This window comes from Salminus brasiliensis, chromosome 19 (genome assembly GCF_030463535.1).
Source record: "Salminus brasiliensis chromosome 19, fSalBra1.hap2, whole genome shotgun sequence".
Taxonomy (NCBI): Eukaryota; Metazoa; Chordata; class Actinopteri; order Characiformes; family Bryconidae; genus Salminus; species Salminus brasiliensis.
The window spans coordinates 4886027-5020468 of NC_132896.1; the positions used below are offsets into that span (position 1 = coordinate 4886027).

Consider the following 134442-nt stretch of genomic DNA (forward strand, 5'->3'; position numbering starts at 1 on the left):
TTGTTTGCTTCTAGGTTGTAACTTCTGACCAACGCATGACATTCATTACAGATGGCAGGAAGTGCTCAGCAGGCTGCTGTACTGTAATCAAACACCAGGTGGCGCTGTTGAAAAGCTGTTCAGGCTCTCTGCTCGGCTCACCAGCGCTTGACATTCAGTACACGACTAAAACCTCCTCTATAAAACACAGGGTCTAACTTTATTAGTAGGTTTGGATTATTAAAATCATTACAGTTATAATAATGCAAGTCTGCCCAATTGCAGGCCAATTAATACATTACAAAACTATTAAAATAATATAAAATTAAAATAAGAAAGCAGCTTAAACATCAGGTTTTGTAACTTAACTATTACATCAATATTTTAAAAATATTTTTAAAATATTTTTAAAATATTTAAAATGCATTATTGCAACAATAAAGCTGTTTTAAAGTGGTGTATCATTTAATTTGTAAAACAATATCCCAAAACATTATAAAAAAAAGTATTACGATAATAAAACAGCATTACAAATCTGTTTTTGTAGCTTAATTATTACTACAAGATTACAAAATGATCAATATTATAATTACGATTACAAAGCAGCAACAAAACATCAGGTTTTGTTACTTAGTTATTATTACAAAAATATTTTTTCATTATTGTCACGATAATAAAGCAGCTTTTAAAACTATTTGTCACTTAATTTTTAAAAGAATATTGCAAGAAATTATTTGAAACATTAGTACGATCATAAAGCAGCATTTACATGTTTTTGTAACTTAATCAATAAAACAATATTACAAAAAATATTTAAAATTCATTATTACAGAAGCAATTATTACGGTAATAAAGCAGCTTTTTATCATTAAATTATTAAAATAATGTTACAAAACTGATTAAACATTATCATTACGATAACAAAGCAGCTTTTAAAGCAGTATGTCATTTAATTATTAAAATTATATTACAAAATGTATAATAATGTTAATATGGTAAGCTTTTAACTTAATTATCACAATATTACATAAATAATTTTTTATATTATTTTATTTCTCTATTACAATATTAATCATCTTTTTTACTCAACACTTTATTTATTATTTTATTCACTACATTGCAGTAAAAAGCATCTTTCAGTATTTTTGTAATTACACTCGCTCCGCCACGCCCCTCAGGAGTCACCGCCACGCCCCCTCAGTCACGTGGAAAAGAGACACAAAAAACTGAAGCGAGAGCGCGCGCTGTCACAGTGTGTGTGTACAGCTGCGGAGCTGCAGGAGATGAGCAGGTAGGTCTCTGTTTCACTGGAGCTCAGCTCTGTCCATCACTGAGACTGAGCCTCAGCAGTGAGCTGGACTGGACCCAGGCTGGACTGGACTTACGGGTTTAGCTCAGTCCTGTAGCTCAGCATTAACTGTACCCTCTTCTGCTCATCTGCACGTGAGCTTTTCCTATTTGCATGCTTGTTTGGGCGCCTACTGCTACAGATTTGCATGGTGCTGTGAGTCTGTGCAGTGTACACCAACTGTACTGCCTGTGTGGTTCTTTGTCTGTTTGGTGCACTGTATGAGTGTGTGTGTGTGTGTGTGTGTGTGTAGAGAGAGAGAGAGAGAGCACTGCTGCTATAATATAAAAAAGTATAATAATGTAAAGTGGCATTCAGGGTGGTCTGGTGTGAAGTGCTACTTTTAGAGAAACATGCTGAGTCAGAGAATTGCTCATAGTGGTGTTGAATTTCTGACAGTCTGAGGAGCTGAGGAGCTTCTTTCCGCTGTTGTTTTCTATAGTTTAGAGAGGGTTTGTGGACTAGATCAGATTTTTAAAGCATGTGCCATCTTCACAGGTGCTGTGAGTGTAGAGGGCTGAGTAAATAAGGGGATAAGTAGAACAGTTATGTAGAGAAACGTCTTCATCAAAACGTCTTCCTTTGTTTTTGATTGCACGACTGAGCAAGCCCACCACTCCACACCAGTAAGAGTCCTTGGGAAAGACTCCTAACTCTACATTCCCCTACCTGTGTACCTGAATAAGAACATCACTCAGATGCCATAACTGTAAATAAGTGTCTGATCCAGGCATATTTGAATGGATCGGGTATCGGCTATTTTAATCCCAGTCCAGTTCTGAGTCTTTGTTTTAACCACGGTGTTCAGAGCGCCATCCGGTGTCCACAAGGCGCCATTAACAGACTTCACTGCCTTCACGACTTCACGGCTGTTTGTGTTCTCTGTCCTGAGACTAAGGTTAGGTCCAGACTCTCAGGCCAAATCCGAATGTGATGCGATGATACTTCGGTTTGTACAGACGCGACTCAGTCTGGACGTTCTGGACGCTCAAATCGGATTTTAAAGTGTGTTTGGCGCCACCTGTAACAGGTAGAGCCGGCAGAGCACCAGGATATATCACTGCCCAGCCGGCTGCAGCAGCAGCAGTGCGGACCTTCTCAGAAGGTAATTAAAGGAGTTGAGGTTCTGCAGTGTGGAGCTATTTTACAGTGGAACCTAAAAAAACAGACCATAATATCTGACCCTTTATATAAAACTCTCACTGAAATGCTCTGTTTTACCAGCGGGAGAACCGGACAACCGCTCGCCTTTCTCTGTTTATACACCAGAGAACCGAGTGGAGGCTAACGCTAATGCTAATACACACACACACACACACACACACACACATACACAGACACACACACCTATGCTATAGAAACCCCAATAACACACAGCACATTCACCCACTATAGACCAGTTATTACACACTAGTAGACCAACAACCACAGATACCGGTCCATCACAAGTACTTGAAGTGATTGGACTGCAGTGTTGTAAAGGAGCTGGGAGCTGATTGGTCAGGGAGGAGAGTCAGACTGGATTAGATAAGATAATTAAACACTATAAAACATCATTTTAAGAAAAGTCTCGACTAAACTACATCAGTCAGTCCAGAAAGTCTGATTATAGAAACTGATACTGAAAATAAAGGATTTTACTGATCTGATTAATCAGCAGCTCGTCTGATCTGAACTATGGGGCTGGATTATATAGTTATACACACACGAAGATCAGATCGGACCGGATCGGATCTGATGGGCTGATACTCTGCATTAAGAGACCTGAATCAGATTGTGTGGCAAAATGACCTAATCCGGACATGTCTAGTAAATATAGAGGGAAATTAAGCAATGTCTGCTCAGAAGAACCAGAGGAACTTTAGGCACCCGCAGTGCGGTACTTCAGACCACTTTGGGCTCGATTTGTTCCAGGATGGAAGCTTCTACACCCCAGTATGTTCTGGAAAGTCATGTGGGGAAACGTCTTCATCGAAGCGGCAATGAGGTGTGGAGGCAGAACATGGTGTGCCGGTGCTGATGGCTAAAAACAGTATCGCATACTGATGCTAGTGCCAGCCCGCCTCACCGGGCCATGAGTTCAAAGTGGCAGGCTAGTGTAAAGCTGTCTCTTGGTAAGGAGCGTGTGGGGCGGCCAGGCTGTCTCTGGAGATCATGCGCCCAGGCACACGGATAAAGCCGGGTCTATTCAGCCTTTTTATTGTGCTTTGTGTTCTGCACACAGGCGCTGTGCAGAGAAACTGGGGTGAAGCTGCGATGGTCTGTCACCCAGCGACTTAGGCCAGATGTTTTACTCACAGGACAACTTCCCTTTGAATTGGGGATTGAATTTGTGTACTCTGTCCTGAGACTAAGGTTAGGTCCGGACTTTCAGGCCAAATCCGATCCAAACCACATTTAAAGGTGGTTTGGAATGCGTTTACAATCCGATTTGTGCAGACGTGTCTCAGTCTGGACGTTCTGGACGTTCTGGACCCAATTAAAATGAAGGGATCGGTTCCATGGATCAGCCTAATTATCCAATACCCCATACATCTAATTCTGTTAATATTGGGACCGATATCCGATCCTAATATCGGATCGGTGCGTCTCTAGTTTTGAGTCGGTCAAGGCAGGCTACCCAAAAAGTCACGCATATCTACGCTGGCTAAACATGCCAACTCTTCACTAGCGTTAGCCTGATAGCCAACGAGGAGTGGGAACTCAATGCTGTCCATGTAACTCGGCCAATTTGCACTGCTCACATGCTCGGCGCAGATCAGGCACCGGGCGCGATCCGGGTAGCGAAGAGGGCGCCACGGGTTAGTTACTGATGCCTACGATGTTACCACAGCAATTTAATGGTAAAGGAATACTAGCAACCGCCCTAAGAGGAACACCACAAGTCTGAGGAGCTCAGAGAAGCGGCGGCCAAATGAAGTGGAAGACAGTGAAACATGCCTTCAGTGCGCCATGGCGACACGAACACGGCCTGCCACTGCTCATCAAATGCACACACCCCCAGCCAGGTTTCTCATTTAGAGAGGCTGCAGAGCATTATAATAGAGGCAGCCTGATTCCAGAGAGTCGCAGCGGTAGGGACAACATGACTGCTGCTTTTGCAGATGCTTAAAAACACCCTCGGGCCTCTCGTGTTTTAGCCCGCTGAGGTGCATGTGCACGGCCTGATCGACCGGTTCTCCGTCCCGCCTGTGTTTTTGTTTTTTCCATGAGGATCCTTTAATGAGCTCAGCGATTTGCTCCCTGCATGACCAACCACAGGAACGACTCATGCAGGCCCTCGAAAACCATGGCAGGAGTGGTTTTATGATCTGGTTTCTGCTTGCAGAGCTTCGAGGCTCCAGAGATGTCCTGTCCTCTGTCCCAGCTGAAGCTTTTAAACTATTCACACTAGCACAGGCCTCCACTATTCATTTTAAAGGGGGTTCAGCTGTTTCTCTGTAGCTGTTTTGAAGGTGGACCTGCTGGTAGCCTTTATGCATTGGTTTGGCACCAACTTTTGGTAGATGAAGGTTTCGTGATGGAGTCATGCACAATAAACCATGCTGATTTAGTCAACATAGCCTTTGTTCTAGGGGTGTAACGGTGCACAGAAGTCATGGCTCGCTTCACATCCACAGACTGGACATGGGCCACAATGTCTCCATTATCTATTTCCATTTCAGTTGATGGGGGCAATGTAACCGTTCCAATACAGAGGATAACACGTAAGTGCTGGAGCCTACGCTGGGTACTTCAGTTTTTTACATAATGAAAATGTATCGGAAAACCTCTAAGGATATGATAGAGACAGTTACTTCAATAGAGTAAAATTCTTTATTGAATACTTTTGATTTCAGAAGAAACCTGATCTAATGAGCAGGTGTCCCAATACTTTTGTCCGTTAAGTGTATAATATACTGCTCTTTTTTGCCAATTTTTTTAAACTGGAGGAGACAGTAAAATACACACGTCATGCCGTACTTATGGCACAATCATTCACTCCAGTGCTCAATTATTATGCATTTAATTTTCATTATTTGGCATTCTTCACATTACGGCCAGCAGACCGTAGCAGACCTGGACACAGAAGCTGCTCTGCTAGCAAGGTTAACTAAAGGTCAATGTCTAAGTAAATTTTGATGAACTGTGTAGTTTCAGTAGTTTTAAATCCAAAGTTGAAAACAGAGAGCGATAAAGAATAAAGAGAGAGGGAGAAAAAGCTGTGTCTGGGTCTCTGCCTACACACAGTGCAAGGCAATGAGACAGTCGGCAGAGTCAGGCCGAGCTTCCTTTGGGAGCTTAAATGGACATGATGCCACGTTTTCGCCCCTATAGTTGGTTTGCTCTGGTCCGAATCAGTTGCTGCCTTGATGAACTTGGAGCGTTTTCATCTTGGTCTGGTTCCTTTTCACGCATGGAAATATCCAAACACTTCAAAATGAGCCACAGCAAACCATGTGAGAACGTTCTCTCTGCTGATTGGTCAGACCTCTCTGGGGGGGGGCAAGAAGGTAAATACAGAAGTAGGGTTCTGGACTAGTGTGCAACATCTGGGCAGCCGAGCGGGTTAAGGCCTGACCGTGGGAGCCGCTGCTTTCCACACCAAACACACTCAGAGCTGAGCTCTGTGCAGTGGTAAACAGGGTGATGCGCTTCGGACCAAGACGAACTAGAGAAACGTGTCTGGACTGCCTCCTGTTGGCTGTGCTGACCAATGGACATGCAGCTCCGTCAGTCAACACCGTCAGTGTGCACCTGTAGGATGAGAACATGATGCTGTGGTCCTGGTCTGGGAACGGGGCTTTCCTGCGTTAAAGAGGCTGCTGACATTTCCCCGGGCTTCTACACACACACGCACACACACACACACTTCAGTGCACCTGCTTCGTACTGACATTTCCTCTGCTCCTCTCACGGGGCGCCGTCTTCCACCCAGCTGCCAGAAAATATGGGCCTGGCTGAACTGGGCGCAGGGTCGCCTCTCACTCAAGCGCCCCGGGTCACCAGCCTCAGCCTGCACTCTGCGCTGGGTTCAGACTGGTGTTTAGAAATATGGAATATGATGATAGTTTGGCTTGTTTGGCTTTTGCAATATGCTGATGTATACTGTCCAAATGTTTGTGGACCTTCTAATGAAGGCATTCAGCTACTTTAAGTTGCACCCATTACCAACACAGATGTGCAAATGCTCACTCACACACAGCTTGTCTAGTCGCTGTAGGGAAGTACTGCCAATAGAATAGGACTCTCTGAGGTAGATAAACATGATCCTGTTGGCTTCATGCCTAACGACAGGCGTGGGTTAGAGGGGTATAAAGCCCCCCAGCAGCATTGAGCTGTGGAGCAGTGGAAAAACTCTGGAATGATGGATGGTGCTATATTCAGTACTTTTGGGAGGAGTTGGGGAGTCGATGATGAGGTGGGGTGGTAATGATCATACAACATCCTGACCTCACTAATGCTTTTGTTGCTGAATAAAATCAAATCCTCACAGCAAACAAAATCTAGTAGAAAGTCTTCTTCCCTGGACAGTAGAGACAGTTACTCCAACAAAAGCTGGATAAAATCATTTTTTTTAATACCCTTGATTTCAGGAGAACTAAATAAGCAGAGGTGTCCCAATACTTTTGTCCATTAAATGTATCATATATTGATCTTTTTGGTCAATTTCTTTTAAACTGAAGGACCTTTTTGTGTGTTTTTGGAAGACTTGGATGTCGAGAAGCTACATTTCCATCTTCTAATCTTTGGAAGTGTGGAAAAATGCACTCGAAAGATGCACTCGAAAGAACGAAAGATGTAATAGCGGTAAAGGTGGACGCAGTAATCGCTCAAACATCTGATATTAGACTTAGTTCTTAAGACGTCTTCGAATAATTCCTATAAATTAATATTTTGGCTTAACTGGTCACATCCCTGGACCTGCTCCAACTCCCAATTGAGCTCAGGAAGGGCTACTTCATTAGCTGATTAGTTGAACAAGGAAAACAACTACATTGGCCAGGCAGGAGTCATCCAGGACCATGATTGGGAAGCACTGCTGTAGAGCAAGCGATGAGATGTTTTCCTGCATTTCCTTCCTGTGTAGAAGTCTAGTAGCTACCGAGTGCACATGCAGATCCATGAGGCCTCAATTATTTTATTTTCTTAGTGGTTTTGATGGAAATGATCTAACATTGGGTTCTGTCATCAGTTGAATAGCCTGAATGTTGCTTTGCTATCTTGGCGATCTTCATGCTGCTGTGGGTTTTTTGAGGAGCTGTGCCTGAGCCTATAATGAATGTTTATGGAAATGTTTTGCTGCTCATTGTTACTTTGTGCCGTTTCACTCACCCGCCAGTCGAGTGATCAGCACACATGGTGCGGCGCCCAGTAGCAGAGTCACGAGGCCTGGTCCGCGAGCTTGCAGCTGAAACCCTATCCTGCTGTCATCCGAACTGGGTTTTATATAGTTGACGTCGCGTAAAGGTGAGGAGCCGCCAAGGAACGTCCCCCCAGCATTTACGACGTGGTTTGTTGTGGTTCTGGGTGACTTTTGGAGTTGTGGCTGTTTTCTGTTGTGCTACTACTGCAATGCCCCGGATAGAAGTCACATTGTCTGTCTCCGGCTGTGCACGAGGCTTGCAGCCAGCTGGGCAACAATGCGGCCTTGTGCATGTGCAAGGCAGCGTCGTATCCGACCCTGCGTTACGCAACAGATCACCTTTCTCCGCTCTTTCCTGCAGGTGATCCCATCCGCCGGCTTCTGCCTCCTTAGGTTAACACCAAAATTGCAGAGGAAGCGGAGAGCATGCAAAAGTCTCTCATAAAACCCTCAGATCAAAAACATCAGATTTGAATGTAATTATTTAAGAAATGAGGTTTCCATGATTTGTTTTGTATACATTTTTTAATGCATTACATTCGCAAAGGTGTGACCTATATAAGTGCATACTAGACTATAAAAAAGCAACAAACCAAGCTTATTTGGTTGGTAAACAAATTATTTTTGGCTAAAAACATAAAGCACACTTTCTTGAATATTGTTATAATTGTTTAATTGCTTTTTTACAATTAATGGAAGCATTTCGTTAAGCAATTAAAGCAGCAGTATGGAGAATTGGTATTTCTTGCTCCTGGGCTCCCCCTATAGTTGGAAAATATAATTTGCCCTTTGAGCCACTCCTAATACCAGCTTCATAGCCCTGATTTCCCTGATTTTTCTCAGTCACTGCATGTTTTCGGAGACCGCAGAGAAATGCCTCAGCAAGTCGGCGTCCGGCTCGATCGCTGTGTGTGAACTGCTGAAAGACGCCATCCGAGAGCTCGCTCACTAAGTGATTACCGATACCTCACAAGCAGATTTGCTCAGTTTTCTTTCTTTATTATTCTTTATCTCTCACTGTTCAGTTTGCAGGGAAACGACTGAACATAGAAACCGCTTTTAAGAGAAATTCTGTCCTTTTCCATCAAATCCTCCCATCCAACATGCTAACGTTTACACACTAGTGACCTAGTGACGCCACATGACGCCACTTTTTCTTTTTCCGATACTAATGCCTATATTAACTAGCAACACCAAAGCAACCACCTAGCAAAAAAACGCTCATCCTGTTGAATGCATAACCTGCAGAGCCTAGTGGTACGATACAACACTGGCCCCTAGTGGTTGGGGTTTAAACATTTACATTTATGGCATTTAGCAGACGCTCTCATCCGTATTAAATATCCGTATTAAAGAGGCGGGCCAATGTAGTGTTAGGAGTCTCGCCCAAGGACTCTTATTGGTGTAGCGCAGCACAGTCACGGTCACCCAGACCGGGAATCAAACCCCAGTCTCCCACATGGTGAGGTAGCTCACTAGTAGGTAGTGGTGTTATCTGTTGCGCCACATCAACCACAAGCTGTAGTGAATACCTCAGAGGGGCGCTAACCAACACTAGGTGGAACAAACTAATCTGCGGGATTGCCTAGCCTGTAATTGGGGGAGGTTGTTGGGGGAGGTTGTTGCTCTCGTACCGAATCTTGATTTTTTTTTTTTTTTTTTTTTTTTTTTTTTTTGGTAATTTTTTCATTCTGTCAGCTGCTTCATGAACACACACACACACACACACACCAGACAGTTTGGTGCTGATTGGCACTGCTTAAGCTGCTTGGAAGGCGCTTGTCTTTTGATGTTTCCTGTGTTAAGCAGTGTTGACACGCTGCCTTTATTGCTGCCTTTACTGGCCTGACACCTCCTGCTGACGCAGCGCTCCCTATGTCCCACTACAGACCTGGATTCAGGTCGTTCCCAAAGCTATATATATATATATAAGAATTAGACCCAGTATATCCACAGACTGACCAGCACATTCATTAATGCAAGTATTAATGTCTTAGTTGTGTGAAAATTGCCAGATGTCATGGATTAAGACACTGTAAAGAATTACTTTAATGAACTTTATTGTTTTTCAATAATTGACTGCATGCTACAGATGCAGAAGACATGGATATGGATATATCTGCTGCATCTGTAGCATCCAGTCAGTTCTCCTGAACTTATAACCTGTAATTGACTCACCCACATACAAACCCTCAGTCTCACTCCATCAACACGTCTCCTCCTCTTTTTTTACCTTTTCTACTTACCTTTTACCCCTAAAGGTTTGTGTTGATCTTCTGAAAAGCATGAGAATGAGGAGACACTGCTTTCACTGGTGCTTTTGTGACACACTTGTCTTGTTCCTGTTATGCGTGTTTTGTGTGTGTGTGTGTGTCCTGAGTTGAGCTTTAGCATCACGGCTGATACGAGCAGGACAAGGCCATGTAATGACCGTTCACCTGGGTGATGCTGACATTTAACATGACAGACTCCTCCACATCAGTGGCACAGTGAAGGGCCTTCACAGGGGATTAAACAGCGGAGCAGACAGGGCAGATTGGGTTTCCCACACAGTGTCACTGCACTGGAGGGTTTTAGTGGTTAGAAGGCTCATTAATGATTACTCATACCCACTGCAGTAATGATTATACACAGAGCTGTTTGAGTTTCACCCTGGGGTTAATGGGCACGGTGTTCTCATGACTTAGTGGCAGCTTTGGGAGGTACTGTATGTTGGGCTCACTGTATTTCTGCAGTGGGGTAGGGGTCTGTAGGACATCCCGTTACTCAACATTGCTGATGAAACGTGTGTGGTGGGTGCAGGCAACCTAGAGGAAAACAAGGTCAGTCAACAACCAGGAAGTCATGAGTTTGAGTCCCAGGACTGAATAGGTACTTCTGGATGGGGCCTTTTTTCAATGCCCTTAACTCCCTATTGCTTAAGTAGCATAAACATGGAGTATGTGGAGTGAATTAGAAGAAATACTTGGAAAAGGCATTTTTTTTCCCAGTGCATTTCCAGTATAATTTGCTGACCGTTATGATGTGTTACCGTTCATGTCATTTCCTGTTGTCTTATTGTTTAAAAAATATAATAATTCATACAGTGGTTTGAAGGAACCTGAGATACATAAGGCTTCTTGAAGAAGGCTGGAAAGACTAAACCATGTAACCAATTAGGCTTAAATCTAGAAACTAAGAGTAGGTTAAAATAAAAATTAAAAAATACATGTATAAATAATAATAATAGTAATAATAATAATAATAACAATAGATACTTAATATTCATGCTAGGCTGCTGTTATGTGGGCACTAGGTGAAAAAAGTTTTGCTAGAGGGTTGCTATGATGTTGCTAGTGTTTACTCTGGTGTTGCTAGGTGGTTGCTATGGCATTCCAGCTTTTTACTATTGCTATTGGTGTTGGTAACCGGTGCTACATTTGTGCTATAGAGTTGCCAAGTAGTTGCTGTGGTGCTGAAATTATACTGTAATAATAATACTGTAATGTAACGAATTAGGCCTAAAATGAGAAACTAAGAGTAAGTTAAAGTGTAAAATTTAATAAATGAATAAATTAATAAATAAATGAATAAATAATTAATGTACATGCTAGGCTGTTGATATATGGGCACTAGGTGAGACTGTTTTCCTAGGGGGTTAATATGGTATAGCAGTTGGTTGCTATGCTGTTGCTAGTGTTTAGTATAGTGTTCCTAGGTGGTTGCTATGGTGTTGCTAGATTGTTACTATGGTAGTCCAGCTTTTTGCTGTTGCTACTGGTGTTGGTAACTGGTGCTAGATTTGTGTTTGAAGTAGTTGCTGTGGTGATGTAATTATACTGTAATAAAAAATACTCTAATGTAACCAATTAGGCTTAAAATTAGAAACTAGTAGCTAACTAATTACCATAAATATATTACAATACAAATACATGTATTAATAAATGAATAAATACGTGAATAAATAATGAATGTACATGCTATGCTGTTGTTATGTGGGCACTAGGTGAGGCTGTTTTGCTAGGGGGTTGATATGGTATACCAGTTGGTTGCTATGATGGTTGCTAGATATGGTTGCTATGGTGCTGCTAGACAGTTGCTAAGGTATTCCAGCTTTTTGCTGTGGTGATAATAACTGATGCTAGATTGGTGCTATAATGTTGCCAAGTAGTTGCTGTTGTACTGTAATTATTGGTGCAATAATATGAAATGGTATTAATAATAATAAATCTATGAAAAGTCTGAAAGGCCCAGGTGAGCAGGCATGTTTTCAGTCTGCTGTTGAAAAGGGTGAGAAAGTGGTGTGCTGATCTGACAGCTTCTGGGAGTTTAGTCTGACTGGCTGAAGGCGATCTCACCATGTTGTGTTGCTTTGTGGTTGCGGGCACTGTTAACTGGCCAGACTCTAGTGAGCTGAAGTGCCTGGTAGGTCTGTATTTATATATATATATATATATATATATATATATATATATATATATATATATATATATATATATAAATTACAGCATTTCAGCAGTGTGTTTAGGTCTGACCAGGAGCCAGTGAATGGACCTGAGAGCGAAGTGTCCATACCTCTTTGTCTTGGCAGTGTGGATATGATGGAGCCAGTATAGAGGCCATTGCAGTCGTATAGGCTGCTGGAGAATAATTATATAAATATGCATTATTTCTCATAAATGACTTACTGGCTGAAATATTCCAGTGTAGTGGAGTCCATAAAAGGCCTTAACCCATGCTATTCCAGCACTGGCTTTAAATACATCATGACATTTTATGGAATATCATAAATATTACTAAAACAACAAAAGACATCAAAACAAACCCTACTTTAAGTTGCACCCATTGCTGACACAGAGGTGCAAATGCACACACAAACACACAGCTTGTCGAGTCCCTGTAGAGAAATACTGTCAATAGAATAGGACTCTCTGGAGCAGATAAACTTTAACCTACTAGCAGCATGCTGCCTAATGCCAGGCCTGGGTGGGCTAGAGGGGTGTAAAGCCCCCCAGCATTGAGTTGTGGAGCAGTGGAAGAGCTGCATCATTTTCTGGAATGATGAATGATGCTCCATCCAATATTTTGGGATGAGTTGGGGAGTTGGGGGACGATGAGGTGGGGTGGTGATCATCCAACATCCTGACCTCACTAATGCTCTTGTCGCTGAATGCAGAAAGCAGAAAGCCTTCTTCCCTGGACAGTAGAGACAGTTACTCCAACAAAAGCAGGATACACTCTTTTTTAAGGTCCTTGATTTTCAGAAGAAACCGTGAATGAGCAGGTGTCCCAATACTTTTGTCCAAGTGCTGTACATCTGTCATTTTGCATATGATGCTGAAATTAGTGGCTAGAAAATTGCCGTCAGTTAAATTTGATTGGTTAAGAACCAGATGTTCACTTACTGTTCTAGGTCAGCTGTGGAGAGCGGCCTAAGCTGATGTAGTGACTGAACTGGTTAGATATTAAGCCTCAGTCCTGACACCGTTAAGCCTGAGTTAACCCCCATAATTAACTAGTAGTGCGTGCTCATCCAGCTTCATAGTCCTGCCCTAAACTGGGCCTGTGAGAACACACACTCTGTGTGGCAGTCTCCCAGACAGACAGGCTTTTCCTGTTAACTTCTCAGTCGCTCAGACTTGTTCACCCCAGTGCAAGAAATAAACACCACAAAGGGCTGTAACTCGACCTTCAATCCGTCATCTCGTTGACGGTGCAAATGAATGAAGCTGCCTCTCAAATTGTTGGCGTGCTTGCAGCAGAAGTGCACAGTGCTTCCTGCAGTAGTATGTAGGTTGGTGCATGAACAAGTGAAATGAATACCGGTTTCAGAGAGCCTGTGGTGTAATGTAGCATCTGTGGCCAGGGCTCTTCTAGAGCGCCCTTATCTGCTCTCGCTGAGAGCTCCTTCACGCATGGATCCTAGATGCTGCTAGGGCTGCACCGAGTCCCATTTGTTATTCATTATGGCAATGTGAGCTCTCCTACATTTGAATAGAATAATATACAGCACTCTGGGCTGGACCTTGAGACCCATTTTTAATTCACTGAGCAAACAACTCCTGGAAAAATAATCCGAAAAGCCCTGACCATCTTAAACTCTTTGTTGCCGCTGAAGGCCGGAGAGGGGGGAATTTACTTTTTATGGCATATCTTTGCAGAAAGATATGGCGTAATAAAAATAATCTGGATTTACTGCTGAATGGAGCGCAGTGGAAGCAATAATGGGACGCTGTAAGAGAACTCGAGGTATTTTCCAGTTTTGGAATTGAGGAGAAACACCCAGCTGGCCTTGTGTGGTGGAAAACATGACCCCATTATGGGAATGCTTTGTGAAGGGAATCCCTGGAAATGGAGGAGGGATATCTTAGGGGAGTTCTCGTGAACTATTGACCTTATCAGCTCCTCTGGAACGGATGAGGATGATGAGGATGGTGATGTGGTAATGATGATATGCAGAAACCATGTCCAGGGAGCTAGAGCTCAGTAATGTGCTTACACTGTCACTGTCCTGCATGTGGTGTATATTCATGAGCTTGAGTCAATAATCTTTTCAGAGACAGCAGCAGAAGCTTAGCCAACAGGCTCCGTTGTGCAGCAGGGGGCACCTGAAGTTGGAGCCGAGGGGCGTTTTCACACCTGCACTTTTTAATTCGGTTAAATGGGACTCTGGTTCGTTTTCACCGTTGGTGTAAGTCGTTTGGGCTGGGGCGAAAACAGTAATCGCACTCGGATGCAGACCAAAGCAACCTCACCATGACCCTTTGGAGCAGGTGGTCTCGGCCCAGTCCCAAACGAACTCCGGAGTGGTTCCTTCATGTGGTGAAAAGGCCATCTGACCTCGATCCCTCCCAACTTTCAGCTACCAGCTCCTTCAGCCAGGTGTTAACTTGGTATTGGTTACTACAGCTCTGAACAAAGGCCATATCTGCCGTGGCTCCATGTTAAACATGGCTTTGAGGTCAGCAGAAAAAAAGCACTGCGGCTGAACTTCCTCTGAAGAGGACATCGTCCTCTGAGGGAAGTGATGCAGAAGGTGAGGGGGACCATGTGAAACAGGTCGATTCCTTTAGGAGACGCACAAAACCAACCAAGCACTAAGGCTCGAGCAAACTATCAATACTTCATCTTGGACGTCTCTGACCTTTACAGTGAGATCTCAGAGTTCACAGGTCTACATTTTTACTTTTACCTGCTCGGAGCTATGAGGCTAATAATGTGGCTAATAAGCAAGGGAAGCTTACATGCAATCATATGGTCATTTGCAAAATTGGACCAAAGTCTAACTGTCAAACCCAATTTTAGATTGTGCCATTTACCCATCCCACCCTCCGCTACTACAGGTAATGCTCCCGACACCGGGAGGACTGACACATGCCTCCTCCGACAAACGCTCAACCAGCCAGCGCCTCTTTTCCAACTGTCGGCGATGCAGCATCACCGGGTAATTAACATGCTCGGAGGAATACGCTAGGTACCCAGCTCTGATGCATCAGCTAGAAGATGCCGGTCAGCATCACACTAAAGTCCACCCACCCAGAGAGAAAGCAAGGCCAATTGTGCTCTCTCGGGTTCCGGCTGCTGATGGCAAGCAGCATGACTCGGGATTGTTAACCCTTTGAATCCTTTGATGTTAGTTATTCAGCTGTTATCCCTAATGCAGAAACTATTGTGAATTATATGCCATTTATTATTCGTTTTAACATATCATATGGAGTCCCACAGGGTCCTGTTCTAGGGTCTATGATACTGATATACACGAATAACATGGGCGTACACGCAGGGTCTAATGGGTTAACCTCCGCCGTTTACTTTTGTGAATTGTTCTCATTGTCCTGACTCTCGTTTCTCTGATGTGCTGGACGCCGCCGAGTGCTGAGCTGTGTTGAGTTTCTGCTGGAATTGTGCTTTCAGTGCAGGAGGCTGCGTTAAGCCCCCGTCTCCTCGGCTAATCTGGAGAATACCGAACGCAGGTGCAGCATTTGAATGCAGGCTGTTCCACGGTGGTGAAATATAAGCCGCCCCAATAAAAGAGTTTTGCAGAAAACGACGGTTGGAGCTTTTCCCCAGACCGGAAAGCTATGAAATTAAGATGACTGAGGCGTGTTTAACTGTCGCTGCAAATGTTATTGTGGGCAGACGGGGTCCAAAAAAAAAAAAAACTGCACTGAGGACTGAGGATATCTTGGTCAGATAAGAGGGAGCTGTTTGTGGGAAGGGGCAGTCTTTGGTGGCCGGAGTCTCATTGTTGACGAGCAGGGTCATTCATTCTGCTGCCGGCTTTATTGGCTGAGCAGTTCAAGGTGTGTTTCTGGATTGATGAGTTTCAGTTTCTCAGCAGTCGTTAAGTGAAGGAGGCTGAAGGAGGAGGTGGCAGAACTCGTCAGGTTAGGTTCGAGTGGGAGCTGAAATGCAGGGCGTTTGTCTTTCCCACGGTGTGACACACCACAAAGTAACAGTCTGAAAGAAGCTGCCAGTAAATCTGTACTTTCCATGTAGGGGATGCTTCTTCTGAACACGTCCACACCCGCTTTTTGGCACTATCGGAGCAAACCTTGTATCTCCAACTTGGCAGAAGTCAAAGTAAAGCATTTCTATTGGTCCATTCATCAGGAAATTTGGACGCAATGTTATGAAAAAAGTAAATAAATAACAAAGATGGAAATGCAAGCTTTCTTTCTGACATAGACAAACGTCCAAAATATTCATAAATGCATATCATGCATCAGTAATGTACATATACACAGCCTGTGATAAAATAAGGGTCACCTTGCCTTTAGTGCTGCACATCTGTTATCTTGTGGTCTTGTTATTAAATATTAATATTGCTGAAGGCAGCAATATGCAAAAGATCCTCGATTACAGTGGCTGTGTCCCAAACTGCATACTAGCATACTAAGTAGCAGTCACAATATAAAGGATGCACCAATATGGGAATTGTGAGCAGTTGCTGATGTCCATCTTCTGCAGATGTTGATAGGTATAGATCTGTACATTTGGTATTTGTATTATTTGTGTTATTTATGGATTGCATAAAAATAGACTCAATATGTAGACTGAATTTAGTGAATAGTAGGATAGTAGGTAGGACCCAGTGTTTCCTGGCCGGTCACAGTTCAAGAAAATTCCAAGGGTGTTCCTCAGAGCAAGGGTCATAATATCTGACCCTTTATTTAAAACTCTCACTGAAACGCTCTGTTTTACCAGCGGGAGAACCGGACAACCACTCGCCTTTCTCTATTTATAAACCAGCACTGAAGAACCCGTTCAGAACCGAGTAGAGGCTAATGCTAATGCTAACACACACACACACACACACACACACACGCAACCCCAATCACACACACAGCACATTCACCCTCTATAAGCCAGTTATTACACACCAGAAGACCAACAACCACAGATATCAGTCCAGAGTGTGTACCACTACACACCTTACACGCACTCACACAGGAAGTGATCAGACTGCAGTGTTGTAAAGGAGCTGGGAGCTGATTGGTCAGGGAGGAGAGTCAGACTGGATTAGAAGATATTAAACACTATAAAACATCATTTTAAACTAAATCAATCAGTCCAGAAAGTCTGATTATAGAAACTGATACTGAAAATAAAGGATTTTACTGAACTGATTAATCAGCAGCTCATCTGATCTGAATTGTGGGGCTGGATTATATAGTTATACACACACGAAGATCAGATCGGATTGGACCCGGAGGGGGAAATGACCTGATCAGGACATTCCTAGAGTATACTCTGCACAGTATATGCAGCTTGCCGATGTATGAGAAACCTCCACTGGGTCTTTTCTATACAGATTTGACCTCTTTGTCAGACCAAACGCAGTATGACACAAAGCGTATGCCTCCCCCCATCTACTTGAATGTCAAGGGTGTGTTGACAGCACTGGGGGTTGAGCTGAATAATCCTGTGTCATTGTGTTATTAACGAAGGCATTAGTGTCTGTTAATGAACTGTGCCATGCTGTGCTCGTCTCTTAGTGCCATTGCACTGAAAGCTTTTTACTCTGGCCGTTCAGTGCGTGACTGTGCTGCTACTGTAGCCTTTGTTAAGGGAGGGGAAGCTTTAGCAGCTGTGAATGGAGCCTCGGTCTTGGCCAAGTGGAGCTAAATCCAGCAGTAGTGGCTGTATCTACAGCTCCACGCTCAGTGTTTTGCAGTTCAGGAGATGGAGATGATGGATCATGATCAGTCATAACATTAACGGCACCTTGTGCCACCACAGTGCGTCTGACCGACTCCACAAGACCTCTGAAGGTGTCCTGCTGTGGTATCTGGCACCAAAACGTTGGCAGCAGATCTTTTACGCCCTGTAAGTTCTGAGGTGGGACCTCCGTGAGCATCATGACCCTGTTTGTGGTTGTCTGGCTCCTTTCTTGGAGCACTTTTGCAGCAACTTTTTGCACATCCCAGCCACTGTAGATATATCAGTGTTTTTCACCGGTCACCGGTATTAATGTTATGGCTGATTATTAAGCGTCGTTAGGTTGGTTCTGACTCCTGACGGTGAGGGAAGGTGGTTCTTCAGGTTATACTAGGCTTCTGTTTAGATCTTCTTCATGGCTTAGAGGCTTCTTGTGTTCTCTGATTGCATCCATTCATCCTACTTCATCTTTATGTCCTTCTGTCCACTGTGAGAAGGATGTGGAAGGATGTGGAGCTGACCATAGTGGACAGAAGTCCAGACCCCAGTGTCATTGAATGTGTTTTGGATGACTTGGGAGCGTGTGCTGTTAGGCAGGATGACAAAGACTTGAAACTCTACCCTGGCCGGCCTAATTAATCTCCTACGCTGCTAAGAGGGAGTATGAGAGAGGGAGTATGAGAGAGGGAGGGAGAGGAATAGAGAGAGAGAGGGATAGAAAGTAAGCGGGAGTGAGAGAGAGGGATAGAGAAGGAGAGAAAGTGAGAGGGGAGAGAGAGGGAGCGAGAGTGTGAGAGCGTGGGATAGAGATGGAGAGAGGGAGAGGGATAGAGAGTGAGAGAGAGAGAGAGAAAGGGGGTGAAGAGAGAGCGGGAGATGGAGAGAGAGAGTAAGAGATAGAGAGTGAGTGAGAGAGAGATGGATAGAGAGGGATAGAGAGTGAGAGAGAGGGATAGAGAGTGAGTGAGAGTGAGAGAGGGATAGGAGGGGTAAGAGAGTGAGAGGGGAGAGAGAGATGGAGAAAGGGAGCAAGAGTGAAAGAGAATGAGTGAGAGAGAGTATGAGAGAGTATGAGAGAGGAAGCGTGATGGAAAGAGCGGAATAGAGATGGAGAGAGTGGAAGATGAGCGAGAGAGGGAGAGAAAGGAGGTGAAGAAAGCACGGGAGATGGAGAGAGGGATAGAGAAGCAGAGAGAGGGAGAAAGAGAGTGAGAGAGAGGGATAGAAATGGAGAGAGTAAAAGAGGAGCGAGAGAGGGAGTGAGAGTGAGAGACTGATAGAGAAGGAGAGAGAGTGAGAGGGGAGAGATATAGATAGAGAGGAAGTGAGAGTGAGAGAGGGATAGGAGAGGGGAGAGAGAGTTAAAGAAGAGATGGATAGAGAGTGAGAGAGGGATAGAGATGGAGAGGGAGTGAGAGAGAGGGACAGAGAAGGGTAGAGAGTGAGAGACATAGGGAGAGAGATGGCTAAAGAGGTAGCGAGAGTGAGAGAGAGGGATAGAGATGGAGAGAGAGAGAGAGAGAGAGTGAGGGATGACAGAGATAGAAAGAGATGGAGCTTGTGTGCCTAGAAGGTAAAGAGTTAAGGCTGGGAAAACAGCAGTGCATGATAGCCTTCAGGAGTGAGTTTGCTCAGACTGGCGTGATGCACATACGGCGCGTACGCTGCGTGCTACACTTTACATGAAGTGCCTCACTCTTTTCAGGCCATTAGTCTGAGCATGCCCTTGAAAAATCGGCCCGTGGGAAGGGCAGGAGTTTTTTTCACCCATTTCTCTGTAAACTCTGACTGTCCTGAAGAGTAATGTGATGTGAAGTCCCCATGGAGGCCAGTTCACAGTCGCTGCACAGCGGACCCCCATATAGTTCTTGATGTTCATTCATATTTACATCCTTCTGTTTTCACAGGTTGATGCCGACCATCACGCCTCATGCAGTAGTCCTGTAGTCATTCAGCAGCATGGCCTCAGACGCGAGTCACATGTTGGAGGCAGCCTTGGAGCAAATGGACGATATTATCGCAGGTCAGTGTGAGCATGTCCCGACTCTCATTCAGCAACATCTCTCAACACCGGCTTTCATGAGGGCTAAATAAATGTGCAGTATCAAAACTACTGAACGCTCCACCTAAACCTAAACCTAATCTTAATCATAATCCAAAATATTAGTCTAAACCTAACCTTAACCTCAACCTCAGAGCTAAACCTAACACTCTAACACTAATCTTAATCTCAACCTTAAAGCTAAACCTAACACTCACTCTAAGCCTAATCTTAACCTCAACCTTAAAGCTAAACCTAACACTTAATCTTAATCCCAGTCCTAAACCTGAAACCTAGCACTCTCTCCTAATCGATTCTTAACCTCATCCTGAAACCTAAACCTAACACTCACTCTAAACCAAATCTTAACTGCATCACAAAATCTGAACCTACAGTTCACTGTAGACTAATTAAGACTAATCTTAATTTTTAATCTTAAACCTAAACCTAGCGCTCACTCCAAATCTAACACTAATCTTAATCTTAAACCTAAACCTAGCACTTTCTCTGAACCTAATTGGATTCTCAATCCAAAATCTAAACCTAACATTCTAACCCTAGTCTTAAACTCACTCTAAAACTCATCTTAATCTCAACCATAAACCTAAACCTAGTACTCTCTCTAAACCTAATCTTAACTGCATCACAAAATCTAAACCTATAGCTCACTCTAAAACTCAACCCTAAACCTATTACTCAATCTAAACCTAATCTTAACCTCAGTCCAACATGGCAACCTAACACTAACTCTAAAACTAATCTTAACCTCAGTCTTAAACTCTCTCTAAACCTAATATTAATCTCAACCCGAAAATCTAAACCTAACACTCACTAAACCAAATCTTAACCTCAATTTTAAACCTAAAAAAAGCACTGTTTCCCAAATCTAATTCCCAAAATGTAAACTTAACACTCACTCTAAACCTAATCTTAACCTGATCCCAAAACCTAAACCTAACACTCACTTTAACTCTATTCTCAAGTCCATCTCAAACCTTAACCCTAATCTTACACTAAAACACTTACTGTAGCCTAACCCTTATTCTACGTCTAAGCCCACATCTAAACCTGACCGTAATTCTAAACCTGGTCCTAATCTTAACATTATTGCTAAGCAACCACCACATATTTCACCATGTAGTATGTATATAGCAGTTTAAACACATGAACTATTGGGTCATGATGCATTTCCTTACACTCGCTTCTGTGTCTCCGCAAAGACAACGAACCTCCCTTATAGTGTCCTTTGTAGTGCTCCAATGTAGGGTACAGTGATTAGGGCACAATCTACTTCCCCTATATGAATATTCTATGTAGTGCCCTTGAATTTGCAATGAGAGGAACAATAATTAGGGGACCATTTAGGGATCTATGTGTTGTGTTCCAATATAGGGCACAGTGATTAGGGGGGCATTGCTTTCCCCTATATTGATATTCTGTGTAGTGCCCTTAATTATCCAGAGTAGGGAAAGTGAATAAGGGACCCTTTTTATTCCCTTATAGTGTCCTTTATAGTGCTCCAACGTAGGGCACAGTGATAAGGGGACCATTCCTTTTCCCTAGACAACGAACCTCCCTTTATAAGAGTCGTAAAGTGTCTGCAACAGAAAACAGCCGATGCAGAATAGAAAAGGCCTGCAAATCAGAGTCAGTCAGTTAGAGCTCGAGGAACCCCCCAGTGGTTTATGGGAACCCCCGCACACTCCCCCAGGCCTTGCGGCTTCTTTGAGGAAAATATCCGATAAGAGAGTGTTCCTGTTTTGTGGAGCTTATCTCCCCTTCAGCGTACACTAATCACGCCCTCTCCTATTCGCACACAGGCGTGTGTAAAATGGGATACACACACCGCCAAGAAGTGTGTAATAAAAAGATTATCCTACTCCGAATAAAGCAGAAGCTTTAAAGCCTCAGTCTGTGTGTAGACCATCATTTCAGCACTCGTCCAGCTTCACCTACAGTGGGGGGCATCCAACACACTGTGCACCACCCCACCAGTGCATCCAGCAGACACAGAGGAGTGAGCCAGCGTTCACGTGAATTGCAAATGATGTTCTCTGTAGCGGTTCTACCCAGCGCCATGGGTTTCTAATGTAGGGTATAGGCAGGGGGGCACATTCCTGTTTCCAATAGTAATGTTCTATGTAGTGATTAGGGGACCATTTTCCCTTTATTGACAATCTGTGTAGTGCCCTTCATTGTCCAGAGTAAGGAAAGTGAATAAGGGACCCACTCTATTCCCTAATAGTGTTCTTTATAGTGCTTCAATGTAGGATACATTGATTAGGGCACAATCTATTTCCCCTATATGAATATTCTATGTAGTGCCCTTGAATTTCCACTGAAGGGAACAATGATCAGGGGACCAGTTTGGTTCTCTGTGTTGTGTTCCAATATAGGGCATAGTGATTAGAAGGCCATTTCTTTTCCCTATATTGATATTCTGTGTAGTGCCCTTAATTATTCAGTGTTGGGAAAGTGAATAAGGGACCCTTTTTATTCCCTAATAGTGTTCTTTATAGTGCTCCAACATAGGGCACAGTGATTAGGGGACAATCTATTTCCCCTATATTAATATTTAATGTAGTGCCCTTGAATTCCCAATGAAGGGGATTGAGATTAGGGGACCATTTTTGTTCTCTGTGTTGTGCTCCAATATAGGGCACAGTGATTAGGGCCCCCTTTGCTTTCCCCTGTATTGATATTCTGTGTAGTGCCCTTAATTATCAAGTGTAGGGAAAGTGAATAAGGGACCGTTTTATTCTCTAATAGTGTTCTTTATAGTGCTCCAATGTAGGGCACAGTGATTAGGGAGCTTTTCCCTATATTGATATTCTATGTAGTGCCCTTGTTTTTTGACTGTAGGGAGTAGTGAGTAGTGGAACATTTATGTTACCTATAATAGTGTTATTTATAGTGCTCCAATGTAGTGCACAATGATTAGGGGTCGATTTATTTTCCCTATAATAGTGTTCTATAGAATAACCTTGATTTTCAATGTAGGGAATAGTGGTTAGTGGATCATATCTGCTCCCTATAGTTGTACTCTATGTGGTGTCGTAGATTTTCCAGAAATTGCAATTAATTAATTGGTATTTAATGGTAATTAATTACCATTCAGTCCCTTGTGATTAAGGGAACAGTCCTGTTCTTTATAATAGTGTTCTATGTAGTGCCCTTGTTTTATAAATGTATGTACTAGTGATTAGGGGACCATTGCTGTTCCCTATAATAGTGTTTTATATAGTGACCTTGTTTTCCCGCTGGGGGAATGGTGATTACTGTCCATTTTAAACATAGCAAGAGTTTGTATTATTAGCAAAAGGAAGGAGGATGTGTAGTCCACCCAGCAGCAGATTAGCTGGCTGTTGGTCGCCTCTAACAGGGCAGGGCCGGACATGCGGGGGCTGTGTGTCCCCTCCAGCAAGCTCAGCAATTGCCAACACGATTGAACTAATAGAGAATGAATGCTTAATGCAGGTCAACAAATGAAGGCTGGGGGAGGTAGCAGAACACGTCCGTTACTGTTCAAGAGCAGGCAGCGGCCAGGACACGGTGTTAGATCCGTGGTAAATTATACCAGCACAATATTTACAAAATATTAATACTGTGCTTATGTTGCTATAGATTTATATACCTTTCAATATATGAAATAAATAGATATCATGGAATCTGTAAACTGTCACAATGAAGGAATGGCCATTAACACTCATTAGGAAGCAAATAACATTATTATTATTATTATTATTATTATTATTATTATTATAACATTGTTGTTGTTGTTTTTTCTTAATGAGTGTTAATGGCCATTTCTTCAACGTGACCGTTTACGGATTCTCTGATATATATGTTTTTTCATATATTGAAAGGTATATAAATCAATAGCACCATGTATTAATGTATTTGAATGTGTGTGTGTGTGTGTGTATTAATAATATTAACATTTCTCACCATTTTTTGTGCCATAACTCCATGTTCTGACCTCCATACAGCATATCTAAAATAGACTTTTTAAGGGTTTTTAACACATTACCGTTTATTAGCATAAACGGTATATCACAATACTACAAAGAACTGACCAATAATTATTTACTGGAGATTTATCCTCAACATTTAATACAAAATAATGAGAAACAAAGTTTGACATATCACACTGTCCTCCACTGGAAGTGACATCACATTTTTTATTTAACTGTATGCAGATGTAATAAATTTTCATATTTGTGTGTAACAGAGTTGATCAGAACAATAAATATATATATATATATATTTTTTTTATATTATATATTTTTTTTGCTGAAATAAAAACATATTGACAACCACGGTACGTGACGAGGCCATGCAAAGATTTATAGACCAACATAAACAGTTTATATTGGACACAATACTGCACTGGGGGTCAGTGGAGACGTCTCAGACTTGGACTGCACTGCTTCCAGGATCTAGTATGAGTTCAAACCTGTGCAGCAGAGTTTTGCATAAACTGCAGCCTGTTAAAAACCAGAGCTGGAAGTCCATGTAGCAGCACAGCCATAGTTAATTCTAGTTATGCTATAATAGCATGAATAATCATCTCAGCAGCAGAAATAGAGCGAAAAGGCAGAATCCCAGCAATGGTTAAAGATGGCAGCCTGGTCTTAGAAAGTGTGGGGACCCTTTTTAACACACCTACACAAGGTAGAGCTCCAGGACCCTGGGAGACGAAAAGTGTACCCACAAGTGTGTGTGTGTATATATATATATATATATATATGTGTGTGTATATATATATACAGTATTCAAATATGCAACATTCAGAAAGAGCATGTCATTAAGACAGGTCTGCACTATGTGTCCAAATGTTTGTGGACACCCCTTCTAATGAATGCATTCAGCGACTTGCACACATTGCTGATTAGGACTCTCTGGAGCAGATAAACATGGATCTAATAGCACAATGCCTAATGCCAGACATAAGCTAGAGGGGTATAAAGCCTGTTTTCTGGAATGATGGTGGTGCTACTTTTGGTATGAGTTGGGGATGTTGAGGTGGGGTGGTAAACATCCTGAACATCCTGAACTCAGTGACAACGCTCTTATCACTGATTGCAATAAAATCCCCACAGCATTGCTCCTCCAAAACCTAGTAGAAAGGCAGTCATTCCAACAAAAGCAGGATAAACTCTTTTTTTAATACCCTTAATTTCAGAAGAAACAGTGGATAAGCAGGTATCCCAATACTTTTGTCCATTTCTTGTATTTTGCAGCCCTAGTGTGTACAACTCTGTGTGTATGGCAGTCACAAACCCGAACTATACATTGAATTGAGTTACTTAACGCAAGGTCACACCACAGCTGCTCTCGAGACAAAAGGCGGCCTCTGTTTGGTGACTGTGGACTTGCTGTGGAATTCAGTGAATGTGGAAAGCACAGAACAGCAGAATGCAAATTCTGACCTATGACGATGATCATGCTGCATGTGAAGAGAAATGTCAACGCTTCTTATGATGTAGTTTTACTGCATGTAGGGTAGCTGGACATGCTTGTGCAGTGGTGAACTAGCGGATGACAAGTGCTGCATGTTTGAGCTCATTTCCCGTATTCTCATAGTAGGTGGGTTAACGCTACACCAGCTTCAACAGAGACACTGCAGAGTGTGGAGCCCATATCTGAATGGATGCAACAAAAGTGTTTGGGGATGACCCCAATATTTTTCAAAGGGCACCACCTGCTGGGGATGACTGGAACTGCCCAACAAAAGGGAAATGCTGCTATCTCAACGTGGAATTTGTACATGACCAGTACTGGTCCAGTCATGACTTCCGACACCAAACAGAGGCCGCCTTTTGTCTCGAGAGCAGCTGTGGTGTGACCTCGCGTTAAGTAACTCAGTTCAATGTATAGTTCGGGTTTGTGACTGCCATACACACACATTTGTACACACTAGAGCTGCAAAATAAATACACGAAATGGACAAAAGTATTGGGACACCGTCATCCGTTGTTTCTGATGAAATTAAGGGTATTAAAAAAGAGTTTATCCTGCTTTTGTTGGAGTGACTGTCTTTCTACTAGATCTTGGAGGAGCACTGCTGTGAGGTTTTGTGGGGTCTCAGTCTCTAGCTCTCCTGTATACTCTTAAAAATACAGGCACTGGGTTCTTTGAGTGGTGCTATAGAAGAACCACTTTTGGTTATGTTATATGAGTGTTATATGAATGTGATGAAGCTTTTAAAGGTCTGAAGAGCCTTGTGATATTTTAAGGTTTTTATGTCTTTTACAAACATGGTTCTTCCACAGCAGCTCTCAAGGACCTTTATTTTTAAGAGTGGGTTGGGGGGCAGGGCACAGATTAACACGCTGTTGATGAAATATGAGTTTTTAAGGTACGGGAAGCTCCTTTCTCACCTCATGTGCGTTAATTTTAATATTGACGCTGTCAGTCGATCATCTCCAAAATAGTAGGAGGAGTTTCAATGGAAGCCAATGTAAAATGATTGTATTCCTAGTCATTTTGGAGCGTTTCCATTGGTCTATTTATCATGCCAGATTCAAATTATACCAAAGAGTCAAAAGCTACTAAAGCAGAGATGAGCGTGAGATTGGTGTCATTTATGTGTGTGGCTTCCAGACCCTAATACAGTGTCTTTTGTGCAATGCTCGTTTGTGTCATTACACTAGACGACGGGCTAACGCTTTCTTCACTCTCTTCAGTCTCTGTGTTGGGGTTGCAGTGAATGGGCTTTGCCCTAAGGCAGTGCCTCTGTGTTAGTTGCTGTGCTCCCTGCCCTAGAAAGTAATGAGGTCAGTCCAACCTCTCGATACCCAGGACCTAATGTGCATTTGATGTGCTGGTTGGCTACTGAACGGTTAAATGCCTGCAGGCCGGTTGTGTTGTAGATCATATTTTCCGTGGCCTCACACTGACCTTGTGTTTTTATTTTGACTGCATGTCACTGCATAGCGTCTCGCCACTGATTGCTGCCCCTCGCAGCTATGTGTCAATACCCACTGTCTTCTGACATTTGTGACGGGGGTGTCAAAGAACAAACAACAACCTGGACTGAGTTTATTCATACACAATGCATGTCCAAAAGTTTGTGGACTCCCCTCATAGTGAATGCATTTAGCTACTTTAGCTAAGTGTGTCAGCACTCATTGTCATCCAACATCCTGACCTCATTAACGCTCTTGTCACTGAATGCAATCAAATTCTCACAGCAGTGCTTCTCCAAAATTCAGTAGAAAGCCTTCCTCCGTAGACAGTAGAGACAGTTACTCCAACAAAAGAAGGATACACTCTTTTTAATGCTCTTGATTTCAGAAGAAACATCAAATGAACAGGTGTCCCAATACTTTTGTCCATAAAGTGCGAAATCAGAGCATCAGTATCAGTTTTTTAAAGAAGGTTTTTGTACTAGATATTAGCACGACCCAGCTGGCGGCTAGTCCAACTGCGCTACCTCTGGGTTAGCACGGCCCACCTGCTGGGCTCATCCAACACCAGAACCGTGGCGTTAGCACCTTTGTGAGGGAGGGCTTAATGGAGTAGGGATCCACTGATTGGCTGCATATTTGCGTGACGTTTGTGCTGTAGAAATCATATTTGCGCCAACTTTGACCCGCAGGGTCTTTCTAATTTCCAGTATAGAAAATAGCAAAGGCTGTAGCTCATAGGTACAAGTAAAGGCATCACTGTTGGCGGAACAGCTGTGCTGGACTATGTTCATGACGAGTAATTATTATGAGCCATGATTTAGCAACACAGCAAATAGGAAAAGAGACCGGAACCGATCTAACAGGTCCGTACCAGCGCGAAATGGTACGAGGCCATAGACAGTGCATTGGCAGTACTACAGCTCAGCAGGTGAGGCTAGAAGGTGCTGCCCTATGATTGGAGGATCGTGGTCATGCTGCTAGCCATTGGCAGCCGAGGCCCCAAAGGGCACATTTGGCCTTGCTCTCTCCAGGGTGGATAGGGGGGTACATCTCTTTGTTGCAGAGCTGGTCGTCAACGGCGTCTGCGGGCTGGTGCGTCGGAGCCGGGTGTGGGGCGCTTCTCTCCAGGTGCTTTGGTTGCCCGCTGTTGGTGTTGGTGCAACTAGAAAATCAGCAGCTTGACTGCTCCACGTTGGAGAGAGTGTGTGTTGGTCCACCCTCACTGGTGTCAGGGGTATCTCTTGCGATGGGTGGGGCGTTACATGCATCCAAATTGTGGAGAAAATCGGTGAAAATCGGTTAAAATTGATCAAATATTGATCAAAAAGAAATAAATACACAGCCCTTAGGCTATTCTACAGCATATGCGAGCAAGTGGAGCTCAGCTGTATTGAGTAATTCGAGGGGATCCGGGTTTATATCAGAAATTAATAGCCTCCAGATGTGCTGGTGTTGCTCTAGCTGTGGAATTATTAGCTTTCGCTCTATAGTGTCCAGATGGAGGAGGTTGGAGCTGTGAGATGTGTTCAGTGAGGGGGATGAAACGTGGCCACATGTGGGGAAGGGTGATGGGTAATATGACATGACAGTGGCTGACAGCCCTTATCTCTCTGTCTTTGTCTCTCTCTCTGGTTTTGCAGTGTTGTGTGTATGTGTTGTATTGTTATTGATGTTACTGTCTTGTTTAATTGTACTGTGTACAGACTGCTGTTTGGTCACTCATGGGGATGCACCTGTAAAGGTGCTGTTGCTGATATTGTGTAATTTTAAGTACATGCTATTTTTCAGTGCTGATACACATCCCCTTTATGTATAAAATATAAAAATGTATTCATGTAATGTGATATATAAAGTCCCTTTGTTTCACACAGGAATCTTATTTATCCAAAACAACTTAACTTTCAGTTTAGGTCGAGGTAGAACAATTTATTTCATGTCATTTATGAGCATTTCTAAAGATCCATTCATTATTGTGTTCATTAGAGCATCTCCAAAGTTCTCCTCATGGAGTCTAGTATTATTTAGAGTTCTCCTCAGATCAACACCTGGTTTGGTGGTAAATCAGGTGAGCTGCTGCTGATGGAGTTGAACACATCCTCCACACTGTGCTGGCTGGATGGGGGGGGGGGGGGGGGGTAATGTTTTAATGGGATCTGGAGCTTCTACAGTAAAATCTTTCTTATTGCTGAGAGATGGTTTAGAATAATGTGAGTTGGGCCTAAAACCTCAGCACAGTACTGTATATATAAGCTCCCCCAGACAAACAATTAGTCACCTTGTGTGTTTAAGGTGGTCGTAACTTCAGCTCCTGCAGCTGGTGCTGCACGAGGATGTTCAGGCTGGATTCAGAGATTGTGAAGAGGTGGTACAGTGCAGGGGCCGTCTTGTTGGATGTGTAGACAATATGCAGAAATCAGCCCAAAGACCATAGTGTAAAGAAAGTAGCTGAATGGTAGCAGACGGTCATACGGGTCTACCAGCAGTGGCAGAAATCCCAGCCTACGGGAAGTTCTCCTCAGAATTGTGGCTGAAAGATGAAACTGACGGACATATATTTGTATTTTGAATGACACTAGACTTTGTGGCATGGACTGTATTAGGTTTATGTATTAGCACCACTGTTATGCCTTTGGGAGGCATTTACATTTGGGAGATGCTGCTAATAGCGAGCCATCGAGGCCAGGGGGGGATGACAACACCAGCAAGCGGTACAGAGCAACTGTTGCACTACAGTGGAGCAGATAACCTCTGTAACCTCTATAATGAACCCCTTCCATCACCTTATACAGTCCATACCACGCCGTCCTTTGTGTCATCCTAGCCAAGGGTGGTTAGTCCCACTATTTGGTAGGTGGTCATAATATTCAGATATGACCGTGTATATTTATATTATAGGATATGAGCATTTTATGATGAATGGCCAGTGATATAATGCAGTAAAATTATGCAAAAAATGTTTTTGCATAATCGCTTAACTAAGCATTATGTCACATTTCACAGTGTTAGATCAGCATAAGTCCTGCAGTGTTAAATGTAACACTCACAGTGTTGATTCATCACTGGCAACTTTGCAGTGTAGAGTTCAACAGCTGGAAAGGACTGAGGAGCCTGGAGCTCTTTTTCCTTCCAATAGCACATCATATTTCCATCCTCTGTGAAGCCGTCCAGAGTTCTCTTCCCTCTCCAGATCGAGAACTGGCGGGATTGGCGTTCAAGTCCCAGTGTCTTGACCCCTTCTCTCTCCCTCTCTGCCTCTCTCCAGGTTCCAAGGCCGTGGTGGAGTTCAGCAATGGCCTGTATGATCTTGGCTCTCCGGTGAGTGTAGGTCCTCTGCAGGTGCTGCAGCTGGCCGAGGAGCTGCGAGTGGCTCTGGAGCTGCAGGCTGGAGACGAGGGCCGAGAGACACTGCGCTCCCAGCTGCCCTGCTCCACCGCACAGACCCTGCTGGACTGGCTGGAGAGAGGAACGGTCAGTACGCTTCAGTCACACACAGCTCACCCTGAAGCCCTGGGAGCCTACAGACAGCACTAGTACAATGTATTAGACGAAAAAGCACAGCCGGCAGGCCTTCCTCAGCATGCTGCTAGTGCTGTCCGGCTCTTCTCCAGCCTGCATGCACCACCTGTTGTTGGGGTAGTGTTTGCAGGGGGTCTCTTTTGTAAGCCTTATGCTGTGTAATCTAATCTAATAAGCAGAATTGTGATTAGACCCTGACATATTTGAAAAACTAAAGAAGCACCTGACCGAAGTACTACTTAGGGAATAAAGCTAAAAAGGGGCCACACATGTATCCTCTTGTTGGGATGCCAGCCCACACCAGCACTCAAGCAAGTGTTGCTGATTTCTGGTAAAGGGGAATTCCACAAAAATTCAGATGCAACCAAAGTAATTCGGCCGTTTGATTGAAGTCCTCCATTCTAGAGAGGCTTACAGAAGCTCATCCATAATGGTTGGTGTGGCACAACAGATAACACCACTACCTGCTAGTGAGCTACCTCACCGAGTGGGAGACTGGGGTTTAATTCCCGGTCTGGGTGACTTTGCTGCGCTACACCAATAAGACCAAATAAGAACCAAGACTCCTCACACTACATTGGCCCACCTCTGTAATACGAGTAACCTTGTAAGTCACTCTGGATAAGAGCATCAGCTAAATGCCATAAATGTAAATGTCATCCAGCATAGCTACAGCAGTGTTAGCCCGGCCCAGCTTTTTGCCTTCGCAAGGTGAAATTTAAAAGCGAATATTAATGATTCTGTATGAAAAGCTGATGTTTAACAGCTGTACAGAACTGTGTTCAAGATTTTCTCTCGAATGTATCTTGTCTTTAATGCCAGGACCACGGCTGTAACTATCGGTTAGCGTAGTGCTAACTGCATGTCGAAGTCGTCACATGACGCTAGTTAGTTTCGACAGACTTGTTTAAGTGGATTCCAAAATTATTTGGCAATTTACATCTATAAAAAATGGCCTCCTAGGCTCGGTTTGAGACGAGGGTGATTTATCCATGCAGCTTACATGATGCTAACGGATGAATTAGAAAAATTTAGTCAAGTGTCAAGTCAGGTCAAGTGGGTTTATTGTCATTTCAACTACATACAGAGTACACAGTGAAACCAAACAGCGTTCCTCCAGGACCATGGTGCAACATAGACAGTGCATACAAAACACAAGTGCAACACAACACAGTACAGACAGAGAATAATAAATAATTGCCGGTAGTGTGCAAATTATGCAGTGTGTAATAAATATTGAGTCCAGTGAGGTAGTAAAGTTATTAGTGCAAAATGCTTTGTGCAAAAATGCTTCCCATTTTATCTGGGGTAAATGGTTGGAGAGAGAGAGAGAGAGAGTGAGAGAGAGAGAGAGAGAGAGAGAGAGAGAGAGAGAGAGTGCATGTAACAGAAAAGCCATCAGTTCAGAAGTTGAGTTGAGTTGAGAAGTCTGATGGCTTGGGGGAAGAAGCTATTGCAGAGTCTGGTCGTGTTGGACCAGATGCTGCGGTACCTTCTTCCTGATGGCAGGAGGGAGAACAGTCTGTGTGAAGGGTGGGTGGAGTCATCCACAATGCTGGTTGCTTTGCGTAAGTTAATTTAGTAAGTTAGCTAGCATCAGCTAGCTACATTAGCCAGGTACGGCGAAGCCTGCAGTGGAAAGGAGACCTTTGAGAGGGACCAAGACTGGTCGACGACAGATAGCACTTAATAGCTGTTTTATTTTTTCATGCAGGTGTTTTCCAGGCTAAAGACTCTCGGCCTACGCCACTTATTACGAGCACATACTAATAAGCCTGTGCAATATGAAATCGTTCGGTTTGATTGGCTAAACAGAGCCTTTACTTGATATTAGGGTTGCTTTGATGTCTATCTAACCACAGATCAGGTCCTGGTGAAAGACGGTTTGAGGGGATTGCACAAGCAGGACGACGTGTGTGTGTTTTATAACAGTGTTCTGAGGAGCAGAGCTGAGCCATTAGCTGCTCTGTAGTAGGTCTCGAGTGTAGACGCCTGACTCCAGGATCATGGGTCTTTTGTGCTCTGCCTTGCAGCCTGTTTTTTTGGCTTCACGTTTATGTGTGTGTGTGTGTGTGTGTGTGTGTGTGTGTGTATGTAAGTGTGTGTGAGTAGCCTGGCTGTGTTTAAAAGACTTTGGGTTCTCCTCAGAGACACTGATAGGGGCTGTGCTGAACTTCCTGCCTCCCTCTTTCTCCTCTTCTCTCTCTCTCTCTCTCTCTCTCTCTCTCTCTCTCTCTCTCTCTCTCTCTCTCTCTTACTCTCTCGCGCTCTCTCTCTCCCTCTCTCTCTCTCTCTCTCTCTCTCTCTCTCCCTCTCTTTGCACGCTCCCTCTTTTGACTCCATTCTCCATTTTCTCTCTCTCTCTCTCTCTCTCTCTCTCATTCTCTCTCCACTCCACGCTGTACTGGTCACTTGTGCCTGAGCCTGGACCATGCTGTCTTGAGGGTAAGTCAGTTAGCTGGGACAGTGGAGCCTACAGCTGAGGGTCTTTTGATGGAAGGGGGGTTTGTTTTGTTGTTTTTGTTTGTTTGTTTGTTTGTTTGTTTGGTATCTAGTTGTGAGTAAACAGTGTTTTGGAGACGTGTGTTGTTAAGCGGTCACTGGACATGTTTTTTTTTTAGAGAGCAGTGCTTGTGCATGACTGGCCTCGGCTGGCCACGTTCGTGTTTGTTGTTGATGACAGAGAGGCGCCGTAGAGAGGGGAGGGGGGTCAAAGTAAACAACCTGCTGGCGGGGAAATCGGGCCAATCAAAAGCCCCATTTGGGAGGAGAAAGTGAGTTGTGGGGATAGAGCCGCTCACAGACAGTGTGCATCCATGCATACGCAGTTTTCATCCCCTTCTTGGATCAAGCTCCTGGTGTAAAAGCTGTGGGATACAGTATTATTACATATACACTGTATGGACAAAAGTATTGGGACACTTGCTATAGCATTCATCGTTACTATTTTGTTGGAGTAACTGTTCTTTACTGTCCAGGGAGGAAGGCTTTTACTAGATTTTGGAGGAGGAGCATTGCTGTGAGGATTTGATTGCATTCAGTGACAAGAGCATTAGTGAGGTCAGGACGCTCACCTCATCATCCACAACTCATCCAAAAAGTACTGGATGGAGCTCCACCATCCATCATTCCAGAGAACACAGTTCTTCCGCTGCTCCACAGCTCAATGCTGCTGGGGGGGCTTTATACCCCTCTAGCCCACACCTGGCATTAGGCAGCATGGTGCCAATAGGTTCATGTTTATCTTCTCCAGAGGGTCCTATTCTGTTGGCAGCACTTTGTTACAGGGACTAGACAAGCTGTGTGTGCATGTGCACATCTGTATGTTTTATTAGTCAGTTACTATTAGAATATTCATATAAGATGTCAGCTCAAAACTGTGTGTGTCTGTGTGTGTGTTTGTGTGGGGGTGAGTTGGGGAGGTGTACAGCTGGAGAAGGCTGTGGGCAGGAGATAAGGCCGGACTGGTCAGTTTGCTTGGTAAGTGATATAGGAGTGTGTGTTGTAAACATTGTCTTGTGTGTTTACATCTGTGCGTATGTGTGTGTGTGTGTGCTCATTTATGCGTGTTTTATGTTTGTTTATGCGTTGTGCACTTCTGTGTGTGTGTGTGTGTGTGTGTGTGTGTGTGTGTGAGTGGTTATCCAGTAAAGGCAGCTGTGTGGATCTGAGGGCTTGTCAGGTGCAGCTCAGCTCTGTAAACTGGTATTAAGCTGCAGTCAGCACTGATGGCTTCGGACTCTCAGCCCCACCGCTACAGCCCCTAAGACCACCGAATAACTTCGGCCATAGCCCTCCAAGTCAGGGAGAATGGAAGGATATTTGCTGGGATGTTCCAATCCCTTAGACCGATGTGGCTGGATGAGAGAGAGCGAGAGAGAGAGAGAGGAGGCCAGAAAAAGAGCATTCCAGCATTACTCCAGCTGCAGCCTGCAGAAGAACGTGGCAGTGCTCCTCTTCTAATCCATGCACTGTCCCTCACACACACGAGGGGTGTAACACCTAATAAAAGAACCACTTTTGGTTCCACACAGAACCGTGTTTGTACAGAGATGTGTGATAGTGTGGGGAACCCTTTTAATTGTGTGATAGTTCTTTAGACCTTTAAATCACAATATGTCCAAATGTTTGTGGACACCCCTTCTAGTGAATGCATCCAGCTAGTTTAAGTTGCACCCATTGCTGGCACAGATGTGCAAATGCACGCAGCTTTTCTAGTCCCTGTAGAGAAGTACTGCCAATAGAATAGGACTCTCTGGACCAGATAAACATGAACCTATTGGTACCATGCTGCCTAATGCCAGGCGTGGGCTATATAGGGGTATAAAGCCCCCCAGCATTGAGCTGTGGAGCAGTGGAAGAACTGTGTTGTCTGGAATTATAGATGGTTCGTGCTTCATCCAGTACTTTGGGGATTGTTTGGGGAGCTGGGGATGAGGTGGGTTGACCTCATTAACGCTCTTGTCGCAATTAATGCAATTATTTCAAAATCTAGTAGAAAGCCTTCTCCTTTGGACAGTAGAGACAGTTACTCCAACAAAGGCAGGATCAACTCTTTATGAATATCCTTATGTTTAAAGGAAACAATTAATGAACAGGTGTCCCAATACTTTTGTCCATATAGTATAAACAAACACATTTAATTAAATTAAATTCAAGATGGAAAGGACGGATTCATGATCTGAAGCATACCATAAATCATCTGTCAAACATGGCGGAGGCACTGGTCCAGCATGGGCGTGTATAGCTGCCACTGGAACTGAGTCACTGGTGTTTAATGACCCAAACACACAGTGAAAGCAATCCAAAAGCTTCTTAAGCTGAATAAATTCACTGTTGTTAAACGGCAGAGCCAGTCACCTGACCTCAACCCAGCGAGGCCTGTCGAGGCCTGGTGAAGCATCCCATTGGAGGAACCCCAAACTGCATCAATAGACGAGCTTCGGTCTCTGTCTGAATGCCAGCGAGGTGGCACGACAAAAGAGGGGTCAGGAAGTATAGAGTACTGCTGTGTTTCTGCAGTGTGTGTATGTGTGTGGGATGTGTGTGTGTGTGTGTGTGTGTGTGTGTATGGGCAGGGTTTGAGGTTGTTACAGTGGGCGAGGGAGGGAATCTTCCCCAGGAAACAAAAGCTGCAGCCTAATTAGTTCCAGTCTGGAGTGTAACCGGCTGCTGGAGAAAGCAGAGAGTGTGACTTTAAACCTACGAGTGAATGTGTGAGTGAGAGAGAGAGAGAGAGAGAGAGAGCATGTGCGTCTCCCTCTTTTTCTGTCTGGCCAACAGCCACTGGTTTATTTCAGTTCAGACTTGCATTGTGACTTTAACTTAATTAGCACTGACCTCTGACAGAGAGAGAGAGAGAGAGAGAGAGAGAGAGAGAGGTGAGGGGAAAACCCAGTAAAGGAGAGATAGAGAGAAACAGAGAGCATTAAACTGTGTGAGAGAGGGGGGGGGCATAAAGGGGGAAACCCAGGAGCTCCCATATTCAATTTAAAGCTACGTTTAGTCCTAATAGAGAGGAATAGAGAGAGAGAGATAGGGAGGGGGGGATATCTGGAGATCAAGAGAAAGGTGGGGAGAGGTGTGTAGATTAAGAGAGAGGGGGAAAAAAACTGAGAGAGAGCGAGAGAGACAGAAACAGAGATAGAGAGTGAGAACAAGAGAGAGGGTGAGGAGGAAGAGACAGAGAGAGAGATTGGGAGAGAGAGAGAGATTGGGAGAGAGAGAGAGAGAGAGAGAGAGAGAGGGAGAGGAGGAGAAGAGGTATAGAGGTATAGAGGGAGAGAAAGACGGGGAATGATAGAGAGAGAGAGAGAAAGAGAGAGCAAGGCAGAGAGAGCAATACAGAGGCAAAAGAATGAGGGAAAAGAGAGAGAGTGTAAAATGCGAGAGAGGGATAGATGTGTGTGTGTGTGAGCTAGAGAGAGAGAGAAGTTGATCACAAAAATAGAGAGAGAGAGAGAGAGAGAGAGAAACAGAGAGCATAAAACTGTGAAGGGGGGGGGGCGGCAAAAACGGGGGAAACCCAGGAGCTCCCATATTCAATTTAAAGCTATGTTTAGTCTTGATAGAGAGATGGAGAGAGTGAGGGAGAGAGGGAACAGAGAGAGAGAGAGAGAGAGAGAGAGAGAGAGAGAGAGAGAACTGGAGAGCGAGAGACTGTGTAAAAGTACTTGTTAATAGGAGGGAGAGAGACACTGAAAGAGTATGAAGAGAGAGAGAGAGATTGTTTATGAGTGCGTAACAGAGAGCATGGGTTAACATGGTGTGTGGTGTGGCTACACACACACAGGCGGGTGGGTCTGGGGTAGACGGCCTCTCCGGCCGGGGCGTTTGTGCAGTTGCTGGCTGGAATGAAGAGAAGCAGCAGCAGAAGGCGGAGGTGGAGGAGGAGGAGGAGGAGGAGGGAACTCCAAAAAGCTCTGTAAAGCAGACAGCAGACAGCGTCCAGCACTCTGGAAACCGGCACTCAGACGCTTGCTCTCTCTCTCTCTCTCTCTCTCTCTCTTTCTCTCTGACGCTGTCGCTCTCTCTCACTCACTCATTCACATGGGCAGACATGGGCCTTCAGCATGGAGCAGGACATTGACTTTTACAAACATTTCCCTTGGCTGAAGAAGGTAAGAAGTGAGGCTTGAGCTCGCCCTGTCTGATGCTGCTGACTTTTCTCTGTAGACTTGGGGACGGACTACATGGAGGCTGTTGTGTCGTAGTGGGGCTGAGTGAAGCGACTGTGACATTGGACTGTACAGTAATGACGGTCAGATTACCGTACAACTACTGAATGAACACCTCTAGAGTTCACCTCAGTCTTACTCGGAGCGCAGCACCCAGTCGGGTTTCGGCGCTCGTGTTTGTAGTGTACACTCGTTTCCTGAAGTCATAGCCGGGCTGCAAACGGGTCTTGTGAAACAGCAACATCTGAAACCTAATTATAGTTCAGCACGCTGGGTTTAGGTGCTGCTCTGTTGTGGCCTGTGTCTCAGCGGTCTTGTGATTTTGCTCGAGCACAAGGAGCTGTTCTTCATGTTGTTTTCTCCTCTAGTGGTTTTTCTCCTTCGGGAATTGCATGTGTGGGAAAGCGACGATTTAAAAGGTTTATTGATGGTGTTGGAAGCGTTGCCTTAGCAGTGTCATCAAACCATAACGAGTACCTGCATTACTTATAGTACTTCAACCTACCTGCTACTGACTAACTATGCATATGAGTTCACACTGTTCAGTAGTACTGTTCAGTATTGGACTATGTGAACTGTTCAGTATTGGAATATTTCACTATTTGGACATAGTACTGTTCAGCACTTCACTATGTGTGGTGTTCAGTAGCACACTATGTGTGCTATTCAGTACTTCACTATGTATGGTGTTTAGTTCCACACTGTGTTCTGTTCAGTACTGTACTAAATGTACTGTTCAGCACTTCACTATGTAAGGTGTTCAGTGCCAAACTATGTTTTATACCATATAAACTGTTCAGTACTTCGCTATGTGTACGGTTCAGTACTGCACTGTGTATACTGTTCAGTACTATACTATATAAACTATACTGTATGAACTGTTCAGTACTTCACTGTGTGTGTGGTCCAGTATTACACTGTGTATACGGTTCATTACTATACTGTATGAACTGTTCAGTACTTCACTGTGTGGGGTTCAGTACTACACTGTGTATACGGTTCAGTACTATACTGTATGAACTGTTCAGTACTTCACTGTGTATAGTTTCAGTACTATACTGTATGAACTGTTCAGTACTTCACTGTGTATAGTTTCAGTACTATACTGTATGAACTGTTCAGTACTTCACTGTGTGTGGTTCAGTACTGCACTGTGTATAGTTTCAGTACTATACTGTATGAACTGTTCAGTACTTCACTGTGTGTGGTTCAGTACTACACTGTGTATACGGTTCAGTACAATACTGTATGAACTGTTCAGTACTTCACTGTGTATAGTTTTAGTGTTATACTGTATAAACTGTTCAGTACTTCACTGTGTGTGGTTCAGTACTACACTGTTTAGTTTCAGTGCTATACTGTATGAACTGTTCAGTACTTCACTGTGTGTGGTTCAGTACTACACTGTGTATACGGTTCAGTACAATACTGTATGAACTGTTCAGTACTATACTGCATGAACTGTTCAGTACTTCACTGTGTGTATGGTTCAGTACTTCACTGTGTATACGGTTCAGTACTATACTGTATGAACTGTTCAGTACTTCACTGTATAGTTTCAGTACTATACTGTATGAACTGTTCAGTACTTCACTGTATAGTTTCAGTACTATACTGTATGAACTGTTCAGTACTTCACTGTGTATAGTTTCAGTACTATACTGTATGAACTGTTCAGTACTTCACTGTGTGTAGTGTATGTTGTATGTCTATATGTTGCTACGTATGCTGGACTGCAGTACTGCACAATATACAGACCTGCCTGGTTTCCATTGCCTGGCTACAACAACACAGTCCAGCTCATGTGTCACTGGGTTGAATAGGATTGCAGCTGACATGCTGTAAGTTTGTCCATCCTCACCACAATGACGGTGGACGTTGGAAAAAACCTGCTGTGTGGGAATGCTAAAGCACCTGTTTCAGGGGCAGAGCGAGGCTAGAGGCTTTAAGAGTAACTGGGATATAGATGGATTACCTCGCACATGGCAGCAAGATGCGCTGTTACACCTAGATGGCTATTACAACACATAACCATTACGTTTGAGTGGGGAAAGCAACACTATTATTTATTGACTAACAGCCAACAATCTGCGAGAGCTCCAGCATGTGAGCAGTGAGTGGTGGAGCTAGTGCATGACTGTCATTACAGGGAGGGGTGCATTACAACATGTTGAGCTCTGTCATACATTCTTGGACAGTGGGATAATGATCATGTCCTCTGAGTTTCTGTCGAGAGCTCGAACTGTAAGTCAGGCTGTGTGATTTAGTGATTTAGGCTCTGCTGGTAAAGGGGAAATTCCTGAGCTCCTGCCTTAAACAGCATCTCTCTCGCTTAGCCTCTCTCTCTCTCTCTCTCTCTCTCTCAGTCTCTCTCTCAGTAGAGCAATAAACTACATTCTCTGTCTGCTCTTTCTCATTCCTCTGCTCTCTGGAGGTGGCTGTGCTGAGAGGTCAACAGGAAGTGCTCCCTCACGTCAGTAATTCTGTCAGTATTGCTGATGAAATGCTAAAATCAGCGTAGAACATGTGTGGAAACCTGATGCTGAAGTGTGATGGAATCTATTCTTTAAAGAAACACTTCCCAGATGGCAGTCAGGCATTGAATAGATGTCAATAAAGCATTGTTAACTTCATTTATTCAGCAGCCCAATCAGATGTTGTTTCATCATCACTTTTGCATCCTGAATCAATACTGACACAACATTGAAATGTTAATATAAAATCAACAGAAAGTTGTTCGATTTTGAATGCTGGTTCGAATCCCGGTCATGCTGCTTGTTGCAGAGAGAGCACTATTGGCCTTGCTCTCTCCTGAGTGGGTAGTGTCTCTACGCTCTCTACCCACATCGCTTCACTGCGGTGGTGGACGTCACTGGCGTCTGCTGGCTGGTGCGTTGGAGTGCTGGAACTTCCCTCCTTACCTACTGTTTGTTGCTCGGTGGTGTTGCATCGGCAGCAGTTTGATAAATGTGCACGCGTCGGAAGAGTCATGTGTTCTTATCAATGGTGTTAAGTCGCCGTGGAAATCGGCTTTCAGCGTGTATTTGCTGGGTGGGATGCCAAAAACAAATCTGAATACAGACTTACACAAACAAACAGCCAGAATTTAACAGCAATGCTTGTGAATTTTAGCATAAGGTAACTGAGCAATTTACATGCCATGATCTCTATGAACCCTAAAGCTATGAACTCTAAAGATACGACCCCTAAAGCCATGAACCCTAAAGCTATGAACCCCAAGACAATGAACCCCAAGACAATGAACCCCAAAGCTATGAACCCCAAAGCTATGAACCCCAAAGCTATGAACCCCAAAGCTATGAACCCCAAAGCCATGAACCCCAAAGCTATGACCCCTAGAGCCATGTTCCCTAAAGCCATGCTCCCTAAAGCCATGAACCCTAAAGCAATGACCTCTAAAGCTATGAACCCTAAAGCTATGACCCCTAGAGCCATGTTCCCTAAAGCCATGATCCTTAAAGCCATGATCCCTAAAGCTATGAACCCCAAAACAATGAACCCTAAAGCTATGATGCCTAAAGCCATGACCCCTAAAGCTATGAACCCTAAAGCAATGAACTCTAAAGCTACGACCCCTATAGCCATGATCCCCAAAACAATGAACCCCAAAACAATGAACCCCAAAACAATGAACCCTAAAGCCATGAACCCTAAAGCTATGAACCCTAAAGCCTTGATCCCCAAAACAATGAACCCTAAAGCCATGAACCCTAAAGCTTTGATCCGTAAAGCTTTGAACCTTAAAACCATGAACCCCTAAAGCTGTAAAGAGCAATGAAGTTTTAGGACCCTACAGTAATTTTCTGAGCATTTCTCCCTGTGTTTTTGCCGAAACCAAAATAGGGGTCTTCTTTCAGTCTTCTACTTCCTCTCAACACCCTGTGGACAGCTTTGTCCGAAATCTTTGACAGACCCAGGTTCAGCTGTAGCCTTTTCAAGAGATTATCTTCAAGACCAGCGCTAGCCCCACTAGCTTAGCACTGACTTAGTGGTTTCCCTGGATGTGGACTGCTGTGACATTCTCTGTGACGTTCCTCTGCAAGCTCCTGGGACAGCAGCAGTGTGGCAATCCCTCTGCAGCTGGAAAGAGGGGCCATTTACTGGCTTAGCTAAAGAACGTCACGATACGGATGTCAGGAGTGACTCGCTAAGTTCCTAATAAGTCCGGGTTAGAGCTGGTAAAACCCCCAGACAACTTCCAGACGTGTCAGAGTGATGTCAGAGAGGAAAGACCTTCTTCTGAGAAGGTTAACAGTCCTTAAGAGTCCTTTGATATGTTTATCTTAACCCTGGGACAAAGAGGCCTACAGTGCTGCATATACCCTGCTTCATTATCGTAAATACAGAACACCTCATACACCATATGTCCAAATATTTGTGGACACCCCTTCTAACGAATGCATTCAGCTACTTTACGTTGCACCTATTACTGACACAGATGTGCAAATGCACACACACAGCTTGTCTAGACCATTAAGAGAAGTACTGCCAATAGCATAGGACTCTCTGGAGCAGATAAGCATCAATCTATTGGCACCATGCTGTGGGCTAGAGGGGTATAAAGCCCCCCAGCTTTGAGCTGTGGAGCAGTGGAAGAACTGTGTTCCCTGGAATGATGGATGATGCTTCATCTAATACTTTTGGGATAAGCTCTGAGTTGGGGATGATGAGGTGGGGTGGTGATCATCCAGCACCCTGACCTCACTAATCCTCTTCAATCAAATCCTCACAGCAATGCTCCTCCAAAATCTGGTAGAAAGCCTTCTTCCCTGGACTGTAGAGACAGTAACTCCAACAAAAGCAGGATAAACTCCTTTTTAATACCCTTGATTCTGTAAGAAATAATGAGCAGGTGTCCCAATACTTTTGTCCACATATTCTTGACCTTTCTCGGCCATTCAGATCTCGTTAAATATGCCAGTGTGTGACGTCTTCATATGTCATTCAACACCTTTATGACGCTGAATAGCCGGCTTTGGCCCAATTGTAAGGATTTTTTTCTTCTGTTGTGTGTGTGTGTGTGTGTGTGTGCTCTTTGGCGTCGAGCCAGTGATTATTAGTAAGTGGACAAGCTGGTTAGCTCCTCCCCCTGACCGCCTCCTCTGTTAACACTCCTAATCTCTTTGTGTGTGTGTGTGTGTGTCCCGCAGGTTAACCTCCAGTCCTCGCCAAACAATGAGACGTACCAGGAGCGGTTGGAGAGATTAGAGGGGGATAAAGAGTCTCTGGTTCTGCAGGTGAGCTCCGCCCCTCTCTGCCCCTGGGCACTGCACACCTCCACACAATAGCTTCACAGGAGCAGAGCGAGGGGGGCAAGCAAGACATGAGCCAAGAGGTCAAACTAGGAGAGTGTGAGGTTTCAGAGAGATCTCTGTATCTGACCCTGCATCATAAAATATGAAATTTCACATACACACACACACACAGCTTGTCCAATGTAGAACATTATTGCCAATAGAAAGGGACTCTCTGGACCTACTGGCGCCATGCCTAATGCCAGCTGTGGGCTAGAGGGGTATAAAGCCCCCCAGCATTGAGCTGTGGAGCAGTGGAAGAACAGTGTTCATCTGGAATGATGGTTGGTGCTCCATCCAGTACTTTTGGGAGGAGTTGGGGAGGTGGGCATGAGGTGGGGTGGTGCTGACCTCACATCCTAACCTTACTAACACTCTTGTTGTTGAATACAATTAAATCCTCACAGCAATGCTCCTTCAAAATCTAGTTGAAAGCCTTCTTCCCCGGACAGTAGAGACAATAACTCCAACCAAAGCAGGATACACTCTTTTTTAATGTCCTTGCATTTAGAAGAAACAATGACTGAGCAGGTGTCCCAATACTTTTGTCCATATAGTGTAGCAATATGTATATACATCAAACACAAATACAGAAATGTGCAAGTGGGCAACGTAAAGGGCAGCGTGCAAAATGTGCAAAGGAGTGAAGTGTCACATAATGTGCAAAGCTTTATTGCAAAAATTATTTTATGTAATCATAATTGTATACATTAATTCAAAAACTTTATCAAAGTGATTGATTTAATTTGGCCAGATTTAGTGTACATATGTTTTTGAATGGATGCACTTAAGCATCTACCTTCAGAGTGATGCATCAGTGCGGTTTAGCACCTGTAATAGACACCTGACGCCTCAAAAGGCCAACAGGTACGCTGCAGGGCAGCTGCAGATTACACAGTGGTCAGATGTGTTGAGTTCGGAAGGACGGTGTTATTAGACGTGTGGGAGGGAGCAGCAGTCTTCTTCACCTCAGTGTGGCGATACCTATTATTAACTCATCCCAGACAAGTCCTTCTATTGCCTCTGTTTATTCCTCCTGTTTACTGTAAACTCACTCAGGATTGTTTATTTATGGTATTTAGAGGTGAGCATGAGACTTCTCTATTACCATCCTGGGTCCTCTAGGGCGTATACCCCTCAGTAAACCTCAGTACTCCTCAAAATACCTTAGTACACCTCACAATACCTCAGTACACATCAGTGCACCTCAAAATACCTCAGTACACCTCACTATACCTCAAAATACCTCAGTATATCTCACTATACCTCAAAATACCTCAGTATATCTCAACACACCTCAAAATACGTCTGTACACCTCACTACACCTCAAAATACCTCACTACACCTCAAAATACCTCAGTGCACCTCACGACACTTCAAAATACCTCAGTGCACCTCAAAATACCTCAGTACACCTCAAAATACCTCTGTACACCTCAGTACGCCTCAAAATACCTCCGTACGCCTCAAAATACCTCAGTACACCTCAAAATACCTCAGTGCACCTCATTACACCTCTAAATATCTCAGTACACCTCTAAATACATCAGTCCCCTTTTTTACACCTCAGTACACCTCAAAATACCTCAGTACACCTCAAAATACCTCAGTGCACCCCTAAATACCTCAGTACACCCCTAAATACCTCAGTACACCCCTAAATACCTCAGTATACCCCAGTACACCTCAAAATACCTCAGTGCACCCCTAAATACCTCAGTACACCCCTAAATACCTCAGTACACCCCTAAATACCTCAGTATACCCCAGTACACCTCTAAATACCTCAATACACCTCAGTACACAGTCCCCTTCTCTACACCTCAAACTACCTCAGTGCACCTCAAAATACCTCAGTACACCTCAAAATACATCGGTTCACCTCTAAATACCTCAATACACCTCAGTACACCTCTAAATACCTCAGCACACCTCTAAATACCTCAGTATACCCCAGTACACCTCTAAATACCTCAGTACACCTCTAAATACCTCAGCACACCTCAGTACACCTCTAAATACCTCAATACACCTTAGTACACCTCTAAATACTTCAGTACACCTCTAAATACCTCAGTACACCTCTAAATACCTAAGCACACCTCTAAATACCTCAGCACACCTCTAAATACCTCAAAACACCTCAGTATACCTCTAAATACCTCAGCACACCTCTAAATACCTCAAAACACCTCAGTATACCTCAAAATACCTCAGTACACCTCTAAATACCTCAGTACACCTCAGTACACCTCAAAATACCTCAGTACACCTCTAAATACCTCAGTACACCTCAGTACACCTCAGAATACCTCAGTACACCTCAGAATACCTCAGTACACCTCGGTACACCTCAGTACACCTCGGTACACCTCAAAATACCTCAGTACACCTCTAAATACCTCAATACACCTCGGTACACCTCAAAATACCTCAGTACACCTCAAAATACCTCAGTACACCTCAAAACACCATTCAGTAACACTTTACACATTTTACACAAACATTCAACATCTTCTTACATTTTGTGGAAATTCCACATCTGGTCACAGTGTAGAATTTGTGTTTATTTGTGTACAGATAGAAACACACTCACTGCTGGGATGCAGAAGTCTTCAGGTCACTTTGTGCAGTTTTGCTTTAGTGCTGCTCTATAGCGCCCCCTCTGAATGAGCAGGTTTACACATGGTGCCTGCAGTCACCCTTCTGCTACATTCCTCAAGCCACTCCGGCAGCTCGCACTGATTGGTGGAAGCCTTCAGGCTGCAGGCCACTGATAAACCAGATTGGCCCGGAGTCCCCCTCAGCTTTCTCTTCCTCTTTACCTGTCCCGCAGGGGGTGGGCCGTCCTTGTAAGACGAAACAATAGGTTAAACTCAGCAGAGGTTACGCAGCACTGCTGTGTGTGTGTGCAGGTGATAGTCTAACTGTTCCACTTCAGCACTGTCTTCCTTCTCCTGGCCTGTGACGACGGTTCAAGTTTGCTGCGGTAGTGAAACTAAGAGTGTGAGAGGTGAAGAGTGTTGCAATGAGTGTTAGTAGTGTGAGGGAGTGACAGAGAGACAGAGAGAGAGAGAGAGAGAACGAGGTAGAGTGAGGTCTGGAGTCTGCCTCAGTGAATACTCAGCAGTGTGTGGCGTTGGGTAAGTGTGAGACTGTGTATTCAGCTGTGTGTGAATCTAGGGGAATGTATCTGTGTGAGGTTTAGTGTGTGTTAGTGTGTGTACTTGGACTTGTGAGTGTGTGAAGTTTCAGTAATGTGTGGATCTAGTAGTGAAGCAAACACACGACCGGAACTCCGGACCTTTAAGGGTGAACAGTGTCATTTGAACCTGGTTTTAATGACCTGTTGAAAGTTGCGAGGTTTTAAGTGTGTGTGTGTGTGTGTGTGTGTGTGTGTGTGTGTGTGTGTGTGTTTGTGTGTGTGTGTGTTGGTGTGTGTTGGTGTGTGTGTGTTAATCTGCTGCTCTGCACTGTGTGGATGTAGGTGAGCGTTCTGACGGAGCAGGTGGAGGCGCAGGGAGAGAAGATCCGAGATCTGGAGGTTTCACTAGAGGAGCACCACCACAAGCTCATCTCCACTGAGGAAATGCTTCAGCAGGTACCAGCTCGCTTCCTCACTTCCTCGCTTCCACACTTCCTCGCTTCCTCACTTTCACACTTCCCTGCTTCCTCGCTTCCTCACTTCCTCACTTTCCTCACTTCCACGCTACCTCGCTTCCTCACTTCCACACTTCCTCGCTTCCTCACTTTCACACTTCCCTGCTTCCTCGCTTCCTCACTTCCTCACTTTCCTCACTTCCACGCTACCTCGCTTCCTCACTTCCACACTTCCTCGCTTCCTCACTTTCACACTTCCCTGCTTCCTCACTTCCTCGCTTCCTCACTTCCTCGCTTCCACACTTCCTCGCTTCCTCACTTTCACACTTCCCTGCTTCCTCGCTTCCTCACTTCCTCACTTTCCTCACTTCCACGCTACCTCGCTTCCTCACTTCCACACTTCCTCGCTTCCTCACTTTCACACTTCCCTGCTTCCTCACTTCCTCGCTTCCTCACTTTCCTCACTTCCACGCTACCTCGCTTCCTCACTTTCACACTTCCCTGCTTCCTCACTTCCTCGCTTCCACACTTCCTCGCTTCCTCACTTTCACACTTCCCTGCTTCCTCACTTCCTCGCTTCCACACTTCCTCGCTTCCTCACTTCCACACTTCCTCGCTTCCTCACTTCCCTGCTTCCTCACTTCCACACTTCCTCGCTTCCTCACTTTCACACTTCCCTGCTTCCTCGCTTCCTCACTTCCACACTTCCTCGCTTCCTCACTTTCACACTTCCCTGCTTCCTCACTTCCTCACTTCCACACTTCCTCGCTTTCTCACTTTCTCGCTTCCTCACTTCCACATTTCCTCACTTCCTTGCTTCCACACTTCCTCTCTTTCTCTCTTTCTTTATTTGTTCTTTTTCATTTTTTTTCTTTCTTTGCTTTTATCTTTCTTAGATTTTTACCTTTTTTTCAATATTTCTTTTTTTGATTATTCTTTTTTTAAAGTTTCTTTCTTTGCTTTTATCTTTCTTTGATATTTCTTTTTAAAGTTTCGTTCTTTGCTTTTATCTTGTTTCATTTTTTCTTTTCTTTCTTTCTTTCTTTTTTTCTTTCTACTATCCAAAGATCTACTATCACATATTTCCCACCACAACATGTAGCTGATCAGTCTAGACATGTTTAGTGTCCAAATGTAGCTTTTTTACTTTTGTACTGAAGCAGCAAGACTCACTTCCTAACCTCAGACAGACGTGCTTTCTGATGCTGTAGGACACGCTGATGTCTGTAAACATGCAGAGAAAATAACAGTGTCATGTTTATTGTTACTTCACTGAGCTACTTAGAGACGCAGGGGAAGGTTAGGGGTGCAGCACCTCCACTATCTGTGATATGTAGAACTGGGACTACGCTGGGGCAGCCATGGACTAAAGGTTAGAGAAGTGGGCCTGGGACCGGAAGGTCGTCTGTTTGATCCCCTGGACCAGCAGGAAGTGTGTGTGTGTGTGGGGGATTGTGCTTTCTCTTCCCTTAACGTTCACGGCTGAGGTGCCCTTGAGCAACCTCCCGTTGTTCCCTAGATCATGAGGTCACTGCCCACTGCTGTGGGTGTGTTCTCACTGCCTTTAGTGGGAGGTGTGATGTTTAATGGTGGTAAATGGTGCTTTCCTGTTCCTAAACCTGCCTGAATTTGACCCTGATCCTGTTGAATTCAGTGTTGCGGCGTTGACGCTGTGGTGAGCAGTCAGATTGCAGAAGTGCAGCATTTTGAGCTGACACCCCATGTTCTGCTGACTCTGGTTCACTGTGTGATGATGAAGAGGACGGGTTGAGCTGATTGATGTGTAAAGCTTGTCAGTTTTTCTCTTCTGTCCCCCATAACCCCCCCACTCCCCCACCCCCACAGTGGCAGCACACCGGACAGGCCTCTGCAGCAGTGTGTGTGTTTTCAGCCAGACGAGGAACGTTCCTCACAGTCAGCATTCGACGCTGGTGAATGAGTGGTGGCGGTGTGTGTGAGATTAGTTAAACTGGTGTGTTGGCGAGTGTGTGCCTGGTTTGTTTGGCTGTGTTGAGTCAGTCAGTAACACCCCCAAACACTGCCGTAACTCCACACTCCGGACTGTGTTGGTAATGTGTTTAGCGCGTCACTCTCGGGGAGGGAGGGGGGGGTCTTCTATCTTGTATTTGAGGAAAAGTGACCTTCAGTCATCTCCTGCTGACGTAACTGACCTCACTGCTTCTGGTTTTTAAACTCAGTCTGAATGTTGACTGAGTTCTTAATGATTAATGATTCAGTGAAACACCTTCAGAGTCAAAACCAGTCACCTCCGTTCAGCTCAGCTCCTTACTTTCTTTCTTTCTTTCTTTGTTTATTTATTTTTACTTCGTTTATTTTTTTCTGTTTATTTTTTTTTTTTACTTTATTTTTTATTTTTACTATTTACCTTTTTTCTTGCATTATTGCTTTTACTGTCTTTTTTTACTTTTTCAATTTTTAATAAATTAATTTATTCTTAATTAATTAATTAGTGTATTTATTTTTGCTTTCTTTTTTATTTTGACTCTCTTTTCATTGTTTATTTATTTTTACTTTCTTTTTTCTTTCTTTATTTTCTTTTTTTAGTTTGACTTTATTTGTTTATTTATTCCTTTATTCTTTATTTTTACTTTCTTTCTTTCTTTATTTTTATTTTATTTATGTATTTATTTATTTATTTATTTTTACTCTCTCTTTTTTCCTTTCCTTTGTTTTTGTATTCTCTCTGTCAGTATCTTTTTCTCCATTCTTTCTTTTTTCTTTCTTTCTTTCTCTCTCTCTCAGCTCTGAGGTCTGATGGCTCTTGTGTCTCAGAATTTCTTGAATTTCTCCAATTGAATATAAGCTGGATCACAAACAGCCTTGGCACAGTCTTGGCCCAGAGCCGAATGTGGGAAATGGTCATGCAGGATGGTTTACTCACTGAAAAAGAGTCTGCGTCGTTCTGAAGTTCTGACCATGCATGAGCTCGAGTGAGCTGTGAAACATCTCCATGTCTCAGACGGGGACATGCTCAGGGACGGGCACCACCACAGCGGATATTGTGTGTGTGGACGCTTTCTCCTGTAGGAAGCTGCTTTGGCAATAATCAGATGCCGATGGAATGTCAGGAATCAGGGAGGGAGGCAGGGAGAGGGGGGAGCAGAGGGACAGATAGGCAGATAGAGTCCTCATGGCTTCTTCTGCTTGTCTGGACATGTGTGATCCCAGTTTGGTGTTTCTGAGCAGGGTTTGACCCCAGATACACTTTCAGAAACAGGAGCTGTACTGTACTCTTCAGCTGCGCTCACTGGGTTCTTCAGTACTTTACTGCAGTTCTTCTCTTCAGTTCAGTTCTTCTCTTCGGTTTCTGGCAGCAGTCTGTCAACATTTTAACTCATAATCGCAACAATATGTACTGAAAAAATGGGAAATTCTGATTTAATATCTAAATATATATATATATGTGTGATATTATTACTATTATTAAAATATATTATAAAATATATATTATTATTAGTCATAACATTATACATATATATCATTAGTATAGTATAATAAAGATATTTTTAGAAAATTAAAACTTATTACACAAAGACAAATTACTTAATTTCTGCAAATTTAAGCTATAGTCTCAAAATAATGATTTACTGTATTAAAAATGACTTGAAATTAAACTAAAATTAATAATTAATTAAATAATTACTTAAATGTTAAAATAACCATGAATCCACTCTGCATTTATGTTTATGTTTATTAAATGAATTAAAATAATGCTGTATTGTCTAAGAATACAGATTTAGGTCACCGCCATGACTTAATTTCTAATGGTTTTCTCGAATTAATAACTAATAAATCAAATTTAAAAATTACAGATTTTCTTTAAAAAATAAACGTTAAATTGCAGTCGTCTGCTCTGAGGACGGACGGCTGCGTCCCAGAATTTGTTGACTTTCTCTAATTGAGTTATAGCTGGATCACAAACAGCAGATCTTCAGGTCTGATGGACCTTAATAGACGTTAATAACAGATTTGTACCCGACACAGTCTCCTATTTGTCATATTACAGTCTTAGACACACTGACCTCTCCAGCCGTGCTATCAGTGTATTGTTCTTTATTTATTTGTTTATTTATTTATTTATTATTTATTTATTCTTAGTTACCTTCTTTTTCTTTCCTTTATTTATTTTGACTTTTTTTATTTTCATTATTAATTTCCTTATTGCTTTATTTTGACTTTATTTATTTATTTATTTTGACTTTATTTATTGATTTCATCTTTCTTTCTTTCTTTATTTCTACTTTCTTTCTTTATATATTTTCACTTTTTTATTTATTTTCTTTATTTTTACCTTCTCTTTTTTTCTTTCCTTTTGTTTTTGTTTACTCTTCTCTCTGTCAGTATCTTTTCCTCTCATTCCTTCTCTCTCTCTTATTCTCTCTCTCTCTCTCTCTCTCTCTCTCTCTCTCTCTTATTCTCTCTCTCTCTGTCTCTCTCTCTCATTTTTTCTCTTTCTCTCATTCTCTCTCTCTCTCTCATTCTTTCTCTCTCTGCTTTCAGGTCTGATGGACTTTAATAGACTTTGATAACATCCAGTGTTTCCTCCTGCTCAAATTTGTACCCAACACAGTCTCCTATTTGTCAAATTACAGTCTTAGACACACTGACCTCTCCAGCAGTGCTGTTTTGGTGTAATGTGTAGAGCAGCAGTGACCGAGACTCAGTTGTGTAACTCTGCAATCATCAGTTCCTTAATTCTGGTTTCATGTTTTCCCCACACTGCGCTCGCTGCAGCCTGTATTTTCCTGTACTGTTTACGCCGCTCTGAATATATGCTTCCCACCATTCGCGATTCTGTGGAATTACTTTAATTATCTCTTACCTAACCCCTTAAACTCCAGGTGGCATTCGGTAGCTACTGGATAATACACATTAAGATGAATGGCTGAGTAACAGGCCCCCTGCAGTGTAGGAATTCAGAAATCCACTCTGCTGAACTTTGCGTTTGGGGCGTATCATGCGGTGCGGAGTGGTATGCCTGAGATTGTGTACACACAGCCTGTAGATCTGCGATAAGCTAAACTGTGATGCCCCCCTCGATAAGTTCAAAGCTGTTTCGCCCCCTCCCTCCTTTTGAAGTAACAGCCGGCTCTGGAGTGTAGAAGTGTTGAATAACGGATCACCAGCCGCTCGCTGTCGGGCCTCCGGTGTCGCGGGCGATTAGGCTGGATTTTGTTCTGCTGGTGTAGCTCTGATCTCACGCTCGTTGTGGACTTAGTCTTCGGTCAGCTTTTTTGTTGTGATTAAGAGTGACGGGGCTTCTGGTTACGCCTGTGGGGATTTTGCAGATTCATTTTTAGACGAGTTGAAGAAAGCAGAAGTGTCTTTTTTTTTTCCTTGGAATGGAAACTAGGGGTTGTGAAATATAAAAGCGGTGGCTGAGGGTTGACATATATGACAGGACGGCTGTTACCATGTATAGTAATGTATAGTATAGAGTGTGTGTATTAGTGTGTATTTGGGTGTAAGTTTAGGTTCTGTTATTTTTTATTTTATTTTATTTTATATAGAAACACTTCACCAAGATAGATTTTTACAGGAGCAAGATAGGCAGCGGTGCATGTAACAATGTAATTACCACTGTATCGCATAAATATGCTATCCCAAATATCCCTGACCAAAGAAAAAACTAAAAATAATACTAAGAAAAAAAATCTACAAGAAAATCATAATAAAAGGGGGGTCGCGAGTCCGAATCCCGAGCCATACCACTTTGTCATCAGCAGCCAGAGTCCCAGAGAGCACAACTGTCCGTTCTCTCTCCGGGAGGGTAGATGGCGCTCTCTCCATCTGTGACGCTGGCCGGGACAGGCGTCTGTTAGCTGGTGCAGCGAAGCTGGGGACCTGGCGCTTTTGATAAACAAATTTGATAAACAAATTTATCTATTAAAAAAGATGCTGACAGACATTTATTTATCTGAAGTTAGATCAGGTCCTATTTTTATTATTTATATATTTAGTATTTTTTATTTAACCACTGTTTATCCAAGACAACCTCACTGAGATCAAACATCTGTTCAAGCAGGGCTTGATTGGTGGGGCAAGGTCCGGTTGCTAGTTTCCAGCCAGTTGCTGTGGTGTTGCTACATGGTCACTAGGCTGAATCTAGTGGTTTTAGTAATGGTGATTGCTATAGCATGTCATGTGTTTGCTATATAGGGTTGCTGCTAAGTGGTTACTGCGGTGTTGCTAAGTGGTTACTGCGGTGTTGCTAAGTGGTTACTAGGTGGTTACTGTGGTATTGCTACATGGTCATTAGACTGAAACCAGTGTTTTTACTAATGGTGGTCGCTAAAGCATGCCCTGTGTTTGCTATATAGGGTTGCTGCATAGTTGCTAGGTGGTTGCTATGGTTTTGCTAAGTGGTTACTAGGTGGTTGCTGTGGTGTTGCTACATGGTCATTAGACTGAAACTAGTGTTTGTACTAATAGGTTTTACTAATGGTATTCCAAGTGGTTGCTACAGCATGCCATATGTTTGCTGTATAGGGTTGCTGCATGGGTGCTAGGTGGTTGCTATGGTGTTGCTAAGTGGTTACTAGGTGGCTGCTGTAGTGTTGCTAGGTAGTTGCTTTGGAGTTGCTTAGTGGTTACTAGGGGGTTGCTAGGTGGTTGGTATATAGTCGCAGATGGCTGCAGGGGATTGCCAGGTGGTTGTTGTGGTATTCTGTGTGGTTGGTTGGGTGTTACTACTGTATATAATGCACATAAGAAGGGAGCTTTTGCCTCCCATTCAGTTGCTACGCTGAAACTGTACACATGCCCCCCCAGACTGAACGGCCTGGAACTGGAATGGTGTGGATATCTCCAATAGACATGCAAAAGAAGAGCAGCCAGCAGTAAGACAACATCACAACAATAAGAGTGATTTAAGGAATAGATCCGCCTCCATTTCTGGAAGAAGGAACTTCCTCAAGGTTTTGTGTGTGTGTGTGTGTGTGTGTGTGTGTGTTTAGAAGGATGTAAGAGGTAAGATTCATGGCAGTTGAGAGTTCGTCCTCTCTCCTCAGCTGGAGTCTCACAGTGCTCTGAATTTAGCTTATAGGGAGAGGAATGCAGAGAAAGACCATGTCCCCCTAACTCTCTTCCTTTCTTTCTCACACACACACACACACACACACACACACACACACACATGCAACATGTTGGACAGACAGAGGAAGTAAAAATAGCGCTCTTTGCGTGCATATATTTAGCGGTGCTTGGCTGTGATCCAGGCAGTGGAGAAGTCATTGCCCAGTAGAGCAGCAGTAAACTCACTGCGCTGGCCAGCCGATACTGTATACAAGTGTGTGAGTGTGTGTGTCTGCGTGTGTATGTGTGTTTATGGGTGCTCACGCTTGTGTATTTGTGTGTGTGTATGTGTGTGTGTCTGTGTGTGTGTGTGTGTGTGTGTGTGGTGTAGGAGCTCCTGAGCCGCACTTCACTGGAGACGCAGAAGCTGGATCTGATGGATGAAGTTTCGTATCTGAAGCTGAAGCTGGTCAGTATGGAGGAGGAACACGGACACACAGACGGAGACGACAAGCAGCACAAAGCGGAGGTACTCCTCTACCACCCTGTTACACTCTACCCCTCTACCACCCTGTTACACTGTAACTCTATTCCTCTACCACCCTGTTACACTGTAACTCTACCACCCTGTTACACTGTAACTCTATTCCTCTACCACCCTGTTACACTGTAACTCTACCACCCTGTTACACTGTCACTCTACCACTCTACTCTTCTACCACCCTGTTACACTGTAACTCTACCACCCTGTTACACTGTAACTCTATTCCTCTACCACCCTGTTACACTGTAACTCTACCACCCTGTTACACTGTAACTCTATTCCTCTACCACCCTGTTACACTGTAACTCTACCACCCTGTTACACTGTCTCTCTACCCCTCTACCACCCTGTTACACTGTAACTCTACCACCCTGTTACACTGTAACTCTACCACCCTGTTACACTGTCACTCTACCACTCTACTCTTCTACCACCCTGTTACACTGTAACTCTACCACTCTACTCCTCTACCACCCTGTTACACTGTAACTCTACCACCCTGTTACACTGTAACTCTACCACTCTACTCTTCTACCACCCTGTTACACTGTAACTCTACTCCTCTACCACCCTGTTACACTGTAACTCTACCACCCTGTTACACTGTCACTCTACCACTCTACTCTTCTACCACCCTGTTACACTGTAACTCTACCCCTCTACCACCCTGTTACACTGTAACTCTACCACCCTGTTACACTGTCACTCTACCACTCTACTCTTCTACCACCCTGTTACACTGTAACTCTACCCCTCTACCACCCTGTTACACTGTCACTCTACCCCTCTACCACCCTGTTACACTGTCACTCTACCACTCTACTCCTCTACCACCCTGTTACACTGTAACTCTATTCCTCTACCACCCTGTTACACTGTAACTCTACTCCTCTACCACCCTGTTACACTGTAACTCTACCACGCTACTCCTCTACCACCCTGTTACACTGTAACACTACCACTCTACTCTACCACCCTGTTACACTGTCACTCTACCATTCTACTCCTCTACCACCCTGTTACACTGTAACTCTACCACCCTTTTACACTATCACTCTACCACTCTACTCCTCTACCACCCTGTTACACTGTAACACTACCACTCTACTCCTCTACCACCCTGTTACACTGTAACTCTACCACCCTTTTACACTGTCACTCTACCACTCTACTCCTCTACCACCCTGTTACACTGTAACTCTACCACTCTACTCCTCTACCACCCTGTTACACTGTCACTCTACCATTCTACTCCTCTACCACCCTGTTACACTGTAACTCTACCACGCTACTCCTCTACCACCCTGTTACACTGTCACTCTACCACTCTACTCCTCTACCACCCTGTTACACTGTCACTCTACCATTCTACCCCTCTACCACCCTGTTACACTGTAACTCTACCACGCTACTCCTCTACCACCCTGTTACACTGTAACACTACCACTCTACTCTACCACCCTGTTACACTGTCACTCTACCATTCTACTCCTCTACCACCCTGTTACACTGTAACTCTACCACCCTTTTACACTATCACTCTACCACTCTACTCCTCTACCACCCTGTTACACTGTAACTCTACCACCCTTTTACACTGTCACTCTACCACTCTACTCCTCTACCACCCTGTTACACTGTAACTCTACCACTCTACTCCTCTACCACCCTGTTACACTGTCACTCTACCATTCTACTCCTCTACCACCCTGTTACACTGTAACTCTACCACCCTTTTACACTGTCACTCTACCACTCTACTCCTCTACCACCCTGTTACACTGTCACTCTACCATTCTACTCCTCTACCACCCTGTTACAGTGTAACTCTACCACCCTGTTACACTGTAACTCTACCACTCTACTCCTCTACCACCCTGTTACACTGTCCCTCTACCACCCTGTTACACTGTAACTCTACCACCCTTTTACACTGTCACTCTACCACTCTACTCCTCTACCACCCTGTTACACTGTCACTCTACCATTCTACTCCTCTACCACCCTGTTACACTGTAACTCTACCATTCTACTCCTCTACCACCCTGTTACTCTGTAACTCTACCACTCTACCTTACTACCACCCTGTTCCCCTATCAATGTGCCTCTCTGAATGTAACACATTGTCCATGTTCCCCTCTGTCATTACAGCACCATATAACCATCAGTCTGTCCCTCCGTCCCTCTGTCCCTCCGTCCCTCTGTCACTCCGTCCCTCTGTCACTCTGTCCCTCTGTCACTCTGTCCCTCTGTAAGTTCAGGTTTTGTTTAGATGTCCATGGTTTTTCAGCATGTTGGTGTTTTTTTCATACTGTGTAATTCAGCCTCAGACTCGGCCACAAGGCACACACTCTCTCTCTCTTTTCTCCCACTCCATTTAAGGCCCGTCTGGCCTGGTTCATCAGCAGCTGTGGTTATTTACTGCCCTTTTTTCTTGTAGACCACTATTCCTCCATAACGCTGGTGCTGAATTGCTCTGTTTGTGAGTTTAAGGAGTTTGCTGCTCTGACGCCTTGAGAAAAGAAAAAATACGGTGTCCATTTGGTCCAGAGCAAGTTCTGTGATGGCATTCACAAGGAATGGGTTGAATCTTTGGGCCTGTGCAGCTTCCCCATGCCAACATCATTGGCGTTGCAGTTTAGTCTAAGACACAGCTTAATCCAGTGTTGACCCTAGATGCTTAAAATAAAGGTGCTACAAAGGGATCTTTGAGAGAGGACATGGAATAACCACTTTTGGGTTTCTTTAAGAACCCAATGCTTGTAATACAGACGTATATGAAATACAAAGGTTCTTTAACCTATTAAAATCATTTTTATGGACATTGGTCTTTATGGAACCAAAAGGGGTTCTTCCATGGCTTCCATCTGCCAGAGAACTATTTGTGGCACCTTTATTTTTCAGAGTGTTTCAGCTGTTTGCAATAAACCAATCAAAGGAGACCCATTTAGCTAAAAACAGCTAATATAACCAGCGCATTCTCCAAATTCAACATAAAATGCCACTTTTAATGACTGCAGTCTCAGAATTACTCAACCCCTTCATGGCCATCGTCTTTAGTACTTAGTAGAGCCCCCTTCTGCTGTTCTGACCTGCTGCAACCATGATGCATAGCCAGACACCAGCCTGGCAGCGTTCCTGAGGAACTTAGCCCATTCCTCATGGGCAGTGACCTCCAGTGGCCTCCAGTTCTTTGGTTTGCTGCTGCAACTCCCTTCTTCCTGTTCCTCTTTAGCTTTATCGCTAAACAGAAGCTTGGGATTCTGTTCAGTGGAGAACTGAAACTGAAACATGGTCCTATGGATCAGCGGTAGATCTGTATGGGGAATAATGAAGCATACAATGCCTACAGTGAAGTATGGCGGTGGATTGGTGATGCTTTCGGGATGCTGTGCTTCCTCTGGCACTGGAAACTTGCAGGAGATTGAGAGCAAGATGGATTCAACCAAGTTTCAAGAAATCCTAAGAGAATCCTCTGTAAGGAAACTAAAGCTTGGACATCATTGGACCTTCCAACATGCCAGTGAGCCCAAGCATACCTCCAAAAGATATGAACCCCATAGAACATCTTTGGTGAAGTTTGAGGAAGGTGGTTGCAGCAGCAAACCCAAGAATATTAGAATGGGAAAAAAACCCATGTGGAATGGCTGAAGGATCCTCAAGAAAGCTACCAGAAGCTGGTGTCTGGCTATGCAACATGCTCTCTGTGAGGAAGCTAAAGCTAAGGCATCACTGGACCTCCCAACAAACCAGTGCATACCTCTCAAGCAAGTCCCCCAAGGCTTGATTGCAAAAGAAGTCCTGGAAGATTCTGAAGTGGCCACTGGATAGTGAACTGGAGGCCACTGCGCATGAGAAATGGGCTAATTTCCACAGGAACGCTGCCAGAAGCTTGGGTCTGGCTATGCATCATATTTGCAGGAGGTCAGAACAGCAGAAGGGAGCTCTACTAAGTACTAAAGACGCTTGTCATGAAATAATGAATTCATTCTGAGACAGCAGTCATCATTAAAAGTTGTATTGTGAAAGTTGGTACATTGTACTAATAAACCAAAAAATGCAATGGGATTGAATCATTTCCTTTTCTACTGTAACTTACTTATTATTTTCATATTAATCTTTGTTGTAGTTACTGAATAATAAGTGTTAAGATTAACAGATCGATCAATCATAAACCTACATTTTGAAGAAGTTAATAAATAATAAGAAACACAGCGTACACGGCTTCAGAATGTGAGCGAGTCTACAGCTAATTGAAACATCACTAGGTCGAAATGACAGCGCTTGTCTGGAGCTTTGGAATTCTAGCCATCTACATTTCTGGCCTTTCCACCCCCACAGAGTCGCCTTCAGGGGTTCGACGGACTCCCGGTGCAGAGAGATCAAACAGTTTCTTAAAGAGCTTCAGAAGGGCTCCATAAAACTCCTCAAAGAAATGTCTGACCTCAGCTTAGGTGGCCACTAAATAAACATCTCCCACAAAGAGTGTGTTCTCTGCAGACCACTGCAGGCCAGTGCTTTGGTCACGACCCCACAACGGCCCTGTATCTGGAGAATTCCGGTCGTAAAGGAGTGCTAACTGTTAGAGCTGTGAAGCATTTATGATGTTTAATCTGCTCTTCTTCTTTACTAACATTAGTCCTCAGTGATGTTGTTGCTTGTATTGTGAAATAGAAAAACACAATCTAGCAAAACCATGGACACACTTTATGGACAAAAGTTTTGGGACACCTGCACATTCATTGTTTCTTCTGAAATGAAGGGTTTATCCTCCTTTTGTTGGAGTTACTGTCTCTACTGTCCAGGGAAGAAGGCTTTCTGCTAGATTTTGGAGGATAGCATAGCTGTGAGGATTTGATTGCATTCAACAACAAGAGTGATAGTGAGGTCAGGATGAGGATGATCACCACCCCACCATCATCCCCAACTCCCCAACTCATGCCAGAGGTACTTGATGGAGCACTAACTCTCATTCCAGAGAACACAGTTCTTCCACTGCTCCACAGCTCAATGCTGGGCTTTATACCCCTCTAGCCCATGCCTGACAGTGTATTTAGGTCTACTGTAGCCGTTGGTTGTTACTTTGGTTACTTTGCTGAAACCAGAAACAATAAAAACTTCTATCTGATGATGCATCCTGATGGTGGGAGGAGCTTTTGATACACTACAACTGCATTTAGTTAGATTCTGAGTGTTTTCTTAGCAGAATTATGCTAGTGTTACCGCTAGGACACCGACTTTCACATGCGTATTCATTAGTTTCTACATAAGCAGCTATGCTAGCAGTCAGAATTACATTTTTCTAGTAGTTGTATGACATATAGGTGTTATTCATCCTGGGTATTGTAGTGTGCGAGGAATAAAAAACACCAAAAGACAGTAAAATCATGACTTCTGCCAAACCAGTAAAGATTTGGGGTACAGCATGCATTTTAAAAGCTGATTCTAAGCTAGAATGCTTCTTTAAACTTGATTTTGCCTATACCACCTAACATGAACATGCATGTACATTCATGGTCTAGATGGACTTGCCCTTAGATTTGAGCTGTAGCCTTTGCATGGGTGTGGTAAGTGTTAATCATACTGGTTGTAAGCGGAAGTTTTCTGATAGTAAGGCCTCCATTTCCTGTCCAATTCATGAGCAGGCTGAGTTGCGGCTAATTGCACTAGCCACAGTTCAGCCCTACCACCCACTGTCATTAAATCACTACACGCTCCTCCAGAAATGATATTATATCATAAATAGTTGGCCTTACCCAGTTTTATTATAGCGGAGATAGGCCTCACACTAATAGGCCTCTGACCAAAGTACATGTAGCGTATATGGAAAAACCGCCTTCCACTCTGTGGCAGTGACTCAGACGCTGCGGTGTGCTTAAATAAACTGCATTTTTTAAAAATAAACACACATTCGCACATTTCACAAGTGCTACGGCTCTGAAAGGCCGATGTGGAGTGATAAGGGAGGCCGGAAATTGCTGGAGACACAAAAGCGTGTGTGACAGACAGAGCGGCGGATGAGAGATGATGCCACGCACAAACACTCAGCACTGATCCTCTCAGCTGCTTTAACCAGTGGGGACAGTGTGGATACACCATATGTCCAAAAGTTTGTGGACACCTCTTCTAATGAATGCATTTACTTAAGTTGCGGTTATAGCTTGTCTATTGTCTAGAGAGGTCCTGCCAATAGAATAGGGACTCTCTGGAGCAGACAAACATCAACCTAATGCCAGGAGTGGGCTAGAGGGGTATAAAGCCCCCCCAGCATTGAGCAGTGGAAGAACTGTGTTCTCTGGAATGATGGTTGGTGCTCCATCCAATACTTTTGGAATGAGTTGGGTAGTTGTGGGCGAGGTGGGGTGGTGATCGTCCAGAATCCTGACCTCACCGTGTTGAATGCAATAAAATCCTCACAGCAATGCTTCTCCAAAAACTAGCAGAAAACCGTCTTGCCTGTACAGTAGAGGCTCTGTTACTCCAATAAAATAGCCTGTAGTATCAGTGTGTAGGAGTAGCAGGTGGGATTCAGCCACTGGTGTTTTACTGGTGTATATGCTGTTAGCTTAGTGCTAACATGCTACTAGGATCTCAAAGTGAAAATCTGAGCATTTTTCTTTCTAACGATCACGTTAAGAATCTTGGCAAAAGTCCAGAAATGGCTTAGAAATGACTAGAAACAATTACCAACCGCTGATGTTATCCTTAGAGGTCAGGCGTTCTGGGCCATAAATCTGTACCATCTATAGAGCAGCCGTATACAATCTCGGCGCCGTGGTAACCGAACCCGCCTTGCATGTGTTACATTAACAAACACCATCCCCACACGCTGCAACAGCTGCAAGTGCCCCCCTCTTGGTACATACCACAGGCACACACACTTTCACCGCAGACATGTCTCCTAAGTAGTGTGGGACCTAAATATAGGTGTGGAACGTGGACCTTATCATCAGCCTTAACATCAACAGGACATATCGAATGAAACTTCCTCTGCTTGGGGGTCCAAACGTGTTCTCCCAGGGCCTTCGACACCGAGGCATCACTCAGTCACATGCTCTGTCCGGCATGTGAGACGTTAAGTGGGAAAACCAAACTGGGCATTAGCATCCTCGGCGCTAAGCTCGTATCTTCTGAAGTGTGTAATTGTCATGCAGATCGGCTGCTGCCCTCACAAGTGCTGTAACTCAAAAAGTAGGTCAGTATGTTATTTACCCGACAAACACTGGGTTGCGACGGTGCCAATCCGTCCACTTAATATCTCCTCTGCCGTTTAGAAGCGGGAGGCGGTTCTTTAGGGCTGTAAAGGGTTGAAATGTAGGAGCCTCGCTCAGATGTCTTGTTGACAGCAGTTTAGGAGTGAAGCCAACCATGAGTGGATTTGCGACTAATGAGATACCCTTCCGAAATTCTGAAGCCGTACACTTATGAAATGCCTTGAAAAACACAGCGAGTGCTCACAGAGCTGTTAGTGGGCCTCACACACATCCGCTCTGTTCATCCGCAGTGTGTCTTTTATTTTTTAAGTGCAATGGGGCCGTTACTGAGGTCAAGATTCGATTGGATTTGAGTGGATTTTCAAAATTGTAAAGCCATACCACCCCGTAACAAAATAAGATGAAAAAAAAACAAAACACACATCTGTACATTTAAATGCAGTGTGTGTGTGTGTGTGTGTGTGTGTGTGTGTGCGTGTGCCTGTGTGTGTGTATTACCTAGCAAAAAGTATCATTTAGTGATAAAAAGTTAGCGGTTTGTGAGATGCTACCCCCCTTTGCCCGGTACCCTATATTAATGCCCTTTTGGACATCACATCGTGTCCTTCGTCCATGATGATCGTTTTGCACTCTGCTGCTTATACTCACTCGCTTATTTAGATGCGCAGCAAACCCTGTCATCACATGGCATCTTGGAGTGAATTCCAAACCAAGGGTGGTCATAATATTGTAATTTCATGATAAATGGACCAGTAGAAATGATCCAAAGTGGCCTGGTAATCTTTCTACATTGACTTCTATTGAAAGTATTTTTTGGAGATATGAGGTTTTTGCGTGACTGTGATTATGTGTGTTAAATATGTGGGCAGTGTGTTTCACAGGTGGCTAAAACATTTGCACATACAGCTATCACTGAATCTACCCCACATCCATGCTGTCCTCCCTTTCATGTTTCTTCCTCATCCTCATCGTCTTCCTCCTCTTGGTTTCTTTTTCTTGTTTTTGTGTGTGTGTGTGTGTGTATATGTGTGTGTGTGTCAGTGTGTGGTTAACGTAATTAGCGAGCTGCAGGAGCAGATGCGTAAGTTCCAGCAGGAGATCACCACACGCATCCAGGAGCAGCGGGCCCTCGAGGCTCAGGGAGACGGGGCGTCCCGGCAGGAGCGCGACCGCAGCCCCGACGTGGGCTTGGGCTCGTCAGACGCCGAGGACTGCAGCTGCCGCTGTAGAGCCGGGGGAGAGAACGTAGGCCGGCTTCTCTTCTGCCGTGGAGCTCGCTGCACGACTCTCTCTCTCTCTCTCTCTCTCTCTCTCTCTCTCTCTGTGCACACACTCACCCCCAAAACATAACCACTCTTCTCCCATCCCCAGCAGGACCCCAGCACTAACATTAACAGGCTCTTCTCACAGGGTGTCCCGAGCACACGTGTCCCGTTGCTGCCATGGGGGATTTGTCTGGGTTGCGAGAGTGTCTGCTGTGTGTGTCCTCACACTCTTCGTTTGTCCAGCACAGAAACACTTGACTGGTTTCTAGGCATTCCTGCATGATGGACCTGTCACTAACTAACTCAGTGGGTGTTGAGTGGTGTGTGGAGGTGGTTGACTCTCGTGATGGTTTACGCTCCTCTAGTGACCTCCACTGGCATGCATGTGAGCGGTTTGAGTAGCTTGTATATGTTGTGTACACTCAGTGGCCACTTTATCGGAAACCCTACGTTGCTGGTGTACACTTGGGAGACTGTAGCCCATCTGTTGATGAAGAAAACTGTAAAAAAAATTATAATATTGACCAGAGAAATCATCAGTAAAATCTGCCAAATTTAGTCAAATATTCTCTTAACTCATATTTTTCACTGCTGCATCTCAGTTTGGTCAACATTACATAGTGAACTGGGGCACCGAGTGGTCCAGCGGTCTGTTGCCCTGCCTCTGTGGCCATGGCACTTTGCCATCAGCAGCCAGAGTCCGGGAGAGCACAATTGGCCATGCTCTCTCGGGGTGGGTAGATGGCGCTCTCTGCCCTCATCACTCTTAAAGCAATGTTAAATGATTCACTAAAAATGATATATATGTATGTGTATATATATGTGTATATATATATATATATATATATATATATAAATACATATATAATAATAATTCCGTACACATCGACAAATGATTCAATAACGATGAATGATCCAGTGATTGCAATAATTTCAATAAGTTCAGTAACACCTATAAATGCTTCAGTAATGTCTATAAATGATCCAATAATCATTATAAATGATTCAGTAATGTCTATAAATGATCCAATAATCATTATAAATGATTCAGTAATGTCTATAAATGATTCAGTAATGTCTATAAATGATTCAGTAACGTCTATAAAGGCTTCAGTAATGTCTATAAATGATTCAGTAACGTCTATAAATGATCCAATAATCATTATAAATGATTCAGTAACGTCTATAAAGGCTTCAGTAATGTCTATAAATGATCCAGTAATCACTATAAATGATTCAGTATTGTCCATATATGATTCAGTAACGACCAAAAATGATTTAGTAAACACAATGAAGCTAATAAGGTGCTGTAAAGGGTTCTGTGAGTGATGAATAAGCTCATATTCATATTTTTTGCAGTGGTGTGATCCTCAAAGCCTGCATCATTGGTCAGTTTTTGACCCCAGAGACAATTTTTTTTGTCATATTGGTGCTACTCAGTGGGGTAGATGGGCTACATTCGGTCATAGTACACCTGTATAGTGGACCTACTGTATAATAAGGTAGGTGGAGCTCATAGAGTGGCCGGTGAGTGGACAAGCTAGGTGTGTCTAATAAAGTAGATGGTCAAATCAGCTGTGGTTTGATGGACAGCTGCTGTTAGATGGGTTGGTTATGGTGGAGGAGCCTGAGCTTGAGCCTGAGCCTGAGCCTGTGCTACAGAACCTGACTACTGACGTCACTAACTGTTGAAAGGTTTTTCCAGGGATTCGGGACTTCCTGCACTAAATGCACGGTGTGGTGTGGGCTCAAGGGGGACTCTCCTGAAATTTCCACCCCTCCCATTGGATTTGCTTCTGTAACCTCTGTGATGTTCTGATGTTCATTTCATGCCGTTGTAGGAAAAAAAGACATGGGTTTATATGGGCCTTGGTGGAAGTGTCTCTTGACTCCTAAGGTGGTAGTGCTCTATGATGACCAATCAACTGTCCAGTCTGACTGTCAGCAGTTTCCCATTGACGCAAGCCATGAAGTGCTTTCTGACCTCTGCCACGCTGCTGCAGATGTCTGATGATGGGTTTCCTCTGTGTTTTGCCGTCAGCAGGTTCTCCAGCAGGAGCTGCGGTTGTTGAAGACCAAAGTGGACGAGCTGGAGAACGAGAAGTCTCAGTATGAGAGAAAGCTGAAGGCCACCAAGGTAACGTCAGTCTTTCTCTGGCACCCTCCCCCGACCCCAGCCTTTGCTGACAGATCGCTGCCGAACCTCCGGACCCTCTTCTTCTTAACTCCAGCATAAACTAATAAAGCTCTTCTCCGACGCCTCGGTTTAATCACCGCTGCGAGCTGGAGGTACCAAAGCCTCTTAAGTGATTACTTTAAACCAGTAGCTCCCACCTCTTTAACTTGTTTGGCGTTTCACACATGCTGCTCGTGCTCTGCCTCCTCGAGATTCGGGGGGCAGAATCCGCTGCCTTCTGTCAGCTTACTCCTCCTCCTTCTGCTTCTCAAGCTCACTCGTTCTCTTCTCTCTCGCTCGCTCACTCGCTCTCTCTCTCTCTCTCGCTCTGCTTTTTTTTTCTGGAATTTTCAGTATCTTACTCTCATTCCCTCGAGCTTTCCATCGTCCTCTTTCTCACTATTTCTTTATTTATCACCCTCTCCCTCTCTCTCTCTCTCTCTATTTCTCTCTCTCTCTCTCTTTCTCTCTCTCTCTCTTTCCCTTTATCCCTTTCTCTCTCGTTTTCCCCTCCTTGGTCTCTCTCTCTCTCTTTTCCTTGTCCTTGGGTTCTCCATCACTTCATTTTTTTCTCTCCCCTTATCTCTCTCTCTCCCCTGGGGGTAGACTCTATCTCTTCTTTTCTCTCTCTCTCTCTCTTTTCCCCCCTTTTGTCCCTACTTCTCTCTTTCCCCACCTCACTCTCACCTCCCTACCCTTCCATTTCTCTCCTGCTGTCCTTTTTTCTCTCCCTCGCCCATTGCTCTTTCTCTCTCTCTCATTTCTCTCTCCTTATCTTTCCTACTCTCTTTTCTCTATCCCTCACTCTCTTTTTTTTTTTACTCTCTACCCCTTGGTCTCTCTCTCTCTCTCTCTCTCTCTCTCTCTCTCTCTCTCTCTCTCTCTCTCTCTGTTTCTCTCTACCCCCCTGCTCTTATTTCATTCTGTCCTTATCTCTCTCTCGCTCTCTCTCTTTCTCTTTCTCTCTCTCACACACACTTTCTATCGCCCTCTTTCTTTTTCTCTCCCTCTCTCACTCTCTGTCTTGGTCTCTTTCTCTCCCTCCAGCTCTCTATCTCTTACTCTCTCCATGTGTGTTACCAGTCGCTCATGACCAAGCTGTCCAGCCTGAAGCTCATGGTTGAGCACACTCAGGTTGAGAAGCAGCGCTGTGAGGAGCGCTGGCGGACCGCTCAGGTGCTTACTCCTCTTCCTCAGCCTCTAACCGTCCCCACCGAGGAGCATAAGATGAAGGACCGGACTGGGGGGAAGTTGCACCACACAGTTTGGGGTTTATTGATGCTAGAAATCCCAGCTGACCAACAATGTCCATAGACGTTGATATCTGGTTGAATTTAAGTGGGGTCATCAGGTCACTAAAACTCAAGGTCAGAACATCTTCTAAACGTCTCATTCTGACGTCATAACGATGTAGAATATCAGCTTTTAAATGTGAGATATGCTGACCAAAACATAACGTCTAGTTAACATCGTAATCTTAACGTCCACTCACCTTCCAACATTCCAACAGTAGATTGATGTTTTGTTGGTGAAAAACCCAACCAAAATCCAAACTTCTATTAAACGTTGGACTTTGGGGTAAATCCAATATTGCCTTATATGTCCAGCCAAAATGTAACATCTGTCCAGTGTTGGAGCTTGATGTCAACCCAATGTCAGTTTTTAAATAATATCTGACTTCTATTTCAAACTGAAGTTCACAGAGCAGGACCTTAACCCAGATGAGACTTTTTTCAACTGATATCCAACTTATTGTCAGCTAAAAAAAAAAGTCTGTCCAATGTTGGAGCAGGGATGTTTTTTTTTTACTGATATCTGACATTTACTTTCAACCTAAATTCAAAGTTTGTCCGATGTTACAGCTTGATGCCAACCCAACATTGTTTTTTTTGTTTTTTTTATCAATATCTGGCTTTTATTTTAAACTAAAATTCAATGTTTGTCCAAATGTTACAGCTTGACGTCAATCAAACATTGGTTTTTGATCGATATCTCTATATATTTCAACTAAAATTCAACATCTGTCCAATGTTGGAGCTGGACCTCAACCCAGATATAGCTTTTTCTAACCGATATCCAACTTATAGTCAATCAAAAATTCAAAGTCTGTCCAGCGTTGGAGCTTGACATTAACCCAGAGATGTTTTTTTTACTTATATCTGACATTTGTTTGCAACTAAAATGTAACATTTGTCCGATGTTACAGCTTGATGTCAACCCAACATTGATTTTTGATCAATATCTGGCTTTTATTTTCAACCTAAATTCAACGTTTGTCCAACGTTGGAACTTAAAGACTAATCAGCATTGGTTTTTGATGTCCACCCAATTTTTAATTTTCAACTAAAATGTATCTTCTGTCCAGAGTTAGAGTCTAATATCTTTCTGACATCAAGTTGATATCCTGTGCCTGCTGAGATTCTTCCGTCAGTGGTCATGGCTGAAACAGACAAAAACCTACAATGTAGAAAGAGTGTCCACAAACTTTTAACCAAGTAGTGTATCTGAGGCCGTAGTTTTAGGTGGTTGCAACCTTGAGGCCGTCCTCTCCTTCTGTTCTTATGCTCTTCCCTCAGCTCCTCCTGCTCCTCCTCCTGTTCTTGTTTGTGTTGTATCTCCATGTCGTGTTCATCCTCTGCCTTTTCTTTACTTCTATAAGGTTACGTTCAGTTTAGGGCTTTTTGGGGACAGTGGTCTAGTTTGCTTGATATCTAGTGGTAGTAATGTGTGTGTGTGTGTGTGTGTGTGTGTGTGTGTGTGTGTGTGTGTGTGGTCCAGTGTTAAGCATTCCTTATGTTGAGAACCACACAACCATGTTCATGTATGATGATGGTCAGTTTCTTGAAATAGATGCACCACTGCTCAGTGTGTGTGTGTGTGTGTGTGTGTATAGGGAGAGGTAGAGAAGGGCAAAGCAGCATTCTTTGATGTTGATTAGCAGGGACAGTGCACGATTAGCCGGTGCTGTTGGCTGGGCAGAAGCTAATGATGGGCGGCTGTTTGTGCTCCAGTGGCTCTCTCTTATTTAAAGCCAGCACTGTGGCGGCATCCGCATACACCCCTGCATCCAGCAGTGGGTTTCTCTTTCATGTTCATCACTGGAGAAAGAAAGTGAGTGTGTGTGTGTGTGTGTGTGTGTGTGTGTGTGTGTGTGTGTGTGTATGTGTGTTTACTTTTGGCCTCAGGGGACTCAGTGTTAAAGGCTTCAACCTGGGGTTCAAGCACAGTGACAGAGCTTGTTCCAGCAGAGCAGTTGTGTGTGTGATTATGTGTGTGTGTGTGTGTGTGTGTGTGTGTGTGTGTGTGTGTGAGGGGACTTCTCTTAAAATATTGCATAGTGGATCGGGCCAGAGAAGAAGACTTGAACGTTTCACAGCAATAGGCTCTCGCTCCTCCCCTTTCAGACCCCATTGCTCCCCAGCAGCTCAACAAAGAGTCACAGCATAGTTAAAGTAGGGCCTGGCTGATGTATCAGTAGGCTGATAATATTGACCCAATGTTGATGAGCCGTGGTCATTTCTGTGTATGCATAAGTGATGACCTGTTTGGCCAGAGCTTCACTTTTGACCATAAGACAAAACCTGACACAATTATGCAGTCCAATGCAGTCTGGGTCACTCTGGGTAACACCACACCCAGTACTATTTAGGACTTTGGCTTTCTGCTGATTATTTGAGTTGAGGAAAAGAACTTACAGTCCTATCAGTCAGTAAAGCATTGCTTAACTAAAACTTATAATGTTCATATAGAATTATATTAACTATTGATTACTGAAGGGTTTAGCATCCTAAAATCAGTATTGGGTTAACCCACAAAACCCATACTAAAGCTGAGGTCTGAGTGTTTCCCACATATTATATCAAGATTGTACCAAGACACCTCAATCTGAGGTAAATTCCTAGCTAACATGCCCATGTAGGGCCTGTATGGGTAGCCCAACTGGGAACCAGAAAGTTATGTCAATGGGTTCCATGTTGGTCCAACATGTGGATGCCCACCAAGGTCCCACCAAGGTCCCACCAGGGTCAGTGATGGGACCGGGGAGGGTTTAACACCCCAGCCAACATGCTCTTATGGGGCTCAAATGGGTGGATCACAGGCAATGTGGGTTCTCTGTGGGCATGGGCTCTGAGTGGGTTTATACAAGTGTTCTTACTGGGACTCAATCATAACAACCCACTTAATCTGACATGGGTGTCATCTAGACCCTATGTGCAGTGTACAACCCAGATGGGGGTCATGTTTAACCCCACCGTGTCCCAGGTTGGTATCCATATGTTGGGCCAACATGGAACCTGAGGACAAACCTATCTGCTACCCAGTTGGGCTACCCATACAGGCCCAACTTGGACATGCTAGCTAGGATAGGGTCCACCTGGCTCATTTGCTTCTCATTGGGCCTAAAAGGGACCCTTGTGAGATTAGAGCAGGTTATAATGGTTGGCTCCAACTGGGTCCCAGTAACAGCACAAGTACAAACCCATTCAGAGCAATGCCCAACGGGAACCCACCCAGCCCACGTTCCACTACTGTGAGCCCCACATGAGCATGTTGGCTGGGTTTGAGGTGCTTTCTTTCTCATTTGTGTTTAAAGCCATTATTTGTTAGCGATGTTAGCATCATAGCTGCAGTGCCAAACTAAAGAAACTTCAGGTTGATTGACTACATTTGGTGTCATTGGGAGTACTGTGTAAATTACATACCAAGCAAGCATTCCCATTCCAGCTTCTCAGCGGTGGAGGAGCTCAGTCTCATTCAGAGCAGATCCAAGCTCTTGTTCGTGCTGTAGGACAGTTACTGCTTGGTCAGCTCTTCTACATTTGTCCTTTTCTTCTTGAAGTCTTTGTTCACAGTTTGATTAGCCTGGTTAGTTGTGTCTTTGTCAGCGAAAGCTTGGACCCAAATCAGCTCTGCTCTACCGTGACGTCATCTCCCCACCTCCCTTTTTGGGAATGATAGCAGCGCAATGAGAGCACTTTCTGGTCTGCGGTGAGCAGTGAAGGACAGCACCGTGCTACAGGAAACTGATCCAAGAACAGCACGCATGGATGCCCTCTCATCATTTGAACATGTGACTAACCAGTGTGGAGCCGTTTTGTCCAGCGTCAGTGTCCTGTGTTCCTCTTAGACATGTCAGATCTGTCCTGATGTGTTAGATCCCGATGTAGTCACCAATGCCACATGAAGGCATTGATGTATGCCCAAGTGTCGTTCTCCTCCGTACCTCCTCCCCTCTGACCCCAGTGGACTGTTGCTGTTTGAGATGTTCTGAGATTCTGGCCTTGGACGGTTTGTGTGCTAATCATCTTAAATGTCTTTCAGGCTGAAATCTCTGAGCTTCAGCAGCTTCTGGCCTCAAAAGATGCTGAAATTGAGAGTCTTCAGAGCCAACTCCTGTCCAGAGGAAACATCAGTAATGACAGCATGGATAGAGGTAACTTCACTCCAGGACTAAACACTGCTGTAAAATATGTAAATTCAGCCCAGCTTAAAATGATAAAGTAACTGATTACAGAGTAGTTTTGTGATGTATAGTCTGTGGCTCCGGCCCCTTAGTTTGTTTACTGTTTATTCCCATCTACATCCACCTATTATATGATGTCCCCAGACGCTGAGCCCTTGCTGGGATTTGTGATCTCCTCTTATGATCTCCTCACGCTTAATGATCAGCAGTTAGACCATAAGGCCGGTCTAGAGCTGTTAAAAAAATGACACAACACCACAGCTCTAAAGTGGTGCAACTGTCTAACTGCCTGCTTTTCGAGAGTCTCAGGAGATCATGATTTTAAATCCCTTCAACATCAATGACAGCCCTCCATAGTCAGGAGTTTGAGAGTAGTCCTAGTAGAGTCCTAACCTGCATATGGGATAATCTGTAAACAGGTGGAGAGGGAGGAGCCACAGACTAAACATCTTATACAGTATTTAATCAGCTGTTTCAGCTGCAGCTCATTTACTAAAGAGTTTGAGGCTCAACCCAGTACTGTTGACCAAACTGAGATGCAGAAGTATAGAAATGTGAGTTAGGAGAACCTTTGACTAAACTAAGTTGAGTTAACTCAAAAAATGCTTATTTTTTTTACAGTGTATACTGACTGGCCGTTTTATTAGAAACACTATTGTACAGCTTGATCCTTTAAGTTTAACCATGTCATTCCACAAAATCGGTGCTATTCCCATGATGCAATTTAGAAATTTATGAAATCAACAACATAAAAGATATGTGTACCCTCCAAAAAACATATTTTCCCACCTCAGGCATAAATCCGGGCTATTGATGACAGGGTTGTGGGTTCGATACCCGGGCTCGGCAAGCTGCCACTGTTGGGCCCTTGAGCAAGGCCCTTTACCCTCTTTGCTCCCCGGGCACCTCAGTGATGGCTGTCCACTGCTCCGAGCATGTGTGCTCACTGTCCACTGTGTGTTTTTGATCACTAGTGTGTGTGTGTGTGTGCACACTACACGGATGGGTTGAAGGCGGAGGCCAAATTCCATATGTATCCAACACAAATAATGTGAATATGGGTGTCTTGTCTTGTTGTCTTATCTTGTCCTGTCTAAATCCTTATTAATATGATCCTTTTATTTAGACACGGGAGCCATATTTACAATAAAACGTGACAGGGTGGTAAATGTTGTTTTCAAATAGCCACAGTTCTTCATTAAAACTGTTTTGCGTGACGGGGTGGTTGGGTTGAACTTACGTTAACAAGCAACAAATGAACAATAGCTATGTTCCAAAGCCAAGGCCTGGCGGTTCCTCTGTAGGACTGTCCTATGAAAACTTCTTCTTATTGGTCACACAAAGGGAACAGTGATGTCACCAGACAGGTCCCGCTGCTTGCAGTTGTGGCGTTAAACTCCACAGAAATTAATTATAATTATATAAACGAACATTTTTAAAAGAACTCCGCCACTTCTCAATGTACTGTATTTTTTTTTCTTTTCTGTGGTAATCAAGGGCCGGGAAGGACACATCAGTTGCTCCCTCCAAATCACACTGAACATAAGGCTGCATTTCTGAGCCGCATACGAAGGGTCTTTCACTTTCGACCAGCCTTTTATGACGTAGCGGCCGAGAAATGCTGCCTACCTCGGCTGCAGCTTAGGCTTTTGGAACGAAGCTACTGTAAAAGAGCATCAGAACTTTACTCCAAAGACTCACATGACATCACTTCCTTTTTTTTGATGTCATTTAAAGCAACAGTTCTTTATTTATAGACAAAACAAGTTAGTGTAACAGAGTGGTAAGTCACACTGAGGGACGCACAGTTTATTTGAAATAAATATTATTATTATTATTATTATTATTTGACAAATATATTATCAAAAACAATTTGATTTCTGATCAAAATAACATTTACTGGTGATATATACAAGACTGATATGAAAAAAATTGAAAGTTGCAGGCGTAAATGGCACCAGTTTCAAAGAATCACTCCACCTTGTGCACCGTAGCTGCAGCACGGGTGGAAGGAGGTGTGGCAGGGCCGGTCATTAACCTGTGCCTTTCTCTTTTTGTGGCTTCTGTGGCGTCTCTTTCCCTCTGCTCTTTGTCGCCCCCTGTTGTAGAGGAGGTGTACAGGAGGAAGCTGAAAGACAAATGTAAGCAAACGTCTGACAAACGCTTCAGATGTGCATCTTGGTGTCCCGCTGCTGCGATGCTTAATTCACACTGGCACACTGTCAGACTTGTCACACCCATCTCATCAACAGCTGTGTGTATGCTGGCGCTTGTGTGTGTGTGTGTGTGTGTGGGAAGTCTGATTCATCCACATTGTCACTCCCTGCAGCACACACACACATCCACTCATTGCTTTCTCATAGCTGTGTGTGCTATTGTTCCACTCTGTAATCTACTAATGTACATTTGCGCTGGGCGCTGCTCACTACATGTTGGCTTATCACCAGTACAGCTCCTGGTGAACTGAGATGCATACTGACACCATGACACGTTAAACTGCTTTGTGAAAATTATGTCAAAAGAGAAGAATTAAACAGGGAGGCCTGGGGGGGTCGCTATTAATTAATTCGTAATTTAATTATGATTCATTTCATTTAAGTTCATTAGTAATCTAGTAATCCACCTATAAACCATTATTTTGGTGATTAATCCATTAATTATTCAGAATCCAGAATTTCCCTTAGGAAAGGTTTGGACACTAAAACACCCAAACGACCACATTGGGTACCACAGCAACCACTGGATACACTATGGCAACAACCTAAGATACCAGAGCAACTGCTTAGCAGCAGCCTAGCAACCACTAGGCAACCCCAAAGCTGCCTATTTTAAGACTTATTGGTTGTTTTTAGACTGTCAAAATAGATCAAACTCACAATATGGACAAAAATATTGGGACACTTACTTAGTTATGGTTTCTTCCTAAATCTATGGGATTCAAAATAACTTAACCTGCTTTTGATGGAAAGCAACAGTGTCTCTACTGTCCAGGGAAGAAGGGGCTAGACAAGCTGTGTGTGCGTGCATTTGCACATGAGTGTCAGCACTGGGTCGCAATGTACAGTAGCTGAATGCGTTTAAAGGGGTGTCCACAAACATCTAATTCTGACCCATGTAACCCCTGATACCTCACCGATCATGTGGCATATTCAATGGAGGTTTCGTATATGACTATGCCAGGCCGTGACAGACCTGTGAACAGGACAGTGTATTTATTGCATAACATTTATGTGCATAACATGCATGTGTAACATGCATTCATGATCTGACAGAAATGATGAACTGAACTTCTGGCATTTTAAACTTTGGAAATGTTCACCACACCAGTCTGGTCTGTCCTAGCCTATAGGAATGAAAGAGTGTAAACCCTGAGTTGTGTTTGTGTGTGTGTGTTCTAGATCTAGAACTGCAGAGGATGAAAATCGGGATGGAGTCACTGCTAGCAGCCAACGATGAAAAGGTACAAGCAAAGGAAAGCAGTATTGACTGTTGTTGTTGTTTTGTTTGTCAGTTGGTCATGAATAGTTATGGTGTGTATACAGGGGAAAAAATGGAAAGCTGTGGCATTATTTACTTTAGATGTTAGATAAATGGTCTGATTTGAACTAAGAAAATTCCATTTAAATCTGTGGTCTTTTGAGGCAATTAAATTAGCATTTAAAGGAAATTATGGTAGTCCTGTCCATTTGTATGTGGGGGGGGGGGGGGGGGGTTCTGCGCCTTTATACATAAGCCTTATAGTAAACCAGTGTGTTTCTGTTTCTGTTACTCACAGGATCGTCATATAGAGGAGCTCACAGCTCTGTTGGCCCAGTACAAAAAGTCCAAAGACATGATGGTCCTCTCTCAGGGTAACACTCAAATCACTCAGCCCACATTTAAGGCTACTATCCATTTGCAGTAGACACCCACTGTCTTTCTCTGAGTAAAATACACACTCTTCTCTCAGTCTGAGTAAAAAACACACTCTTCTCTCAGTCTGCGTAAAAACACACTCTTCTGAGTGAAATATACACTCTTCTCTCAGTCTGAGTAAAAACACACTCTTCTCTCAGTCTGAGTGAAATATACACTCTTCTCTCAGTCTGAGTAAAAACACACACTCTTCTCTCAGTCTGTGTAAAAACACAGTCTTCTCTCAGTCTGAGTGTAACACACACTCTTCTCTCAGTCTGTGTAAAAACACACTCTTTTCTCAGTCTGAGTAAAAACACACTCTTCTCTCAGTCTGTGTAAAAACACTCTCTTCTCTCAGTCTGAGTGAAATATACACTCTTCTCTCAGTCTGAGTAAAAACACACACTCTTCTCTCAGTCTGAGTAAAAACACACACTTCTCTCAGTCTGTGTAAAAACACAGTCTTCTCTCAGTCTGAGTGTAACACACACTCTTCTCTCAGTCTGTGTAAAAACACACTCTTTTCTCAGTCTGAGTAAAAACACTCTCTTCTCTCAGTCTGTGTAAAAACACTCTCTTCTCTCAGTCTGAGTGTAACACACACTCTTCTCTCAGTCTGAGTAAATACACACTCTTCTCTCAGTCTGAGTGAAATACACACTCCTCTCTCAGTCTGAGTAAAAACACACTCTTCTCTCAGTCTGTGAAATATACACTCTTCTCTCAGTCTGAGTGAAATACACACTCTTCTCGCTGTCTTTGAAAGTAGTGCACTTAAAGCCACTTACCTATGATCTCTCTGAGTGTAAGTTACTGTCATCTCTCTATACTCTACTATACACAGTCATGTGGATATCTATGAACGTGGCTAAAAACAGTAAAAACTGCAGTGGGGAAGCCTACATTTTGACTGTACTGTTGTCTTTATTATATACTATGACCCATAAACTATTAGGGATTTGTATTGGCAAGAGCCTGGTGATATTATATGTATCACACAATAGGGGTTATGAAATAATAAATCTCTCTGTCTCTGTTTTTACAGTGTGTGGTGATCGTTTGTTGTGTGCCAGTAGTGAAGAGGACCTTTGTGGGTCCCTGAGACTGCGATCGCTGACACATAAAGCCCATTCTGACATCGTCCGGTCTGACCTGCAGGTCTGTGTCCACCCTTTCTCTCCTTCTGCTCAGACCTGATAACTGGTTTCCACAAAGGCCTTCACACTGTTACCTGTGAACCAGTGTGTTGTGACTGTAATCACTTCTATCCAGTGACATCACTGAATAGAGGGTATGCACGTGGCATCACAAATGGTGGGAGTCCCTGTAGCCACGCCCACTGAATGGACACAAAAAGATACACTGAGTGGTAGCGTTGGCGTTCATTGTGAATGCTGCTAAAACACAAAAACAGGAACGAGCTGTTGTGCGTTTGACTCTATAAACAGATTCGGCAGGAATTCAGAGCTCTCCTTTTACAGACTGATGAAAGCTAATGGATTACTGCAATTCACAGAAACAACTGGAATCCAGGCACCAAAATGTGTGGGAGCTCATGGTGTGGTGAAGTCACACTCTGAAAATAGGTGGGAAGAAAACTAAGCCCACTGTAGTTGCGGATTTAGCGACATGCCAAGTTCAAGTAAGAGAAAGATAGCAAACCTGGATGAGCCAGTCATTCAAGCCAGTGGAAAACACTCCTAAGATCATTTACTTGAATCTGTATTAGATATGAGGTTTTATCCTCTAAACAGGTGTGATTTGAGCCTCAGTTAGCTGGATGTTCCTGGCTACACAAAGATACCCATGGACCATTGGTCCTCTGATCATTTGGATGGATCGCTGTCAAATCCAGCTGACTTTAACATGAGCAGATAGTCGCTTGTTTCAGTCCCGGTTTGGCTGTTTTCCCTAATAAACACTTTTTTGCCACTCAGTCCGCCTAAAGGGGGCGTGTTCCAGCAGGAAGGTGATGCATACCCTCTATAGACACAAAATGAAGAAGAATTAGGTTTTCAGGCTTAATTGTGCAGAGTTTTAGATTTCAAGAAGTTCTACAGTAGATTGTTTTTTACATGTTTGTTTTTGGTTCTCCACAGATGTCGACACCTCGAGGATCCTCTCCACTTATACTGCCTCCAGGATGCCTGCAAAAAGACCTGGAGTCCAAGTAAGCATAAAGCACACATGCTGTTGTACAGTGTTAGGACCCATTTTTGTAAATTTACCTCTCTAGACCATGTTAATGGATCTGATAGCAAGCAGGCAAGGTATGATTGAAGTGTAGATTTATTTTAGGGAATTACATCCATTTCCATTAGGAAACGTTTTTAGTAATTGGACAGTTGCATGTTCCCTCATTAATAAAAAATGGTCTGATTCTGAAGCATACCACATTATCTGTTAAACATGATGAAGGCACTGTTATAGCATTAGCATGTATGGCTGGCCATACCATAACATATATACTATACATACATTTACATACATAGTCATTACAAACTGTCAGGGAACTTTTCAGGCATATAAATATTCTATGAATAAATTAATTTCATTTTCATGTTTTACGTTTTAACACACATTATTACATATGGAATTGTATTTTAACACACATTATTACATATGGAATTGTATTTTAACACACATTATTACATATGGAATTGTATGGGGAACAGGAACAGACAGATGGTGGCCTTGTTACTTTAAAACAATAGAGATTCTATCACCTGCTTACCAGACACCCAGTGAGCTTTTACAGCCAACAACCACAATATGCTATTATGACCATCTACGTAATAGTGGGAATAACCACCTTTGGCTTGTTTGACACTTACAAGACGTTATGGCATGGGCTGTATTAGGTTTGCGTCCTTTGCCCATAACGATTGCATCTGGGACGTCCCGGGCCAATTTCATCCTAAACCAGGGGCGATCATAATATTCTGACATGACTGTGTCAATAGACAAAGGGTGGTAGCATTTCTTGTGCCCCATGACCCACTAATACCAGAGAGGAACGATGACTCCAGCGGGTGGTACTGAGTAGTTGACACACCACTGTGGAGCAGCTTACCTCTATAATGCCATCCATGCCACCAAGCCTCATTAGTGTCTTCCAAGGCAAAGAGAGGTTGTTCCCACTATTCGGGAGGTGGTCATAATATTCTGAAATGACTGTGTTTATACGTATATTTTGTTAAAACCATGTTTTCTAGCTCTTTTAGATTAGCTCTGTTTTTCTCTGGTTGTCTAACAAAGTATGAAAACACTTATACATACATACACTTATACACACACACACACACACACACACACACACACAGAGAAGCAGCTGTGACCAGGCCTGTCTCAAGAGACGAGGGCTGAAGCATGCCTGAAAACACACACATTCCCCTGCACCTCCTTCACTGCTCTGTGTCCTGACCATTGACCCCGAGTTTACCCAGAAATTCATGCCTACTTTCTTTCTTTTGTTCTTCCTTCTTGCTTCCTTTATCTTCTCTGTATCCCAGCTGTCGCAGTATGGGGATCTCCATGGAGAATTCTATGGTGTGCCCCAGTGACACAAGCTTTCACAATGGACAATGGCAAGTATAAGGGTTATTTTTATGTGTGTAAGCCATGTAGAAGTTTCCAGTAAATGCTAATGGACCTATTTACTGGGTTTCTGACTGTGTATGACTCACTGTTCTCCATAAACACGGACTAAAGGTTCAGGCATCGAGATGCTGCAACACGTTATAAACAGTTTTCAGCTGTTTATAATGACAGTGAGTCTTACAGTGTCCGAAACCACATAAGCCAGTCTATTAGATACTGCTGAACAACTCAGCATGGTTTGAGGCCAGTGTGTGATTAATTTGGCATGCTCAGACACATCCAAATGTTGCTCAGTAGCGTAGTATCTGATTACAGTTATAGCTGTAAACCCAGTAGAGCTTAGGGCTATAACTGTGATCAGGTGGGCTCTTCTGCTGTTGCTCTATTAAAGGCTGATCTTTCTTGTTCCTGAATGCTGGTTTTGATCCTTGTCTCCCTGCAGGTCAACTCCGAGGATGCTCTCTACCAGTCTAGAGGAGCTACAGAGTGGATCCAAACAGAGGGTTTGTAATAAACAACCTTTCTTCTCTTACTGTTATGGTTCAGGATCTGTAGGCTTGGTTTATCAGAGCTTTAATGCAGAGCAAATCCTGTAACTGACTTTAGTCCTAAAGAGCCTAACTGACATATCTGATCTGCTGTCTTTTTGTGCTTATAATATTATTGGAACATTAAAGCAGCATTATGCGAGAATTGGTATTGGTCATTACTGTTTTTCTCCTGAGCTCCCCCTACAGTTGGGGAGTGTAATTCACTTTTACTCCGCTGCACTTATTCTCAGCTGTACACATGCATTTGTTGACCAGCTGAGAGATCCAGAAGCAGCTTGTGGACTGAGGTGGAAGATTAATTTCACAGTATTTTACACAAATATGACCCGGGATACGCAGCGTTACGCAGTTCTGACGAGTCCCATTGCATGTTCCAAAGTGCAATAGCAGCATTTCGGCCCAGAGTAGGACAATGACAGAGAGGCCATTCTCCATGTTACAGTCAGTGGAGCATCAGCATGGTTCTGAAGCTGCTATTTTAGGTTAAATTTTAAGGTAAATTGCAACAGACTGTTGCTTTAAATTTGGACAACTCGTTTATCTCTCCCTCAACTCAGCTTAACTGTGCTTAACTCAGCTGTAACTTTAATAACATGTTTCACTGCAATCTCATAACATAATTATCTCACAACCTCATAATTATTAACCACACTGTTTAGAAGTAGCTATGCTTTACACAGTAAAATAACAGTAACATGTGTGTGTGTGTGTGTGTGTGTGTGTGTGTGTGCATGCTTTTTTCCTTGTCTGTGTCATTTCCTTACCCAAGCATGTAATGAGGCAACCAGTAGAGCCTGTTCTAGAGGTACTGCCATCAACAAATATTAACCCTTAATCTCTAACACACACACATACACACACATATTTCTTCCTGCTATTTGGAGGGGTGAATATCATACTCACACTTCATTAAATACAACGTGAGCTCACTGCTAGTACTAATGCATACTAATAGCATTGCTACTACCTCTCCTCATTCTCAAAAATTAACTATTTAATGTGTACTGTAATTAATAGCTAAAAAAAACAGTTAATTACCTTTAATCAAGACTTAAAGTTTGACTTCGGTAATGTGAACTAAATGAACTGAATTAATAGGGACTAAAATAACTGGACACAGATGTTCAAGTACTATACTTGTTGCATAAAATATAAATTTCTTTAAAATGATGATAAATTTTGTGTTATGCTCTCGTTTAACAGACTCGGCACGCTTCGGACGGCAGTAAGTACCGAACTCTGCCTGGGAAGTTTTACCGTCCGGAGCAGAATGGAGATAGGGACCAGTACTCCTCTCCCCTCCAGCTGTCACCTGACGAGAGTGAGGACAGCTCAGTCAACCTGAGTAAGTCCTCATTTAAACACACAGTGACGTTACTGGTTTTCTGCTGTTTGGTTGCAGCAAAAATGTGGACTGAGAGACTGAATACCTCTGAACTAACACACGCAGCTTTGCTAAAAACACCTCACAGCATTCCAGTAATCCCAAAAAAGTAGTACTTAATTCCTGTCAAACCTGGATTAGTTTAAGCAAGTATAAATGAAGTAGTGACTGACAAATTATTAGTGATTTTAGTCCAGTATGAATCTACAGCCTGTAGTTTTTACAGTATCACAGTTATAATTATGTGTGACTTTAATCCAGTATAAATCCCCATTGTGGACTCACACTGCAGATCCATAGCTTTAATACTTTTCAGAGTGCGGATTTTAATCCGGTAAGAATCTGCAGGCTGCGTTCGCAAGTTGAAAACTGACAGTAATGATTAGGGAATAATTTTAGTCCAGTATGAATATGCAGTCGGCATTCTGTGCAATCTGGAGTGATTACAATCCGGTATGAATCTGAAGCAATAGTTATCTTTACAGTCTGACAGTAATAACTGTTGAGTGATTCAGTATGAATCCACAGTGTGTGCAATTTGTATACTGACCGTAATAATTCATACTGAAATTCATACTGAATTTAGTTCATTCAATTCATACTGAAATTCATACGAGTCTGACAGTAATAATTATGGAGTGATTTAGTTCAGTATGAATCTGCAGTGTGTAGTTTTTATACTCTGACAGTAATTATTGTAACATGATATTAGTCCAGTATGAATCTGCATTGTGTGGATTTTATACTCTGACAGTAATAATTGTAACGTGATTTTAGTCCAGAATGAATCTGCAGTGTGAAGATTTTACAATCTGGCAGTAAAAATATGTAGTGATTTTAATCCAGTATGTATCTGCATTGTGTAGTTTTTATCCTCTGACAGTAATAATTATGGAGTGATTTTAGTCCAGTATGAATCTGCAGTGTGTAGTTTTCATACTCTGACAGTAATAATTGTAAAGTGATTTTAGCCCAGTATGAATCAACATTATGCAGTTTTTTACAGTCTGACAATAACAACTGTGTTGAAATTTGAATCCAGTATGAATCTGCCTAACAATTGTGGAGTAAATGCTGTAATTGGCTGAACCTGGAGCTCCCTAGGTTATAGTAGTCCTGTTCCAATCCATGTTGAGTCTTATGCTTGTGGAGCCTAATACAAAGCCTAATAGACTCCGAGGCGTGTGGTGTGCTCTTGTTGTGACGGAGTGTGTCCTGTGGTGTAACGATCATGAACCACCATGATGGGCCATGACCTTTCAGTACAGACTATCTGTGGAAATTTAAGGAAATTACACACACACACTTTATCACTTACCAGTCAGATTATGTTACACAAGCACTTCTGGTAAATCCAAGCCAATAGAGCTCCTTTAACTGAATGACCTGCTGCATGTGTAACATCACAACCTTTCATTACAGTCTTTTCAGGCCTTCAGGAAGACTGTACATGAGCACAGCCTTGCTTAGAACTTGCCTGTTGCTTTTACCATCACTCCCCTTTCTAAAGCTGCTGATGTTCTGCATGAGCTACTCTTGCTTTTCTCTCTCTTTCTCGCTCTCTAATCCCTCTCTCTCCGTGGCCATCTCTCCTCTCCTCTCCTCTCCTCTCCTGGCTGCTGTGTGTTTGCTGGGTGTGAAGACCGTTGCAGGAGTGCCAGCGCTCCAGCGTTAGGTATCGTAACTCTCGCTCTAACACTCGCGGTGGCTCTAAGGCGCTCTGGTTTTGTCATGGTGGATTAAGGCGCTCCTCTGGCTCTGGAGGGGTGGAGGTGGGGTGGGGGTGAAGAAACAGAACTTGTAGGAAAACGTAGGCAGAGCAGATTAGGACCGGCTCACTTAGGCTTAGGCTTACACTGCTGATGTGTGAGGGACCAGAGACAAGAGTGTTCTGCTTATAAAGAGGGTCCTTTCTGAAAACTCCCCATGAGATATTCACTTAACAAGCAATTTATTAGGAACACCTGTACACCTACTTATTAATGCAGTTATCAAATCAGCCAGTCATATTTTCAGCACAGCTTATTTTCTGTAGACCCAACAGGCCCCAAAAGGATGTGAGTGCTGTGGAGCACCATATATCTTATAACTCCACCTCCTTCCAAAGAAGAGAACCTGCGTCTGTGATTAAAGGGCCCTAATGTAAAACATCCACCCAAACATACACACGTCTCACGCTCTTACCATTGTCTGGAAGGGAACACCAGCACCAGAACATCCTTACCCAGATAAATGGCTCAGTTATGAAGCTCTGCACCGGGTGCTTGTGAGGCTGTTAGCTAGTTAGATTAGCTCATTGGCAAAGGTCTTACCTGACGCCCTCACGAGCGCTTCACTGGACTTTCATAACTGAGCCATTTCTCTGAATATGCTGGTTTCCATATGGACGTATGGACGTTTTGGAGAATGTGCAAAGTGTGGGGCCTTCAACCATAGCCACTGGTCCTCTTCTTCTTTAGACATGTTGCCCCACAGCACTTAAGTTTTTTTGGTGTTGTGTTGGAAAGCTAGTTAGCGTCAAAAACCCTTTTGGAACGTTGGGTTAGCATAGCTAGCCACTTTATGACCAGTGTCCACAGCAGTAGCCTGCTTCAGACTGTGCTTACTTTGAATATGATATGACCATAATCCATCTCATATGAAATGACTGGACGTTTCACTAACACACAGTAGGCGTGGCGTAATGGTAGCAATACGGTTGTTTTTTGTATAATGTAAAATTATTAATATATTAATACTTTAATAATATATTATTTGAATTTTTTAGTGGCCCTTTGAATGTTCGTTTTCCCCCACTGCTAATTTACTGGGGTAAAATTCAATTTGTCCAATTTGTTTCAGCAGTTTTTAAATAATCTGCAGTATAGTAAAGAGATGAGAGCGATACATAAATAATTATTAAGCCTGTATATTATATTGAGTACTAATAATAACTTGTTATTGTGAAAAATTATGGTTTATTGTATTGTAATTATAATTATAATTATTGCAGCATTTTCCACTGTGTAAGTGTAGAATAGTTGTAATGGACGTTTCACATATGGCACGCCTACATTTACATTTTGGTTTTAGGATCAAAAGGACACAGGTAATTTACTGGGGTAAAATGTTAATATATGAAAATCATGAGCACTGTTCATCAGAACTGATTCATCTCAGTCAGTAAAACCTGCGTAACTCTCTGTTTAATGCATTTGCTTCCTGTTTTCTCAGGAAAGACAGAGAGGGCTGAAGAGTCTACACTGTCAGACCTGTCGCCCATGTCCTCAGGCGTGGACTCTGGCCATCAGTCGCCCGTTTCTCCGGAAAACAAGAAGAACCAGAAAGGCATTCGGAAGCTGTGGGGAAAGTAAGGGCCTCCAGTGCTCCAGGTCTAATCTCTGCTGTGTGCTGCAGACCAGTGTCGCAGACCCTTCTCCCAGAATTTGCCTCTGATGCTCATTTGCTGTCTTGGTGCATTCAGATTGTTGTGACTTTGTGTCATAGCTAATTTGCATATATTTAGGCTCTGTGATCAGATTTATGTATATGATTGTAAATTTAAGCAGATAAATCACAGCCTTGATATCTGTACTAACATGAGTGTGTATATAGTATGCAGGATGGTACCAAGAATAAAAATACACTACATGTCTAAATGTTTGTGGACGCTCCTTCTAATGAATGCATTTAGCTCATTTAGGTTGCACCCATTGCTGACACAGATGCACACACAGCTTGTCTAGTCCCTGTAGAGAAGGAATAGGACTCTTTGGAGCAGATAAACATGAAGCTATTGGAACCATGACTTATGGCAAGCAACTAAAGCAGGATCAACTCTTTATTAATATCGTTGATTTCAGAATAAGCAATGGATAAGTAGGTGTCCCAGAACTTTTGTCCAATTTGTTTGAGCAGTTTTTAAATAATCTGCAGTATAGTAAAGAGATGAGAGCGATACATAAATGATTATTAAGCCTGTACATTATATTGAGTGCTAATAATAATTTGTTATTGTGAAAAATTATTGTTCATTGTATTATAATTATAGTTTTTGCATTTTCACATATGGCACATTTTTGTTTCAGAATAAAAAGGACGCAGTCAGGCAGTCTTCCTGCAGACAGTGCTGATTTCAAGAGGGGAGGCTTCAGAGCCACCACAGGTCCTCGGCTAGCCTGCATGGGCACTGCAGACTCTGCACGGTACAACTGCTACTCCTGCTACCCTTGTGTTGTCTTAAAGGTCAAGAATGTCCCACCACCCTGTTTAACAGCAGAGAAAAACACTTAAGCTTCAAATTACACAACTTTTCCTAGAGTGACCTCAACAGTAGAGAATGTAAAACATCAGCTTTGTTCCTACATCCATGAAAGCTTGGCTAGAGGGGTATAAAGCCCCCCAGCATTGAGCTGTGGAGCAGTGGAAGAACTGTGTTCTCTGGAATGATGGATGGTGCTCCATCCAATATTTTTGGGATGAGTTGAGGAGTTGTGGATGAGGTGGGGTGGTGATCATCATTCAACATCCTGACCTTGTTTCTCCTCCAAAATCTAGTAGAAGCCTTCTCCCCAGGACAGTAGAGATAGTTACTCCAACAAAAGCAGAATAAACCTTTATTTAATACCCTTGAGTTTCTTAAAGAAACAATGAATGAGCAGGTGTCACAATACTTTTGTCAATGTAGTGTGTGTCTTTAGGGCTTATATAGAGTACTTTGCAAAAGGTCATAGGCACCTTTTAAAACCATGCATTGGGATCACAAATGTGTCTGTGTGTCATACGAATAATAAATAATAAATATTATTTATTTATTTATCCGAAATTTACGTTTATTGCTCTTTGGGTGTACCTGGGACCTTAAGATCTCAATTTCGTTTCCCCCCTATGTACCACATGTGAATGACAGTAAAGTCCTTGAATCTTTGAATCCTTGAATCCTATTGACCTGTGTTCTCTCTAGGTGTCTTGTATTCATTTACTGTGAATGGGCGGGGCTAAATTACTGATGAATGCTGAATGGGCAGCCACATGTTAATATTTTTATGGTTGTATGGTTAGATATCATATTCCTATTAAATTCATAACATGTGTTTTTACAGCAAAAGTACAGCTTACCTCTGACCAAAGACTAAAAGCCCTGTGTTTCTGTTTCACTCCTCAGGGATACGAACACTCCCTTCTCCAAGTGGTCGTGTGATCAGGTGTGTGCGTGGCTGGAGGATTATGGGTTGGGACAGTACACCCCATTGGCCAAACAGTGGGTCAGCAGTGGACAGACTCTGCTCTCTGCCTCCCCGCATGACTTAGAAAAGGTACAGGATACACTCAGAGAACCGCTTGTGGATATTCACACCTTCACACTCACTTCACAGCATCTCAGCCTACACTCGTTTATATTTGACGATTAGGAAGGGTGTTTTTGTTTGATAATGAGAGAAAAATGTATTAAAGCAGAAAAACAGAGGATTTAAAAGGTTTGAGTGGCCTCTGAGTGGTCCAGTGGACTGGCTAGACAAGGTGCTGCCACTACGATCCAAGGATTGTTGCTTGCCATCAGCATTCGGAGTCAGAGAGAGCACAACTGGCCTTGCTCTCTCAGTTGTGGGTTGATGGCACTTCCTCCCCACATCATTCCTAGTGTGATGATGGTCAGCTCAGGCAGGCATCTGTTAGCTGTTGTATAGGAGCTGGGGAGCTTGGTTGGCTACCAAGTGGTGCTGCATCAGCGGCAGTTCAAAAAGAGGATGTGGCTGTCGGAAGAGTCAAATTAGGAATCACATGAGTCAAATTGGGAATCACATGAGTCAAATTGGGAATCACATGAGTCAAATTGGGAGTCATTGCGAGTAGGTTTGGGGTGAAATGCTTCATTCTAAATAAAGTCAGAAGTCAGAACCGTTCACAATGGTGGTGAATGGAAGCAGACGCCTTTATTACACCATATGGACAAAAGTATTGGGACACCTTTTACTCATTGAATTCAGGTGTTTCATTCAGTTCCTTTTGCCAGTGGTGTGTTAAATTAAGCCCCTAGTCTGCCTTCCCACACACTAGTGAAAGACTGGGAGGTTCTGAAGAGCTCACTGAACTCCAGCGTGGTTCTGTATGCAATAGGAGACACCGCTGCACCAACAACAACAAGTCAGCTGGTGAAATTTAGACCTTCCCTCCTAGATCTTCCTCCATCAGATGTGAGTGGTATTATCATTGAACAGTGGAAGAGTTTAGGAGGAACAGCTCACAGAGAGCAGCTCAGCCACCACGTAAAGTTACAGAGTGGGGTCAGGGCAGAGTGCTGAGCTCAGAGCAGAGTGCAGAAAAGCCTCCAACTGACTCAGTAACTGCAGAACTCCAGACCTGCTGCTGTTAGAGCTTAGAGCAAAGGGAGACCAGATCCATATTAATGCCTATAGGTTTAGAATGGGAGGTCATAAAAGCTCCTGCAAGTGTAAATTGTAGATGTCCCAATACTTTTGTTTGTATACTATCAGTACACGCAGTCAATATGTTAAGCATGTTTTTGAAAGGGTTCTAATTTTCAGATTTTTACTCATTAGTAGTAGTGGTTTCTCCAGCTCTACTCATTACACACACATTACCAGTTCTTGCAGCATCTGGTGGTCATTCTCAGATGGTGCTGTTATGCCTCTCCGTCCATTTTGTGATACTGTCGCTCAAATTGTGCCACAGTGCTGCCCCTCGTCACACACCTGACCATCAGGAAACTGTCCTGCACTTCAGTCTGTCACTCCAGCTTCACCCTCAGTTCCACCTGTCAGTGCTGCTGCCCCTGAACTAATCTTCTCTACCGGCCCGCGTCAGAACCCTGGACGAATTCATAGAACAATCTGTAACAGAACCTGTCATTCCTGGTCCTGTTAAGGGGGTGCAGGTTTTCCCTTGTAGATGCTCATATTTTCTTAATAGTCAGTAATACCATTAGGTTCAAATGACTCTACAGCATGCAGTGTGGTAATATCAACATAAACTATACGGACAAAAATATTGGGACACCTGCTCATTAATTTCTTCTTCTGAAATCAAGGCTATTAAGAGTTCATCCTGCTTTTGTTGGCTTTCTACTAGATTTTGGAGAAGAATTGCAGTGAGGATTGATTGTATTCAGCAACAAGAGCGTTAGTAAGGTCAGGATGTTGGATGATCACCACCTCATCATCCCCAACTCCTCAAATCATCCTCAAAAGTATTGGATGAAGCAGCATCCATCATTCCAAAGAACACAGTTCTTCCACTGCTCCACAGCTCAATGCTGGGGGGCTTTATACCCCATGTCCTATTCTATTGGTTAGCAGTTGGTGGTGGCCTTTACACAGGGTGTCCACAAACATATAGAATGTTGGCCATAGTGTGTGTGAAGACTAGTGTTTTTAATATAGTAATAACTAAATGTGCGAAATTACTGTATGGTGGAGAGATGCTCCACATTACAGCTGTAAAAGCTCCAGCAGCGCAAATGAACACATTAAATTCTCTTTAAAAAAGACAGTGACTGTAACACTAGATCTGCTTAGTTGGAGCCAGAATGTGGTCGCCTCATTAAATCAGAGTTGTGTTATTTGTGTTTCTTCAGGAGCTGGGGATGAAACACCCGCTGCACAGGAAGAAGCTGCAACTGGCCCTGCACTCCTTCAGCACCAAACTGGGGGAGAAATCCGCAGAACTGGACTACGTCTGGGTCACACGTGAGTCAAGAAAAGTATACAGTCCTACATAAATGCAAAAGGGGCGGAGTTGGGGGTTATAAGCTGCACTAAATTTGTGTGATCACCATATATGTCAATACTGTAGTACTGTATGTACTGCTGTTTATTATGTATGTTTAGTGACAAAGGTATTGGGACACACACAGTATTGGGACCAATACTTTTGTCATTTTGTCATCTGTATAATGACAAAAGTATTGGGACACCTACACATTGCTCTTACAGGAGCTTTTGGCATCCCATTCTAAACCCATAGGCCTTAATATGGAGCTGGTCCCCTTTACTCTAAGCTCTAACAGCAGCAGCAGGTCTGGAGCTCTGCAGTTATTGAGTCAGTTGAAGACTTTTCTGCACTCTGCTCTGAGCTCAGTGCTGTAACTTTACGTGGTGGCCGAGCTGCTCTCTGTGGTTCCTCCTAAACGCTTGCACTGTTCAATAATCGCACCACTCACAGCTGATGGAGGGAGATCTAGGAGGGAGGAAATTTCACCAGCTGACGTTGTTGTTGCAGTGGTGTCTCCTATTACATACAGAACCACCCTGGAGTCCAATAAGATCTGCATGGCAGACTTCATGGCTAGGGACTTGATTTTATACAGCTGAAGCTGAATGAAACGTCTAAATTCAATGATTGAGAGGTGTGTCCCAATACTTTTGGCCATATAGTGTATATACAGGTTAGACTGACCAGTACTTGTAGGTGTAAGCAATGTGATGCTTCTCACAGGGTGGCTGGATGACATCGGTCTGCCGCAGTATAAAGACCAGTTCCACGAAGGCCGTGTGGATGGGAGGATGCTGCAGTACCTGACAGTGGTAGGGGCTTTCACACAGGCCAGCGTCCACAGTATCCGTATGCCAGGGTATTGTTGCATAGTGTCTAATAGATCCTGTTTGATTGTTCTCAGAATGACCTGCTGCTTCTGAAAGTGAGCAGTCAGCTCCATCACCTCAGTATTAAATGTGCTATCCATGTGCTCCACGTCAACAAGTTCAACCCCAACTGCCTGAAGAGGAGGCCAGGGGACGAGGTGAGCAAGAGGAGTGTTCGACCTTCAGCTTGCGCTGTGAAATTTAAGAGCTGGATCCCACTTCGATGAAGGTGTTTTACGCTTTAACCTGTGTGTTACCTGCAGGCACATAAACCATCGACCCCCTCTGAGGTGATTCAGTGGTCTAATCACAGAGTGATGGAGTGGCTGCGGTCGGTGGACCTGGCTGAATACGCCCCCAACCTGCGGGGCAGTGGTGTGCACGGGGGGCTCATAGTGAGTAATATAATACACAGTCATTTTAGACTTCTGCTCACAGCTGCCACAACCCTGCTGGAAATCCAGCCCATGACCTGCTTTTGCTGGTAACTGGTTTTAGATCAGTCTCTGATGATCAAAGTGGTTGAAAAGCTGCGTGTCCAGACAAAAACATGCCCTATACCAGTAAATTAGCTGGAAATTAGCTTGGTCATGCTGGACATGCTGGTAAACCAACTGGGTTGCTGGTCATGCTAGTTGACCTCTTTAGTTGTGCTGGTCATGCTGGCAGACCAGCTGGGTGATGCTGGTCAACAAGCTTGGTGTTGCTGGTCATGCTGGTCATGTTGACCTCCTTAGTCGTGTTGGTCATGCTGGACGACTAGTTTGGTGTTGCTGGTCATGCTGGTTGTGCTGGTCATGCTGGTAAACCAACTTGGTGATGCTGGTTGACTGGCTTGGTGTTGCTGGTCATGCTAGTTGACTTCTTTAGTTGTGCTGGTCATGCTGGTAAACCAACTTGGTGATGCTGGTCGACTAGCTTGGTGTTGCTGGTCATGCTAGTTGACCTGTTTAGTTGTGCTGGTCATGCTGGTAAACCAACTTGGTGATGCTGGTTGCCTGGCTTGGTGTTGCTGGTCATGCTAGTTGACCTCTTTAGTTGTGCTGGTCATGCTGGTGGACTAGCTGGGTGATGCTGGTCGAATAGCTTGGTGTTGCTGGTCAACTAGCTTGGTGTCATGATCATGCTGATCATGCTGGTCAGGCTTTTCCACCAGCTTGGTCATGCTAGCTGACCTCCTTATTCATGCTGGTCATGCTGGGCGACCAGCTTGGTCATGCTGGTTTAGTGGATTAGTGTTGCTGTTCATGCTGATCAGGTTGACCTCCTTAGTCCTTTTCCAAGGCATTTGGGACATTTCTATTGGTCCATTCATAACATAGCATTTTGTCAGAACATAGAAAGCAACTGCCAGATTCACATTATGTCAAATGGAGATACAAGGATCCTTTGTTCCCTTTGGCAACACCGGTAACCTGAGGATCTTGTATAATTTGCCTTTTGATTTAAAGAAGCCTTTTTGTATTTGTAGTTGCGTAACACCACCTCACTTTAGTCACATAAAGCTCCACTGTGCGGAGCATGTCCCCTGCAGGCCTGTGCGGGAATCTGCTGATTTCCTAGCCCTGATTCCAGTCACATTTCCAACATCATGACCCTCAGTATGAATATTGGGTTACATCAGACCTTCAGATCTTATCAATCAGATGAACTCATGCTCCTCTTGTTTGTTGTCTGTTGTTTTTTGGTTTAAGTCATCTGCTAAATGATGATGATGATGATGATGATGATGATGATGATGATGATGATGATGATGGAACAGCATGAATGACCTTGTAGGGCTTGTGCTAGAACCTGAGTAAGAACTTTATTGGAAACCCCTCCCTCATAGCTCCACCTACAGTCAGAGACTACACCCACGCAGTTGATGCCTAAAGTGTATGATTGAATCCTACAACAGATCTTGGAGCCACGCTTCAACTCCGACACCCTGGCGATGCTGCTGAACATCCCTCCACAGAAGACCCTACTGCGGAGGCACCTTGCCACTAACTTTGGGTCACTGGTGGGAGCCCAGGCTCAGCTGGAGAAGCGCGAGTTTATGGAGTCTCCAGGATACACACCGCTCTCCACCACAGCTAAAGTCCGGGTACTGAAGCTCACTTTTTAGTTCAACTCTGCTTTATTTTAACTGAACCGTTCAACTTGTAGCAGTATTGCAAGGAAGCTGCACACACACACACACACACACACACACACATACACACACATAAAGATAAACACTTTATTTTAGGCTTTTGGAGCATTGCTGTGAGGATTTGATTGCATTTAGCGACAAGAGTGTTTGTAAGGTCAGAATGTAATGTTGGGTCAACCCACCCTACTTCATCCCCAACTCCCCAAAAAAGTATTGGATGGAGCACCATCCATCATTCCAGAGACACACAGTCCCTCCACTGCTCCGTTATACCACTCTAGCCCACCTCTGGCATTAGGAGGCACAGTGCCAATAGGTTCATGTTGATCTGCTCCAGAGAGTCCTATTCTATTGGCCATACTTCTTTACAGGGACTCGACAAGCTGTGTGTCTCAGCAATGGGTGCAACTTAAAGTAGCTGAATGCATTCATTAGAAAGGTTGTCCGCAAACATTTGGACATTTAGTGTATATAGAAATGAAGTTTTTGTGATGTGATAAAAATAAAACATATTTGCATACACCCTCCTTTAGCCACGCCCATTTATGTTGCAGTGTTATCCCGGACTACTTATTGCATTAGGTGTAATACAGGGCAGCTAATCAGAACAAGGCTCAAACCCTGTAATGTAGCACTGATACTAATAATAATGTAATAAAATACCTTAATGAATTCATTTTTTGCTGCTTTTTGTGATCTGATGTCCGAAAAAAACATGTTTTAAGACTTTATTACTGTATAACCTCTCTGATCTCTTTCGTCCCTCAACAGCCAAGAAAACTGGGCTTCTCCAATTTCGGCCACCTGCGCAAGAAACGTTCGGACGACTCCACAGACTACATCTGTCCTCTGGAGGCAGCGCAGGTCCAGGCTCTACTGAACGGAGCCCAGCGGCCCTACACGGGCTTCAGGGGTCTCAGCCCCATCCTGGACCGGGACCCCGAGAGGCGGGAGCAGGTGGGGCCTCCACACGGCTGAAGCTAAGCTAGCCCACCCCGCCTCCCCTGAGCTTGCTGCCAGTCCCACACCATTCCCCACTCAGCTGAACCAACTGCCAACCCCCTCTCATTCTGTGCCATCATGTAATACCCAGCATCCCTCGCTCACGGCCATGCGACGTGTTACTGAGTGACAGTTAAACAGAGACATTCGCGTACGGCCGCGAGGTTTCACCTGTGGATTCGAGACCGGTTGTGGCCGGGTCTCACACGTGCCACTGTTTATAATAATATTTTATTACGTGACATGTAAAACTTAACCTGTCATATTAGATCAACTTACACTGTTCCATTTTTACCACTCAGCACATTACTGTCATGCTGTTCTGTCTGGAAGCAGAGGGGTTTAATCGACTCGTGCAATATTTGCACACTTTAGGGGTGTATTTAATATTTATAGTGGGGGATTTTAGCATGCTTACAGATGATTTTTAACACGTTTGGTAATATTTGAGTATATTTGAAATAGCTGTTTCGTATAAATATAATATTCCTACATTCTAACATATTTTTATAAACAGATGGATGTGCCGCTTCATGTAAATATATAAAAGCGAAGGCCACGGGAAATACAATGATCAATAAACCTCCTCCATCACTGTGACACTGTGTGTTCTTCTGCAGAAACTGGCTCACGACAATAAACACACCCAGCATTCTTAGTTGGTCTTTAAAGGGTCTTTAGAGGTTTACTCATGAAGTTATCACAGTTTTATGAACCCAAAATAGATATAATATACACACAGCTTGTCTAAGCCCTGTAGAGATGTACTGCCAATAGAATAGGACTCTCTGGAGCAGATAAATAAACATGAACCTATTGTCACCATGCTGCCTAATGCCAGGCGTGGGCTATAGAGGGGTATAAAGCCCCCCATCATTGAGCTGTGAAGTAGTGGAAAAACTGCTCTCTGGAATGATGGATGGTCCAGTACTTTTAGGATGAGTTGAGGAGTTGGGGGTGAGGAGGATGGTGATCATCCAACATCCTCACCTCACTAACACACTCTTGTCGGTGAATGCGATTAAGTCCTCACAGCAATTCTCCAATATAATCCTACATAGTCCTCCCTGGACAGTAGAGACAGTTACTCCAACACAAGCAGGATAAACTCTTTTTAATACCCTTGATAAAATACAATTAATGATCATTGATTTTATTTTTATTTTAGAAAATAACTATGAATTATTTATATGTGCAAAAGTTTATTTCTTATTTTCACGTTGAAAATCAACAAAATCTGATGTCATTTGACCAAGGGTGCCCAAACCTTTGCATAAGACCCATTAACCATTTTTTCAAACCTCTTTTTAAACACATTTGTTTGTTATTGTTCCTTTAAGACATTTATATATTTATATGATCTGTGTTCTGATTGGTTCTCCTATATTACCCTCCAAACCCTGCTCAGAACTTCAGCATGAATGGGTGGGGCTAAACTGCTGTAGGCTGAATAGGTGGATATCAGTAATACAGGAGCTCACAATAAACATTTCACACTTCTACCTCCACATTCGCTTTGTATGTATATGTATTGGTTTCTTTGACGTCAAAACAGAGTATAGTTTCCATGTATGGACTGTATGGGCTTAGGAGGGCATAGTTCATCTTGAAACAGTGTTTATATACTTTATCAACATTATATAGCACATTAATCGAGATTAATATAGCACATTAAAGGAGAGTTTAGTTTCCTGTTATGGGCCTTTTAATATCGCTAATGGAATTATGCCTTGACCTATATGCTGTTGAACTTATTGCAGTTGGTAATCAACCATACAATCTATATGTGGTGAATGTAGAGACTGGATAATTCCCTAAAAAAAAGTACTAGGCCCGAGACCTACCTAAACCCACACAAATGATCCAAATGGACTCTGACCCCTTTAAAACTGTGTTATTGAGAAGTCCAGTCAGTCATTATGATCTTTAATACACTACATTAGAAAGGCATTACCTGATATGCATAATTAACAAGCCTCATTCACTAACCTGCTCTTACCAACAAGCCCATTTCCCCCAAGACGGAGAAGTGCATGCTGGGGAAGGAGCATCATGCACCTAAGGGGAAGGGCTTCCATCAGCAGGTACCTTTGGATACCTAGATTACCTCATTCTTTTGCCTTCATTCATTGCCTCGGTTAATTTCACCACCCATTGCTTGCGCTTCATTATATGTCACGGAGTAGACAGCTGTTTTTCCTTGGGTCTCTTATCTATAATCCTCATGATGGCTCGATGGATGGCTTGTCTTCCCAGATGCTGATAACGAAAGGAGCAGTGATGCAGATAGAAGCTTTATCAGAAGGCATTAACCACCTCACAGTAAGTGCTCCTCTACCATCTGCCCCACTCTACTAGCTATATATATGACAGCTTTCACAACCGTCTCATTAAAACGCTAACAGAGTTAGAGTGTCGACTATTGGGCCGTACTTACAGAACCCTCTTATATAATCCTACTTTGTATGCTTACCGAATTAATCCATTCAATGTGCTGTAGAATGCATTTATTCAGTATTTATGCTTGATGTATAAATATTAATAATGTGACTGAGATGCAAAATATGCCCAGATGCATTTTTACAACCCTGTTATTTTACATTATAATGTAACTGTTACAGTTTCCTGTTACAGTGGGCTTGTTATTAGCTTTTATTGGCTGGTTAATGTTACCAAGATGATCCACAGCTGTACAGCATAGCCTAACCTAACCTAGCATAGCTGAGAACCAGGTCTTACCAGATAGTGTTGCTGCTATTATAGCCTTATAGCTATAGCATTTTTAGCAGCACTAAGGGTTTCTCTGCACTGCGGCGCTTGCTCGGGTCGACCGTACGTTAGATGTTAGGCCTTCTTAGCCGAAGTAGCCATTGCGTTCAGCCTCAAAAAGTCTTCGCTAGGGCCTTTTACTTACCTGGCTTTTGCTTTAGAAGAATAACACAACAGTGTGTAAGGTTCACGGCCTCCATGTACCCAACTCTCATTATTCAACCATGCCAAGATGAATGGATTTGCTTTCTAGGGCACCTTAAAAAGTCCCCCAGGTGATGTGATATCTCGGTTTTCTCGGTGGGTTCTCTCCCCTCATAGCAGCTGGATCCTAAAAGTTTTATTTAGCATGATGTTTTGTGTCAAGCTCTGCTACAGCACCAAACAGGAGCAAGGCCTAGCCAAACATGCTCATCAAGGGCCGCTATGAGAGGAGAGCACCAACAATTTACTGTTACTCACTTACCCTAACACCTAACACCTGGCCTCACCTTTCCCCTCTCGCTTCCAGCACTTACTGAGCCGAGACGAGCTGCTGAGAGGAATGAGACGCAGCCACACAGCCATAGTGTGAGCGAGCTAACACCGCTAGCAACTCCCCGAGCCTAACCCAGCACACCCTCACCCTCCAGAGGAGAGCACCCAGCGCAGGGACTGAGCTCTGACGCCCCCCCCCCATCCCCCTGCCAAGCTCAAGCATAAATCTGATGGATCTGGCAACCACATTGCTTCGTTCTCGGGTTAAGTGTGGAGTAAAGTGTATCATTTATTGTAGGCCTATTTTTTAAAGATGACTAGCCATTAATAAAATGTGTTGAATACAATATAGTGAGTTTGAGGGTAAAAGCAATAGTTATGATAGTTTAAAATCAGTGTCTGAAAAGTATATTTTCATAAATATGGTGCATTTTTGTCTTGGGCTGAGCAATTTGGATAAAAACAGCTGGTCCATAGCTTATATTAATCTTACAGACAAATACCTCACTTGTATTGGACCCAATAACCACCCTTACGAGTCCTCAGCCTTTGATTTTTTCCCCTCTGTATAAATTGTATTATTTTCTACTTTATAGACTAATGACTTTTACAGTTCACACATGTTTTTGCACTTGCCAGTGATGAGACGAGCAGTGAAAAGCTGTTAAATCCATCACAAATGTACACATTTATGAGGACTAAAAGGACAACTTTGAAGCAGGAGCTGAGCAAATAGCCACAAACAGACCAGAAAGCACTCCACCACTGTCACTGGTATGCTCCTTATTCATAATTGGTGCTCCTTGTCCAGCACAGTGACTCAGTAAACCTGTGTAGCACTTACATCGCTGCATTAACCGAAGCAGGCCCACCCCAGGCTTGTTTCTTTTGCCTCAAACCCCTGCAAAGACCAAAATGGACTCTGGCAGCTTAAGGGACTAAAAGGATGGGATGGATGAGCCAAAGGTAAACTCTCCTGCTCATCTCCAGAGGACACTCCCAGTTAGGAGATGGACATCCCTGCTTTTGGGAGGGTCCGAGGTTGTGTCTTTGCCTTAAACTAGCACACATATTTTGATAGGAGCTCAGAGAGGAGAAGAGAGAGCCGGCTGGAGTTTGTCTGTCCCCCAACACCAAGCAAAGACTGATACTGGTGAGTAGCGCTGCAGTGGACCTGAATATGGTACCTACTTTCATCCAGGACAGATTTACAGCCTTATACCACAACTAGTCAATCTTGAGACAATATATGTTTGGTGTGGATTGTTTCAGTTGGAGCCTTTCATTCATTTTTTACTGGAGCTACAAGGCTAATATAACTAATAAGTAATGGAAGCTTATAGATGACCTTACCAATTAGCATGGTGTACACTGCAGGTCACACTTGCATCAGATTGGTCAGTAACCTGCTATTGTTTTTAGCTTCTGTCCATTTTTAGAAAGGCCTGTGCTTCTATAGGTTAGCTTAATTGTATGTTATATAGTGTGAGAAACTGTAAGCACAATGCTAGATGGTGGTCATAAGGTTCCATTACTTGTTAGCTTCTTGTTAGCTGCATTAGCCATCTAGTGGGGTACTGAAGAAAACAAGCTCCAGATACCAAACGTGTCCTGACTGGCCGAACATACTGTACTGTAGTACTGCTTACAGGCCAACTTGGACATTATGGCAACTAATGGTTGCTCCCAAGGTCATTAAAGATGGATTCCACTAATTTTGCATTTTTTATAATTATTTTTTTAAGATGTAAACAGAGTCATTTAGTGGTTTGGTGTTAAACACTCCATTCTAGAGAAATTGACTCACTATAGTCACTATATGTCCAAATATTTGTGGACACCCCTTCTAATGAACACATTCAGCTACTTTTGCAGACTCAGATGTGTAAATGCACACTCACACACAGCTTGTCTAGTCCCTGCCAATAGAATAGGACCCTCTAGAGCAGATAAACATGAACCCATTGGCACCATGCTGCCTAATGCCAGGCGTGGGGTATAAAGCCCCCCCAGCATTGAGCTGTGGAGCAGTGGAGGAACTGTGTTCTCTGGAATGATGGATGGTGGAGCTCCATCCAGTACTTTTGGGATGAGTTGTGGTGATCATCATCCTACATCCTGACCTCACTAACATTCCTGTTGCTGAATGCAGTCAAATCCATACAGCAATGCTCCTCCTCCAAAATCTATTGAAAAGCCTTTAATGGACAGTGGAGACAGTTACTCCAACACAAGACTTTTAATACCCTTAATTTCAGAAGAAACAGAAGAATTCTGAGATTTCAGAATGAACAGGTGTCCCAATACTTTTGTCCATATGGTCTACATCACAGAATGATGCTGGCGGTGTTGGACAGTAAATATATTGGCTATATTTGAGTTTTTGAATATGTGAATCACCACCATTATAAAGAAAAGAGTCAGTGACAACCCACCATGTCACATCAGACCATTTTGAATGACTGTTTACATCTTAAAATCTGCAAAGAAAAATAGCAAATTTAGTGGACTTCCTCTTTTAGACTCCACCAAGACTATGTTAGGGTTTCCAGTTGATGAAACCACTGAAGTACGTTTGAAATCTGGACCATCCTTGAGTAAAACTACTCTAATTATATTTTGTAGTGCATTAGAGAAACAACTCTTTAACCAGGACCAACCAGGATGAACCAAGCGGAGAACCAAGCCAAGGCTAAACCCCGGATATTCAGATCCCTGTGGTCAAGTACCAGTAACCCTTCCACCACCACCTACTGCACTCTGTTTAGTGATTGCATTCGTGTGGCCACGACTAGGACCAGGGAATATCTTCTCTTCTCCGACCCAGAAAACAAGTTCCAGCCAAGTCCTGCTGCCCTCTGTGAGATCTTCCTCATGACTTACCTCCAGCGTAGCAACCAGCTAAACCTCGCAGAGACTTTCCACTGCACAGTCATGACCCAGGAACAAAAGCTCATTCTGGGAGCAGACTGGGTCTGGGCACACCTAGACCTTCCCAGCAAGAAGGACCCCAGGGTCCAAATTGCCGTCCAGGTCCTGCACCCTCCTGAGAAAAGGATGGAGGATGTTGAGGGACGTTCCTCAGATGCCTACGAGGAGATCTTACGTACGGCTGGCATGGAGCCAAGTGCAAAAACTCGAGCCGAGAGGATGGTGGAGTTCTGTTCTGCAATCGGGAAGACCTGCTTCGCTCTTTTCCTCTTCTTCGGCCTCAAGAACGACCCTGCGAACATCTACGGGCTTTTGAGCAACAACCTACACATGGCTGCGGGGAAGTGCGTTCAAATCGACCAGGCCTTTATAGCGAATTTCTTTCGGGGGGCCAAACGCTTCGTAACTCCAGCTGCGATGTTGCAGGCGGTGCTGAGTACGGAGGATAATGAGCCTCTCACCATGCTCGTCAAGTTCATCTAACGTTCTTGTGTTTATAATCAGCAGCTGCTGCCGCTAAGTACAGGTGGCAAAATCCAAAGGCTATTATAATGGACAACCGTGACTTGGTTTGCTTTGGTCAGTGGTTGGCAGACCATCTCATCTTAACATCTAACTGGATTCTGAACGTTTACACAACTGGATCTGATGTTGCATTGTGGGGAATTTTGCACCAACACCAGCAAATAATGCTTAACTTGTTTGTGGCTATTGGAGTGTCTTTCAAGACTTTTCAGTCAAAACAATAACAAAAGTTAATTTTATAAAAATGTGATTTATGTGAGAAGAGTGAGAGGAATTAAACGAGAATCTAAAAATTAATTTGTAAGTTTTCTGCTCTTTACAGTCTCTATTGGCTTGTTTATTCCTTCCACATTAACGTGTTTTATGACTGTATTATAACTGTATTTGGACAAAAGTATTGGGACACCTACTCATTCAGCATTTCTCCCGAAATCAAGGGTATAAATAAAAGAGTTTTTACTGTCCAGGGGGAAACGCTTTCTACAAAATTTTGGAATAGCATTTATATAAAGATCTGATTAAGGATATATAAGGATCACCATTCCCTCCATCCCAGCTCACCCCAACTTGGATTAGATTGGAGCACCAACCATCATTCTAGAAAACACAGCTCTTCCACTGCTCCACAGCTCAATGCTGGGGGGCTTTATACCCCTCTAACCCACGCCTGGCATTAGGCAGCATGGTGCCAATAGGTTCATGTTTATCGGCTCCAGAGAGTCCTATTCTATTGGCAGTACTTCTCTACAGGGACTAGACAAGCTGTGTTTGAGTATGCATTTGCACATCGGGATCAGCAGTCTGTGCAACTTAAAGTAGCTGAATGCATTCATTAAAAGGGGTGTCCACAAACATTTGGACATGTAGTGTGTCGTATTCACAGCAACACAGAAGCGCACAGAGCACTGTTGCTACAGCAGGGCTTGTAGTTAGACCCTAGTTAGACAGACTGAGAGCTTCTTTGCAAACACTGATGTCCCTCCTAAAGCAGGAGTAGACTGATAAATCCCTGTGCTGATCGTGTATGTAATGGTTGTGTTTACAAATAATAAGTTCAGCCTTGGTGTTGTACACCACAGGGGCTCGTTCCATGCCGTGCTGTTAGACAGTATGTTGGTGTGATTCCGTGTTTGGAATATACCAAACGATTCTCTGAAATAATGACATAAGTGGCAGAATGACTTCATTCGAATGTTACAATAAATGTTCAAGAAGCACATTCAAAGAAATCCTGTAAAGGTGAGAAACTCTGGCTGGTATAAAATTTGTATATAATTTGTATTGTTGGCCTGGCTGCATGTTCATAATACACTCTGTTGACAAAAGTATTGAGACACATGCTCATGCATTGTTTCTTCTCAAATCAAGGGTATTACAAAGGTACTCGGGTCAAGCAACGTTGAACAGTTCACCCGAGCAGCTCCACCAAAGTCCCATAGTGCAGTAGCAGTAGTGCTCCGTCCTGGAGTGGCAATGACGGAGACACCGTTCTCCCTGTTAGAGTCAGTGGAGCATCAGCATGATCCTGAAGCTGCTGTTTGAAGCTAAAATAGTTACATAATGTTGCTTTAATAAGTATGATATTTACATTCTCCACTTTCTCTGTGTCCTATTTTAGACAGCTACTGATCTACGCTTGGCAAGCTGTCTGGCACACAATCTCAGATCTATACCAAAATGCTTTCATTTTAAGGTTTAGGTTCAACATGAGCTTAAATGGGAAAATTCAACATTTTATTTCACTCTAAATTAAATATCATGAATCAAAAACTACCACACACACACACACACACACACACTGTTTGAATGCATCTGATGGCTTTAGTATGCAAAGGTGTTTTCTTCTTTGTAGCCCAGCTTAGTGAGGTTCGGCAGGCACGCGTTCTGGATCATGGGGGGCGGGCCACACATCACAATCAGCACATCATTGGCGGATGGAGGAAGATGCTCTTTTATCATCTCTGCATTAATGAATCCTGTGCTGTACTTCCAGCCTGGGGTGAGAACAAAGCCGGTTTATTATTGCACAGATTATAAAGGAATCACACCAAGGAACGAGAGGAGAACTAGAGGAGAGTAATAAAAGCCTTATTAATGTATTTATACTTGTTTTTTTACAACGTATGAAAATGTCCTTCACACTGTGTAAACCTTTCATTATGAATGACCCAGAATTATATTAATAATTATATTAAATGTACATTAAATCCCATATCATACACTTTCTCTGTAATTTTATTTATTTATTTATGTTTTTGAAACACTCTGGGCCCTATCTTACACCCCACCAACCGTCTATTTTCACACCTTCCGCCTGCATCGTTTAAACAGCAACAGTGCTTGTGAATATATCCACGCCGATGGTCATGGTGGTCTCGAAATTAGGGGTGTTCAGGTCAATTTCTGCCATATTGCTACGTATCTTGGCAGCGGAAAACACAGAAGGAGCTCCACTGACTGAAAACAGCCTAGCCAGACGTCCGCCAACAATCAGACGCTTGTTGCTATCTTGGCAGTGCATTGTCAACACAGGCACGTGCACTGCCCCCCACTCACTCTTTACACCACTAAAATAGCAATCCGCCAAAGTCAGACCGCACCTGGCTCTTAAAGGAAACAGCGAGAGACACGCTGATTGGTTTATTACTGCACATTACGCCCCCCAAAAAAACACACCCATTATTAATTAAGAGACTTAAGAGAAAGTACATGACTTTTGAGTGCTTCGAGACGCGCAAGATGTACTTTTCCCGTCGTTACGATAGCAAAGACACACCGCTACGCCCCCTTACTCATTGCTGCGTGGTGCACGGTTGACTGCTCGCCAAAAGATCGCTAAAATAGGGCCCTGTGAATGACTTCAGCAGGAAAGGCTGGAGCTACATTGCTGCAGTCTATTTCTCTAGACGCCTGTATATGAATCTGATGTTTAAAATGAGCTTAGTTTTCATAAAGGCACCGCATGGACTAGAGATTTATTAGGTAATATATATTATTATATATATTTTATTATAATATTATATATTGTTTTTAAGAGCTGTTACCTTGTGGAGGTCTGTCCAGCGTGTACCACAGGTTGAGTTTATCAGGGTGATTCTTCAGAACCTCATCCAACTCCTTCCTTAGCAAAATATCCTCCTCAGTCTGAGAACAGAGTTAATGGGAGTATATAAGTGTCATACAAAACATTTTAAAGGGTCTTAATGCTGGCGTGGGAGCAACACTGGACCTGATTAATGTTAGCTGACAACTGTACAGGGTTGCAGGGTTGCGGGCTATGTCCACTCTGGCCTGTCATGTGATGTGTTTATATTTAAGGATGTTAAAGGACATTTGTCAGAGGGAGTGAATTTACTCTACAGCTATAGATTATAGCTATAGATGTAGCTTATTCTGCTAGTTTATTACTACCTCCTTGTGGAAAAAAGTATTTGGACGGTTTCTTCTGAAATCTAGAGTATTAAAAAGAGTTTATCCAGCTTTTGTTGGAGTATCTGTCTCTACTGAGAACTCCTCCAGGGAAGAAGGCTTTCTACTAGCTTTTGGAGGAACATTGCTGTGAGGATTTGATTATGCATTCAACAACAAGAGCGTTAGTGAGGTCAGGATGCTGAATGATGATCACCACCCCTCCTCATCATCCACAACTTATCCCAAAAGTATCGGATGGAGCGGCAACCATCATTCCAGAGAGCACAGCTCTTCCACTGCTCCACAGCTCAATTCTGGGGGGCTTATACCCTTCTATAGCCAACACCTGGCGTTAGGCAGGTTAGGCAGGTATGTTTATTTATCTGCTCCAGAGAGTCCTATTCTATTGGCAGTACTTCTCTACAGGGACTAGACAAGCTGTGTTTGTGTGTGTGTGTGTGTGCATTTGCACATCTGTGTCAGCAATGGGTTCAACTTAAAGTAGCTGAATGCATTCTTTAGAAGAGGTGTCCACAAATATTTGGACAAATAGAGCACATATGCAGGCTCAAGGCCGTGTCATGGTTAAGACTGACTTACTTGGTTGGCAAAAATAAGGGAGCACTTGGTGCTCTCTGTAGGGTCTGCTGTTATGCTGCGGATGAGCTGCAGCATTGGAGTAATGCCTGCAAAAAAGCGAGAGACGGGTCAGGAGGACATGTGACCCGAAGGTCATTCCAGAATGGGTCTGCCTGGCTGGTTTCATGCTATTAACATATTCACCTGTGCCTCCTGCGATCATGCCCACGTGCTTGACCTTTCGCACCTTGGCCTCAGACTTTTTATCAGGCCGAATAGCAAACTGACCTGTGGGAAGATTTAAAACACATCAAGGCCTTTAGTACATCAGTAAAGTTCTTTATGTACAGTGTCCTGCTGCCCCCTGTTGGTCACTTGTATGTACTACTTTCTTAAAAACACTTCCTTTGTCTTTCTGATGTAAGCTGTCCAAGCCTTTTCGACCCTTTCAGCCCTTTAGCTAGGTCATCTGGACTGTCTTACCGTTCCCATTGTACACCAGGAGACCGTTTGGTCCTCGGAAGTCGATGGTGTCGCCGATCTTCATGTCATTCAGGTACTGAGACATCTTACCCCCCTCAGGGTAGTTTGGGTGGGTGTTTTTGAAATAGACCTGGTTAAAAATGCAGACACAAACTCAGAGAACAGATACTGTATGTAACATTGGCCTTAGCATTTAACCAATAATTCATGGCCAATAGGCATAGTTAAATACTTAAAAGTATTGGGACACCTGGCCAGTCACTGTTTCTTCTAAAAGCAAGGCTATTGAAAAGGGTGTTTCCTGCTTTTGCTGGAGTAACTGTCTCTACTCTTCAGGGCAGAAGGCTTTCTACTTGATTTTGGAGGAGCATTGCTGTGAGGACTTTATTGCATTCATCGACAAGAGCTGTAGTGAGGTCACCACCCCAACTCATCCTAAAAGTATTGGATGGAGCACCAACCATCATTCCAGGCTGCTCCACAGCTCACTCCTGGGGGGCTTTATACCCCTCTAGCCTACGCCTGGCATTAGGCATCTGCTCCAGAGAGTCAAGGTAGCTAGAATGCATTCATTAGAAGGGCTGTCCACAAACATTTGGACATATAGTGTAGGAATTGGGCTTTTCCTGTTTTCTGTGAAGCTGCCATGTCTGAGATGTCCATGTCTACATGGTTTTCTTCAGACAGTGATGATAACCACTGTATGTCATTCTTCAGCACTGCAATCTTGCATACCTTCACTACTAGGTCCACAAAGCCCTGGTCCTCATCGCTGGAGACCGGTGTGTAGGCCCGGATCACTAAACTCCCGTTGACCTTAGCAGACAGGTACACGTGCTGACCTGTGGCAGTAGAGGAGAAAGGGCTACAGTCATAAATGCAGTGGTTATGTACGTGTAGGCTATATGATAAGCCCGTAGGTAAAGTTTCATACCGACTGGAAGGCCAAGCACATGGACAGAGGAAGGGAGGCCGAAGCGGAATCTCTTGGTGTCGTGTGAGATTTCCTGTCACAACAGCAGACAATCAGCCGTAAACACAGTTTATTAGTGATGCATTTAACGACCTTTTATGTCATTAAAGAATTTATAGGCATTTATATCTGAAGTGCAGCATCAATCAGGTGGTACTTGATCCATCCAGAACCCCGGAAAGCTGGCTTTCAGTCAATCAACCTTGCTTTGAGGGTGTCTCTTATTTTTAAAGTAGTCGAGCATTTACAATTAACAGGGATTAAGAAAGAAAAAAAAACAATAATGTTTAATCAAGTTAAATTAGAAGCAACAAGTAAAAAATTAATTAAAAAAATATTTAAAAACGCATATTAAATGAAACATTTAGAAGAGAACAAGATAATGGACTTAAGAGTGAATAAAATAAACAAATTAAGGTTTAATTAGTCAGAGAAAAAAAAAAATATATAAATAGTAAGTAAATAAATACATTTAATAAATAAAATAAATAAAACCACAGATAGAAGGTCAAACGGGCCAAAATATAATATAATATAATATAATATAATATAATATAATATAATATAATAATTCAAAATAATAATAACAATAAAAAGAAGATGGTAAAGAAGAAGACAAAGATGAAGATGAAATAAATAAATTAATTTATTAAATGAATGAAATAAAACCAGATATTATATATATTATTCATATAATTTTTTATTCCACCCTAAAAGTGCAGCAGTTGCTTAAGGTAAATGCTGCAGCATTTAAGGTGGAATTGGAAGCTGGCAAATAAGAAGCTAGCATCATCTTCAATTGTGGCACGTCATCAGTCCAGAACCACTTCGGCTTGGTCATTAGTTGACTGTATGACTGACCTCCTTCTCTATGAGGGGCAGTGGGTATTTCACAGTGGTGTCCTGCAGTGTTTTAGGGAATTTGCTCTGTTTCTTCCTCCCAGTGGAGAAGCCTTTGAGGAAGAAGAAGAGTGCAGTAGCTAACACTGCTAACAGTCCAACCATCACAGGCGGCGTCTGCAACACACACACACACACACACACACACGCACGCAAAAATGCATTTTAATTTCATTTGAAGCATTCTATCATCTGTATATGTTATGTATAAGTAATGTTTTTTTATACAGTGCTGTGGCATATCATGTTTAGTCTGCATTTGGTGGTAGTAACTTCAGGCTCCTGTAGGTGGCGCTGCATGAGGATATTTGGGCTATAAATACCTGTGGGGTGTGTGACAGGATTTATAGATTGAGAAGAGGTGGTACTGTGCAGTGAGGGTCTCGTTGGATGTGTGGAAAATGGGTTCGCAAAGTAGATACAGTTAATGATTGGCTAAAAGGAGTGACTGCAGTTGGGCGTGGTTAAAGACCATAGTGTGAAGGAAGGAGCTGAATCTGCAGGTGTGTGGAGTACAGTACGGTCATACTGGTCTACCAGCAGTGGCAGAAATCCCAGTGTACAGGAAGTTCTCCTCAGAATTGTGTCTCACCGGGACCACCGGTATATGTATGTGTATACTTGTAGAACTGGTCACTTCTTGACAGGGTGCCATTAGAACCAGATCTACAACGTTATTCACGTCGCCAGGCATGTTATGGTTTTAATGTTATGGCTGATTGGTGTATATTGTATGCACATACTTCAAACCACAAATCACATTTACAGCATACGACCATAATATGGCTTCAGCTGTTCTTCAGCTTGCCTTTACTGTATTACAGACATCTATATAAAACAACTATCATAGATTTTCCCTCATTATTTATGCCATATTTACCAAAACCAAGCAGACAGGAAATTAACCCTAGGGCTGGGCGATATAGTAAGAATACTATTTCACGATATTTAATAAAGACTTTTTTTGCGATATATGATATTTATCACAATACATGTATTCACAGACTAAAACATCAGTAGCGTCAGATTCTTATACTCATATATCTGCTGCTCTTCATCTAATTAACCCAGTCTAATCACACTGTTAGAAAAGGTAAAGGTGCATGTATTTGTCACTGTACAGTGAAATGTGTTCTCCGCATTTAACCCATCTGTGGTAGTGAACACACACACACACACACACACACACACACACACACACACTAGTGAACAAGGGGCAGTGAGTACACACACACCCAGAGCGGTGGGCAGCCAACTCCAGCGCCCAGGGAACAGAGAGGGTAAAGGGCCTTGCTCAAGGGCCCAACAGTGGCAGCTTGCCGAGCTCGGGAATCGAACCCACAACCCTGTTATCAATAACCCGGCGCTCTAATGAAACCTGCAGTTGATCAGTGTTTACTGAGCACTAACAGTCTCCTCCATGTGATTAGAAAAGCATATTGTTCTCACCATAACAAAATTTATTACAATATGATAAATAATAAAATAGCCCAGGCCAACCCTGAAACCCTCCTTTTTATGTCTCTGCATGTCAGAAATCTTATACAGACATATAGTCTACTATTATTATTATATATTAGAATTATCTTTACTATTATTGTCTGTAAGCCACTTTAATAAGACTTCAGTAGAGTCCTATTCATAAACAGTTATGGGAACTTCATTAAGATACACCTGCTTATGAGCTGTTAAAGGGGGTCCAGCTACTGCACTGAGCTGCTATGTGCAAGCAAGTCAGCGCCTTGTCCAGGGTCTCTACTGTACGTCCTGCAGGCTACTTTTGGCTGAAGAGGAGAGCAAATGAGTGAGAGAGCTGGAGTTAGTGGCCTGAGTGGAGGCAGATGAATAAGAGGCTGAATAAGAAGAAGTAGGAGAGCTCAGTCAGTCTTACCAGAGTTTGCTCCATGCTGTCCTCTCTGGACGGGGCAGAGTGCACTGCAGGATCTACTGCACGTCTACATGCTCTTTCACCAGCTCTCAGACCTTTGCACTGAACTCACCTCAAGAGGGGAGAGCAAGGAGTTCAATTGGGAGAGGCCAACTAAAGCCTCAGCCAATCAGAATGCACCATACAATAGGGCTGAGTGAGACGAACGCTGCCCTCAGGCACGCCAGCCAATAGGAGGGGAGAATTCCAATAAGGTGGCTGTGACGGAGCTGTGCCTATAGCTGTAAAGGTGGGTGGTGTGGAATCACCCCATTGCCTCATTCTTTAGTAAAGGAGGGGGGGATTACAGCTCCAGGGCTGGAGAGCTGTCTTGTCATATGATCTTCTCTGCAACAGGACAACAGCTCAACTCAGGACTTCTCAAGTGCAACCAAGTTCACTTCCTGGTGTCACCACTAGAGGGCAGCACCACCGCACTCATTGCAGCGTGCAGCACTGGGGAGGCCGTGGCTATGGCCTGGGTACGGTTCCCAAGTATGGCTCTTCTTCACCACATAGACTCACTACTGAGAAGTGATTACTGGCTGTATGTCCAGTCCAGTGGAGGGCAGGGTGTTTGGGTGGTGTTGTGAGATTCTGCTGAGCCACAAGGTTCTTATGGTCTACTTAAGGTTATGTAGCTCTGAGGAGTTAGGGGGGGTTAGATACCTTCACCTTCTCGTACCTGAAAACAATAGGAAACACTTGCAGATGACAAAGAACTGCAAAGAAACATGTGTCCAAACCATGTGTCCAAATGTTTGTAGACACATCTGCAGCGCTTTACAGTGACTACACTATATGGACAAAAGTATTGGGACACACGTCTCAGTCATTGAATTCAGGTGTGTGATTCAGTCCCATTCAGCCACAGGTGTATAAAATCAAGCCCTGCAGTCCCTAGTCATGCAGTCAGCCTTTCTTCCACACACTAGTGAAAGAACGGGAGATTCTGAAGAGCTCACTGAACTCCAGCGTGGTTCTGTATGTAATAGGAGACACCGCTGCACAAACAACAACAAGTCAGCTGGTGAAATTTAGACCTTCCCTCCTAGATCTTCCTCCATCAGCTGTGAGTGGTATTATTATTGAACAGTGGAAGCGTTTAGGAGGAAGAGCTCACAGAGAGCAGCTCAGTGTCCACCGAGTGTCTGTCAGACCACGTAAAGTAACAGAGCGGGGTCAGGGCCGAGTGCTATGGAGGAAAGTGCCATAGGGCCTAGGCTGGTCCAACGCCATATAAATGCTTATGGGTTTAGAATAGGACGTCATTAAAGCTCCTGTAGGTGTAATGTGTCAGTGTCCCAATACTTTTGTCCAGATCGTGTATATGCTGTATGTAATCCAGCCGTTTAGTGTAATGTCAAATGAACACTTCATGATGTAATAGAAAAGAATGACCCCCTGCTATCCCTCCGCCTCCCCATCCAAACTACAGTGAGGAGTTATGCAAAGGTGTTATTTCTGCCATGTGCTTCAGCTCGGCTGGATGAAGAGATGGATGTGAGGTGAAAGTAAAGAGCTGTGCTTGGTGTTTCTGGCTGATTCGGGTCGTGTGTGTCGAGTGCTGGGTTTAATGACCTCTGTGGAGTTTGTTGTAAAAACACAGCTGATGCGTGCCTGCAGGGAATGTGGGCCGTATTGAAGGATCTGCGGCGGCTGATCGTTGCTGTGGTATTTTCTGGACTGATTACTGCACCTGCAGATTACTAGGATCAGACTGCAGTGTGTGTGTGTATGTGTGTGTGTGTGTGTGTGTGTGTGTGTGTGTTATGCAAATGGATTAACTCAGTGTCATCACATTTTGGCAAGTGGTCTTCGAACACAACGAAGCATTAAGGCACAAGTTTAACGAAATTAGGAAGTGTACAGGCGAGTGGGAGGGGGTTCAGGGTCAGTCAAGACATGTTTGTTCATTACACATGTACACACACACACACACACACACACACACACATACATCCTGCAGTATGTGACCTAACGGCAGCCACTTCTGCTTTGTCTAAGAGGCTGTTGGGTAAACGTGCAAGTTTAGCATACTCGTTTCACCACTCTCGACCAGAGCCCAGCAGAGAGAGGCGGGGCAGGGGGCTGAGAGTGAGAGTGAGAGTGAGAGAGAGAGAGAGAGAGTGAGAGAGAGAGAGAGAGAGAGAGAGAGAGAGTGAGAGAGAGAGAGAGAGAGAGAGAGAGAGAGAGAGAGGGGATGGTGGATTTTTCCTTATAGGAATTAAAGGGTTTCAACACTGAATACCACAGCAACCACTGAGCCCACCAAGACACCATAGCAACCACCTGGGAAACTATAGCAACTGCCAAGCAGCCACTTATTGACACCATACCAACAATCTGGAATACCATTGCCACCACCTAACAACCCCAGAGACGCCACCTAGCAACACCATAGCAACCACCCTGCAGTCACTTATCAACACTATACCAACTGTCTGGAATACCATAGCAACCACCTAACAACACCATAGCAACCACTTAGAATACCATAGCCACCACCTACCAGCTGCTTATTGACACCATACCGTCCATCTGGAATACCATAGCAATCATTTAACAACTCCATAGCTACCACCTAGCAACACCATAGCAACCACTTAGAATACCATAGCAATAACCTAGCAGCCACTTATCGACACCATACCAGCCATCTGGAATACCACAGCAACCACTTAGCAACACCATAAAAGTACCTGGAACACCACTGGAATTGGAAACCACTTCAGTCTGCACTGTTTTCAGGAAATGGTCTTTTGTAGTTACAGTTTAATCTGTATAATAAAGCTGTGTTACAGGAGTGATTAATTATAATAATTGTTTAGTATATTTTTTAGATGATTAATTTAATACATCTATTCATCGTCTAATTCACTTCTTTCTGTTCAGGATTGTAAATTCAGGCATTCAGTTTTTGTATTGGAGCTGAGGCCTGATCTCCTGTACAGCCAGGCCCTCAGCTCAGAGCCAGCAAAGCCATGAGGCATTCCACACACAACTGAGAGAGAGCTCCGAGAGCTGCAGTACCCAGACTGCTGAGACACAGTACAGCATGTGAGCAGCAGTGATCAGGGCCTGTTTATCAACCAAGCAACAGTATCAGTGTGGAGTTCCCCTTCATACACTGTGGTACCAGTTCATTAGGTACACCTACAGTATATACACTTGTAAGTACACTCATTGGCCATTTTATCAGAAACACCTACCCTTTTTTCTTGTTTTTTATTATGCAATATGGTTCAGAGCTGACCACTGCTGGAAGTTACTAAAAGGTGTCCAGACCACATCTGAATCTGATTCCATGCATTTTTCCATTACTGCATTTTTCCAGTGGGTGATGTTAATGGTATTTTTTTAATTCCCAGTTAATGAGGTGCTGTATAGTTTTCTTGGCCAGGTCTAATGTTATAAAGAGTCCCACTGTTTTCCTTTGTCTTGGTAGCAGCTGGTGTGTCTCCCAGCCGGCAGAGTAATGGTGATAGGTGGAGAGAACTACTAAAAGCAATTAAATTCTGACAGCAATGTTTCTCCAAAATCTAGTAATAAGCCTTCCTTCCTGGACAGTAGAGACAGTTACTCCAACAACTATTCTTTTTTAATAGCTATGATCTAGGAAGAAACAGTGAATGAGCAGGTGTCCCAATACTTTTGTCCATATAGTGGATATTCTATGGATGATTGTATGGGAGGGTGAGAAAGTGAGAGAGAGAGAGAAAGAGACTAAGAGAGAGAGGTGAGGGAAGGGAGAGAGAGAGGGATTTTGGTGGATTTGGTGGAATGACTGGGGTGCAAAAGTTTTGGTACTTTTCGAATGTAACTATGACACAGACACACTTGTACCTACCACAGCAACCACTGAGCCCCCTGAGACACCTGGGAAACCACAGCAACTGCCTAGCAGCCACCTATCAACACCATATCAACCATCTGGAATATTATACCGACCACCTAACAACCCCATAGCCACCACCAAGCAACACCATAGCAACCACCTAGCAGCCAGTTATTGACACCATACCAACCATCTGGAAAACCTAACAACCCCATAGCCCCATGAGCAGGTGTCCCAATACTTTTGTCCATATAGTGGATATTCTATGGATAATTGTACATTGTATAAGTGGGCATGTGGAGAGAAAAGGTTGTATGGCCCATTGTCTGCTTCGTAAAGACATTGTTAGGTTTGATTTGGGGTGACTTTGAGATATTTTGGATAAGTCGGGAAATGCAGATAAAGTGATGCACAGAAAATTAGTAAACCCTTGGAATGACCTGGATTTCTGCATTGATTACTATGTTAATAAATTCTGGTCGCTGAATCATACTTATAGCCAAACCCTACCTAACTTAACGAATAACACACAAACAACTGTACTGTTCACATCCTTTATTTTACACACTGAGTAAACATCCACAGTGCAGGCTAGAAAAAGTAAGTGAAGCTTTAAATCAAGTCAATTCATAAAGCACATTGATAATTAGTGAATGCTGGACAATAATACCAATAAAATAGAATAGTATATATATATATATATATATATATATATATATATATATATATATATATATATATATATATATATGAAATTATTGTGAATATATAAAATAGGTATACATTAGATGTAAAATAATGAAAAGCACAACGAGCCACTAAAGCAAACAGGACTATATTGAGACACTGCAGAAACAGGGCCACAGTTCAGGGAGAAAGGGTCTTCAGGTGCAACGTCCCACCTAGACACACTCTCCTCAGCTGAAAAAAGACTGAGGAGCTGCTGAACATTATACACAGGTCCGCAAACCTGGTTAGAACTTCAGTTGGATGAACACATGCACAGGCACAGATCCAGCCACCACCTACTTTTAGAAAGGAGGTGCTCGAACCCAATACCTGTCCTTTCAAATAGCAGCAGAGACGTGAAGAGGCATGATCTGCGGCCTTCTTCAGTTGTCCACAGAAGCCAAACAGGCCGTGCAGTACTCCTCCCTGAAATGGCCTCTGTAATCTGCTCTCGGTATAATCTCAGCCTCAGAAATCTGTGAGCACACAGAGCACATTCCGCACATCAGCACTAATGCAGTACAGTGGGAATCACATTACCGGCACGGTAGACTGACCGACGGACTGACTGACCGACGGACTGACCAACATCAAGAATAAAGGTGATCACATCAAAAAAGCAGATATACCGCATGTCCAAATGTTTGTGGACACCCCCTTCTTATGAATGCATTGAACTACTTTAAGTTGCACCCATTGCTGACACAGGTGTGCAAATGCACACACACAGCTTATAGAGATATTCCCAATAGAATAGGACTATCTGGGGCGGATAACCATGAACCTATTGGCACCATGATGCCTAATGTCAGGCATGGGCTATAGAGGGGTATTCAGCCCCCCAGCATTGGGCTGTGGAGCAGTGCAACTAGTTGGTTGGTGCTCCATGCAATACTTTTGGAATGAGTTGGGGAGCTGAAGGATGAGCTGGGGTGGTCCTGACCTCACTAAGCCGTCTTTCCTGGACAGTACAGACAGTTACTCCAACAACAGCAGGAAAAACTCTTTTTTTTTGTACCATTGATTTTAAAAGAAGCAATGAATGAACAGGTGTCCCAATACTTTTGTCCACTTAGCGTAACTTCTAAACGTGGCATGATTATAAACGTAAATACACTGGACGTCGTAAGGAATTGCTCGATATGTCTTAATGTGGACACTAATAGTGTGTGTCGGCGTTATGCAGGACCCCCACTGGCCTTGTTGACCACCTCACACTGTGCTGTCATATGTCCACTGTCATAATGTCTTCTTAAATGGATCAAAATGAGCTTCATTTAGACTGTCAGAGTGCAGTAGCGTATAGTATTTGTGGGTGTAATGCAGTGTGTGTGTGTGTGTGTGTGTGTGTGTGATGGGAGTCTCTGCTTGTTTGTCGGGGATGTTCTCACCTGTTTTGCTGATGAATGAGAGTCTAGCAGTGAAGCCCCGGGCAGACACAGTGCTGTCACTGCGGAACTGCACCAACATCACACTGCTGTAGCTCAACACAGGCGGGGGGACGCTCGGACCACACAGCAGCACTTTAACCACACACACACACACACACACACATACAGGAGAGAGAGCCTTATTACATATAAGGCAACTGAGCAATGTGATGTCAGATGATACTGTGGTGTACAGCTCCTTTCCTGGAAGGTCATAGTGCAGCTTCTCTGCTATGAGCAGACTGATTCAATGCATCATCTAATCATCAGTCATAAGTCCTCATGAGCTGCAGCAGGTGTTGCACCACCAAAAGTTCAAGTGTCCTTCAAAACAAATGTAGCAGCAACTTATAGGAGCGTATGAGATTGACCGACCCAGGGTTTGCTTCTTCAGTTTTGCACTGGAGTTACGGGGCCAGTGCGCCTAGCAAGTAATGGCCTGCTATTACATTAGCCTGGTGCACTATATGGACAAAAATATTGGGACAGGAGCATTGTCAGACATCCCTTTCTAAACCCATAGGCATTAATATGGAGTATGTCCCCCTTGACAGCTCTAACAGCAGGTCTGGAGCTCTGCAGTCATTGGTCTGACACTTGGTGGCTGAGTTGCTGTGGTTCCTAAGCACTTCTACTTTTCCAATAATACCACTCACAGCTGATACAAGCTACTTTAAGTTGCACCCACAGATGTGCACATTCTCACACAAACACACACACAATGTGTCTAGTCCCAGTTGAGAAGTACTGCCAGGCATGGGTTATAGAGGGGTATAAAGCCCCCCTGCATTGAGCTGTGGAGCAGTGGAAGAGCTGTGTTCTCTTGAATGATGGTTGGTGCTCCATCCAATACTTTTTTGGGATGAGTTGCAGAGTTGGGGAAGATGTGGGGCGCACTTGGCACTGAATGCAATCAAATTCTCACAGTAATGCCCCTCCAAAATCTAGTAGAACACCTGCTGCCTGGACAGTAGAGACAGTTACTCCAACAAAAGCAGGATAAACTATTTTGAATACCCTTGATTTCGGACAAAGGGATGAAGAATGAGCAGGTGTCCCAATACTTTTGTCCATATTAAGTCAGTTATGTGTTACACCTTTTATCAGCTTACCGATTTCCTCTCTCGCTTCAGTGTCTCCGAACACAGCCAGCGAGTCGTACTCACACCTCTCCGACTGCTCCAGGTCAAAGTCAGCAAAGTCAAGCTGCAGAGAGGAGCAGAGAAAACCACTGCATACCCAGATAACCCCTGCCCATGTGAGTTTGGGCTTCCAAGATGGTCCAACATATGGATGCCCACCAGAGAGTCAGAGTTGTGATGAATGGAAACACATTTAGCCTCCAAAAGTATTCATTCATTCAGGGGACATAGAGGTCAAATTTGGGCCTGAATTGTATTTTTAAATGCATTTATGGCGGAGGGATACATATACAGTATACTTTAGGTGTTGCAAGGCAAAATAGCACCCAAAGAACTTTTTACCATCACCATCATTACATATTAAGAGTCTTAAGATTTTCTAGGTCTTATTGGTTCACTGGGATTCAATTGGTTTTGGCTGCTAAATAAAATGGCTATATTTGGTTTGTAAATATTGTGATCCTTGAAATGAAAAAAAAAAAAAAATGAAAAAATTTTTAAATGAGTGGATCTGCCCTTTAAGTGCTTAATTTAGTGCTCTGATTAAGATTTAGAGGTTTTATTTATTTATTTTTATAAAGAAAAAAATCAGAGCTACGTTTCTACTACAAAGATGACCCCTAAATGGTCGAGCGAGCATCACAATGAACACTCTTACCAGTTAAAGGAGCTTTATGTGAAATTAGATTTTTTCGCTCATGGGCTCCCCCTGCAGTTGGGAAGTGTAACTCACAGCAGTGAAGACTAACCATGCTATGAGTTCCCTCCCTTGAGGTAGTTTTACATGCTGAGAGACACAGAACTGTCATCTTAAGGTAGAGAAGCATGTGGACTGAGGCGGTAGAGTAATCCTACAGAATTTTACACGAATGCGACTCGGGTTCGGTTTTTAATGATCTTCAGAGATCCCGTGTGCTGTGACTCTCCTGATGATGACCAGTAGTCCCCTATACAGCGTAAGGCCTGGGGTGCAGAGCAGTGCAGTGACGTGGCTTTTAACGTAAGGGTGTATCGTGTTTTCTCTGGCGCTGAAACTGATCAGGAGAGAGTCTCCACTCTCACTGCATATTCAAACAGCCCAATGAATGCATTCATGAGGCGGCGTCCAGCGAGGAGCCGACCGGGCCGGGCCAGGCCAGGCCAGGCCGCAGATTTCATTACCTTGACGACGTGACCCCGCGGGGCATGGATGAGCCAGCGGCACTGGGTGCTGTTGCCATAGTGCTGGGGGTAGTTAGGGCTCTGCAGGACCCCCTGGGATTCAAACAGTGCCACTGTGCCGCAGTCTGGCCCTGAGCAAACACAAAAGGGAGGCACCGGTGGAGCCAAGCATGGTCGAACACACCACGCACACACACACACACACACCCTCCACGCTCGTCTAATCTCCCCGCAGACAATGCCAGCTTCCCTGCAACACAAACACACCGTCGTTCCAGCGGCAGTATCGCATTTCTGCCAGGGGTCATGTGGAGGAGAGAGAGCGAGCGCTGCTGTTTTGATCCCAGTGTTTTGGTACATATATAGTATATACTATTCTTACATAAATACAGTACATACACACATATTTAATAAATAGTAATTACTGTATAAAACAATTTTTAACATCACTTATATTAACAGTTTTGGTTACTTTTCTCAACATTTCTACCCAATTTGTCCTCCCCAGTTTTCAATAGCCAACTATCCCACCCACTCTTTAGTACTCTCCCCACATCACATGTAATGCTCCCGGCACTAGGAGGGTGAGGACTGGCACATGCCTCCTCCAACACATGCACAACCAGAGAACGGCGGCAGAGACCCAGCTCTGATGCATCACACTGAACTGATGTGGGAAGAGTCATCTACAAGGGCAGTTGTGCTCACTCTGGCTCCAGCTGCTGATAACAGGCAGCATGACCTGGGATTTGAACCAGGCAGCAATCCACGGGTCGTAGTTGATCTGCTGGACCATTCAGAGCAAATATCATAAACCAGACAGTTTAAGATTTTATCAGCCTTTTTGAAGATGGATTCTGAAGATTTATTTATGTATGTGGAGGTCATGGGGAGCTCATTAGTACTTTCCCCCTTTCACATGTAATTCACCCACCACTGGGAGGGTGAGTGTCACAATTTATGTATTGTTTCTATTGTGTGTGTGTGTGTGTGTGTGTGTGTGTGTGTGTATTCTCATGTATACTCTACCATAGGAAGTTAAATAAAACCCTGTGGTATTAAACAGTATTTCAACACCCCTTCCCTCTACCCCACTGTACCAAGACTGTATTAAATTATAGGCCCATTTCTATTGGTCCATAAAATATTAACTCTGTGTAAAGATCAGCCGTTCCAATTATGTTAAAGAGTGGAAGATACAAGGTTTTGTTCCATCAGTGGCCGTTTGGAAAACCGAGTAGACTATTTTATATGTTTTATAATATTTTACATATCATTTTCCCTGTTTCTGTCTTAATATGTGTTGTATGATGTCCAGTGGGAGTCCTGCTACTGTAACACAGCTCTTTCCGCTGGGATCATCTATCAGTGCGTGAAAACGTAAGGGTGTATACCTCCGAGACCCTCCCGAACACTATACTGTGTTTCAGTGGGGAATACATCATGGTACAGAAAGGAAATGAGGATTTCCTGCTCACTTTGATTGACCTGTGCATCTCTACAGTTTTTTCTACTATTGAAAATTTGTATTAGAAATTTGTAAAAATCAAAAGTTTGGATATTTTATGTGTATCTGGAACAAAACTCTGTACTGGTAAAACACTGGTGCCGACATATTGAGCAGCGCTGTAAGCTCCAGTCTGTGTGTCGTTGTTGTTGTTGCCATTGATAGTTCAGGTTGTCTCATGTCAAGAACACTCTGCATGTGATTTCGACTCTAAACTCTCCTGAACCGTCCCCTCGGCTATATGTACATGCGTGGGTGCCCTGGTGGTCTAGTTGTTATGGTTACAGGAGCCCTGAGAGAGACCCTGGGGTCCCATTTGAGCCTCGCCACTGCAGCGGGATGGCAACGGGATATTAGTCTGAAGGGGCCTAGCTTTCTCCAATCCCCCGATACACACGTGTCCTAAGAACTGAACACACACACTCCAGACAGACAGGTTGGGCAACCAGAGAGAAGGTCATTAGGGCTGGAGATTAGGTCTAATGATGGAAATGTGTGGATACAAAGACAGGGAAGTGAGGCAGTGTTTGGATGTTTATCCCTGTGCCTGTTTCGTACCTGCACCTCTGTTTACTTATTCATGGGCTTGATCATCAACATTTTAGGTTCTTCTGTATTTCCAAACACTGGGGAAAAGGCAACTGGATGGTTGAATAGCATACCGTCATAGAAGATCCATCGTGGACAGCTCTGTGAAGCAACCCTATGCACCTTTAATCACATCTTGACTAGATGCCCCAAGGTTACTGGGAGAAGGTTGTTATAGGTGGAGGAATGATAAGGCCCTGACAGTCATTGGACCGTCATTTGACCATCCTTATGGATATCTGCAAAGGGTCAGAGCCAACAAACATCAGGCATCACCAGGAGGACCTGTCAGCTTTGTAAAAAGGCTGAACAGCCATCAAGACCATGCCTCCCATTGTACACCAAGCATCAGATTGGGAGTTGATGTGGAAGGTTGACCCTCTGGACGAGGTGGCAGTAACCCCACTCCGACCACATATGGTCCTCCTATCTGAGAGCAGAAAGCTCATTCTGGTAGCAGAACTTACAGTACCCTGGGAGGACAGGCTAAAGGTTTCCCACCAATTGAAAGAAAGCCAAGTATCAGGATCTGCTCGACAAGGCTTTAGGAGGCCAAAGGATGGTGCAAAGCCTTATTCCCCATTTCCCAGAAACATCAGCACACTGTTTCCTACCGAAGTTTGGGGTGTATAGGTTAACAAGGTTAACGAGATGGCAAAGGCTCTAAATATTCAAGGACATCAAGAGGACATCATGACACAGTGTCTTAAGTATTAGAACTGTAAGTACTGGTGATGCAGTCACTGGTACTGCTTAATTACAGCAGTATGGCCTGTGTTTCTAGAACAGTAGAAGTGTATCTAGAACGTTGTAGCAGCATATTTTCATATTCTCATTTACATAATTGCATATTACACAAGTTGTTTGGGTGTAACAAGTACAGCAATAGTGGAATCACCTAGATTGAGGACAGTAACTGTAGGTACCACCACATTACAGTACGGTTCAAAGCTAGACCCTTAGTTAGTTACCGGGTCAGCTATCAAACTGCCAGAGAAGGTTGCCATTCAAAGTGCAGGTGTAGTGTAATTACGCTAGTGTAATGTAATTACACAAGACTACAGTTACATGCTTCAGAGCTAAAGTCGACACACATGTGTAATTACGCACATTCTCAGCTGTATTAGTGAATACTTCACAGTAGTTACATTGTTATTACATGATTACAACTGTGTAACTACACTGTAATTAGACGGGCTTAATATACAGCGGGCCTAAGTTATGTAGATGTAATATACATGTGAAAATGACTGTATGTAAGTCAATACGACTTTGTTTCATTAAATAATATCAACATATTTTGAAAAAAATAAAAATAAAAAACACCATCTTAAGTAAAAGAAATGTTGACTTTTTATCCAATCACAACAGTGTTTTCTAAAGATGCGTACAACACTGTCCGCTAGTGGTCAGGGTTTTATCACAACACTAAATGAACCATTGTCTGCTGCCAGTCTTTACATCTAAACCATTCATTCTGAATCAGTGCTGTGAATCGATACAGTACTGCAAAACATAATACTGTGATACTTCCATATATCAACATTTTCTTACACCCGTATCTCTCATACCTGAATAGAACATTAGCATGCTTTCATGCTCCTGAGATGCTCATGCATTCAATGGCAGGAATGAGCGCCTCATACCAAATTCTATGAAGTTGTTTCCATTCCTTGCTGTCATTAAAGTCATTAAGCAGGAGTAAACCAGTAAAGCCTGTCTTCTCTTCTTCAATAAGCCTTTGTGAGAAGAGTGCATTGCTGTGAGTGTTGTGGCCTGACTGGTTTGAGGGTTTTTACCCTCAGCTTACCCAAAGTGTAGTCGTGATCCACGGCTTTGAACCGGACGGAGAAGCCGGCACCCGTCACACTGAAATCGGACATGAACTGGACAGTGGAGGTGCTGGAGTTGATGAGCAGTGGAGGAGGAGCTACACCGCCACAGAAATGGCCTGGATGGAAATACAACGACAGGAAGAATGCAGAATATTCAGTAACATATATGAATTATACAGTTATTTATATGAATATCTTGGATAAATGATTCAGTATCTACAATAAGTGATTTAGTATCTAGTATAAGTGATTCAGTATGTAGTATCAATTATTCAGTATCTAGTATAAACGATTCAGTATCTACAATAAATTATTTAAGTGATTCAATAGCTAGTATAAATGACTCAGTATTTACTATAAGTGATTCAATATCTAGTATAAATGATTCAGTATTTAGTATAAATGATTCAGTATTTAGTATAAATGAATTAGTATCCACAATAAGTGATTAAGTATCTAGTATAAATGATTCAGTATCTAGTATAAATGATTCAGTATCATTCAGTATCTACAATAAATGATTTAGTATAAATGATTAAGTATCTACTATAAGTGATCCAATAGCTAGTATAAATGACTCAGTATTTACTATAAGTGATTCAATATCTAGTATAAATGATTCAGTATTTAGTATAAATGATTTAGTATCCACAATAAGTGATTTAGTATCTAGTATAAATGATTCAGTATTTAGTATAAATGATTCAGTATTTAGTATTAATGAATCAGTATCTACAATGAATGATTCAGTATCTATAATAAAGGATTTTGTATCTAGTATAAATGATTCAGTATCTATAATAAAGGATTTAGTATCTAGTATGAATGATTCAGTATCTACAAAAAATGATCCAGTCTTTACTATAAATGGAGCTGCCTACAGCTACAGCACATGGTTTGGTCTATAAATGATTCAGTATTTGGTAAAAATGATTCAATTCAAATCAAATCAAATGTGTAAAGGTGAGTGAAAATGTAGATGCGTAGTCCTCTATGGTAGTAAAAACACAAATATATACAAAATAAAAATATGTGATTGAGTATAAATGATACAGCCTCTACAATAAATCATTTGATCATTAAAATGTTATCTACAATAAGTGATTCAGCATCTGCAATAAATGATTTGGTCTTTACAGTAAATGATTCACAACCCTCTATTCAACTTTTGTCACTGGGAAGGATGTATGCGCTCCCCTCACCCACGTCTTTCCCCTCAGCACAAGATGTCTTTCTCACCTAGAAGCATGTCTTCACCAGCAAACACAGTGAGGTGGTCACTGTAGCACAGAGAGTCGCCCTCCACATCAAACTCCAGGAATTCCAGAAGGATCCTTTTGCCTTCTGGCACACTGATGGACCAGGAACACACCCTGTCCAAAACAACAACAACCCAGCTTCAGTCACTGCTGCAGAACTCTCAGGACAGGGGTTTAGAATCTGTACTCTGGGGAGAGCTCTCAGAGCGACTGCAGAGACTACAGCGTGCCTTGTTGTTGACTTTACAGAGCTCAAGTGCAGCTAGCCAAGTCACAGTGTACAGACTGTTTGTTCATAGTGACCTCAGTGACCTCTCATGGCAACCTTATCAATTTACCAAATTGTAAAGACATAATCCCACAGTTATGATGAAGCTCCATTATTAGCATTACATTTGATTTGCATTTGGTTTCAACAGGTTTTGATTCTGTATTTGATTCTGCGTCTCAGGAGAGCAGCAGACGAGTAAGATGCTGTTTGAGGGACTCACTGGTTGTTGCTGTAGTTCAGGCCTGGGTGATCTGGGTTACGGATGATGCCCTCAGTGCCTGTTAGAACTCCATCTCCCACACTGCACTGGGAGCCCACTGGTCCTGCAAGAAGCCATAGCACTGTCAAAGGCTTTATTCAGAAGAACAGTATAGCTTTGGATTTTGCCCAAAAAATCATACAATAACATAAAGAAAACATGTTTTACCCTGCAAATGGTCAAAGTTTGTATCTCCAAAATGGAAATGTGTGGAAAATATTATTATTATTGTTGTTGTTGTTGATGATGTTGTTTGTATTATTATTATTGTTGTTGTTGTTGTTGTTGTTGTTGTTGGTGGTGGTGGTGGTGATGTTATTATTATTATTATTATTATTATTATTATTATCATTATTATTGTTGTTGTTGTTGTTGGTGGTGGTGGTTGTGGTGTTGTTAGTATTGTTATTATTGTTGTTATTGTTATTGTTAGTATTATTATTGTTGTTGTTGTTGTTATTGTTAGTATGATTATTATTATTATTATTATTATTATTATTATTATTATTATTATATACACTGTGAATAAAAATGACAATATTTTCAGTTACTATTTTTTCTGGAAAATCATATTAAACCAACAGAAATACACTGATTATTGAACCATGTTATATACTATGTAAAACATTAATTATCTGTTTTTACAGCTTTAAGTTGTTGATTAATAAAATTATTTTTTTAAACTTAAAAACTTTTAAAACTAAAAAATTCTGTAATTTAACACAAAATTACATCTTTTTATACTAATAAATCACTGTCCAGCACAGTCTATAACTGCAGGAAAAGAAATATTGTGTGATTTGTGTATTGTGACATAGGAGTGGGGGATCAGCATAGGGTGTTTCTCTTTTCTTTTTACATTTACATTTACAACATTTAGCAGACCCTCTCATCCAGAGCGACTTACACAAGTGCTTCCCTATTTACTCAAGAAAAACCTCAGCTAGTTTAAATAGACTGAAAGATCCTCTAATCTTAGACTCGACGAAACACAAGTCAATATAGAGACGATATGGAGACCATATTTTTCTACATGAGCTGTGTTGATTATACTGTTTGTGATTGAGAAAAGGCAGTCCAGTATGGTTTCCAGTCTGTTTTTGTCATTTGTAGTTTTTAAATGAACAGTTAAATGTTACCTTACCTGTGGAGAAAGTAAGGGCTTTTATTTTCCTTAACTTTTTCATGTGTTTGATTAAAAAATATAGATATTTCGTACTAACTGTAATAAAATATCTGCTCAGAATAGCATACAGAAACTTTCTGGTAGCAGGGTAACCACTAATGCCGGATACGTGTATTTGTAGAGCACTTGTCACACAGCTAGCAGCTCCAAGCAGCTATATAAACAGCAATAACAGTAAATAACATATAATAACTCAAATATTAGATTGAATAAACTGAGATAATAACAGATAAAAAAGATAAATGTATGAACTTTGATTAAAAGCTTAAATTGAAGAATATATTTTTAGAAGCAGAATAACAGGAAGCAGAAGGCCTGAATCTGCAGATCTAAGATCCTGTATTGGAGCATAAGCAGATGGTGCTCATCCAGCTTTAAATAGACGTGCAGAAACTTTCAGACACTGTAAAGCCAGGTGTAGTGTGAACAGGTAGTGGAGACCTTTTCTGAGCAGCCACTTGAGGAAGACGGAGACGGCAGTGAAGACTGCAGGCGACCCCCGAGCAGTCGGAGGTTTCATCCTGTTGTTGATCCAGCTCCGGCCGCACCCTTTACCCCAAGACGTCACCCCAACCACCACCCACTGCCCGTCTGCCCGGGGGCAAAGCAGAGGACCACCTGAATCCCCCTATAGAACACACACACGGTGGAGGCATCAGCTTTTAACTTCAATACCGACGACCTGAGTCCCTCAAAGATCCACTGTGAAGCAGTCAGCGTATTTAATGGCATGCTTAGTTTTGTAGCCACATACATTTCCATTTACTTTACATCTCAATTAGGTCCTTTTTGTTTGTTTGTTTGTTTGTTTGTTTTGATGTCAACAAAACATTCTTCACCACAATCATTAGGGAAGTTTAGAAACTGCACTTTCTCTGCTTGCTTCAAAGCAGCGAGTGGTAATGGGTGAAGACGGTACCTGACAGGCGTCTTTCCCCCCTCGCTCTGGTCCAGCACACAGCACCGTGAAACGATCCTGTCCCAGTCTGAGCGTCTGCAGCACATGCTGGCACACGGCTGAATCCACCAGATCCAACTGCACCTCATGAAGAATTGCAGTCAGGGGACCCCCTGAGAGAGAGATGGAGAGAGAGAGAGAGAGAGAGAGAGAGAGAGAGAGAGAGAGAGGGGGGGGGTAGATAAATAAATAGATAGATAGATAGATAGAGAGAGAGAAAGAGAGAGAGAGAGAGAGAGAGAGAGAGAGGGGGGGGGGGGAGAGAGAGATAGATAGATAAATAGAGAGAGAGAGAGAGAGAGAGAGAGAGAGAGAGAGAGAGAGAGGGAGAGAGAGAGAGAGAGAGAAAGAGAGAAAGAAAGAGAGAGAGATGGAGAGAGAGAGAGGGGGGAGAGAGAGGGAGAGAGATAGATAGATAGATAGATAGATAGATAGATAGATAGATAGATAGATAGATAGATAGAGATAGAGAGAGAGGGGGTGAGAGAGATAGATAGATAAATAGATAGAGAGATAGAGATAGAGAGAGAGGGGGTGAGAGAGATAGATAGATAAATAGATAGAGAGATAGAGATAGAGAGGGGGGAGAGAGGGGAGAGAGAGAGAGAGAGAGAGAGAGAGAGAGAGATAGATCTATCTTACTCTCTTTTGTTCGGCCCCATCCGGCAACAACACATGTAGTCTTTGAAGGGAAGCTCTCTCCAGGAAGAGGCAGACATATGGGCTGGACGAAGTCGCCTGCCAATACAGAGCTAGAATAAGTGTGAGATGTGATCAACACAGCTGAGATCTCACTTTTACAGGTTTACCCACTGCTGAGCAAAGGTTCAATCAGAAGGTTTATCCACTCAAATGGCTAGAATGCAGTGCTTCAGACTGTCCCTCACGATTGACCTCAAAAATACATATATATATATATATATATATATATATATTTATATATATACATTGTGTGGCCCATCATAAAGGTCAAATATGAGACTTATGTGCGCAATATTATGCAAATAGACTGTGACCAAGTTGTGCATTAGTGAGCTACAGGCTCTCTCAGTATACTGGCATGTTTGGTTAATAGGTTGGTGAAGAACTTGCTGAATTGGATGGTCCCCTGCAGCTCCAGCACAGCAATGTCGTAGCTCATGGGAAACGTGTATCGGTACCGCTCGTGGAGCTTTACACTCTTCACCCGAAACCTCCGCTCCCCTCGATCCACCACCCTCTGGTCATGCTCTCCCACCACGGCCTCCACATTGCCCAGGAACACCCTGGAAGCAGAGCATGGAAGTCTTGCTCTATGACATTTATTTGACTCATGATACAGAACGTTGAACCACCAAACAAGCTGATCAGCCATAACATTAAAACCACTTACCAGTAAAGTCAAAATCGTTGATGATCTAGTTCTGATGGCTTCTGTAAAGGTCTGGATTAGGCAGTCAGTGATGTGTAATGTGTTAAAAGTGTAAGAGATTCTCTGACAAGAACCAAACTGTGATGGGTCAGAACTTCTCCAAAACCTCAGGCAGGTCTTGTGGGGTGTTCCTGATGTGCAGTGGTCAGTATCTACCACGGACAACCAGTGAATCAGCGACAGGGTTGATGCTTATAGAGACCCCACCTCACAATGTACAGGACTTTAAGGTTCTGCTGCTAACATCTTGGTGCCAGATACCACAGGACACCTTTAGAGGTCTTGTGGAGTCCATGCCTTGACTGGTCAGAACTGTTGTGGCTGCACTAGGGGGGCCAACACAATGTTAGGGGGGTGGTTTTGATGTTATGGCTGAACTGTGTAGCACATATTATTCAGTAACTACAATGAAAGTCATGTATAATATTAATATTTTAATATTACTATTAATGTACTATTTAGTACTAGTAGTGTTGTTGTTGTTGTCGTTGTTATTATTATCCCAGAGTGTGAAGAGGAAACGGGAGAGCCTACTCTGAGGAATCTGAGAAGCAATGAGCGGCGGTCAGAAGCCAGCGGTCAGCGAGAACGGCCGCTCCGCAGAAATGAGAACCCTTGAACCTCAGAGACACCTGAGTGAAAACCACACAGCTGAGTTCACTCATCTCCCACAGTCGAGTACAAGTGAAGTGTATTTCACTCTATTCTACTGGGTTTACGGCTGCGTCTGTATAAATGGCTGGTACTTGCCAGCCATGGGTGAGATCCGTAACGTGCTGCTGACCCTCCGACGACCCTCAGAGAGCGGTGAACTGTCCTCATCCGCGGAGAGCCACACTTCCCTCCTGAGTAAAAGGTCCAGTCCGAGAGATTAAATACAGACAAACAGCTCATCTCATTTACTTACTGAGCTTGTGTTCCAGTGTTTATGGCTTGAGAAAAACAGTTTTGGCTTTTATTTATTTTTAATAAAATATAATAAAAAAAATGGATCATCACATTGCCCTGGAATCTGTTAAGTCCACTTTATTACAATTACAATCACAACTGCTGCCAACTGAATCTCATAAACTGGAAGACCTGTGCTCAGTTTAACTGTAGTATAACAGTAAACATCTGAACTTAATAAGTTTCATTTTGTTGCACTCACATTCCTCAGAATCATAACATGTTATACTCGCATTCCTTGGTATCATGACATGTACTCATATTCCTCGAAATCATAACATACTGTATTTGTATTCCCTCAAAATGATGTACTCATATTCCTCTGAATAGTATTATACCTGTATTACTAAGAATCATAACATTTTCTACCTACATTTGTCAGTCATAACATGTTTGTGACATCATGACGTCTTATCATGGCGTACTTCTAAGAATTATTACATTTTAGACTTATGTTTTTTTTAGTCATAACATGTTTTTTTAATTACTCAGAATCACATGTTTTACTTGAGTATTGTATTGCTCTGAGTCATAACATGTACTCATACTTCTCAGAATTATAACTTGTGCTTTGATTCCTCAGAATCATAGCATGTACTGTGTTCCACAGATCATGTGATATAACATGTTGTAGTGCAATTTCTGGGCTTCATACCATGTTGTACCTGAATGTCTAAGAATTTGTATTCTCTCAAAACAATTACTACAAACTACATTTCTCAGTAACTCAATAACTTTTTTACTTGAATTGCTCAAAATCATGACATCACTGACATGGCTAAGAATCATAACACACTTGTACTTCTAAGAATCATTACATTTTGTATCTATATTTATCAGTTATAACATGTTTTCACTTGAATTGCTCAGAATCATAACATGATGTACGTTTATTCCCTGAAACCATAACATTGTACTTGTACTTCTCAAAACCATCACATTTTGTACCTATATTTGTCATAACATGTTTAATTGCTCAGAATCACATTTCGCTTGTATAGCTCCGAGTCATAACATGTACATCATAACCTGTTGTGCTTTGATTCCCCAGAATCATAGCATGTACTTGTATTCTGCAGAACATGTAATATAACATGTTGTAGCACCATTTCTGAGCTTCATACCATGTTGCTCCTGTAAGTCTTATATTCATAACACATGCTTGCATGGCCCTGAAATCATAACATGTTAAAATTACACTCCTTTGAATCATAACATGTACCTGCATTTACTGTAATCATAACCTGTGCTCCTCGAAATCATCCTCCAAATTCTTTCAGAAACATAACATGTGGCATGTGTATTCCTCATAATCATAACATGTGGTACTTGTATTCTTCAGAAATGTTCCATGGCCTTGGTTCATGCTACAGTGCAGTAGATCAGTAGATCAGTAGATCGGTGCAGCAGGTTCTTACCGTTGAGAGGAGCAGTGATGTCAGTATGTGAACGGTGCAGCAGACAGAGGAAGGCTGCAGCTGTCAGGAGCGATGAGGTGGCCATCCTTCAGCCTCCTTGATCTGCCGCCACTTCAGCCTGGAGCATTTATATAGGAGATGAGGGGGGGATTGTGGGGTCACAGTGGTCATTTATTAACCACAACGCTCCTCCCTAGAGTACACTTACGATGTTATTTCCAGTGTGCTTGTCTGAATGTGTCTAGATTGACCATTTCTTTAAAAAAAAAACAGGCTGTTTTGGTCACTGTGTCTTTAGGACTGTCCTCTGATCTGATTGGCCATACTGCAATGTGCCCCATTTAAAGTGCAGTTCAAGCTGAAACATGTCAAACAACCGGGACAGTTCACACTAAGGTCACTCAACTTCAGCCACTCCATTCCCATGTATTGGTCTTTTGGAAGGCTGGAATGATCCAAACTCCGCTACAAACTGTCTGCAGGAACAACACTCTATATCACTTCAAAGGGAATGGGTGGATAAACTGCTAAAGGGTGAAGGGGCATGTGTCATGTGCACATATGGTTATGGTTGTGACATCACTGCCATCATCACGTCACAACAGGCTTCTTGGTTGCCATATTGGATTGGGGAGTGAGTGATTGATTTGGAGCTTTAAGAATGTCATTAACATCATTTTCTTTGAAAAATATGATATATATATCATGCTTATGATCAGTGGCTACACATATAGTCATACATCATATAGATGTAATATATAAATACACAGCATAAAAGAGCTAGGGAAATGATGTGAAGTTCAGGCCTATATGCCCTTTAGTTAACCCCATACACTGTAGGTTTATGATCCAGTTATTAATCCTAAAGCACAAACTAATGTGAATCATTTATTAGCCATTTGGTTATGCAAATCTTGTGGCGTCCCACAGGGTTCTATTTTGGGGTCTATGAAACTGATTTATTAGACTAATAATGACAGTAACAAAGTATGGGCTTACAGGGTCAAAGGGGTTAAACATCTTAGCTGGACAGGCCAAACCTTTAGCCACAGAACCTTCTTTTCGGTACCTAACAGTAAATTCAGTACTGTAGGAGATCATTCAGCACTGCTGGGTTTACAATGCTCTGGTCATTCAACCAACAGGAAGCTGTCTCTGCCCATTAAAAGCCTGACAAAACACATGTGGCTGGGAAAAAGCCTCTAGGCCTGAGCATGGCAGGAGAGAGATGTTCATGAAGGTCATGAAGATCTAACATCATCTGCCTTTAGGATTTCTGTGCTGTAAACACATTATGTTATGTTTCACTCAGCCAATAAAACGCAAGCTAGAGGGACTGAAAGAGTGCGGTTTGTGATTCAGCCCGAGAGAAGAAAGCCTCACAAGCCACAAAGACATGTCCAGCCAGTGTCAGCGATGACCTTTTAATCAAAAGGTTTCATTCCGTTCAATTCTTTTTATTCGCCCAGAGCTCTCTCCAGCTGCTGTGGACAGATCCCTAATGAACAAACTGAGGGCGGCAGAGGCAGGAGAAGCGAAGCTGTTTAAAGAGAGCTGACTGGCTTTAGCTATTTCCTAATAAAGCAATGAGCTGCAGGAGGCTGTGTATTACACAGATCCTACCACAGTTAAACCACAGTTGTTAGGCATGATGCAAAGCAACTTATATAAGATGGGATGGGGGAATACAACAATAACAATATTTTGTATATTTTAATAAATCATTAAATGCTTATAAACCATTAAAAAATTATCAGTGTAGCCAAGCCTTTACAATAAATAATGGTTTATAAAATAATAACAATATTTAATATATTTAAGCTAAAAGGTAAAATGAACAAACAAATAAAATAAGAATAAAATTGAAGATTTAATTAGTAAGAGAGAATGATAAAATAAAATAATATAATAAATAAATAGAAAACATAAAATAAATAGAATAAAAATAAATGGAAATATGATTTAATAAATTAATATTCCTAAAATTATTAAAATCAGAGTTGGGAGCTTAAAGAATTAAATTAAATTAAAAAATGAATTAAAATTAATAGCTAACATAGCCATAAAAATCACAACTTAAAAATCACACTTAGCAATGGTTGCTAAGCAAAATAATGATCAAAGAGTTTTACATGAACAGCCTAATAGTTTATTTACAGCATATATTTTGATAACCCAACATCCTGATCTCAACTAATCTTGTTGCTGAATGCAATCAAATCCTCACAGCAATGCTCCTTCAAAATCTAGTAAAAAAAAAAGCCTTCTTCCCTGGACAGTAGAGACAGTTACTCCAACAAAAGCAGGATACATTTTTTTTTAAATACCTTTGATTTTAGAAAGAACAAAGAAGGAGCAAGTGTCCCAATACTTTTGTCCATATAGTGTAACTGTAGTATAATGTGCCTGAGTCAATGAGAGTTTCTAACTGGAGCCAACTCAAGTTAACTAATACAGTGGCTGGTGTTTCTATTGCCGCCTGCTGAACAATTCATTAATGACTTATGCTGGGGTCAGACTTTGACCCCCTCTACCACGCCGAGAGAGAGCAGCACATCTGAAAACTCACATTAGCTCAGACTGTTAACTGACCAAAGAGAGCTTCAGAGATTTACCTGCCCAAGAATGATGAGAGTTTGTCTCCGAGTTCTCAGCCGAGCTGTGCTGATCTGACCACAAGCCAACAGAACCTCAGGGCCTTTATTCTCCAGCTGGCTATCAGATGAAGTAGTTCTGGCTTGAGTGTGCTGAAACAGTGTTGCCTATCTGACCCTAAAATGTTCAGTAGCAGTCATCTGCCCTGCAGGGCTGACGTACAAGTTGTCCCGTCACTTTCAGGAAGATCTTTCTGTAATAATGTGCACATTTAGTTTAGTACAAGTGTGTATGTCTACACCTCTATAATGGACCTATAAGATAATACATAGATAACATACTAATATATAGTAGTAGTATAGTAGTATATAGTATATGATAGTATTATTTAGAATATAGAAGTAGTATATAGTATATAGCAGTAGTATACATTATATAGCAGTAGTATACATTATATAGTAGTATACATTATATAGTAGTGGTATATTACTATATGGTTTATAGCAGTAGTATATAGTATATAGTAATTTACAGTATATAGTAGTAGTAGTATAGTAGTATATAGTAAATAGCAGTAGTATATAGTAGTATACATTATTTAGTAGTATCATAATAGTATATAGCATATGGTAGTAGTATTTAGTATATAGTAGTAGTATATAGTATACGGCAGTAGTATACAGTATATAGTAGTATACATTATATAGTTGTGGTATATTAGTATATTGTTTATAGCAGTGGTATATAGTATATAGTAGTATATATAGCATAGATATAGCATGTAGTACTAGTAGACTAGTATACTAGTATATAGTATATAGTAGTATAGTAGTAGTATAGAAGTATAGAGTATACAGCAGTATTATATAGTATATAGTAGTATACAGTATATAGTAGTAGTATAGCAGTACATAGTATATAGCAGTAGTATATAGTAGTATACAGTGTATCGTAGAAGTATAGTAGTATATAGTAGTATAGTGTATAGTAGTAGTATAATAGTATATAGCATATAGCAGTAGTATATAGTATATAGTAGTATAGTGTATAGTAGTAGTATAATAGTATATATCATATAGCAGTAGTATATAGTATATAGTAGTATAGTGTATAGTAGTATATAGTGTATAGTAGTAGTATAGTAGTATATAGCATATAGCAGTAGTATATAGTATATAGTAGTATAGTGTATAGTAGTAGTATAGTAGTATATAGCATATAGCAGTAGTATATAGTATATAGTAGTATAGTGTATAGTAGTAGTATAATAGTATATAGCATATAGCAGTAGTATATAGTATATAGTAGTATAGTGTATAGTAGTAGTATAATAGTATATAGCATATAGCAGTAGCATATAGTATATAGTAGTATAGTGTATAGTAGTAGTATAATAGTATATAGCATATAGCAGTAGTATATAGTATATAGTAGTATAGTGTATAGTAGTAGTATAATAGTATATAGCATATAGCAGTAGTATATAGTATATAGTAGTATAGTGTATAGTAGTAGTATAATAGTATATAGCATATAGCAGTAGTATATAGTATATAGTAGTATAGTGTATAGTAGTATAGTAGTGTACAGTAGTATACAGTGTATAGTAGTAGTAGTAGTATACTATACTATAGTCGTGTACAGTATATAGTAGTAGTATAGAGAAGCATAACCATGGTTACGCTACACCCATGTTCATGTTAAAGTACAAGCTTTGCTAACAGTTACACTCAGTTTCATGATCATGCTACACTCATTCTGATGGTTAGTCCATGGCGGCTCTAACTTCTTAGTGTCTCGGCCACGTCTGAACCCAACACTGCACCAGAACCAAGTGAAGGACAGAGAGGCGGAGAGATGGGTGTAGTCAGAGGTCTTTGGAGCAGTTCCAGACAGTCTCTTCCGTTCATTTCCTGCTCAGACTCCCAGTGAGAGAGAATTATACAGGCGGAGGGGCCAGGCTGTAAACAGTGGGGTGTTCGGCCCTAGACAAAGGCCAACTGCAACTGCCTGACAATGCGAGACTGCCCACAGGTGACACCAGGCCAATCCTGGACAGCATGATGACTCACAACAGCGACATCTGAACCCATTTCAGAGAAATCAACCAGTGACAAACTAAAAAGATCCCTCAGCTACAGGAGTAACCTTCAGACCACACCATCAGCAATCTCAGGAAGAGAGAGAGAGAGGGAGAGAGAGAGACATCCACCCAACTTTTGAATTTCTCAGCCAGTTTGAACAATTACAGTTTTTCCACGGTGAAGCCGAAACAGCTTCCCTCTTCATCAAATATGCGCCAACATGCCTCCCAGTAAGTAACACCACCAGCAGTACTCCACTCACACCAGATTAAACCCCACCCACCCAATAAAATAACACCTGTACACCACCCACTACCTATATCTGTTTCACCTTTTATTATTACTGTTTTATAGTGTTACAGGACTGCTGTCTGATTTATTAATATGATTATATTCCATTGTTATTATTATTATTATTATGATGATGATGATTATGATTATTATTATTAATAATCAATTCTTATTAATATTTCTGTCATTAATTTAAAAATTGCTTCTAATTCACAACTTACGATCAGCTTTGATGTTTACATGCTTTGGTAACATGATTGCTGACAGTGAGACAGTCTGAGAGAGAGGGTGAGAGAGCGATCCTGAAAGAGACAGGACATAAAGAGAGAGAGAAAGCAGAGAGAGAGAGAGAGAACCTGAGAGAGAGAGACAGACACAAAGACTGAGACAGAGACACACAGACAGACACAGAGAGACAGACACAAAGACTGAGAGAGACAGAGACACACAGACAGACACAGAGAGAGAGAGAGACAGAGAGAGACAGAGAGAGACAGAGACACGAAGAGAGACAGATACAGAGAGAGAAAGAGAGAGAGCCTGAGAGAAAGCCGAAGTGAGAGAGAGAGAGAGAGAGAGAGAGAGAGAGAGAGAGAGAGAGAGAGAGAGAGAGAGAGAGAGGGCCTGAGAGAAAGCCTAAGTGAGAGAGAGAGAGAGAGAGAGAGAGAGAGAGAGAGAGAGAGAAGAGAGAGAGAGAGAGGGCCTGAGAGAAAGCCGAAGTGAGAGAGAGAGAGAGAGAGAGAGAGAGAGAGAGAGAGAGAGAGAGAGCCTGAGAGAAAGCCGAAGTGAGAGAGAGAGAGAGAGAGAGAGAGAGAGAGAGAGAGAGAGCCTTAGAGAGAGAGACAGACACAAAGACAGAGACAGAGACAGACACAGAGAGACTAAGAGAGAGAGAGAGAGGGAGAGAGAGAAAGAGAGAGAGAGAGAGAGAGAGAGAGCGAGGGTGGACCTGTAAGACTTAATTTGACATTGGCTCTGTGCCAGCTGAGGGTGAGTGTCTCTTGCTCCAGTGCACAGCGGCGTTCAGAGAGACTGCTGTGTGCTGTTCACACCTCGACCACACTCAGACTGCTGGCCTGGAACACTGGCGACCTGCCTCGACCTGAGAGAGAGAGAGAGAGAGAGAGAGAGAGAGAGAGAGAGAGAGAGAGAGAGAGTGCAGGGTTGTGGTAGAGTAGTGTAAAGTCACTGACTGACAGGAGTGTGTGGACGCTGTAAACAGGTGTCGAGATGCAGCTCAAATAAGAATCAGCCGTTAAAAACCCTGACCAGGCCTTTGCCCAGTAAACTCTCCACTCTCCCACTGTGAGTGGCATTAGCATTAGCCGGTAGCGGCTGACTGAGTAAAACACTAATCCACCTGTAGTGCCTCCATATGCAAGTCCAATCTCCAGGGTGATGTTACCTGGCAACCTGTGCTGGTAATTATGGGCTTCCAGAAAAACCTGAAATTCTCAGTTAAGCCGTGGTTGGGAAGGGCTAGGGCTGGGGCTGGGGCTGGGGCTGGGGGGTGGGGAAAGGTGCGGCCTATGAGCTGAAGAGGACTCCACACTTCAGTCAAGCTGGTAATTCCTCTCTGCACTGCAGCATTACCAGGAATACCAGAGATATATTCAAATAGATCTGCGCAAATGAAGAGTTCAATCAAACGCTAAACACAGCCTGTGGAAATTCCCATATTAACCCTTTCATGTCTAACTGAAGCATATTCTGATTGGTCTACAGTGATGACATTATGTGCAGTTATATTTAGGGCAGGGTAATATAATATTTATTATGACTGTGTTACATTACAATATTATATATATATATATATATATATATAAATACAGACACAAAGACTGAGAGAGACAGAGACACACAGACAGACACAGAGAGAGAGAGAGACAGAGAGAGACAGAGAGAGACAGAGACACGAAGAGAGAGAGATACAGAGAGAGAAAGAGAGAGAGCCTGAGAGAAAGCCGAAGTGAGAGAGAGAGAGAGAGAGAGAGAGAGAGAGAGCCTTAGAGAGAGAGACAGACACAAAGACAGAGACAGAGACAGACACAGAGAGACTAAGAGAGAGAGAGAGAGGGAGAGAGAGAAAGAGAGAGAGAGAGAGAGAGAGAGAGAGAGCGAGGGTGGACCTGTAAGACTTAATTTGACATTGGCTCTGTGCCAGCTGAGGGTGAGTGTCTCTTGCTCCAGTGCACAGCGGCGTTCAGAGTAATATAATATTTATTATTGTGTTATAATAAACTGTGTTACATTACAATATTATATATATATATATATATAAATATATATATATATATATATATATATATATATATATATATATATATGTATGTATATATATATATATATATATATATATATGTATATTTCAAATTTAAGCATCATAATATTATTCAGAATAAAATGAGCATTTTCTGTAGTCACATTACATTACAAAAATGTAAAATTTTCTTTTCATATATTTTTTAATGTGCCCCGCTCTTTTTTACATTTTAAATTCAGTTCAGATCTCATTAAAAAAAAAAATAATGTGAGATTTTGTTCATTGTGAAAATGTTGTAATATTTTTTTCTGTTACGTTAAAATTTTATATTTTTATTCAGAATAAAATTTTCATTTTCATTATCTTTCTGCATTTTCAGCATCACAAAATATCAAAATAAACTGTTCTCAGCACATCACGGATATTATCAGTGTGTCAGGATCTCGTCTGTGCACAGTCAGAGCATATATAGTCCTGGTTCATTGGATTCGGTGCAGTGCAGTGTGGGAAATGTTCAATAAAATGATTGTTTTCATTGTTTCTGATCATATTTTGTTTTAATGTGCCACCACTGCGTTTTCAATTGTTTTTTGAAATGCATCAGATTTCATGGAAATATTAATAATCTGAGATTTTATGCATTGTGAAAATGTTGTATAATAAGAGCAGATCTTATATATATATATAAAAGCAAGACAAGAAGACGACCATATTCACCATTAGTGTTGCACACAGATGGAATTTGACCTCCTTTACCCATCTGAGCAGTGAACAGACACACACACACACACACACACGCACACTAGTGATCAAGTGAGAACCTGGGCAGCCATGGCTGTGGCACCCAGGGAGCTGGGAGGGTGAAGGGCCTTGGTGAAGGGCCTAACAGTGGCAGCTTGCTGAGCTCGGGTATCAAACCCACAACCCTGTCATCATGGGGTGATTAGTCTGGAGGTAAAATAACAGGGATGAGGCTTGCGAGCATTTTTCACATGGGTCAACTGACTAGAAAATTCAGAGAACATCTGAAGTGAGGCTGCGATGCTAAATCCTCCCAGTGTCTTTATGTGTGTAGATCTCAGACTTATAGCCTATAAATCACAGCTCCTTCTCCTTAGCAAGCCTAAAGATCCCACAGAGAGAGAGAGAGAGAGAGAGAGAGAGAGAGAGAGAGAGAGAGAGAGGCTGAGGAAATGATGACTCTACTCACAGTCAGATAGCACACAGCTGCTGACCATCGGGGGCAGCGACCCTAACCATGAACCGGGACAAAGCACTTCAGATCAGCACATTAGTGAAATCAGCAGAGCTTTCCGAGCGGGTCAATCCTGGAGTATGTTTGAGGAATATCAGAACTGTGCTCTGATTGACACTGCTGACACTGCTGTACAGCCCACTGTGTCCTGACTCCTACAGTGGAGAACGAGGCCCAGATATTCAGAACCGATCCGATTACTGAATACACTATACAGAAAAAACAATATACAGTAATCACCATCATTTAAGCTAATGCCAACAGCATTGTGCAAAAGTTTGGGCACCTCTGGTCACATTTCATGTGTCGTTGAT

The 134442-nt window shown here is 42.9% G+C and overlaps 4 protein-coding genes across 14 annotated transcripts; 2 read left to right on the forward strand and 2 right to left on the reverse strand.

Moving 5' to 3' along the window:
• Positions 1-19729: 19729 nt before the first annotated feature.
• On the forward strand, positions 19730-96680 carry ppfibp2b (PPFIA binding protein 2b). 11 transcript variants are annotated; one of them, XM_072663339.1, is made up of 29 exons: positions 19730-19836; positions 30031-30236; positions 42133-42219; positions 45765-45878; positions 53304-53441; positions 61712-61915; positions 63977-64072; positions 69434-69545; positions 71684-71716; positions 72974-73035; positions 73351-73426; positions 74518-74630; positions 75572-75642; positions 76985-77059; positions 77515-77575; positions 78393-78428; positions 78827-78968; positions 82221-82356; positions 83075-83191; positions 84151-84301; positions 86581-86692; positions 87441-87529; positions 87622-87744; positions 87850-87981; positions 89487-89675; positions 90495-90680; positions 92982-93047; positions 95053-95124; positions 96597-96680. In XM_072663339.1, exons 1-29 carry the CDS (start codon positions 19773-19775, stop codon positions 96618-96620), a joined length of 3087 nt encoding a protein of 1028 aa, XP_072519440.1. In that variant the 5' UTR covers positions 19730-19772; the 3' UTR covers positions 96621-96680. The 11 variants fall into 11 exon arrangements, with proteins under 11 accessions (XP_072519440.1, XP_072519430.1, XP_072519431.1 ...); XM_072663329.1 differs by lacking the exons at positions 92982-93047; positions 95053-95124; positions 96597-96680 and having other exon boundaries at positions 19736-19836; positions 90495-91325; XM_072663330.1 differs by lacking the exons at positions 92982-93047; positions 95053-95124; positions 96597-96680 and having other exon boundaries at positions 19736-19836; positions 63980-64072; positions 90495-91325.
• rep15 (RAB15 effector protein) lies at positions 96636-97691 on the forward strand. Its single transcript, XM_072663341.1, has one exon. It carries the CDS (start codon positions 96636-96638, stop codon positions 97383-97385), a length of 750 nt encoding a protein of 249 aa, XP_072519442.1. The 3' UTR covers positions 97386-97691.
• Positions 97692-99150: 1459 nt separating this feature from the next.
• On the reverse strand, positions 99151-105743 carry cyb5r2 (cytochrome b5 reductase 2). Its single transcript, XM_072663342.1, has 9 exons — positions 105665-105743; positions 103735-103890; positions 102835-102907; positions 102636-102742; positions 101901-102030; positions 101622-101705; positions 101439-101524; positions 100472-100571; positions 99151-99421 (listed from the first exon to the last, which is right to left on the reverse strand). The coding sequence occupies exons 1-9, from the start codon at positions 105677-105679 to the stop codon at positions 99249-99251; spliced, it is 924 nt and encodes a 307-aa protein (XP_072519443.1). The 5' UTR covers positions 105680-105743; the 3' UTR covers positions 99151-99248.
• A 4561-nt stretch (positions 105744-110304) lies between these two features.
• Positions 110305-121497, reverse strand: LOC140540886 (ovochymase-2). The gene is made up of 8 exons (XM_072663340.1): positions 121347-121497; positions 119681-119783; positions 119170-119303; positions 117906-118046; positions 114001-114131; positions 112810-112903; positions 111659-111790; positions 110305-110743 (listed from the first exon to the last, which is right to left on the reverse strand). Exons 1-8 carry the CDS (start codon positions 121423-121425, stop codon positions 110736-110738), a joined length of 822 nt encoding a protein of 273 aa, XP_072519441.1. The 5' UTR covers positions 121426-121497; the 3' UTR covers positions 110305-110735.
• Positions 121498-134442: the final 12945 nt, after the last annotated feature.

Coding starts and splice junctions, on each gene's coding strand:
- ppfibp2b (XM_072663339.1), top strand. CDS start 19,773: ATGGCCTCAGACGCGAGTCACATGTTGGAGGCAGCCTTGGAGCAAATG. Junction 77,576..78,392: donor AGAGTGGATCCAAACAGAGG/GTTTGTAATAAA, acceptor TCCTTACCCAAG/CATGTAATGAGGCAACCAGT. Junction 82,357..83,074: donor ATTCGGAAGCTGTGGGGAAA/GTAAGGGCCTCC, acceptor TTTTTGTTTCAG/AATAAAAAGGACGCAGTCAG.
- rep15 (XM_072663341.1), top strand. CDS start 96,636: ATGAACCAAGCGGAGAACCAAGCCAAGGCTAAACCCCGGATATTCAGA.
- LOC140540886 (XM_072663340.1), bottom strand. CDS start 121,425: ATGAAACCTCCGACTGCTCGGGGGTCGCCTGCAGTCTTCACTGCCGTC. Junction 119,304..119,680: donor CTGAACTACAGCAACAACCA/GTGAGTCCCTCA, acceptor TGTTTTGGACAG/GGTGTGTTCCTGGTCCATCA. Junction 112,904..114,000: donor CGCGGGGTCACGTCGTCAAG/GTAATGAAATCT, acceptor TCCTCTCTGCAG/CTTGACTTTGCTGACTTTGA.
- cyb5r2 (XM_072663342.1), bottom strand. Junction 102,743..102,834: donor TGTGCTTGGCCTTCCAGTCG/GTATGAAACTTT, acceptor CTACTGCCACAG/GTCAGCACGTGTACCTGTCT. Junction 101,525..101,621: donor CATGATCGCAGGAGGCACAG/GTGAATATGTTA, acceptor GCTTTTTTGCAG/GCATTACTCCAATGCTGCAG.